This window comes from Gallinula chloropus (assembly GCF_964237585.1).
Source record: "Gallinula chloropus genome assembly, chromosome: 5".
Lineage (NCBI taxonomy): Eukaryota > Metazoa > Chordata > Aves > Gruiformes > Rallidae > Gallinula > Gallinula chloropus.
This window is the reverse complement of record NC_140090.1, coordinates 45872103-45986713: the sequence shown is the minus strand read 5'-3', so window position 1 is coordinate 45986713 and position 114611 is coordinate 45872103. Positions and strand designations below refer to the sequence as shown.

At 42.1% G+C, this 114611-nt stretch overlaps 2 protein-coding genes across 3 annotated transcripts; both read right to left on the bottom strand.

Moving 5' to 3' along the window:
- Positions 1–1108: 1108 nt before the first annotated feature.
- On the bottom strand, positions 1109–30468 carry CCAR1 (cell division cycle and apoptosis regulator 1). Of its 2 annotated transcripts, XM_084264763.1 has the most exons (25): positions 30382–30468; positions 29266–29384; positions 22365–22537; positions 21761–21805; positions 21046–21078; positions 19833–20026; positions 19209–19323; positions 18931–19123; positions 17663–17795; positions 17183–17344; positions 16612–16837; positions 15231–15344; positions 14181–14347; positions 13270–13480; positions 12388–12471; positions 11563–11748; positions 9745–9936; positions 9025–9258; positions 8583–8694; positions 6780–6862; positions 5608–5754; positions 5087–5207; positions 4382–4567; positions 4008–4213; positions 1109–2788 (listed from the first exon to the last, which is right to left on the bottom strand). In XM_084264763.1, the coding sequence occupies exons 2-25, from the start codon at positions 29336–29338 to the stop codon at positions 2729–2731; spliced, it is 3450 nt and encodes a 1149-aa protein (XP_084120889.1). In that variant the 5' UTR covers positions 29339–29384; positions 30382–30468; the 3' UTR covers positions 1109–2728. The 2 variants fall into 2 exon arrangements, with proteins under 2 accessions (XP_084120889.1, XP_084120888.1); XM_084264762.1 differs by lacking the exons at positions 19833–20026; positions 21046–21078; positions 21761–21805; ... (1 more) ...; positions 29266–29384; positions 30382–30468 and adding an exon at positions 8280–8321 and having other exon boundaries at positions 1443–2788; positions 19209–19307.
- A 19443-nt stretch (positions 30469–49911) lies between these two features.
- Positions 49912–107646, bottom strand: TET1 (tet methylcytosine dioxygenase 1; the record flags this gene model as incomplete). The annotated part of the gene is made up of 12 exons (XM_084265326.1): positions 49912–51161; positions 55263–55602; positions 56923–56943; positions 64525–64662; positions 65104–65193; positions 68521–68671; positions 69582–69790; positions 80720–80813; positions 81435–81525; positions 82696–85213; positions 99017–99067; positions 105709–107646. The coding sequence occupies 12 exons, from the start codon at positions 107644–107646 to the stop codon at positions 50020–50022; spliced, it is 6783 nt and encodes a 2260-aa protein (XP_084121452.1). The 3' UTR covers positions 49912–50019.
- Between the last annotated feature and the right edge of the window lie 6965 nt (positions 107647–114611).

The window sequence follows — 114611 nt, the reverse complement described above, 5'->3', positions numbered from 1 at the left end:
TCTACTGTATTCTACATAATTTTGCATGCAGATATATCACATTAAGCTTTCTTCCTAACCTGACTCACAGCCATCCTCTGGTCTGAATATCACTTTGTGAGGGTTTAACTCATTAAAAAAATAAAAAAAAGGGGGAGGGAAATCATTGATGAGCAGAGATCAGATTCCATTTTCTGGCCTGCTGGAGCAGTACTTTTGCTACAGTAACAAGGCAGTCTGAGATTTACCACTTCCCATACAGCATCTATGACTATTTGAAACTACCACTTGGACATTGAAGAATCAGAGGAAGGACTCAGCTTAAGCTCACTTTTACCAGCCTTTCACCAACAACTGATAGATACATAATGAAAGACTCTGCCGTAGAAAGCCGATGAGGTGGAAAGTGTGCCTATGAAAAACATTCTTCATACATAAAAACTGACAGAAGATGGCTTCTGCAAAACTCCAGTACATACACTGTTAGTAGATTTTCCTTAAGTAGTAGTTACATTTCTTGGAATATAACCAAGAAGCTTTAGCTAAGAACCAGCGTTGATGCTGTGTGTATACAGAATCTTGTGCTGTTTGGTAAAGTCGGTAGAGATGTCTTTTCTTCTTCAGAGTAGTTGTGCTTCAGGAGACTGGTCAAGCTGGGTGTAGGCTGTAAACTTTTCCTTGTCCCCCTCTCCCCCCCCCCCCCTTATTTTTTCACCCTTTCAATTTCCTTTCCAACATAAATGCAGACTGTACATAGTATCTGAAACAGTTGTTACATCAAAGTAATATAAAGATTACACTCATTCTAACAAACACCTTGTCTTAAATACTGTAAAAATCTGTATCACTCTAGGAACATTCTCACAGGGCCACTCACTGAAACGCAAGATGAAACCTGCTTCTTACAACAACTGCTTTCAGCTCAGCAGTTTAAGGTAAAAACACCCCAGCAGGATATTTCAACAGATGTTTCAACCTGCCTTAAAAAAAAGTTTTCTTCAATTCTGGAATTACTTTCTTGTATGTTCACATGTACAGCTGAAAAATCATGAACAGAACATTTCAAACACAGTCCTTTCAAGTCCTTTTAAATTAAAGATGCTCAGCTTCAAAACCAAAACATGCTGTCAACAATTTGTACAGAGGTAAAGGTGAAAAATAGAATTTGATTACAAAAGAATTTAACACTGTCTGTACACCACAGATAACGCTTTTCCTAAGATTATTTTATCACCATTCTCATGAGATGCTATATGTTAATTCATAAAGCATGCATTTTCAGTGTACTTTTATGCAGTATTTAGTGTTTTTATAGTACTTCCTACTTTAGCAAACAGTTAAGATATTGTACAGCAGGTCAATTGAGATGAGGGGTAAGCTTATGCATGTTATTTTAATGAAAAAAATATTTTACTTGTCTAGCTACAAGAGCCAAGAAAGGTAATTGAGAAAAGCACCAGCTTAGACTCTTCTGAACAAACTCAGGCATTTTAATGTGTATTATAGTAAAGCTACATGAGTTTCCATGTAGATTATTCACATGTATTATGGCACCTGGACTCTCCTAACAGGTATTTAGTTAGCCAGGACATCTAGGCTAAAAATGCTCTGTTAAAATTAACCATTTCTGTAAGAAAACACTTCTGATACAACCTTCAAAACAGATTTTCCTGGAAGCTGCACTAAAATACAACTGCTCGCCTTTCACATTATCTGGATGAGTTGCCTTTGACGATGATGTCAGTTTTTTAGATTTCTAGTGATTCGTGAACACAAAGGCAGGCAAACTTACCCACTTTGAACCAAACAATGCGTGTCCTGCTCCTTAGTTATTATAGCATGGAGTATGGATAGTTGTGTATCCTTGTTTATTGGGCTGAAGTAATTACACATACTGAGAAAGTCGTCCAAATTTAATGAAAGGCAGCTTACAATGGTAGCTTTTTCTCCATGTAAGGCATTATTCTGACATCTACTGGCCTGCTATCCAACCAGATGTTTTAATACACTGCTTTTGTTATTAAAAAGGAGTATATATTAATCCAAAGATCAGAACAATTAAAGGAACACAAATGACAAACATTTAAAACAGGCCCATGTATTTTTCATATAGATCTCACAACCCTACCTGTGTTTCAGTAGGTTTCTATTGCTTTCTTAACTCATCTGAACTACTGTATATTATGAAGCTTTAATACAAGCAGCTTGGGGGAAGAATGTTACATGTGGAAGGGAAAAGAAAGTTGTGACAAGTAAAAAAAAAATCTCCAAGAAGCCTTTTAAAAAAATGTCTTTACTTGCAAAATTAAGCAGCATGCTAATTTTGTGATTTATATTTGTATCTAAAAAAACTAATTAGACCGAAAAAAAAACCCACCTAAAAATGGCAATTCTATAAATAAAGAAAATTTTGATTCCACTAGACTTCAATGAAAAACATCTGGCAATTAAATACTTGCTACTGTTCATTATGTTGATGAACTTTATTAGGGTTAAAACTATAACAAAGTTCATCCTAAAACATTTTGCAATGCAAAATTATTTTCACTCGAGGAGTGTCTCAAATTGAATGCTAAGAATTACAAGCAATCTTCAGAAGCAGACACTCAGATTCATAAAACTTTATACATCTTGTGGAACTAAGATATTTATACTACTAAAATCAAACATGCATCACTTCCCATACACTCTGGTATCATGATTTATATTACATTATGTAACACCATTCTTCTAAACAGCAGCAGTTTTATCATACGTTTGCTCCATTTTCTTTGGATTTCTGATCTTTATCTTCATTCTTCACAATATCCTTTAAAACAAAAAAAAAAAAGGGGAGAGGGCAACGTGAATTCTAGAAGTGATACCTCTTGTGTGAGCTGTAAAGCAGTGTGAGACAAAGATACTGTTTGGTGTCAACTTTCAATACTCTGTGAACTGGTGTCTTCCTCAGTTTAGTTATAACCAATTCATATTTCCAGTATCTTCCTGAAAAAAATTGAGGGGATCAGAAATGAGAACATATCCCCAGAAACCTCATTTTTAGAGTCAAAGGGGTTGGGGGTTGTTTCATGTGGGGGTTTTTCAGCCCCCTGCAGTTGGTTGGTGGTTTTTTTAAGAGCTAGTACAAACAGTTTTTGCACAAGCCATTAAATTAGGATAATAATTTAGCATAACAGTCCTAACATAAAACACTTAATACTTATGCATTAAGTAAGTTATACTAAGTATAGCTGAGCATGGCAAAAGACAGTTATGCAGTGCCTTCAACTGCCAGTTCTGGTGTAGTGAATCACAGGACTGCACAACAACACTGATGAGAGGGCTGCAAGCTACAGTGACATATATGACACACCACTTGTATTCTACAAGGGGCCAGAGGAGTGGGGGGCAGGTTTCCTACTTTTTGTGAGGGGGTTGTTTTGGTTTTAGAGCTTTTGTAGGCGTTACCTGAATTATCTTTTCAAAAGGATTGTAGACAGAAAGAGAAGCAAGACTCCCTCATAGTACCAGCTTGTCACTCAACAGCCTTCATAACCTACTTCTACTCAGCTTGCCCCCCTCCCCAGCATTCCTAGCATATATGGAAGTATCCTGATGTATGGGGAGAGAAAAGCTCTGGAGTATTATGTGGTTTGCTTAGAACTCATTTTCCTGAAATACCCCACCTAAGTTTAAGTACTTAAGCTCTGCCTTGAAAATCACTCCGAAGTGATTAAACAGAAGAGCAGATTTAGACTACTGGGGATGGACAAGATCAGGACAGGAGAACATTAAGATGGTACAAGATTTACATCAATACATATATTTAAAACACACCCCAACATTTAAGCCAAACTCACATGTTTCACAGCTTAGAAAAAATACCTTTTATCTTTAAATACTCAGTATCACACTGAGCATCTTATGTGTATGTTGAGATATTACTGCCCAAAATGCAGGTGTAAATTTTTTTTTATTCTGAAGGTTTTGTTCCAACAGTCTACAGGAAGCCTGTGTACAATAATAAAATGAAATTAAACAACTCTAACCTGTTTAAGAACACTCTGTATTTCATCCATAACAGTAGCTAAATTTTTGATTGTCTTATTCAGCTGACCCTCAAATTGCAAGTTTTTATCATCTGAGATCTTCAAATTTTCTTGCAGTTGGCCAAGGTCCTTTTTCACTTCTTTGAGCTCCGTAGATAGACTTTTGTTAGAATTCTCCAGTTGTAGCATGGTCTTTTCATCCTCATCTTAGGGGAAAAAAAAAAAAGCCTTTCAGCATGGTGAATCTGGTACTGAACAGTAGCTGGCGTGCAAGTTCAAAGGGCTTGGGAAATAGAAAACTAATTTCATTATCTACTTTAAAAGTCTCAGCACATTGCATCCACAGAAGTACCACTTTCCAAGCAACGTCCCACCTGTTTTTTCCTCTAGTAACTGAAGCTTCTGTTCGATCTCTGCCCGTACTCTCTCACTCTTCTCCAGTTTCTGTAAGAGGCTCCCAACGTCCACCATAGCTCCATTGTACACAATGAGGCCCACATTTTCTTCTATGGCTTTTGATTCTTGCTTCACAGTGGGCGATGGCAGCAGTAACCTGTTTCCTGTATTACATTAAGCAGCATTAGGAAACGGTCATTCTTGTTTTTTCAGTTCTAGTGACTAACCTCAGAAACTTATCAGGAGAATAAATTCCTGAAACAATAAATACAGATTCAAGTTCCCTCCTCCCTCCTTACCCCAACCCCTCATCCCCAAAAAAGGAGCATGATCTTTCACCTCTTCTTGCTATAAAGCGTCTTTAAAAAAATGAGGCTATAAATAACTACCTACAGCACTGATCCTCTTGACTACAAAACTGCTGTGAACAAGCAATGTTGTTCATCAATATTCAGCATTAACTTCTGCCCTCCTTCCTGTTCCAGGATAGTAAGATTTGTCCTACAGATGCAGTAGGATGTGTTGGAAGTCAGAAATACTGTAGTTTATGAATTGCCCCAGATACGCTTTTCCAAACAGGCAGGTTTCCTGCAGACCTGAATTAGTTTTTGCAAGAATCTAATGGTCATTTGCACAGAAACAAGTCTCTGAAGTCCATGGCACTAAAATAAAAGAAGTATTACCTAACATATCTTCCTGGAGCTCTTCAGACTCTTCTTGGTTTTCTTCATCTTTAGAAGTATCTGTTAGTCTTCTGTAGAAGCAGGATTCTCTAAGCACTACTTTATTAAGTAGCTTCTTGACCTAAAACAAAGCCACAAAAAGAAACACCGTGTTCCTTAATATACAGTCACTGTATCACCTAAACAAGAATGTTTTAACTTTGAAAACTTAAGAGAAATTTGCACAGGTTTTTGAACTTTTACTGGGGCTTAAAACAAAAACAAGCTAGGGAAAAAAAAGATATAATTTTGAAACAACAGCTACGTACACAATATGGGCATATTAAGAGCCATGAGATTCAACTTTTCATTCCAAGACCATTTACAAGAGATTAAACTACCATTTCATTGTAAATATGAAGTGGCTGCAGAAAAATCAGGAGTTAAGTATGGAAGCAACAGCCTTTAGAAGCTAAATTGTATTCCTCCCACTTAGAGCGTTCCTGCAGTATTTTCAAGAGATTTCTATTACTATACAAAACCTGAGCACGTGACAGGTGTAGTCCAAGAGTGTAAAGTATCTCCTCCATGTCCTTCTCCAGAAGATATCCACAGTGACTTTGATCAAAATAAACGAAAGCCATTAGAAGATCCCTGTTAACAGTTACCATCTGCGTCTTGTCTTTCTCCTACGGAAAATTCATCATGGGATCATTAGAAAGTTAAAAATACCATTTTCCCCACCATCTACCAAACACACACTTTTTAGCTAACAAGTGTTTTCCTCTATTCATTTTATCATTACTTTCAGTCAAGCAATTATTATAAGTAGCATTTACCTACTGAGCTCAAATATAATAGAAACAAGCTATTCAGGACAACTAATCTTTCACACGATGGACTGTAACACCTGGTATACACACTTTACTTTTATTCATGCTACTATGTAAAGAAAATTTGAAGAATGAACCTAATTAGTAATAAACATCCCTTTTCCCAATCATGTGTTTTACTGAGCAACTGTTTTCAAAATGAAGTTCCCATAAACACGTAATGAATGACCATTCAGCTCTTGCAGCTACAGCATTTCTGCGTGCTGTGGTCCCCCATTATTCTTATTTTTCCTTCCATTTTTCCTTGAAGAAAAAAAATATTAGAAAAAAAACAGAAACTTGTTTTATTCTGGCATTTATAAAGAAAATTAAAACACAGCAAGTCAGACTTATGCGGTTCCTTATTCTGAACTGTGGAGGCAAGCCATTGGCCTCATGACACAAAGCTTCCATTTTCCTGCAGGGAGGTGTAAGAACAGCCCCTAACAATTCCAAGCTGAAAAGCCAGCTTATCCATCAACCAAAGCTTCTGCTTTTCTTATGTAAGAATACAGCAGCTGAAAATAACGGATAAAATAATCACATCTGCCGCCTCCTATGCACACACCCACAGCAGTAGTCTTCACATCTCTGACAGATCAGGATTTCACACAAGAAAGATTTTCCAACAGCTTTCACCCAGTGAACTTTAAAATGTAAGTGAAATTAGGTTGTAAGCACCCTACCCACCAAAGCTTTCATGTGTTTCCTAACTTCTACAAACACTTAATGTTTTAGTCCAGGAGTGCAAATAGGTCTTATAGTAAAAATAAAGGAGTTAAGCACTAATTAGGACAGGTCAAACAAAGTTATATGTAGCTGTTAAGGAAGGTGTAAATTACTTTATCTTTAGACGACCTCTCTTTACAATGCCTATTTCCCTCTCTCCTATCTTCCCGTTTGTTCATTTCCTCTTCATCCCGGTCTGTAAAATAGAAAGAAAATTCAACACATCCACAGCAAACAAGTCTATAACCCTTATTTTCAACATTTAAAAAGTTCATGTAAACCCCCAAATATCTGGAATTAATGAAAAATGAAAACCAAAACACAAAACCAAACCCCAAGACCCCAGATGGCATTTAAGTGAGTCCTGTTAAATTTTTGCTTTTCTCTGGTCTTATTTTAACATAAGCCATTTGTAATTTCTCCCTCGTTATCTTGCTTTCACATGCAGAGGATGGAAGAACTGAAACAAATGCTAACTAGGCCAAAAAGAGTTCCGCCAACACCACCATCTATTTAAGTGGCATGCAGAAAATTACCACAGCTCTCCCTAAAGAGGCTTGGCAGAGTCTGCATTGAGCTATGGTTATCCCTACAAGAACAAAAATCAATATTACTATTTACTCAAATATTTTATATCAGAAACCCCGTATCAACTATCTAATTAAAAGCATGTGTTTATACTCATGTCTGAGATATTACTAATCCTATGATTTAGATTCTCCAAGAAGTTGCAGATCACATCCCCTATTAGATGTGAATAGACAAAAACCCCTGCAGTTTGTAAAAGGCAGACAGTACTGTAAAACTACATCTAACAATCAAGAGAGAAAGAGGAATGACAAATGCAGGGACAGATTATGGCATGCAGCTCTGTACCTTATGTGCAAGTCTTTGATCAGAGAATCATGTGCCAAGCTCAGCTTTAAGCTCACCTTTCTTGTCAGGAAAGCTTTGGAAAAAACTACATATCACAACACTTGTCTAATTTTGCCAACACATTTCTGAGAACCAACAGCTTTCTCCTGCACCTCTGTGGCACACTGGGTTGTTCTCAGCAACTCTGAGTCAGAATGGCACAAGGACAGATTACGGGAAGTAGCAGCATGTATACAGAACAGACAAGACCAGGGCACTCTCATTGCCAGATTATAGGCAAATAAAGGATTATTCTGGTAATCACAGATTAGCACCAAGTTTTTTTTAAGGCTGGTGCAGTACTCTGCCAAAGATGCAACTGAAAACACTGGTTTTGCAGTATCTAAGCAGTTCAAACCCAAATCTCCAGCAAAACCTCTCCACAAAAAGGACAAAAACCCCAAAGTAGAAGAAACCAAAAAGCATACACCATGTGTTATACCTTCCTGAATCTCTGAGTAGACAAAGAGGGCTACCGCTGCTCCCTGGAGACAGAAATGTTCCCCAAACCTCTTTCCCCATTTCTCCAGGCAAACAGAACTCCACCCAAAACAGAAATCAACACCTCACAGGAGCATGTAAAGAGCACCCCACACTACATTCTGTCCTAATAAAAACACGATGACGCTGCAGAACTGAGGAATAGGAAGTGAGGCACTTAAAAGTGGCTTGGTTTTTCAGAGGTGCTGAATACTCACATCTCCTACTGACTTCAATGGGAGTTGCGAGTGGTCTGCATTCTGAAAAAAATAAAACCACTTCTATATGCATGCCTTACTTGGAGTACCACAGCTAGTTTATATTAACTATGTTCACACAACACCTAGCACACAGGCACTTACGTTTTAAGTAGATCTGGTCAGAATTATTAGAATAAAATTAGTCTAATAATGCAATTTTTTAAACTGTTTAGTTTCTGTGCATTCTCCACCTTGAAAGAACATACTCAGTGGCAATAAATATTTTTTTCAGAAAGTCATGAAATTGGTAATTCAAGATACCTTCATCTTCGTCTTCGGCCTCTTCTGCCTCCATTGGATCATATTCTTCTTGATTATTGTCATCTTCAGTTTCTTCTTCATCTTTAGAATCATCTTTCCTTTTATCTTCCCTCTGACAAAAGTTTGTAAAAGTGTATCCAGTCAGAACTAAAACCTGAGTAAAAACCTCACTACCACGGATTCAAAATTTGCATGTATTTTACACTTAGTCACTTGAAGCAAACCGATCCATGGGATACAGCAGAATTAAAATAACCCCACGTAACACAGGTAAAATTGTAAACTTACTGTGCATGATGGAAATATATTCAGAGAGATCAACAGGTCCAATCAATTTACTAACACAAGACCTGAGATTTTGAAAGCGATAAAATAAAACTCAAGTAGGACAGCAGAATGTGGGTCGAGAAAGGATAGTACTTCATATGAGCTAGCTACAGACCTTCTTTTCATCTCTGTCTTCTTTTTTGTCTTTATCATCTCCAGATTTTCTCCTCTTAGGTTTTGGCTCCTCTGTTTCATCATCCTTTTCTTCTTTTTTTTCCTTTCTCTCATCTTTTTTGCTTTTTTTGTCTTTTTTGTCCTCCCTCTCTGGGAGAGAAATCAGAGCTTTGTAAATTCTGACACCAAAATCTCTCTGAAGCATTTCATTGAAGAGTTCTGCAAACAATGATACCTGCACATAAAGAAGACAGGGAGAAATACCAACAAGTTTTAAAATACATATTAAAAATGTGTAAACTCCAGATTAGTTATGAGGTGCTATTTCACCAACTTGAACCATATCAGAATTTTATACAGTGTCAGATTTCTTACTATTCACTTTGACTATAGAAACCTTGAACTACCTTATAAAAATGCTTCTTTCCTGTACTGGAGTAGTTTGGGACCTAGACTAGCTGTATAAATTATAGACTCAATTCCAGATGTGACAACCTGTGCATTTCTTCTAGACATCCTACAGTGACCACACTGATATTGTAAACCACATAAGAGAGACTGGACAATTTTTTTCTAGGAAAGAAACTAGCACAATCAAACTTATTAATGCTTTATTCTGCCGTGCCATCACACACTTCAGTTTAAAAATAATGCAGTTATCACACAGAATTAAAAAAAAAAAAAAGCAAGAATGATTAACTGCAAGTACCAGAGAAATTACCTCAAAGGAATGTTCTTTATTATCTTCTAATCTATAGTCCAGAAGAACGCTAAGAGACATAATGCTACAGTCAAACTTCCCACTCTTTGCTGCCCAGTTTGGATGTACAATAATTGCTGGTTCATCTGGCAAGATGTATCGTCTCTCCCGCCGCTGACGTTCCATTTCTTCTTGACGTTTTCTTTCCTCTTCCTAAACAAGGAGCAAAAAAATAACATACAGCATGTCCCAACACTGAATTTTCAGCCTATATATGAATTTTTAGGACCTACTGCTTTGAAGAAAGAGAAGGAAAGCCTAAGCTGCTGAATCTAACACAAGACAGACAGAAGGCAGAGCCTGGAATTTCCAGAACGCATATTGTGTCTACTGCCAGCACTCACCTCAGACAGCTGGAAACTTGAGCAACAAAGCAGGACAGCAGTGGTGTTTAACCCACAGAACAATGAGTACCTTCCAGCTGCCTTACAGTGCTAACTGCAGCATGCTTACTCGACATTGGAAGGACTCAAGCTAGTTCACATCAAGAAGCCATATGTAAGCTAGCAAAGAAGCTAGTGCTCCTGAGCAGTTTGCTGTTTGGTTAGGGGTGTTTTTAGGGCTGTATAGCATGGTAAGCTGTCTTATTCCTTACACAGCAAGAGTAAAGGCTTTGCACATCATCTTCCCAAAAGATATCCAACACAGCTTTAACAATTGCCAGGTGACAGTTTACTCAGCTCCTGTTTACAGGAAATGCAGTATCTATAGATACAACTGATGAAAATCAAACAAAAGGTTAAAAAAGGAAAATACCACACAGCTTACTGATTGCCAAGAGGGAAATATCAAAGCCTTACGAGTATGGAAAAGTGTCATGGCAGAGTTTGTGCTTTTTCAAAACAAAGCACAATCAAAGCTCCCTCCCCTAAACCTACAGAAAGCCGTGGCAAGAAACACTAAGGTAGCTGAAGCCCATCTGAGCTGTGGGAGAAGGCAGCAGCTGACAATCAGCAGGCACATGACTTTTGCTCTTGCAACAAGGTTTACATAGACATGTAACTTTACTAATCACCCATACTGGTAACCAGGTAATCTAGAGAAAGGCAGGTTCAAAAGCAAGGAACACAGAATACATGCTTCAGGTGTTTATGCCCATTTTCTGTGGTTGAGCTTTGGCCTTACTACATGGATCTTACTAATGCTCATGAACCATCAAAACAGACTAAGCAGTACTGAAACCACCACTGGCAAAACCAAGAAACTTCCAGACACAGCAAGTGTATCCAAAGGCAAAAATGAAACCTTCATAGTAAGAGAAAACAAACCTAGGCAAAACCATAAAACACATAAACATAGGGGACTGCATGACACACTATAACCTCCTATGGACTGAACCTGCCCTTCCCTCCATTTCCACAATTCCTTAAGGCCTGTATACTACTAAAAGCACTACAACTAAGTAGCTACTCTTCATGTAGGTTTAAGAAGTTACGGTCTTAAGTGTGTTTACCTGTTCTGGAGCATAGTTCAGGATTTCTTTTCCCTTACATTTAAGGTCTGACATTAATTCAGACACCTTTAGTGCAGTTCCACATTCTAGCAGACTTTGTTGATATAAACAACTTCAAACTTGCCAAGATTTCATTCCAATTCAGCAGCTAAAGTTACAGCAAGAGAGCAAGAGTTCCCAGTAGTTGTCCAAGAACTACAAAATCCCCAACACAACTAGGCATATTCCTGTACTTTTTACACTTACATATATTTATACAATTTTTAAATACAGATAGTATTTTATGTCTATTTAATGACTTAAATCAAATGTGTCCAAAGCCTAACCTCTTTGTCATCTTCAGATTTCCTATCCTCCTCCTCTTCCTCTTCTTTCTCAGACTTCTCTAGCTCCTTTTGCTCTTCTTTTTGTTCCTCTACTTTCAGCTGCTTTGTCAGTCGAGCTATCAACTGAGATTTCAGTCCTTTAGAGCTAAGGGTTCGACTTTCTAATTCTTTGCGAAGGTCATTTACCTGGTAATTAAAAACTCTGTAAGTAGTATCAACCAATGACATTGAAAAACACGTGATTAAGCAGAAAAGGTGAAGTAAAAATTAAGAGCACTGAAAAGTCAGCTGCATTTTTTTTTTAAATCCATACTAAAGACATTAATATTATAAAGCATAGTACATTTAGAATAGTTTTCCCAAAAAACCCTTTTGGAGGGGCTTTCCACAGGGGCAGGGAACAGATTTTACTACAGTGAAATAGTTTAACATTAATTATTCTTACAAGGGACCTTGTTCTTATGTCTCCCAGCGCAGGTGTTTATATAAATAAAGTTAGTTTAAAAAGGCAATAAAATATTTTAAATGCCACGTTTTTTAAGGCAAGTAAACATGACCAGATTATTGCAGAACTTTCATTTTCCAGTTAAGGTATCATAGCGACGCACTTTAACTGTACAAAGTTTAAGAGTTCAGAAGATTTTCAGTTAGCTGTATTCACTAATTCACATCAGGAGTCACACTTGCATACTGTGACATCACAGCTAATACCTATAAAATCAGGAAGATAAAAAGGTTTCCTCTCAGTTAAAGGAATATACATCTTGTACCTTAAAAAAAAGGATATATACAATAGAATCAAGTTTTAAGAAAAGCTTTAGTTACCTTCATTGTTTTGGGATCCAGTTTAGACCAGTGCGTAGGTGTAGAGATCTCTTTAGCTTCGCCATCATCCTTTTCCTCTTCATCCTGACAAATAAAATTTAGAAATTATCATTCAGAAGGCTTGAAAGCTTGTAAGTTATTTTTTAAACTCTGTTGCTGATCTGTGCAAGGTCACAACTGTTTCAGACAGTCTTCTCCTAAAGTTATTTAGACAAGTTCACACACACATTCTACCACTTCATAAATGATCACAGTGCCACTCAGCCAATACAAGCCAGATCTGTGGAACACAAAAGGGTGATAAGCAACACCACAAAGAATATCGGGGTTACACAGACACTGCTGGTCTCCAGTAACCACACAGTGTGTGATCTTCCCCTGGACTTTAAATCCCCGAATTACTTTGTTCAGTCAGACCTTCCCTTATTCCAAGATGTTGATCAGCCACAAGGCCTGGAATTCAGATGTTTCAGACTAGTGTTTGTTTGATTTCAAATATCACAATTAGAACTGGCCACAAGAGAGAATTTAGAAGTTTTAGAAAATGGCAAAATGTTTAGAGACAGCTATTCATAAACTGCATCTCACTCAACAACTGGTCCCAGATTCCAGCAACTATGTCTATGGTAAGACATTTTCTGCGCATGGTAAGCACAATTTAATTCCGTTTGTGATATCGGCATACAAGTTTAAAGTTAGTGAACTAGCTGAAAAAAACAAAAACCAACATCCACTACACTGCTGAAAGCTGGTTTACCAGTCATTGTTACCAGTTATGTTCCTCCTATGTATGTATGTTGTGTAGTATGTGGTGTGCATTTTGTGCCTGTGTTCCTGTGCCTGTGAGAAGCAGAAATAGAAAAAGGGATTAGCGTTCAGTGCCTGTTCTCCATCAGCCTCCTTGCGTTCACCCTGAAGCTTCTCGACCAGCTGCTGCTTGTATCCTCGGGAGAGGGTTTCCCACTCTGAGCGGGTGGGAAGGCAATGCCAAACATCCGGGAAAAATAAAACCACTGTCTCCACATGAGCTGGAACTGTACGCCCCTTGTGGGTCTCCTCAGGGCGATGGTAGCGAATCTCTGCAAAACGGTACCTGTTGCAAGGGAAGAAGCATGTTGGAAAAAAAATTCTACAATACATTTTAAAGAGCCTAGATCACTTGTAGCACATCAAGTAAAGAAACTTTGCTGCAAGACCTTGAAGTTTATCTAAAGAAAAAAATTATGGAAGCCATATTTTCTCTTTTGGCACACTGTGAAAAGGAGGAGAATTGAAAAGGAGGAAAACCAAGGGAATTCTTTATTATCTGACTCACTGTTTATCACACGTAGATTTAACGCGCAAATAGAAGTCGCTGAAGCACTCGTCGTCGAGACTTTGCTCGCATTGGTAAAGCCGCAACGAGTGTGGACACAGGACAATCTCATCAAGAGAAAATATGGCTATATAACGAACAGCTATTCATTTATAACAAAAGAACAATGAAATGAAGTTCTCCTGACGATCTTCTTCAGCTATGCACAAAATGAAAAATATTTTCAACGCACATTGATTACAAAATTACAGTATAACATGTCAAAATAAACCCAGACCTTAGTTCTTAATGCAATATTCAGCACAGTTGGCACCGATCAAGCTTATTACAAAACAGAACATCCTTTGCGGAGTTTACCTGCACTACCAAGAGCGGCAGACAAGATGAAAGAGGTTTTTCCATCTTTTTTTTTATTTTAAACTTTGGGTAACAGGCAAGTATTACTAGGGCGTACTTTGCTTTGCAGTACAGTACTTACCATTGTGTGCACACACTTAAGTCAATCCCTGTAAGAGCCTTGCAACAACGAATAGCCGTCTTAATCAGCACGGAAGGGTCCTTTTCTGGATCAGGTCCATCCAGTGATGGGGACCAGTGTCCTCCAATAGCCATAGCTTCATCTTTGCCTTTCATACCCACTAAAAACTAGACAAAAAAAAGAGTCTTCTGAATGTTCCCCCTAAATAGAGGTAAAAAGTCATTTTCCCAAAGCACAAAGAATTATTTCATGGCATACACACTGAAATCTGTGAGCAAACTGTCACATGGTTTGAAATCTGAAAGTGAAAGTCAGTCAAGAAAGAGTTCAGTTATTTTCTTCCACAGAGTAGTTCAGTAATGGAATAGGTTTAAAACATCATTACTCATTCTTGTTTGCAAGACTTTCCATCAAAACTTTATTGGTGAAGGTTTGCTCATTTGCAATTAAGAATTTTCTAGATGCAAGAGACTGATACTAATTGAAATCGTGCCTGACTTCCAATACACATGTATAGACATTCCTGCTTAAAAGCAGTACAGCAAAGCCACAAAAAAGACAAGGCAGGAACATTTTATCTACAAATTCAAGTACTCCCATTTGCTTTAAGGCAATGGAGTTTAATTGGCAAACAAATCTGAGTTGTTGTGATACACCATAGCACTTACACCTTATTTAGTTTAACAATAGTTCAGCTTTCCTCAATACTGTTGCTTCATTTGTGTTCTCTTCACGGCTGAGCCCTTAAAACAACTCTAAGTGCTTGTAAAAAAAGAGGTAACAAAATTCATTATTACATAATTCATATAGGCTTCTCCAAGTATCTGTTGTTTGAGTTCAACTAAATTGAAGCAAGCCATAAATGTGAAAGCTGTGAAGATGGAGCTCCTATAAACTGGAAAAATAATTGACATATTTACTAAGTCTCTTCAAACAAAAAATAAAGTCATCGAGCTGCCTACAAACTCCTCCTTATCAACAAGTATTTTAAAGCTCAAGAATCAACCAACCTTTTCTTGCCAAAAGTGTCTGGCATTGAAGCATATTTACCTTTACAAGTCTAGCAGGATGCTGAAATCCATCACGAAGTTCCTGGGGATCTTCAGCCAAAGCACATGACTTGTGGTAGAGATCATCCATGCTAGGACTTGCCATCAACATGACCTGTTGTGTAAGTCACATCAGCCTTGTGAAGGTCTCCCACAATGACCACAACTTGCAAACACACACTTACGAGAACTTTTTCCTTAACACCACAACATCAGAACAAGTAGAGGCAGAATAAAATGCTACAGCTGAGTGTCTGAAAAGGCCTCCCAAGGACCAATTTCCCTCTGTTCCATATGGATGCAATGAGCGATCTTATATAAAAAACAGCCACCTGGAAGCACGTCTATGCAGCATGTTATCGCTGTATGCCAAATACCCTAATACCAAGAAATACACTGGGTACATTTCTTGTGACAAAGGAGGAGTGAGTTACTGAAACAAGACCACTAACTACCACATTTGGCTGCATCTCTGTAGCATCCCACTAGCCCAGTCAAATCTAGCAAGGTTGCTTTATATCCTGGACAGATTATTATTATTAAACAGGATGCTACTCCTCAGTTACTGAATGTATTTTGAAGCTTCATGTTCTGAAAGAGAGCTCTTGCTCCGCATCAATATACCGGAAAAACCCCGGTATGTCTGATACTTGAGCCAAGGCCCCAAAGTTTTTATACACAGAAAGCAAAGTTAAAGTCTTCCAGAAATACAGGGGTTAAAGGCAATTTTGTTTCTAGAACTACCTTTAACATGAAATACTTCTAAAATAGATTGACCTAGAAAACTCAGACCTATTTTAATGCTCCTTTCAAATGGAACAGGTTTTAGGAAAATGTTTTGACAGCGAGGTCTTTTAGACATCATTGCAGCCCTCAATGAGCATTTTCTGACATTCAGATAATCCCCACATGCTCAGTCTACTTCCAACAAAATACTGAGATGAACCTGAAAGAACAAAATATGACTAAACAGAAGAGCACAAACTGCACCAAAAGGACCTTTGAAGAATACTCCCCCCTCAAAAAAAAAAAAGAATTAAAAAAAGGGCTATGTTAAGTAGTTAAAACAAATTACTGAAGAAATGCATTCAGGGATCTTGCAGGAGCTGACTTCCCTATAATCAGATCAGCGCAACTGAGTACAGAGAATGGAAGAGACCTCACTGAAAACAAGATTTAGGACAGCTCTAGTAACAGAAAAAGAAACTGAATTTCAGTCATAAGTCTTGAAGCTCTACATGGTAGCTCTTCACCAAAGAGCTTAAAATGCTGCATTTTTCTCAAATCGCTGCATATTTTCAGCTCAGTTATACTCACTTTTGCACCCTATTGGTAAAAATAATTTCAAATTTATAGTCGTAATACTGGAAACCCATACCAACCTTTGCGCTGTAGAGATGATCAGCATCAGGTGGATCAAGAACAGCAGCGTTTTTATCGATCGGATCTACTTCTCTATGCATTACATAGAAATTGCAGTAGTTTCCCAGCTGAAATGGTCTAGACATAGGAAAAGCATCCACCCAGGTAAACTGAGCATCAAAGAAATCACTTGGGATATACAAGTTCTGGTAACGCCTCCGCAGCTCCATCATATCACAGCTCCGGCTGAAATAAATAACACGATTTGAAAGATACAGCAATAAAAGAACCATTAATAAAGCACATTGTTAAGAAATACCTTAACAGGAAATACAACTGTTGAATATTTAAGTCTATATAAGATTTAAAAAGCAATTCATTAGAGTGTCATGGATCCCAGTTCAAAATTAGCAAAGAACCTAGAAAAAGTTCATCATACGAGGATCTCAGCCACTCCACATCAGATCTTTCTTTTAAGTTAAGACCATCATTTAACACTTGCTACACACACGTGTTGACACCCCTCACAGCAACCTGTGCCCACAATTCAAGTGAGAAGACGTAGGTAAACATCTGTCATGATAAACATACCAGTCCAATGAAAACTTGGAAAACTGAACCGTGTAACGAGGAACAACACGTCGCGGTCTTCGAGGTGACCTCTCCCTCTCTCGTCTCGGTGACCTCTCTCTGGAGCGTTTCCTCTGGGGCGATCTTTCCCGGGACCTACGTCTGTCTCGTTCTCTCTCACGACTTGAAACAACGCATACAAGATACAAATAATTTCGCACAACGGTAACACAAACAGCTTCCCAGCGCAACAGAAGCTAGGCCTGTCAGAGATGACTCACAAAAAGGAGAGAAGAAATCCCTCACAGCTTGGTTCAGTTCACCATCTCTTTCCAAGAGAGACTGATTAAGCACTTCATTTCAGATAAATAGAACTCTTCACTAGTAACTAACAGTAAAGCCACTTGTGCTATCACTGACTCACTATGGAGCAAGAAGCTTAGCTCTGTTCGAAGAAAACACCTTTACAGAATATTTTGATTAGTTTGGTCTTCAACATACCTCCTGTCATCTTTTCTGTTTGGCATAGGGTCTCCTCCCCTGTCATTCCTCCCGGAAAACCTGGATGGTGGGTCTAATCTTCGAGCTGGTTGAGGCTGTGAAACTAGGCGAACGGGGGGCTGTAACAAACCACCTGAAACACAGGTATACAAGATCAATACACAATACAGGGGCAACTATCCACACTTCACAAACAAGCATCGCGGTTTCACTTGTACATTTTCTAAACTAACTCTAGTGACATACAATTACCTATTCAAAACACCTACCCCAAGAAACTCAAGAGACTTACGCTTTTCCTCACTGACACAAACTGGGATTCTAGTAAGTGAAAACGGTTTCAAAGCATCTTCTTAGCATGAAAGCTAACAATCTCAACCACATGTAAGATTTCACAATAAAGAGCTAAGCCTTCTCTTGGAAAATAAACTTGTTTTAAGTTAGATATACTACCTACTCACTGAAAAAAAACACAAAACAAGCCAACCCACCCTGAAACTTACTTTTGAGGTTATTTGTAGGTAAAAACAATCAGCTTCCCAAAGAAAATATTCTTAAATCAATTTATTATACTGCTGCATCAATCCCCCAGCACATATTTTTGCCGTCTTGAGACAGCAAAACCAACTGGTTGTAAGTGTAGCAACCATTACTACACACCAATGGACAACTAGGACTAATTAGACTGTAATAAGCATTTATCCAAAACAGTTTTGATTAGATGATAGTTTAAGATCTCCCCTTGCTTTCACTGTGGGCAAGGCAAGTCTTAGCTTTATCTTATTATCAATCCTATTAATGATTCTTCAGCCACTCAACGTTCAAACGACCCCACAAGCACCTTTGGTTTGGATTTGCCATGCTCAGCAGTATCTATCCTCTCAAATCCCAATGTAACTGAAATAAAATACAAGCATAGATATAGCTTTAACAATGCAACTGTGTGAAATCTGATCTTCTTGAACACTCCAGAAGATGCTGAACTACACTGCCATTAATACTTTTAACTCCTCAACTTGTCTGTGAAAGCATCAGAACAAAAACTACATTGAATTTGCATTCTAATTATGAAATCTGAATATGAACAGGAGTCCCTGGGGATTTATCTAACCAGGCAATGTGCCCTGCATAAAGCTGCAGGAAGTTGCAAATACAAACTGAAAAGTCTACAGGATCCTTTCTGTATTACTTCAACTATTATTTTGGTTTTCTGATTAATAAAGAATTAACAGTTGCACATTAAGTGCCAGAAGGACTATGACAAGCACCTTTCTGCTGTGGCTGCTGCAGCAGCGGCTGAGGCTGTGTCTGAAGCAAAGGTGTGATTGACGCGGCCGATATCTGTGCCTGTAACAAGGACTGTGGCTGCGGCTGTGCCTGAACACTGAATGCAGTCTGCTGTGCAATGGGCTGAAGAACTGCTGGAGGTGTCTTCAGTAATGGCTGAGCTTGTGTCTGGTTCTAACAGCAGAAGAGAGACAGAGAGTTGTGAGCGAACTTGAACCAGAAGCAAATGGTACAAGTTCTAACGGGTAACCCCATATACCTGATTCGGAAGCGTCTGGATCCTCTGTGCATTCCATTTGAATGGCATATTAGGATTGTAAGTAGCTTCTACCAAAACTCTGTCACCCACCTGAGGGGTCTTTCCTTTAACAGCACTGCAAACATTACAGAAAATGTACTATGAGAATCTTATTTAGCTAGTTACAAATTTGCAAGTTAAAGTTGACAGAAAGTAGATAACATTCATTTTAAAAAGGCTTATGGGAACAACATAGTACTATCTGCTTCAGTTTGGGAATTAAATTCCTGTACATACTCCATCTTTGGCCAAAACCAGAAATTCCCTAAACAGTACTGAGGTAAGACAGGCAGTAAGCAAGTTATACACATTTTACCACCCACAAATTGTGCCATTTCATATTTTAAGGAGCTTAATACCTTCCAAGTCTCCCAGCTTTGGGTTTTGATCAAGAAAACCCACAGAAATTCACATAAAGGAACTCAGATCTAGTGTCTTTTAACATATCTGATAGTTGACTTTTAGTGTTGACAGAAAAAAAATGCCAACTCCAAGCACTGATACAATTAGAATGCAATAATCTAAACCTTTTATTTAGTGAGGGTATCAGAAAAGCACATCTGCAGGCAAGTATTTACATCTTACCTAAGTTGAAAGAAGACATCTTCATCCACAAACCCAAAGGTATCATGTAGCTTAGTAACTACCCCAGTGAAGACACGCTGTTTTTGTGGTTGGGTTTGCTGCTGACTTGACCGGGGTGCTGGGTAAGATACAGTTATCTGGGCTGCTGGCTGAGGAGTAGACAGGCTAAGACTGGTAGGTAGTGCAACAGCTGGCTGTAAGCAAAATAAAGCAAGCTATAAATCTTATACCCAGCTGACACACCTATAAGGAACAGTTCCTTCGTCCATGTAGACAGGAGTTTACAGTATCTCTAAAGCAAATATTCTGAATAGGGATGTTCAGAACATGGAAGTTGCGGTTTGGGTTTGTTTTGGTTTGGCAGGTTTTTTGTTGGTGGTTTTGAGGGTTGGGGTTTTTTTTAATTACTTTTTTCTATGTTGAATGATGTCTGGCTTTGTTTATCCTTTTTTTAAAAGTCAACTTTCTCAAAACACACATATTGTCTAGAAAAAAAAATATGAAGACTGTGTTATTGTTTACTGTAACTCTTACAGTGGGCCTGAAGAGGAGTTCAGTTTCTAACTCTGCCAGGAATATGTGCTTACAAATTATTCCCCATTGGTATCCCAACTGCAGCATCAGATGTCAGTAAAGTTTGAGGCTAATGCAAACCCTTCCTTAACAATTCCTACGCTTGCCTTCTTGCAAAAGCAGAACACAGTAAGAGAATGAAATGAAGTAATTTTTTTAAACCTTTTTTTGTAAAGGCATGTTTAAAAAGTTAAGTGAAAACAGAACTAGAGCAACTTACAGTGTGTTACAGGGCTGCAAGTTTTGAATCCTGCTGAGCTCGACAGGTTTTTATTAAACTACTCTATACACATACCGCAATACTGCTAACTGAAAGTTCAGTTCCTTCTCAAAGAAGAGAAAGATTTTCCCAAGTTTGTTACTTGCTGCAAAAAGAATTGAACACTTGAAGTTCAAACAAACAAAGGAAATCATAATGTGATCAAGAACATTCCCTTCAAGGTTAAAGAAAAGTGGTTGCCATTAATTTTTGAAACCAAGGCAACGCATATTTTAACTCCTGGATAAATAAACCTGTACCAGTAGAACATCCATTCACACTAGTTTGTTTTACAGATTAAGCTACCCAAGACGTCACAAATTTGCACTCCTGCATTATCTGTGTTTGGGGATGAAGACCAAACAATAAAACCACACTAACCTGAGATAAAAGGGTCTGCTGAGGTTGCTGCAACTTAAAATAAAGTTATAAAGTCATTTTATATGCTTAATGACACTGTACAATTTAACCTCCTCTTTTCAAGTAAGAGTTTTTTGCTTAAGCTGAGTCAGGTTATCGTCCTTGGGGGGTTTGGTCATTTCAGGAGTTTGTATATGCTTAGAATTGTGCTCATGCATTTAATTTTAAGGTTGTATAATTCAGATTTATTCAGTAAGCAGAAATCTTGGGGTTTTTTGGTAACTAAAAGTTAACAGCAACACCAAAAAAAAGTTTTGTCAGCTGGAGAAGCTTAGGCCTGTGATTTTCATGTCCTTTTACTCTTTTTCAAAATCCTGTTAAGTTCAAAGACCATAAAACCACCTAAAAGGGAACTTTTTTTTGGACAGCATCTTTCCAGCAGTTAAAATACACAGCTCTGTTTAGAGCAGAGTTTAGCAGGAATTATGTACGCATGGAATGGTACATATATATATATATAAAGTTTCCATTTTGCATGAAGGTAGGCTGGCTTCCGTTCTGGACACGTCACTCCAAGTTTATGAACTTCAAGCTCTCTATCACTACAAAGAAATATTACTTAGTTTCTTTAATAACTTCCCACATGAGGACGGTTTCGGAGACAAATCCTACAAGACACACAATCAACATGATTTTTCCAGTTATTTGTGAGGTACACATTAAGAATCAGACAAACCTGTTGCTGTACACTATAGAGAGTCTGCTGAGGCTGTGAATATTGCTGAAACAGATAAAAGCAAAATATCTCATAAACAGGAAGTATTATTACACCAATAATACCTAACACAACACAAGCAGCTTTTAGACAGAAACTATTCACATTTAACAATTCTAATACAAAACATAATTAATAGTATATTGCTTCCATAGCAAACATTCTTAGCCTTTAGAGTGGACTCTAATATACTCTTTCTAGGTAAAATCAGCAATTTCTCTTACTACTGACACTCATACAGTATCTAGGGCACAGTATGAACACACGCAAAATGCTATTGAAGATCACAGAATGATGGAAGATACTTGGAACTTGATATTCTCAACTTTAGGTGCAGCAAAACTCCTTTTCCCAAAAATTCTAGAAGTCAGCACCTCCAAAGCCACAATTCCCACCTTCACAGATCAGTGCAACTATTGACAGCTGTAGACCTAAAAGCCATCTGCTTTGTTACACAGGTTTCTATTGTCATGTTCATCACTTCTGGATACTTTAGATTTACAAAGCCACCGGTTCATACTGCTCAAGTTCATGCAATCAACAGCAAATGCTCTTTTTTCTTTACCTGCTGTAAGGCAGCTGCTGCAGCTGCAGCTTGCTGCTGTAAAGCAGCTGTCTGAGTGAGCTGATAGTTCGTTGGCGTTTGTGTAGTTAGGCCTGCTGCTGCCAATGCCGTCTGCTGGGTGTATATTGTAGGAGAGGCTCCAAGCAGTGATGGCTGCTGTACACCAAGAGCAGCTGAAAAGAGAACACAGAGTAAGCACTATGCAACTTTAAACAGCTGAGTATTCTGACAGTTATGCTAGACGCAGTATGGGATGCTTCAACTCCTTGTGATTCCGTGAGTCAAGCTCATTAAGTAGAGAAATCCAGTTCCAAAATTCAAGATAAAGGATCACACCTCCCTACCGCCTCTCCTAAATTTTTTTTACAAATAATACAACACAGCAGAGGTACAGAGATCGCTTATTTCCTTCTCTCAAATTGCTTATGATTTTATAGCTCTAGTACTTGTCAACCCCATCTGCACCCACCCCCAACACACACACACAGAGTGTATCCTCTCTCGAATGTATCCAAAGTTATGGATGAGCCCAATGAAGATTATTACTCTGTTCTGTAAATGAATTACTACATTCCATTCTATCTGAGGGCAAGAGGAATCTTTACTGCGACAGCAGCTATGAAATGCAGGCTTATAAAACGTGTCCTCTGGAAACGCATGAGGCTTTGCTTCACTCAGTGCTGTCTTTGTCCCCGAGGTGGATTTCGTAGACGTAGGGGCTGGTGGAGAAGGACCAGTCTTAGAACAACAGGGAGTTCAATCCATCCCCACATATAAAGGGGGATCAAGATCTCCCCAGCTCTTACTGTAGGAAGGGTCTGTGCAACACAGACTCAAACTGCCTGGAAGGAAAGATTAGTGTATTTCATTGTCATTTCAGCTTTTAATTCACTGCTGAAGACAAAGCAAATCATGAAGAGCAGCTCTCCACATGCTACGCTTCTTGTGCGCACACAATACTCTCAAACAAGATAATTTTAAGCCTTAAGGACAGAACTCTTAGGGACACTGAGCCCCACACCATGCAAACCTGAGGGAAGATCTGCAAATATACCTGGAAGCCTGCTCCCTCTGTGGTAGTTTTAAAAAAAAGTTACCTGCAGCTACATCAAAGAAACATCACAACATCAAGCTATCAGCCTAATCTGCATGCTTAAAACCAAAGAGAAACTCAGCAGAGAAACATACTGCCAGCAAAAACAGGTCAGCTGGCCACCTGCAGAACTGAAGAACATTCAAGTTGAACAGGGCTCCTTTCTCCTCCAAAGCCAATAAATAGGCACATCGAAACAAAGAACGGATTTACAGTATTCTTCCTTCAGAGTTTGATCCAAAATGAACTGTCATTCCTGACCCAGGGATGCACTAAGAGATTGTTTGTGGTTGGTAAGCATCACCATAGGATACTCAATAACACTTAACCAACTCTATAGGTCCTGAATGAGGTAATCCCCTCTACCATGCTGTTCTTTCCAGCAGAGTATAATCTGCAGAAAACAAGCTGATGCCACTGATCATCTTCCCATTGTGGAACAAAACATGAAAGAAACATGCAAGCAACAGAAAATAATCACCATCAGTATAATATGTATCAAATTTTGTCACACAAGTACTGCAGGAAGTGACACTGTTTTAGCAGTGACATCAAGCGTTTTACAGTTCAGCAAAACTACAGTATTTCCAGTATTACAAGACATTTCCTCTGAAAATTCCACAACTTGCATTTCTTTAGAAGCCAAGCAGGTCAAATCTCAGGCTTCTCCTGCAGCACATCCTCTATTCTCTTGATCCTCTTGCCTCCTGTCTGCCCATCAGTTTTAACCTGAATATGCATTTTTGACCATCCAGAAGCACACTCTCACCTGGAACTTCACCAATGCTCCACATAAGGTCTGTTTAAGGTGTGTTTATTTACATCTAATGAACATGCTTTGCTGCTGTATCCTGGAACATTTTTCACTCTTCTTGGCTACATTACTTTGCTGGCTCACTCAAGGCCAATAACCAAGGCATTGATCTTTCTCGTCTTATTTCCACGTGCTAAGCAGAAACACCTATAAATGCATAAATTGACTTCATGCTGTAACCTTTGAATCTAGCTACTGTCATTGTCTAACGTTCTATTCTAATGTCATACTAACATGGGCAAAGGAGTTTGATGTCATAAAGCAAGTTTCACAATTCTCTCCTATTTTTTGGTACCAAGGGTACCTGAAAAAAATGCAAACTTGCTCCAAAACCCAGATGTTTAATTCCTACTATGACAGTTTCTCTTCTAACATAGCCCATCATTATCTCAAGCAAGTTCCAGCCCACCCTAAGCCTTTTATCCCATTTTGTCCATCAAGAATAACTAGATAAAGAATATGGCCACCTCCACCATCATTTTATGAGCATTTAATATTAACTGGGTATGTACCTACAACGCTGTAGAGCAGCTTACTGACAAAGGGCAAAGACAGAAGACTGCTGGGATCCCCTCACAGGATAACACCTGTAGTAACACACTTTTCAAAGCTGTATCCTATTCCTACCAACTTGCCCTGAAGTATTCCTGGAGTTTAATTTTACTACATTTCATCTATGTACTCATCTTTTGTCAAACTGGCTCTGATTAAACAGGTAACTGTGTTCACATTACTTTGTTTTTTAAAGCAAAGAAAAAAAAAAAAAATCAGACAATACCAAGAGAACGGACCCCTGACTGTATGTGGAATTGACACCCCGCTGCCTTATTATTATTATTAATACTAGTGGCAACAAGCATCTGCAGTAGCAAACAATAGCTTCTTTGGATTTGTAGTTATCTCAGTAAGCACAGCGATGGAGATGGCTTCCTTGAAATGCAGTCTGAACTTCTGCTGACACCAAACCCTGCACGGCACATCTGTCTGAAAGTGCTTGGATATAAATCCAGAGCCCTAGATTGCAGCACAAGCATCTTTCCAGGCAACAGCAATTTCTCTTGTACCAAACAAAATGGCAATATCTAGTAGTCTCTCTTGCTGCTTTTAAATTCCAGAGATCCTTCAAGATTAGAGAAACATCTTCAAAGTATGTGGCTACACACATTTCCTTGGTAAACGCTGTAGATTTATCTGGATTACAGCAAATGAGTACACTATCCAGGGCTTTGGAGGCGTTCTTGGAAATGAAGAGCTTGGGTCCTTGGGTTTTTAAGTTTCTCCAAACTTAATATACTTGTTCAATACAAATGCCATACAACCTACTCCAAAAAAAGAACTCCTTTTAGCACAGAGTAGAAACTAGGTTCAGTGTATGTATTACAGGACGTCCGTTTACAACAGCCCAGCCAACTGCACATCACCTACTACTTCTCTGCAGCTCCGAGATCCTCTACATACTTGTCCTAAAGGGCCACCAGCAGTAACAAGAGAGTGAGCTTCAGGCGCTTCTGCTGCCTGACATGATGAAGTCTTGATACAGCAAAGACGACAACACTCATCAGCCAGAACACAACACAGCTAGGACTTCTCCTTGACTGCACTCCTACAAAAATGGGCTTTGCTATGCAACCAGAAATCTTCACCCTGAAGAGAGCCTATGCCAAGCACTGCGAATCAAACCAAAGGCATGTAAAAAAGGAGAGAATAGGAGGTGACTCTCCTTTGCTGGCACTTTAGCAGCTGGCACACCATCATGCAAGTTTAAAGTGTGCTCTTGCTGTCTAGGAATTTCTTAAGTTTTACTTTTTTAAAGTTTAATTTTAGGCGTGATTTAATTTATGCTTTCACAGCGCTTAACCAGCGTAGCAGGGACTGGATTCTGGTTGTAGTCATGATTTGTTTGATGTAGTTTGATGCACAAACACATAAGGAGTAGAAAAACAATTTTGCTGTGGTACAAGCAGGAGTCTCTTCACACATAGTTCTTTGCTGGTACCTGGAATTACCTGTCTCTTCTAACACCACGACACCAGACAGTAATTAGTAAACTAACCCAAAGGGATTCCAAGAACCAACCCTTCATTACACAGCATGTCACTCTACAACTACCTTAGAGTAATAATTAAGAGCCATAACTCAAGTAGTTCTTCACCACAGATGGCCCCAGTCAGTAACACAAAGAGAAGCCTCCTGAAATGTCTTTTTCTAAGTATCAAACTGGGTTTATAACATCACCAGTCACCACTTTTGACTGTAGCTTAGGAAAAAGCTGTGTATCATGTTAATTGTTATAAAAATCAAGACCTCTTTTCCCTGGACCCAAGCAACTTGATGCTCTGGAGAAGGAACCTGACGCTTGGTTAAAAACAGCAGGCATGCATAAGCATGTATCACCTTTGGGCAATCCTCTGAAAATATATGAAAATTTAGTAAACATGGGGTTTTAATATCAGTTTATGAATGGTGAGATTCAAGAAGGTAAGCAACCCACACAACTCCTGGAGTGCGGCCACACGTGAGAAGCAATGTGCGTTTGCCAGCACGCCTGGGCAATGACAGCACCTCTCTCCATCAGGCAAGCAACCTAGCTGGACAGTCATGAATAGTTTCGTGTTGAAAGGTGTGTGAAAGGTGACTGTTTAGCTACAGTTCAACAGTAAACACTTTTCTTCCAGCTCTTGGCGAGGTCGAAGAGCACTGCATGCTTTCCAAAAGCAGCTTCCTGTGCTTGGTTTTATAAATCATTATAAATCAGAATTGCCAATAAGGAAAGAAGGAAAAAAAACAAGCAGGGGAACATGTATATTGGTACTAAACCAGGAGCTGGGCAGTGCAATCCCAGGTGCTGGATTCAGCAGTACAGGCAGGAAAGGAAGAGGACGGGGACATCGTGGTTGTATACTGCAGTACAGATAGGAAAGGACAGCACAGAAGGATGAGAGGCACTAAATGCCTTCGAGTGATACTGCAGAGAAGCTGCTACCATGTAAAGAGGGACACTAGGAGCACGAAGGAAAGTAGAACTGGCCCAGGAGGAAAGGAAAAGTACAACCAAATGTTAGTCTTTAATAGCTGTCAAGCTTCAGTCAGGTGCGGCTGGATCCAATGAACAGCTAAAACCCCTGGAGATACCGTCCTGATTGAGCAGGTGAAAAAACCCACTCTCAGCAACTGATGCTGGCCAGTTCTATCCCAATTAAATTTTGCACTTCATTTAACTTAAGGAGGCTCAGAAGTAGGCTAACCAAAGGCAGAGTCATAATAATAAGAAAACGGGTAAGAAGTTAGCTTGTGCTTTCAGTGCCCTTGCTCCATCCAGCTCTTCCCCAGGGCCCCCTTCTGGCCCTAGCTTGGGGACGTCTAAGATGGCTGCCAGCTCCTCCCCCCTCCAGCAGGTTTTACATAGTTTTCCCTCTAAAACAGGACACAAAGCTGGCGCTCCATCTTCCACCACTGTGTTTGAAGCACTAGCTGTCACATCAACCATCGTAACAAGAACACTCCAGCCCTGAAGCTGCCATCTTTGAGTGCACTGAGGTATCACCCAGTCAGACCCAAGAACCCAAAAAGCAGAGACTGCCTCTCCCAGGTTCCCAGTCCGACCCTTTCCAGCTGTTACACAACTTCTTATCAAAGGAGAGCAGTGCCGGTTTGAATAAGGGAAGCGGGAGCTAAGCAGAGAGACAAACTGCTTGTAGGCAGCTGGTTAGGTACAGCAGCAGTTTAGGTAGAGAGTGGAACTGAATGGGTAGGAGGAGAAGGCACAGGGATGGAGTATTGCAAAACACACGGTACGTGCATGTGAGGATGGCAGTTCCCTGAGGATATGCACCCAGACTGGACCAGTGCCAAAGGAAAAACAGGGATGGAGGAGTCATTTAAGGAAATCAAAGCCCAAGTTGAGAGTAAGTTTTGCTCTTCCCCGCGCTCCCTTCCCGACACACGCCTCCAAAGAACTGCAGGCATTCCCAGCTGTAACTCAGCTCCCAGACATAAAACCACTGACAAAGGAAGAACGACGTTCAACTTCTTATCGAACCACAGCAAGATGCAAAGGACAACTGCAAAAAGCACACAGCTCTCTAGAAAGACACAGCTTCAATGAGGCTACTGCCTGTGCTCACATTCTGACATCCTGAGACCTCAAAATGCCACAGATTTGCTGAAGCCTTTTCACAGACAATGAAACCAGTATTTAAGAAACACTTTGTATTCGAGAAGAGAAAAAGGCATCTCAGAGCTGTGCACAGAAGCGCCAAGACTGACCACACACCAAGCTTCGCTTTCTTGTCTCAAAACCTTTTATGCTATAAACCAACATGAAATGTGAGAATCTAGCCAGGTAGATTTATGAATATCCTAGTCTGTGACTAAATAAGGCTCCTCAGCTAAAGCAAAGGAAAGCCTCAGCTGTCACCAGGGGATACCTTTGGTTATCGGGATCCCAGAGTTCTAACTTGGCATTAAAAAAACAGTACCCCCTACCCAGTTAAGTAACAAATTCAGAGGCCTCTTCTCTACACAGAGTATGTCCAGTATGTTAACAAATGCAAAATGCTTCATAAACATCGACTTAGGCTGCCTTGGAAACAAAACTCAGGGAGCACTTAGAAAGATCTGTAACGCCTTACTAGCGCCGTTATTACTTAATCTAGAACAGTGTTATTTGATTTACACACCTTTAGATAGGAGTAACTCGATCTGTTGTTTACTAACCAAGGGAATCAATAAAAAGTCACCTAGGATTTCACTTATCACCCCTTACCAAAAAAAAAAAAACCCACAACCAACCACAAACAACCCACCAACAGCTCGTATTAGGCAATGATCTTTAATGCCTTTATCACGTGGAAAAACTCCCAAATTAAACCAATTTAAATAAAATTTCAATAAATCAGTTACACAGGGTGCCGCTCTTCACTGCATACCCAACTAGGGAATCTCCGAACCGACTAGATGTCAGGGTTCAAACATGAAGCGATACGTAAACTGACCTGGCTGAGATACTGCAGTGGCTGTAAACTGAGTAGCCCAAGGGGGATTCTTCTGTCCTCCAAACTGAGCCATGGCGAAAGGCAAAATCTCCTGGGTGTCTATCTTCTATAACTGCAATCTATTAAAATAAAGCGCAGCTACAATCTTTGAAACACATACCGGCAGGCTACTTTAATTCTGGGTCAAAAAAATAAAAAGGAAAAAAAAAAAGGAGAAGAGAAGCGTTGTAAGATTATCTTCACACCGCTACACCTGGCGGGGGGCATCGGCACAGGGTGCGGGAAGCGGTACAGAAAGTTGCGGGACAAGCCACACCACGTTCTCCGAAGGCACCATCTCCTCCCTCCCCACGTTAACAATGGCACTAACGCTGCTCAAACGCCGACGCGCCGCCAGCTTCCCTCCCCGGCGGAGACTACGGGAAAGGCGGCTCCGCGGAGCCAAGAGTTTCGGGTTTGCTTTTTTCTTTAACTCGATGTCGTTCTCTTTTCTTCTCTAGGGCTACGGCTAGGCCGCGGCCGGGCGGCGCTGCCGGCGGGAGCAGGAGGAGGGACGCTTTCCGCCACGGCTCCGTCTGCCTCTCCCCGAACAAGGGCAAAGTCACCACGCGAGCGCGGCGGGGCCGCTCACCAACTCCGCCGCGGGCTCCCCTTCGCTCCCCCGCGCCCGCTCCTGCCCCGTAACGATTACGGTAAGAGCCGGCTCTACCTACCCCCCAGCACCAGTAACAGCCACCCCCCGGCCCCCCTTTTTGTGTTCTGCGCGCGCGGCTCCGCGTCCCCGCCGCGTCCCCGGGCCCCGCCGCCGGGCAGCGGGAAGCGCAGCACGGGAGAAAGGAAAAGGAGAGGCAGCGAGGGCCAACCCTTCCTCCCGGCCCGGCGCAGGCCGGCAGCAGGCCGGGCGGGAAGCGTGCGCCTCCCCACCCCCCGCCGCGGTGAGGCAGCCGCCGCTCCTGCTGCCGCCCGCCCCTCCTCCTCCTCCTCCTCCTCCCGCCGCCCCCGGCCAACAATGCGGGCCTGAGCGCGTGTCCCCGCCCGCCGCGCTCCCTCCCCAACCCCAGGCGCCGCCGTGGTCTGCACCGGGGAAGCCTCCGGGGCCCCTTCCGCCGCCGATACCTGAGCGGCGCCTCGCCGGAGCCATCGCCAGCCCCTCCGAGCCTCCCGCACCGAGCGCGCCCACACTACGCAGGCGCTCCCGCCCCCGCGGACGGCAGCGGGTGGCGGCGCACGCTGCTTACGTCTCGGTCTGCGACCGCATGACGACGCCGGGCCTGAGGGCGCAGGCGCGGGGCTGGGCTGGGCTGGCATCTGGGCGCGCGCCTGGCCTGCCGCGTGCGGGGGGCCGTTAGGCGAGGGGAGGTGCCCCGGCGCCATCTTGGCAGAGGCGGGCGGAGGTGGTGTGGACCGGGGGGGGGCGGGCCGCCATCTTGCGCTTGGGCCTAGCGCGGGTACGGGCGGCTGGGTCCACGCTGTGATCTCCGGCCGCCGCAAGCGCGCTGTTCGGTCCTCTCCTGCGCCCCCCACGCGCCTCGTAGCCAGTGTCAGGCCGGGCAGCTTGTAGATACCTCTCACGGGTGCCTCGCTGCTGTAGGAAGCAGGCAGCCTTCAGCAAAGCTAGGCCTCTGTGCCCGGAGGGTTGAATTTATGTGAAAGGTGTGCAGGCTAGTAGGTGCATCAGAGGTGAAGGGAGAGCCGCTTCACAGAGGCACTCATCAGTTAAGATGCTTTGAAACAGAAACTGCACTAAGTAGTTCATAGGCAACAGTAATTTATCTTGCTTCTTTTGTTCATGTTTGAGCCATCCATCTCTCACATAGTTGGGGTTTTTTTTACATACACTTCCTTTGAGGTGAAATACACACATGGGATATTACTTCTCAGAGCAAAATCAACAAGACACATTTTGTAAATGCCAATGGGACTTAGGAGTGTTTTATTTGTTTCCATTAAAAAAAAAAGCTGGAATAAAATCCACTTGAGAGGCAACATAATTAAACTCAGGCTTGCAGTGGGCTTGATTATGTTTTGGGTAGCTAGAGAAAGAAGCAGGAGACCACAAGGTGAAGGTAAATTTACATCACCATTTGGTACTCTGTAGTGATACAGAGCTTTCTAACAAGATGCTTGCAAGGGGTTAAAGGGTGCTTGCTAACAAGATGCTTGTTAGGGGGTGCTTGCTAACAAGGAGCCTGTTAAGGGAGGGGGGCTTACTAATAGGGTGGTTTGAAGTGCCATAGTGGTTATGTCAGAGGTGACCCTGCATAAACAATGTCTCACCTGAACAACTCATAGTTAGTCTTTACTGATTAGTGTTCTTGAGATAATTTAAAGCGGAGCCAGGACTGATAAGGAGGAAGCATCCCAAGGATGGTGGTGTCTGAGATAGATCAGAAGGAAACATCCTGTCGTGGTTTTACCCCGGCTGAGAGCCGAGATCCACGCAGCTGCCTGCTCTTTAAAGGAAAAGAGGAGGGGGAGAAGGGGGGGGGGCGGGGGGATGAGGCAAGTGAAGGGAAAAGGAAGGGGCAAATAACAACCCCAAAACCAAGAAACCAAAAGCCCGTGGGTTGGGATAAGGATAATTTACTAAAATAGCAGAAAGATAAAATATAACAATGCTAACAGGAGTTTAGAGCAAAAATATATGAAGCTGTTGATACACAATGCAGTTTCTCACCGAATCACAAAACTCAGGCCGTGCCACCCAGAGCTGTCCCGGAACCCGACCATCCCCCAAAAACCGCGTGTCCTGGAGCTGACTGCTCCTCCTCCCATCAGCCCCCCTTTATACTGAGCATGATGTAACAGGCATGGAATACTCTCTTTGGCCAGTTTGGGTCACCTGTCCTGGCTTCGTCCCCTCCTTTCTCATGAATAGAGAAATAAGAAGAACTGAAAAAGTCCTGGACTGTCTGACACAACTAAAAACATCAGGCACTGCTTTCATTTTAACTCTCAAACACAGCATTCCATCCGCTACTACAAAAGAAGTTCACTCCATCCTGACTGAAACCAGGACACATCCGAAGGATAATTATGCCCATCTGGAACAATCACAACTATGCATGTGCCAGGGGAAGGAGGTGAAAAGTGCAACCTGATGAAGACTTCAGGCCTTCATCGCTGAGACCCCCTGACGACCACCACCATGAGGCAGTGTGGAGGTGCAATTGGGAGGAGTTTATGGGAATGACTTCTTGGGACTAATTTTAATACGAAGTGGGACAGGTTATGCATAAGTCTATATGTGTATTACAAAATGCCATGAATATGTAACATTCTACTGTATATAGTTAAGGTGAATCACTGTGTTTGGTGTGCGTGTCTGTGGTGGGGTGATCCCCTGTGCACCCAGTGCTGAATAAACATACCTTCTTTATAACTCTTTGTGAGCTGTGAAGTCAGCTTCCGCACATCAGTAGTATTAAAGACAGGTCTGCCATTAAATGGCTGTCCCAGCTGTAGTACAGCAGTGACTCATTTTGAATTCTTCAGCTCTCTGTAGCCTCTTTTCAAGATGTTTTGATGAAGAGTTGTAGTCGAAATCCCCATGAAAAAACCGTGAGCGCTTCTAGTCTTATTTCTTAAAGTTTAACTCCAGATACTGTAGGTGTCTTGAGTACATTGGACAGTTTCATCCCAGCTTGGTGAAGGGGCAGAACTCTGAAAGATTGGGCATTTTGACAAGTTACCTTAAAATAATCAGGTGAGATTGAGAAACAGACTCAAATTGGAAGGTGAAAAACCCTCCTTCCAGCCTTCTTGGTGGTTACGGATGTTAAGAACACAAGCTGGGATATTGTGGATGATAATTTTTAGAGTTTACAATCCAAGTAACATCACACGTATTTTGGCACAAGCAGCACACTTAAAGATGAATAGAAAAGCGCAAAGAAAAGAACTTTGATGTCCAGAAGTGCTACGCTAATAGTAAAGCCTCCTAGTGTGAGTAGCTAATCCCTGGGACCTCCCTCAGCTGCCTGTGTTGGCAAAGGAAAGACATGAAGTTATCTGTGGCACCTTATGCAATGGTGTAGCTGCGCTCGTTACTAATCAGTTTTCTTGAATTGGAAACGTGTGTCTCACTCGGTATGTGATGAAATCCTGCTCTTCAAAAAGGTTCAAAACTAACAGCTTTCTGGTTTGCTTTTTAAGGATCTGTGGTGAGTGGAGCTCTCTGAGTCAGCACCTCTTTGTATGACACTTCACGCAGTTGTAGAAATGAATACATTTCCACTCGGCAGTACCCAGCACGAATCCAGCCCTGTGGAAGCAACAGCTAATATACTAAAAAGTGTAAATGGTGAAGAGGGAGTAGAAGCACGCTGGTCTCAATATTTATTTGGTGTAGGTGGAGTGCAGATTGAGAAGTCAGTATCACAGGTCCCGAACGAGCATATCAGGTGTTTAAAAAGCAAGTGCATGGCTTGCTTTCAGATAGAGGAGTTTCTCCAGTAGCTCGAGGAAGATGAAGTTGTACTGTTCAGGCACATGGTATAAACTTTGGGCCTGCACTGATACTGGTATGTATCAACATGTTATGTTTCTTGTTGGATGAGAAAGGAAAAAAACCCCTAAAATCTTGTAGTTCACTTCAGAGATGCAAACACATTTGTCCTGTCTAATTACTCCAACTTCAGATCCCTAAGATGTTGGAGAAGCAGAAAAATAATCACATTCGTTATTAAACAAATCTTCACTGTCTTATGAGTGTCCCTAAGGTGTCTCATAACAGTAACTGTTATCATAAGTGTACTGTGAAACAAAAGTGTTTGCTGCAGATGGTTTGCAACCTGAAAGGAATGCCTATGTGTAAGCTGCAAATAGTCTTTGTCCTTGCCTTTAGGAATAAGTTCTGCCATATATCCTTGGAAAAGTACAAGTGGAACAAGAAACTTAAAACGCTTGCCCTTCTTTTGAAAATAACAACATGGGTGAAGCTGGTTGTAAGGAAATCGTGAGAACCAAACGCTTCAGAGGCAAGTTCTCCCTTTACCTACACTAGCACAGACTGCTTCAACATTAGACTTTATATATAGTGTCAATAATGTACAGCCATTTATTAGAGTTCAGCACCACAATAACAATGTTAACAGCTGAAAACCTGTGTCCAAAAATAAAGCACTTACCTAACAGTTGACGCTGCACAGCAGCAACAGAGGCATGGTGGTATTTCCTGCATCAGGTAGAACAAAACTACTTTGAGATATCTTAAGTGCGTGCTGAGAAATAAAAATGTAGAAGAAAATGTGAAATAGGCTTGGTTTTGGTTGGAGGAAACTGGAAACTGATTTAGCTGCATTCATACTGTGTATTTTGGGGAGTTAATTGCAGGAGGAATTACAATCTTCTAATAAATGTAGTTTTGACAAACTGTATGGTCCAGAAGACACAGAAAATAGTGCCTCGTACTGAGCACGGAGCTACTGGGCAGAAGACTAACAGCTATCAGCATCTCATCACATTGTATCCACCCAGCTAAATGCAAGGCTTTGCCAGTCACAGGGAGATGGTTATTTCACTCGGTTTTCATGAGGTAACTTTGATGATGAAAGATTATATTTTATTATTATAATATAATATCACTATATTACCTTTTGCTGCAGTTTATATTGATTAAATACAGCCTTTAACCCTGCTGCGGTCTCAGCAAGCGGTACAATGTTTGTTAATGCTGAATTTAGATGGTAAATGGAATTAATGTCTTTCCCAGGCATGGGATAAAACCGTAATCACAGCTGTGGTTGAGCACCTGGCACTACTCCTGGTGCTGGCAGATGGTAGTGCGGGGGAGCTGAGGTAGCCTTTCACTAAGGAGCCCTAGTGAACTCCATCAGAAGTACCAAGAATTAACTTGGATAAGCTTTAAAGGTCTTTACAAGTTTACAGAATGATTTAAAAGGTAGAACAAGCTTCTCAGTGCTCTGCAGCTGCATTGTGTACGATGTAGTTCGTATAAATTGTATCCCAGTTTCTTTCAGGGAGGGTTAGTAATTATAACAGCAGTAGATAAGGGAGATGTGACAAGGGATACATATCAAGGCTGGCTGAGTTCTGAATAGCACTGACGGAGAGCTGTAGCAACTCCCATCCCCGTGCAGTCGTGTCCAAAGTGGATTTGTGAATAAAAATATGTAGGGAAACAGTAGCTTATTTTGGAGAGGATTTGAAATCAGGTAGAAAAATGGGACAGTGCTGCTCACAGTGACAGCTGGACTGGAGAGGGCTTTATAGATGGGTCTGATGAAGGTCTTTTCTTACAGAGCTGCTTTAGCGTGGGCACCACAAGTAGCAATGCGGAGAAGAGGACAGCTTTGTCCTTATGTTAACAAACATAGCTTTGCTGTTTGTTACCTTGCTGTTGCAGCTGTTGGCTGCAGGTACAGGGTAAAACCTTTCACAGCCTCGGTGGTTACAGCAAAAAACCAAAATAACAAAAAAAAACCCAACCAAAAAATGGCAAACTGAACTGTGAGGTGATACATAAAATTACTCAGGAAAAAAATTTGAACACAGCCTAGATTCAAGAGGGAGACATACTTCTGAAAAAAATAAGAAAAACTATCTCTTAATGTGTGTCTGCTAATAACTGTGAGGATATCCTGGGGTAAATAGAAGAGTGACCAGATTGTGAGTGGTGCTGAAATGAAATGTAAGCTAAAGACTGTCTCAGTGTCCTGCTCACGGGTTAGCTCACCACCAGTGAGGCAACTCCCGGGAACATTTCTATTTCAGTTCTGAGCTCACAGCCCCGCACAGAGCCCTGCAGGGTCTGTGCTGGTTACAGCTGTGCTTTGCCAGTCCCATGAAAGCTTGGCTTTCATTCACTTGAACCGATGCTTTGGCACAGTAATTGTGTGTAAGCAACTGAACATCTTTTCCTAACCAAGTATAAAATACATTTTATTTCCTGAATACTCCCATCTGACACTGTGAAATTAACAAGGAATATATTCCTGTGATTGAGAGAATGTATCAGAAGGAAACCCCTCTTGAAAATGCTTTTGGACTATCACACCTAATGTGAAATTTCAGAGAAACAAATTTCTTGCAAAAGGAGGAAATCTCCTTTTAGAAAATGCAAAGTAATTTCTGAACTAAAATCAGGCTGGTTTGGTTTCAGGAACTCTTTTTTTTTTTTTTTTAGAACTCTTGGTTTTGCTTAACCATTTAACATTTGACTTTAAGCCAGAGTACTTAGGAGCGGAGTCTTACAGTTCTTGGGGGGGCACAGGATAGCACCTACCTAATGTAAGTTGAAGGAGCAAATACTGTTACAAACATTAGTTTTACGGGAGGCTTCCTGGCCAGGGAGAGCTGTAATGTTTGAGCTGTTCCTCCTGACACATGGAAGATAAAGCAACAACATTCATGCTGACCAGGGAGCAGAGGAATAGCCGCCCTGCATAAGGGCACAGCTTTTAAGGATTCCTTTCTTCTTACCCAAGCTGACCTGTAGTTGAGCGTTTTAGGGAAGTTCTCAGCACCTTTAGGAAAGTCTTGTTTTTTTAGGTGTATCAGGTTTTGTTGTGTATACTAACAGGGATTTCTCATCCATCTCCTTATAATCCTGGGGAAGCCAAGCTACATGAAAGGCAGAGTTAATGCCCTCCTAGAGACAGGCAGTAAAGAAGAGAAATGGGAAGAAAAATCCTGACTACCTTGGAAATCTTAGCTCTGTTTCTTGAAAAGCAGATGAGAATCTATTTCCTTTCCACTACTACCTGCGGGGTTTAGCTTCTCACAGCAGAGCACAAGCCTTTGATCTGGAGGACAGGCAGGCCTAATTCCCAGTGCAGTACTGCTGCGTCTGGAGAGTCAGAGGTTTAACTTGCCATGCACTACACAGGATTCAGTGTGCAATAATGGCCCTGAGTTAACGTCTCTTTCAGGGTGAGAGGGCAAAGGAGAAAGACTGAAACTACTATTTGCTCAGATGCAGGAGGAATCACAGGTAAAGGGAATACTTGCCTGTACTCTTTGGCGTGATCCAGAGCCTCCAGCACACACGTGGCTTGCTGGCAAGCACTCCATGCTAGAGCTTTCTTCTTTTCTCGTTTTTAATGACATAGCTAAACAGGGCTTGTAAGTGCTACAGCCAAAGGAGAGTTGTTAAGCAGTGACACACCTGAGATACTTCCAGCTTCTTACCCTCAGAACGGGATACTTTGCAACAGCCCAACAACTCTCCCCCTTAAAATTTGTAGCAGCTGTAATGCAGATGAACCTCTACGAGGCTTTCTGCTGTTGTTATTCTGCTGTTGTTACGACCTGCCAGTATGGAGGTGTTGGATGAAGCACGGGATTAGTGCTTTATTTCTCTGAAGGGATTCCTCCAGTAAAGGGACTCAGGCATCACCATGCAAAACCAGAAGTCTGTATGAAAAACAAGTCTAAGTGGTCACAAGAAACTGAACGAAGACACAGGAGGCAAAAGTTTCACTGTTCTGAGCTGAAGAATAAGGCTAAGTTATGATGCCTCCAGCAGCAATTCAGGAGTACTTCAGGATCAAACAGCAGGATCAAACTGCTTGTACCTGGTTACATTACAAGTGGAGATGTACACATGGTATAGCAGGGATCCTAATTAATTTTTGGCCTTGTGTAAAAAGACATTTTCAAGGACTCAGCTGCTAAGAATTTCATGTAAGTAGTGTAGGTTGTAAAGCAAAGGAGTACCCAGAAGTAAGCAGGGTGGACAGAGAGTAAAAGACCCATCTCACGAATCGTGCTTCAGCCAATGGTTACTTCCTGAAGCAGCTGCATGTAGATTCCCCGTTTTAAATATCTTTTCCAGCATGTCTTAGGGTAAAAGCACAGATGGGTGCTGCTGGCAATTATTTCACTTCAGACTATTGAGGGCCCTTTTTTTGAACCAGAACACTGCTAATTGACACATCATCTCATTTATGGTTAAATTGTATTTCAATATGGTGCTTGTTCTGATGCAGGGAATTCTCAGAAAGTTCTGCATTTCAATGAGTACCCCTCGTGAAGAGGCAAACTACTGCTATATAATAACATAGAGCAACGGTAATCAGCATTAGCATTTTCCCACAGCAGTCAAACCATTTGTGCCATTCTGTGATCTTTCTCAGCTATGAGAGTGTTGCAGAAAGCTCTAACTGCAGCACTAGCAAAGATGTTTATCTTGCAGTTCGGTGATAACAAGCAATACTGTCTCAATAGGTAGTGTAATTTAAGGTTATAACATCTAAGCAACGAACTGTACTACACTGATTATCTGTATAATTTATACAAGAAATCAAAGATATGAGAAAGCAATGAAGGCACCTCCAGGTGTTGAGCTCTACAACAAAAACTCATGCTTGGCAACACTTCAGGGAAGCCAGGACAGGTAAATTTGTTTTGGTTTTGTTCCCACAAGCTTTGGCTGAAGCTCTGCTTTAAAATCTCTGTATGTAATATGCTCCATAATGTCTGAAGAAATGTAGCTATAATTGGGAAGAACACTGACTGGGAATGTCAGGGGAGGCGATGTGCATTTGTCTGGCAGGACCTGAAAGGGAGCTGGAAAACACTCTTTCTGTCTCACCCTCTGTAATGATGCTCCTGGGTCTGCTCCCAAGTCTCTCAGTGCCACACAAAATCCATGTGCTTTCGTATATGTCTGTGCTACACGGGTTTCTAGCATCACACCCTGGCTTGCCTAGCTCTGTTGAAAGATGGGCTAGTACAGGCCTGGGGCAAGTGGCGAGATGTTGCTATAAAAACCCAACAGTGATTATCCTCTAAGAGAGCAGCAAATTACAGAGGAGGGTACGGGCGTCCTGCTGGATGCACCCACCATCCAGGAACTAGCTGCACCATATCACATAATGTAGTTCAAGTCTAGGGAATGACTGAAGAGTTTTTCTGCCCTCTAGAAGATTCCAGTGTTCTGGCAGGTTAGTATAGTAACACCTTTTGCTACTCTGTTCAAAGTGGAAGAAAAAGAAGCAAATGTGAATGGAGACATTTTCCTCCTCTTCTGCAGATCAAAAGAACAGGAATTCTGTCCAGTATCATTCTACATTAACGTCTCACATAGTAAGGCAGACTAGCACCCCGGGTTGTTTTGTCTTGAGAAAAAATAATGTACCCTCTGATTTGAAGCAAATAAAACCTGGACTGTTGCCACTGGGTGGGAATGAAAAGTCTCAGTAAAGAATTCCCTTAACCTTGTGCTGCCAGACAAGGCTGGTAGAAAAAAAGAGACACGGTGTGGACGCGTTCACAAAGCGTTTTGTCCTTTTTAGTCAGAAGATGAAGTAGTTTGGAGTTTTCTGTCCGCATCTCTTGCTGCACGGCTCTGCCTGGGAGAGGTCAGTCCTGCATGAAGCAAAGGCAGACTGACGCCAGGGACCAGACAGATGGATGATTTATGCCCTTCCCTTTCCAGCACAGAAACCCTGCTGCCTTGGGTGAACTACTGTGGTCCTGTAGGGCTGACTGAACTCATAACCATATTTCTACATGTGAGAGGAGCAGAGTTTCTCTGGGGAAAAGGGCTCAGACAATTAAAATACTTTCATTATCAATTCTTTTCTTACTCCTCCCTTAACAAGATACTTTACATCATTACTTCAGGTGTGAATTATATAAACACGCTGTAATAGACATACTCATCTTTAGGTTCTACAAGCCCTTGGTATCGTCAGGACATCTTTGATGAGGCTCACAGACCTCAGATATCCTGCAAGAGCAGACTGTTTCTGGCTTCTGAATTGATGAAGTTTTTAATTCCATGCCTAAAATGTCAAGCTACTTTAAATGGGACACACATGTAGGATTCTGTGCTGTGGTACGAAGTGGGTCATTAACCTCGCTCTACGCTGTATCGTGCGGGCTCTCCTGGCCTGAATTTTTATTCGCCGCACACCTTGGCATGACTGTTCAGGTCTCTATAGGGAACAGCTTCCTTTTATTGCTCAGAGTATTCTAAAAGAAGAAATGCATGAAGAATGCAGGAAAGAAAAATTAGACGACTAAGTGCAAAATAGAAGTATAAAATTTATTTAAAACCACCCACAAAGTTCTGTGTAATCAGGAATGATACAATTTGTAATAGTCTTTTTAAAAACTCATGACAAGATTTAAAATATATTTTCAATTACAGTATTCATTTAGCCTTATTCAGTTAGGACAATTAAAAAAAAAAAGTAAGTTTACGTTCTAAACAGATGAGACACACAAGAAAAATAGAACAGAACAGACAATTTCCACAACAACAATTTTTACATGTATGTTTCAATACTAGTATCAACATTTCAATGCATCTTGCTACATAAACATGAAATCATGTACAACAACTGCTTGCACCAAAAAACATAGCTTAATTAGATCTTTCAAGTAACATGCAGTCACAACTCACAAGTCTTCAAGTACTGCTGGTAAGGGTTCCCTTGTCTGCAAAGAAGATTTTAAGGCTCAGTTTCTCAGCTAGCGTAACTCTTCACAGCTCCAGCAGCCTCGTGAAGCTGTGCTCAGTTATCCTAGGAAAGAATCAGGCCCCAAATGTTTTCTGAGAAAAGAAGTTGTTTTTATACTTTCTCCTGTAAATACCGTGATGTAATGAAGTGCTTTTTCTTTCTGATTTTTTTCTCCCTGTACATCATCTTCTATTTAAAAAAAGTTAATTTTCTGTTCCAGATCCAAATACAGTAGGTTGGTAACTGGAAACAATCCAAAGCCTCAAATTCAAAGCTGAAAAATAATTATCAAATGCATCCCAAAGAAGGAAAGAAAGAAAAAGAAAGAGAAAAGATTAAAGAGAAGCAAAGGAAGAAAACACTGGTTTGAGGTTTTTCTTTTTCTTTTTTTTTTTTTTTTTGCTTTGGCAGAGCGTTAATCTCTTAATTTGCAAAGCAGGAAAGAATTCATTAGCCATAGCATTTGAGTACAGTGTGTGTCCTTACATATTAATGTTCTTTGTTACAACAGCAAATTCTCACCAGTAGTTATGACGGGGTATGATGTCACATTATAAAAAGCCATTTCATCCAAACTGGAAAAATAATTGTAAAATAATTGTTAAAGACTGACATGTGTGAATGTTTGCATTGGTTAGAACTGGCTTCCTTTTACTGGTACTGGGTTATCACATTTGTTTTTCTTGCCTATGGTTATTTTTTCCTTTTGAGTACAAGAGATTCCTCAATCTCAGACGCCACCTTTTGAGTTGCATGGATCAGACCAGCATTCACAAAGCTGGTATAAAATCTGTCCTCGTTGGGCTCTGCAGTATCACCGCAGTTTGTAAGAAATTTCAAATCTCTGTTTCTCAAACTTCTTTGAGGCGGTTTCATAACTGCAACGAAGGGGGTGTGACGCTTAGGGAAAGCTTCCACTGGCAGCAAGGGAAGCTCTGCCTGACTCAAGCACACAGGGCGGTCGGTGCCAACGGGTTCGCTGTCGAGCATCACTGTTAGGGCGGTCGGTAGACACTGACTTTTAGCTTTGCGTTGCAACGCTCACCCTGGCGCGACAGCATCACACGGTACCGAACCCCCTGTTGGGTCTTAAGTCAGAAAAGAATATGGAGTTCAGAAGATTGTCACGACCCCATTTCGTATGATCGCATGAAAGGGATCAGGTTATTATAGTGAGGAGCAAGCATTCCAAAGAAAAACTACCAAAGGTTTGAAATCGCACCAGTGGGAGTTCTGTGAGATTTCTGGCCAGGCCATTTGCTAGAGGCACAAATCTTCTACCTCATTCTTTTTGCGGCCAGTATGGGGAGAAGGACAGCCAGCATAAGTGAACACTTAAAACCTGATAAAAAACAAGCCAGTGTCTTTTCAACCTGTATTTCTAAACTAAGAACAATCTGGATGTCACCAGCCAGTATGTGCCCAATAGGGATATCATTACATCGACTGCAGAAGATTGTACAGATCAGTCATTTGGTAACGGCTTGGATTCATGCTATGGACCTTCTATACTGTTATCGGTGTAATGGGATACTCTGAAGGACGTAAGCTAAAGCGACATCCATTTAAGGCCCCTTTATCCTTTTAAGGTGATGCAAAGGACAGCAGTCTAAACCCTAGACCCTTTTCCATTATAACAGCATAATAAAAATACAGATATACATGTAAATATTGATCAGGTCACAAAAACTTTCCACAACAGTATTAAAATGTTCTGTGGCAACAACTGCAATACCCAACATCAAACTAGCACTTCTTTGGAATACAGTTCGTCTGCTGTAATTGGTAACTCTCTGTAGATCAACTGCCACATCTTCACTTCTGTAGCTTTTTTGAGGTCTACACCTGCGCCCTCTGACCTTACGTGGAAAGCCAGTAAGGTGTGCAAAGTGCTGACAAGGGCATCGTCAGTCAGTCGCACCAAACAGGGCAAGTGCCCTTCACGTTAAGATTATTTAGCACCCCGGTCTTGAATTCACTGCAAATACACCACTGGAAGATTCTAGCATTTTAATGTGTAACGGTCTGGTAGAAGAAAAGAGAGAAGGATACTGTTGTGGGATGAATCAAGGAAACGGCGTCAAAAGACACCTCCTGTCTTTAAGGACTGAGGTCATGAGTGCGTGGTTAAAAACTGATGGATGGATCGAGGAGCCTGAAATCCATGAGCATCTCAGAAAGAGGAAAATAGCAAAGCTGACACCCCTAAACACTTTTAAAAAAGGCAGTAGCTAGTTCATTATTTTCTGCTTAGGCTCAATCAATGCCACCTGCTGCTACAGAGGAAGAACAGAACAAGAATATGCTGTCTTCTTTCTAAGCACCCTACGATAGTTAAGGCATTTTACTTACGCAGCACTCAGGTTTCTCACAAGTACTAGGATCTCTGCACTGGGATGCAGCCAGATGTAGTAAACAAACACTCCTGCAACTGTGCAGGGTCTGCAGCATCCCTCACGTCAAGATGCGAGCAGAGCTGGTAGAGTAACTCAACAGAAAGGCAGGCACGCTGCAGAGATGCGCGCTAACAGCAGGAGCAAAAGCCTCGGACTGCAAGGAGGGATGACTTTCCTTTTGCAGGGGGTCAGCAGTTTTGTAGTCTTGCAAAGGATCTTTTATTTGGCTACTTGCAGATGGAAGGACAGAGTGTAACCATTACATCAAGAAGTCTGAAATTTAACTGGAATATCAATTACTGGATTTAAGAAGTTAGAAAATGCCGATTGTGACAGATAACGACACGTGTCTCTCTTCTCGGAATGAAAAAATACCCAACTGCAATACTCTAGGCTCCCTACAAGAGTATGAAGTGAAAAAAACCCCAAGAACCGTCACCTATGGAAGTAAAAATGACTGAAATAAAGAAATTTTGGAAAAGTAAGAAGGAGAATTAATTCTTATGATATTCCTGAGATGAAGATTGCCTGTTGTATGTACAGAGCAGTGCCAGTGTGCGTGGGGGACTGACAAGCAGACTGACAGCTGTACCGCTAATGCTGAGTACTGAAGCAGAGCTGCAGAGGGAAGGGAAGAACTTCCAGGGCAGTTACAAGCACTTAAAGCATTCAGCAGCAGGTTGTAACACCAAAGCAGCTAAGCTAACCACAGCAGGCGCTTTGTTGAGACCATGGAGTGGGAAAGGTGGCTGTAGTAACATTCGATGTCATCAGTACAGAGTAGAAAGGAATACTTACTAATCAACACTTGTCAAAGGAAGTGTTCTTCAGGGAGACGACACAGCGTTACGGAGAGTTAAGTCTCCACAGTTCAGCCAAGTATGCAAATGATAGCATTAAAGAAGAGGTTCTGCTCGCTCCTCTGAAATAACTAAAAGTGTTTTAATAGGGGACTAATAAAGCAAACACAAAACTCGTTTTCAACCGCTCTTTAAGAAGAAGTGATGTGTACGTACACTAATTAGATACTGCTACTAGAAATCCTTGGTCTTTGAGAAATCTCAAATACAAGTCTTCCCCCTTCATGCAATTACAATGCTGCAGTAACACGCCGGAGCAGCATGTAGACACCCTGTGGAAACTGCCTGACTAAACACCGGGTAACGGCAGGAGACACCGCAGCCAGTTCCTGCACTGCTCCACTAAACAGCCTGAGACCTCAACCATCGGCCACTCTCGGTTTAAGATTAAAGGAGAATAAAACCATGTCACAGACTAAATAAAACAGCTTAGAGATTTTCTGTTAGATGTACCAAAAAGAGTGCCAGTATAAAGAAGTACCCTGGCAATGACAACACAATGAGAAAGGCTGTCTCAACAGCTGGTTGTACCTTCACGGCTTTGCCTGTGCCGTACTTATGCTGTGCATCCTATTGGCTTTCCACATTCTTTTGGGAGAGAGCAGCAGACGGGTGACTGGTGACCTTGTTTGTCTACACCAAGTGAAGGGTGACTGACTCTCAACTCCTTTGGGTTTTTTCCCATAAACCATTCCAGGCAGACAGAGAACAAAGGAGAGCACGCTGTCTCCAGAGGAACTGTGGGAAGATTTGTACAGGTATCCACAGTTGCCTGACACGGTGACACATCCTTACTGGTTAGAAACAGTGCTGTAACACAGACACTGCAGCGCAGCACCGTGGTGTTGCCATGATCAATGGCATCTTTCCCTACTGGTTCAGTCTTACGCAAAGGTATCCAACGTAATGCTTCCTCCAGAAGTTGGATCAATGCCTGAGAAAAAGGCAGTGGCCAGAGTTTCCAAGCGTGCTTGGATTGCTCCTTGTCTCTAACTGTCTTACTTAAGATCAGACCACAGACAGCACCACAGGTCACAGTTAGGCAGGTACCTTTCAAACACGAAACAAACAACTGTTTTATGGAACACACGTCACAAAGACCCTACTCTGAATTCTAGTGACCACAACAGACCTGAAAGAGCTTGTTCAGCAGTGCCTGAACACAACTGCTGTTAACGTACGCCATGTGTGGGAGCGCACACGCAGCTTAGTTTTACACATATCTGAGGGCAGTTACTTCCTCCAGGAAATTACAGGTAGACATTTCCAGTGGAAAAAAGGAGGAAGAGTCGTGTGTGTATTAAAAAAAGCATTAGAAAGCCAACGGCTGCTTGATAAAAGGAGCTAATGCCACACGAGAAATTTCATGGGAAGGGCAAGATTGACTTTATGCTTTCAATATGAACCCACAAAACTGCAGCTTTATTAGCGCACTTCCATGCTAATCTCTCATGGAGCAACCTGTCAGAAGAAAAATCCAAGCTGCCAAGAGCATAAGCCTGAAGGCAGTCAGAAACAGACATGTCTGCATGCCCGAACCTTGAGGGGAAAGTATTGGTCTCTCTACAGACCTCGAATTGCTTCTCATTCTACAAACAATACAACCTCTATGTTCAACCACAGCATTTACTCCAAATCTTTCTCCCTCTGTCCTCGCAAAACCTGTTAGTTGTAGGGTCGCAAGGGTCTGAGTTGGCACAGACTTTGGTCACCTGTTCTCCATATGCATCCATTTAAATAGGAAAACATTGCATGAGAGCACATTGCAGTCACGGGGCTGCAGCACTGTAAACAGGACCCAAATTTAACCTACCAAAATTAGCATAATACTGTAACAAGAGTAAAAAGGTCTTTAAAAATCCCCAGGCAGTTGTATGTTACAACCGATCTTAAGCACTACAGAAGTTGTTGTTTACCCATGCTCAACATAAAATGTTGCTTACGATACTACAAGTTATTTCGTGTTCTAAGTACAAGAAGCAGTCACTGGTACCATAGAATGTGTTGGGTTGGAAGGGATCTTTAAAGGCCATCTAGTCCAACCCCTGTGATAAGGACTTCAAACAGCAGTTACTCCCAAGTGAAATCTTAGAAAGTCCTTTAAAAAATCATTCTTATACAACTGCTACAGCTAGAAAGTCACAAGTATTTGTAAGTTCTTAAAAAGCTTTTTTAGATCTTATGACTGAAATAGTTACAATGTTTTCTATATTGTGCACATTACAAACCAGCAAGGGCAGAGAAACTGCACCAGTGAAATTCGGTATTTAATTGGGTGTGACTGAGTAACTCCAACAGAGACTGAGCAAGTCAAAGGGAACTGGCTCCTGCGGAGAGCACTACTCATTCCCTCCGGAGCAAAGCGGGGAGAGTGGTGCTGGGCCAAGTGGAGCAAGGGACCAGAGACATTTCTCCTGGGGAGTCAGGTGGTGTCCCATGTTGGATCACAGCTTTTTTTGCATGCATGCTATGAAAAAGCATCAGAAGACAAGCCCACCCCAGTACCAGTCCAAAGCTGGTTCTTCACCGAGAGCTCGGTGCCAGGTGTTGGAGACCAAGTGGATGACACCAGCCTCACCTAGCCAGGTACCTTAATTTTAGACCCAACCCCTGATCTGGCCACCCTGGAGGGACGACTTTGTTAAGGGGCAAGAGCAAATTAAGTGGTCGTGTGGGCTGCGAAGGAAAGCAGAACACCCACAGATCTGCAAACTCTAAGAGACAAACAGCTGTTATAAAACATTAGCCTTACTCAAAACGGCATCATCGATGTACAAGACTGATAAACACTCCGAAATGCCACAATAACTAGCACACAGTTGTAAAAACAGTAAGTTGCATTTCCTAGGCTGCAGAGCAGCTGTAGGAGAGACCAGCTGCGCAGAGCAGCGCCTGCTGCGTGCCCCAGCCAGGAATCGAAGCAGCCAGCTGACCTGCCCACCAGGTACAAACTGGATAAGCAGCTACACGACAGCCAAGGGAAGAGCACCGTGAAGGAGATTTCATTGTACAGACGATACATTTTTCTCAGGTGAGCAAGTATAATGAAAGAGTAACCGTGAGGTTTAGCACCCATCAGCTGACAGCATTAACTGCAACTTTAATACACACTTTTCTCTGCAAAGGTAAACCTGGCCTTGGTTGTGCCGTGACTTGCCAGGGGCTATGTTTAGAGGTATCCATCTAGGTCCACCTTGCAGTTCCTCGCTTCCGTGAGGGAAGCTGCTGGTTTTTCAACGGAACACTTTTATCTTGAAGTTTCCAATTGTGCCCAAGTTACATGCAGGCATTTACAGTGGAAAATTCAAGTAAAAATGATCCACTTCAACGAGCCGAACATATTCAAAGGTAAAGAGATGGCTCTGTAACAGCAATTTTGTGTAGAAAAGCTGTTATTCACACAGGAGTGCTGGATGATAAGCGTTTTTGATTTGCATGTATACAGACTAAAGCTATCGGCACAATCAGCAAAGCAAGTAAACTCATCTTTCCTGTAAGCGATTGAACACAGGTTTTCAGACAGCGAATGGGACAGCCAGGGAAGGTACAGTGAGACTTACTGCACGGACAGCTGGAATTCTGACTAACCTTCGGCTCACCAAAACCATACAGGTTTTAAACTGGAAATCTAAGGCACACAAAATACCGTAATGATTTGATGTGGACTGTATGTTACATAGTTGGGAAGCATAAAACTGCTGGTACAAAACGATGGCATAATATTGTTTTTTGTGTTAGTATTATTTACAATCCCTTCAAATATCCTCTCTTTGAGCTCATATTAAGCTTCGAACTCAAGTTTGCAGCATACCCGGTTTTTACAAATTTTACTTAAAATCGGTAAGATGCAAAGAGCAGGTTCCACGCGGCCACCCCCTGCCACCAGCTTCTTTGCTAATGGTGACAGGAACCTGTGGAGCTGAGTGAACCCCAAGGTCGTTCCATCGCGACTGCGACTTCAGACCTCGCTCCTGCGGACACACCACACGCGTGCACACAGGTTAGACAGGGGAACACCCCCGCTGATCTACAGCCACATTTAAGCATCGGTAGCACCAAGGTCCTAACTGGCACCGCGTGTGAAAAATACAATCGATGTACTTTTCGTACCAAAACTGTAAATACAGCACTTACAGTTCAGCTTTTCAAGGAAAAAGCACCTTGTCCAGGTTTTAAATAAACCAGTTCTAGGATAGTTCATATTCCTCTGGTACAGCACCACTACGTTATCGTGTTATCAAGTATATTGTTAGTATATTTTCGCACCGGAAAACTCTGACCTCGTTATACCTACAGGTTACTCAGCTGAGGCAGAATTAACGCACAGCTTCATCTCTGCGGCCCGATCCTGCAGCTCTCGGTCACAAGAGAGAAACAGAGAGAGAGAGAGAGAAAGAAAGGAAGAAAGAAAAGAGAGAGGAGAGAGAGGAGTCCTGGCTTGAGCGGTCCTCCTGGCTTCAAGAGGGCAGGTATGGCTACGCAGAACTGTTCTCTTGGAGGAAGCTGCAGGATGAGGTTGGTCCATAGCTAACATTGTCATTTGGTAAAATTTGTTTAAATAAATAAGTTTTTAAAAAAATACACAGGAGAGGAGAATCAGAAAGAAGAGTGGGATGCTACAGCATTTAAAAGCAATGGAGTGTCTGGATTGCCTCTGGTTTAGCAAATACTCATCTCATGATAGTATCACTTCTTTGACAGAAATGGAGAACAAAAATTTCATATGTTTGCAAGGAGAACACAAGCCTTTCTACACCAAATGGATAAATCACTTAAATTTACAGACTGCTTTTGTAAAAAAACTGAACTCGGAAAGCTGGTGAATATTACAGATAGGTTATTCTTAACAAAAACTTTGCTGTTCAATCTTAGAAATGTCATGCTTTTCCAACAGTTCCTTTGTATTTTCCCCAAATTCACTTGTGTTTTTTTCTCCAGAATAGAATAAGGCAACTCTAGGGGGTATTTTTTAATCCCAAAACAATCCTACCCCTGAGGCATTAGGAACATTTGGTTGTCATGTTAACTTCGAATGCTCCAAATGAGTGAGACTTACGCACTTATTGCTCAAAGAAATCCTAACAAACGCTGCCTTTAAAAACCCAATAAAATCCGTAACTCCCAATAGCAACACACGTATTGACAAGACGTCTCCTAATCCCATGTTCGTACACGCTCACGAAAATAATAACATGTTTCTGCATTTCATAACTGCTGTTTATATGCAACATAAAATCTTCGATGAAAAAAGGGCGAGTCTAAAAATCACATATGCCATTAGCATACATACTGCAGCTGTAACGATATGGAACTCTACACAGCAAGAATAAAATGATTTCTTCTGTAGAGTATGCACAAACCTTAGACAATATGATCCTTATACTATACTATTTCAAGTTAATTTTAAAAATAGAAAGTGCTTTTAAAATATATATTTACAGCTTAAAAACAACTTCCAGCCATCATTACCAATAACTTCATTTCATACATAACAACAAATCTAGAGAAAAAAATTCATTGGTTTTCTAAAAGATTTATCTGTAATTTGGACTCTATAGCAATGGTTGGAAGTTGTTAAAGCAATGGCACCATGAAGTAATAATTCAGCTTATTTATTTGTAACTGTTTGTTGTGGTTAAGCACCAAGAGCTGTGTAGAGCTATTACTGTATAACTTGATTTAACACCATAAAATGTGAACCTGTTAAAATCCCTATAAATGATTTTTGTAGTAAACAGACTTGATTTAAAGCACCAAAATATAAATTCCTAAAGGTAATAAACTGAATGATTTGATCAAGGTTAATAACCTAAACAAAATCTTTTTTTATTTAGAATGTATTAAAACTATACAACTTTTTTTTTTTTTTGCTTAAAATGTGCTTAAGCACCACCAAATGTTAAAGTCACAGTTTAAGAAGAAATTCCCCCCCCCTTTTTTTTTTTACCTCAGCCTTAAAATGGTTGAGATGAGCAAATAGTAAACGACTCGAGACTTGTTCTTTAACAGCACCTTAAAGAAACACTGTGTAACACTGCGCCGAGAGGAGGCCTCAGATACTAGACCCTACGCCCAATGGTTGTAAGGCCCCGCAACTCGCGTGAGGGCGTAAGAAGATACTGTTATTACGTTATCCTTAGTTACTGTCAATGCTCTGCGTGATGGAATTTGGTTGAACTCATTGTCTTCATAAAAAAGATCTCTGTTTTCACTTGTTTGCTTCGTTTTCCTGCTGCTGGAGTTTAGATCCGTGTTCTCTGTTCCTGACCTCTCCGCTTCTTTCTCTTTTTCTTTTGCCCTCTCAGCCATCTTTGCTTCCCACATGGCTAAACCGTGTTTTGGCTCATTTAAATTTTTGTGTTGGTAGAAAACCAGAGAGATTCTTGTGGGGTGATTGCGGTTGGGTTTTTTAATAGGTGTGGTAGCGTGGAGTTCACGCCTTGCACATTCAATTAAGATAGAACCATGAGATGGTGCCACAGCAACCCCACCGATGTCGTCGTCCAAAAAATTGTGCTCGCTGTCTGACCACATTTCCTCAGCTTTTTCTTCAGAGTCAGTTGGTTGTCCCAGTGCACTGGTTTGCTTCTCGTTAACGCAGTCAGAATCACACATCCCTTCTCGGCGGGAGCTCCCCTTTTCCACGGGGCACCCATGGGAACAGTCAGCTTCGTTTCCAACTGCATCCTTCGCCGGAGAGCTTAGCGGTACTGACAAATCGCAAGAGCTGACCATCTGTGAAGAAGGAGAATTGTCTAACTGAAGCTGACAATTCTGTTTGTCTGGCTGATGTTCAAGTATAGCGGGTGGGGGGTCTGTATGGACTGGGGGGCCTGGAGCAGTGACCTCTGGAAGAATCGGTGGCACACCATTCATCTTATCGTTCAGCAAAATTCCAGTATAATCTTTGACTGACACATCAAAGTTCTTACAATTAACGTAAGGGGTCACGTGAGGTTGCTTACTACTGCATTCAAAATACCCGTAGGGAACTGAAAAATCCTGTTGAATGTTAGTCACTGCTGTTATGCCAGGCTTATGTGCTAAAGATGAATAAGGATGTAAACTATCCACCTTAAAAGGGGAGGAAGCCGTATACTGTTTTAATAAAGAGCAATTTTTAGTAGTGTTTGAAGTATGTTTCATGGCATAGAGGTGATCGGAGGGCTCCATTTTTATTCCGGGTTTTAAAGCATCTGCTTTGTTCCCTAAAAAAAATGCACACCACAGTGTAAGTACTTCACTTCATCAACAAAACACACCGCTCATAACACTTTCATACTTTGGCAGGTACACACGATGCCGACAGGTTTCTCAAGCTGGCTCTGTGCACTCACACAGTACCCGTGCTGAGTGAACAAATGCCCTGGGCTTCTCCAGTCAGACCTGGTATAAAGCAGGTATTTCACAGGGGGGGTAGAAAATCAAACAGATAAAATCAAACAGCCGCCAGTCCCTATTCACGCAGCCCAATTCTACGCAAGTGCTTCCCCGCAGCTGATCGCTGGCCTTTGGCACTGCCCAGGCTAGCAGGACACGCTCTCTAAGTTCAGCTAGCACAGACCTGAGGCAATGTAGTCTGTGTGAAGCTAGGCCCACGAAACAATCCAGTTTCTTGGCTGCCTTAACCCCCTTCCATGACAGAAGAAAAAAGTGTGTTTATAGGTCCTGTCCACAGCAGCAAGAAAGTTACAACAAAGTTACAATGAAAAGTACTGATGTAGAACATTTCGCACATTAACAAGTAACAATTCAGAAATTATACTTAAAAAACGTGCCTGGCAACATACAACAGGTAAATACATCCCTACAAAGCTGCATCACATGATCTGGCTGCCTTCCATCCGATTGCCAGCCATTAATCATCCCAGCTCTGCATAGAGATGTGCTCCTTCAATTTATGTCAGCTCCCAAATCAGTTTCTAGCCCTGGTACCCTCTCCCCAGGTGACTCCCGCCTGTCTAGGGGAAGTTCAATCCAGAGGCCACTGGAGTACTGCAAAACAATTCCATCACCTTCTGTGGGCTTTGAAACTGCTTCACATGTGTTTTGCTGGCGCCCCAGAAAGCACCCGCCCTCATGTCCCCGTAAGAGCTCAGCTCTGTCGGTGTTTCCTTCTTTGGCTCCACAAACACACAGAGCGTTCAGTGGCTTTACTGAATGTGGAACAACTATTCTGGCTTCTAATACTTTACAAACAGCAATGGATTAAAAGACATTCTCACAATGGGAATGCAGAAAAGGCAAAGTGGGATAAATTATGGATACAGTAGCTGGTATGCAAACACTGAAGTTTTGGAGGGACATATGGAAACCGTATCAACTCTTTAAAAACCTTTTCTGTGAAATCAAACTCAAAGCATTTGAGCATTTACCTTGGATAAGACCAAGCCCTTCTTCAAAAGATCTGATACACAGCACTTGAGAACTGCCATTTCCATCGCCTCTGAAGAGACACCTGCAGTCTCTGAAAGCCAGGTTGTAACAACCCACAGCACTCTCCATGTGGCTGTAGCTCCAGAAAAATCCCCCATCTCTCGCCAGAAGCTCCCTGCTCTGTGGGGCAAAGCAGTGGAGATTTGGAGTTCAACTCTGGGGAGAGGGCAGCCTCCAACAGTTTGGAACTAGTGGCACTGCTCCCTCCAGGAATGCCTCCTGTTCAGCATCCAGCGCACTTCCACTGGGAGCTGCTGACTGGAGTGGCCACCATCTGCTGTGGGCAGCTGAGAAACTGTCTCTGTGCAGTTGGTTTGTCTCCTGCTCTGTCCAGTATGGGCATTTATGGAGACAAAAACAACCTTTCTGTCTGTAAAGATTATTTGTCCAGTACGGGCATTTATGGAGACAAAAACAACCTTTCTGTCTGTAAAGATTATTTGTCCAGAATAGGGTGGTTAAACAACAGGCCTATACAAGGAAGGACGGAAGGCCTCTAGCCTTAGTCCATATTTCATAATAATTAAGGACTTCAAAGGCTCTTGGCCTTAGCACAAATGCAAAAATTAACAGTTGGGTTAATTGTGTGTGCTTGCTGTCAGCAGAAGGTGCCTGACGAGTGCACCCTGCTTAATACACAGCATTTCTGTAGAGGACCTGGCAAAGTCAAGATCCAAACCAAGTCTTCACACAGGCACACTCCACCAAGCCAACCTCATCGGACTTCAGCGCTCAGAAGGCCCTCCACAGCACAGCTCTGCGGCCAGGCAAAGACAGTAAGGAGGACTCTCTTACCCCTCTTCAGCTCCCAGTTGTCCACATGGTGAGGACATACAGATTAGAGGGGTCTCTTGGGCCTTCCAGCTGGGCAACACTGCAGCAGCTCTGAAACAATGCTCAGGTCTTGCTCAAAAGAGCACACTACATCTGCATAAAGGGCAACACAGCACAGTCGGCCTTGGGACTATCAGGATCCTCCCAGCCTACTAGAAAGAGCAATAGCCTCATGCTGCTGAAAGTGTGACATGGTATATACCACGGTTTTCTCATCTAATTGCATGTGCTCCATCTCCTTTTCAATACTTCAAAAGCAAACCCAGTGTTCCAAACTCTTGTCCACATCAGGAAACCGAGTCCTGTATGTTACATGCACTGTTCATCAGTATCTTTTTCTTTACAACTGAAGTGTAGCCAGCTATTCTTCTCTTCTGGCATTGGGAGAAAACATACTAGTAGATCAACTTGTTTAACATACTTTAGCAGTACTTTACTCACTGCTTACCTAAAACCGTAGTCAGTATTTTTTTCTTCCCCTAGTAAGTTTTTCTCTCTCTTTTATCTATTTTCCAAACTGTTGTCTATTGGTTTATGTTTAAATAGCGTGACCAGAATTGAATGCCGTTATTAATGCAAAGGGGATCTTGATTTCAGTAATTTTTTCCCCTCTAGTTTACCAGCAGCAGCGACTACTGGATAGTCTGGCCTCAACTTCGCTGTCTCACAGACCCTTTGAGCTTACTTTCTTACTGAGTTCAACACCCTCAGCCAGATGAATGTTTTCCATTCCTTGGGACTAAATTGATACCCGCCACTGGAAAGAACCAATCAGTGACTCATCCCTTATAACCACGAAACCTGTACGTAACAGTACAACACTGCAGTAGTCTAAGTCCGTGATTTACAGCTCTTTGCATTTTATTGTGGGTGGGAGGTGCAGCAGCGGTGTGCTGATGTCTTTGCAGCGACACGTTCCATATGCCTGGAACGGACACACAAACCACGTGCATAAATTCTCCAAATGTTTATTACCTCAGGCAGAGCACAGCTCCTTCCCCTTGTGAAACTGAACTGCCCCTGCCACTGCTGCCCTGCTGGCAAAGCCTCTTTCAAACTGTTCCCAAGGCCAAGCGTAGCAGCACGTGCCCGTCAGCAGACCAGGCGTTACAGCGCTGACATCTATTTTGAGGGACTCTACTGCCAAAACGTCCATGGCAAGAACTGCGCTTTTACCACAGTTTATTCACATTCTTTAGTTGCCATCTCCAAACTTCCTCACTCAAAAGTATTTCTTCCTCACTCTACAACTTACTTTTAGCAGCAGCTCTTTTAAATGACTTTACCAAAATGCTTCAAGTCCAAACAGATTAGGCAGGTGGACCTGTTCGCACAGTTGTTTGACTATTTCTGCATGTTCTGCATTCCCACAGCGTACGGCAACACTCCGGGTACCGTACCATTTGCTAAAGGCACGGCTGCCAGCTACCAAAGCTGTGCCTGTCTGCAGTGACAATGCCAGGTACAGGTAGGTGTTTCATAATGCTGTTTCAGTGGCTCAAAACCACTTCCTCCTCCCTGGCCCTTGATGATGATATATTGTGGAACACCTTTTTATGAAGCACTGTTGTATTTGATAAAACCAGAAGGGTTTTTTCAGATCTCTTGCTCTGCAGCAGCACCCGTGCCATTCGACAGGAAATCACCATCAACTCAGATCCTAAGAACGCTGCTGTCTCACAGGCAGTGGGCAACACAGTTCTTGTACTTTCAAATGACAGGAATTCACATCTGTTATTCAGAAAAATGTTCCTGTAACAATGTTTCAAGATAATCCTGTTGCCATTATTTACTAAAGGAACTTGGAAATATTTTGCTGGTGCTCACACACCACAGCAAACTTGGTTTTGGGCGATCACCTGTTTTTTTTCCGTGCCAAAAGAGAACATTGGCTACCATCACTTGCTCATCAGTCCCTAGAACGCAGATTACATGTCTACTTTATAAAACCAAGTGCTGAGGAGCTTTTCCTTCCCCTCAGACAGGGAAGAGGCAACAGAGGATCAGAAAAGACGAGCAGTTTGACACGCACCACTCACCTAAACAATGCAAAGCGTTGCCAAGATTTTCCGGGGCTTCAGTTTTCAGCTTTACTGGTGTTGAGTATTTTTTATCTATTAATGGCTGCTTTTCCGTCGGGGTCCTCCGTGTGTCTGGTTTCTTTTTCTTTGTAGCTCTGAGGGGCTCAGCTAACATTCGTACTTCTCTGGGAAAAGCTGTGAGCACCTGTATGGCTCCAGCTTTTATCTTGGCTTCCAGTCCCTCTTCGGTGCCGAATTCATCTGTTTGTGAGATTTTGTACAGGGGCAAGACATGGAGCTGTTCATCGCTTGGAATCACCCCCACTCTCCGGTTGTCTTCCTTCGTTAACGTACAGACCTGGCAAGAACAGAAGCAATGACAAACACGACCACATACATAAAGGTACAAAAGTTGTTTAAATATTTAAGCAGTCATCCTAGACTTAACTGATCTGTCACTGCTGCCAGCCTCAGTGCTATGGGCCTTTCAAATGGTTGGTACCTGAAGAACGAGACCAAGGCACGTATCCTGGACAGGGCAAGAGAAACTGTGGCTCTACTCATGCTGCCCATAAACATATGCCAACCTTAGTAAATAATCTGAACTGTGAATGTACAGATAACCCCTAAGCATGCAGGGTTTTCTTGGTTTCATACATCCTTGATGTTCAGAGTGATTTTTAAGGACCAAAAAAATACTAAAAAAAGAAAATCCTCATTTTGGATCAAACAGGGAGTTTCTATGACATGGAACTGTTTCTGGATTTTGTTTTGGCTGGCAAACAGAGAAAAACCCAGCCAACCAACCCACCACAGTTACCCACTCTATATCCGCAGAACATCTCAGCTCTAAGCCTCTTTTTCTGTACAGGCTTGTTTGAATCAGCACCCTTCCCCAGCTCTGCCTTCCTGCCCTAAGGAAGCCACAAGCCCCAGCAAGCACTTGGTTTCTCTTCGGCCACTGACCTACTTGCTTTTGTGAGATACCAGAGCCGAGAGGAGAATGCTGGTTAGACAGGGTTTGATAAGGGTGCATCAGAAACAGGGATAAATACTCAAATTTATTGCAACAGCTTTCTTACTATAGATATGCTTTATATCCTGAAACCCCGCCAAACCTCTGCACTATTCCTCATTTTCAGCACTTCCGGAGATGCATCCCTGGAAAACCATGCGCTTGTATCATGGCTTAGTTAAGCATGCGTTTCACAGGGAGTCACTCCCTACACACACAGGGGAGTGGAGGGGATGGGATGGTACTCCCTACACAGAAAGGGTATCATTCCATCGCTGTGCAGGCTGAAAGTGATGCCTCTCCTAAACAATTCATTGAGTTTCCCAGAATCCTGTCACCGTGGCCAGTGTTCCAGAGCAGAACAGCACAGTTTTCACATAAAAGCATCACACAGTATTTCCAGAATAATAAAATTACTGAATCACAAACTAAAAATCCTAAATCAGTAAGGAGTGGTCTGGGCTTTATAAACAGCTATATGCAAAGCTTGAGAGTTGCAGAGCAGCAAAAGGAGAAAACTTGAGGGGCAGAGACAAAGGAGAAGAGCTTTTCAGATGGCATTTTGAAAGGACCAAGAGAAGGGCTCTGAAGAAGGCAGAGTGAAGGGGGCAGTCAGAAGCTGATGGGTAGCGTTCACTGTGTGTTGGTTCCATGCGTACTTACCTCTACTGTGCAGCCTCTGGACTATGAGGAAGAGTTAGAAAAAACAACAAGTTGTTCCATGAGCAGCCAATGAAGCCTGGTTCCCAAGGACTCCTCCATCCCCGCACTCCCACGCGCCCACACCCAGCACAGTTATCCCTGCTCCCCTTGTGCCCCACTACCCTCCATGCTGGGTACCGGTCAGTGGGAGGTGAGCCCAGTGGAAGCTCCAGCAGGAGCATTCTGGATAACACACAACCCTCCTCCTCCTCCAGCTACCCTGGGTCCATCTCCCCTATTCTGCAGTGAAACTTTGGATCTTGGATCAAGGGGTTAAAAATCTCCAAAGACAAAGTTTCTGCAAAGTTCTGTGAAATCTGGTTGAAATTTGGGAGCAGAAGTTGTTCAGGAAGGGTGAGAGAGGGTAGGACATGCAGTGGGCAGAGTGAACAGCACATACTCCCCTCCGAATCGAACAACAAAAGTGGCAATGAAAGAAGTGTGGAGGAGCCAAGCTCCCACTTGCTCTCATCAGACACTGTGTGACTTTCACTTGTGTTTTAAAATACTCTGCCCAGCCTGTATCTGGACCCAGGCACTAGTCCGAAAAAGGTCCAAAGACTCAATGCCTGGTCTCCTTCATTTTAAACACCGAGACCCTCATCCAACTTACAGCTCCCTATTTTCATGCATTTTTCCAGATGCTGCCATGGAAAACCGATAGCGTGCATTTATTAGATTTATTCTTTTAAAAAAAGACTTTAAAATGCATTAATCATCTTTTATCTGACTTACAATTATGCAAAGGCAGATTAGCTCTACATTTTCACAACACTCAGCCCAGGGAAGAGCATACAAGCCGAGACAGAAATCCAAGCTCATAGTGGTTGAAGGAAAACTTAATTTAAGCAAAAATGAGTATTTGTCACCACCACAAAGCCAACACCCTCTTTGGGGCAAGAAAGGCAAAGAACTGCTTTTGAGGAACTGAAAGTGAGGGCTGCAGTGTGGCAGCAGAGCTACATTCAAATAGTCTACTACAACACACGTGGTGTGTTACATGCTGAGTTAGAATAAATGGCATTATAAGAAATTTGTGCATATTAAAAGTTACATTAACAGCCTGAAGGCCTACAGCCAAAATATTGTGACAGCTGATTTAATGCAGGGCAATTTTCAAGGTCAGTGTCCCCCATAACATATTATAATATAAAAGGGTGGACACAACAGCAAGTAGATAACTGCAAAGCTAATGTCATGGGGAAAATGGGTATAAATTCAAGGCCCTATGGATAAGCTACGGAAAAGCTAGCAATTCACAGCTTGAGTAAGCAGCCAAGTGAGAAACATCCTTTTCAGAAGCCAGTCTAATGGTCAAATCTATGCAAAGTGTTCTGTTAAGCTGAAAGAGAAGCTACTGCTGAGAAGTTAAAGCAACGCCTTCTGTTGGTTCTGACGCCCTGCTGCAACCCAACCAACCCCAGCTGGTTAATGCCCATTTGTGTCATGAAGCTGCATCTCCTGCTCCAAGTGCTTCTTCCAGAACACGTGGCTAAATCATCCAGGATGCTCCAAAGCTGAGGAAAACGTTGGTCAGGTGGTTTGTTTAGGTTTCCAGTGCGCTTGGTGATCAAAACCATCACCCATTCTGGGTTTAGCGATATCATGGTGAATCCTGCCTATACGTAAAACTAGTTATTTATTTTTAACCTGGTTTTTTTGCACCTGTGAGCGCAATGCAGTTCCTTCCACAGATCTCCAGAGAAGCACCTGTAGCCACACAGCTCCCCAGCACACTGTTCCAGGACTCTTTGATCTGCCTTCATCCTCTTGAACTTCACATGTAGACATGATGTTGCCTTTTCCATGATGATGTAAGAACACATTTTAAATTGACGTTTTGGCAAAGCACTCCAACAGCCTCTCTGATCTGGAAAGGTGGAATCACATTTCCTACAGCCATCTTCCCTGTGCAGAAGGGAAGCACTGGATGTCCATCTGGACTCTAAGGCGCTGCTGCTTCACTGCTTACTGTCACCAATACAAACAAGGTTGCTTTTCCTTTACAGCAGAGACAAACTGTCACTTCACTGGGTCTTACACCCTGAGTAAATCTGGGGGCCACAGATGAAGTGGGAACCCCAAACGTATTTTCCTTCTGACCACATGTGACAACTTGAAGAGCTCTAACTACAGAAACACACCAAGTTATTGGAAGAGCAGAGATTTATTTTTTTAAATAAATAAATCAGGAACTGTGTGCTGAGGGATTGCTGACTGACACGACTTAGTTCTGTCAATATTAAATTTTACATTGTAGCTGCCCTTGGAGTACACATTTACCTTCCTCCCCCTTCTTCCACAGCGCCTGCTGCACACTGTGGCCCCACTGATCACAAATAAGTGCAGCTGGACTCTCTTCTTCCTCAACCCCAGGAAAAAAGGCAGTGTGCCCCAAATGCCTGCACGTGTGCTATGGACGCAGTGCAGAATGCACTCGGTCCTTCTGCGCCAGTCACTGTAATGCCCCATATGTCAGAGATCTACATGGATTCACACAGGTGTGAAGAATGCAATAAGAGACACAAGCATGTTTACATGTCACAGGCTTCATTAATAGCTATAAAGCTTTTCTTTGCACATTGCTCATTTACAGTCTAGCTCCGTGCACACAAGGAACGTGGCACTCTGACACTGCAGCTGCAGCCCAGAGGAGAGTGTTAAACCATGACAAAAGAGTCTGAGGGAAAATAGATGTCATGCTCTGTGACTTGAAGGGTCTTAAGCTCCCTTCACAGGCAGAAATACCTTTTGCTTCTGCCAAAGAAAGGCTTTAGCTTACACTTCTGCAGAACTGCCCAGCATTTTCCTTCCACTACAGGGCAAACAGGGAATATTCGTTTTTTATTCTGTAGCTTTTCCACTGAAAAGCAACTCTGCTGAATTCAGTGGGCGAGTTTGCTGGCCAGGAAAGATGTTCAGCAAATCCAATGCACCCAGTTTCTGTAGGCGAAGATGTACTACACGAGCTTGTATCTACAGAAGACACCCTGAGACTCTTCCCCAGTGGCAACAAAAATGAGAGCAGTATTTATTTTCAATGTTGCATGCAAATAGTGGAGCTCATCAGCAAAGCACACACACCCAGGAAAACCCAAGAATACTTTTCTGAAACACTGGCAGGGGCAGAGGAAGGAAATTGTTCTTGGCAGCCCAGGAGATAATCCATGCTTATCACTGAACTCATCTGAGTGCTTTGCTGAACTCATGTCTGTATCTGGCTTAACTCATTTAAAGAGCCTCTGGTTTTCCTTTACTTTTGGTGCACTGTGCAGCGTTCCTCTTGCATTCGTGGTGAAAGCGATTTGCCAACAAGTGAAGGGAGAAAATGAAAAGGTCCCACTTAAGCTGCAAGTTGTGGTGATGGAGCCAGCAGCATCCACACAAGTATCCATCTTATGAGGTATTTTAACTTCACCGTGTTAGTCCAGAAGAACCTTTGGGGTCTGATAAACCAAGATTCTGTGCCAGAATAAGGAGGCGGAAACGTTACTGACACTGGCGAGGTGCAAGGTGGCAGGTACACGTGGCACAGCCTGTGAACAGCAAGGCAACTGCCATTCAAGAACTCAGATAAAATACAAGAGGCAAGTAGTAAACAGCACTGGGACAGGCTGCCCAGAGAGATGGTGGAGTCCCCATCTCTGGAGATATCCAAGACCCATCTGGACGCCTATCTGTGCAATATGGGAGCTGTTTTGGCAGGGGGGTTGGACCCAATGATCTCTTGAGGTCCTTTCCAACCCCTGTGATTCTGTGTTTGAGGGTCATAAGGCAGTGCAGTCGGTCTCGTTCCACTGATTCCCACATTATCAGAAAACAATCACTATGTGAAAGCTGCCCCCTCATTCAGCATATTACTTGCACATAGTACGTTTTACAGGCAAAACATCGTAGTTATGATGTAAATGACCACTGCATCATTATTACCAGTGATCTAGAAGAAATCATCATGAATTTTAAACAAAGTAGGGAGCCAAAGCATCTTCTAGAACTAAATGTGAATGCTGGCAGTGGTCAGACAGGTGCCAGAATCCCAAGCAGTAATGAGGTCGGTATTCCTACTGCTAGCTTACCTGCTTTATTACCAGATTTGGGTATACACTAAAATTAACAACCCTAATCACAGAATCACAAGGTTGGAAAAGACCTTTAAGATCATCAAGCCCAACCATTCCTGTCCTATGCTAAAGCATATCCTTTAGTACCTCATCTACCCTTTTTTTAAACATATCCAGGGATGGTGACTCAACCACCTCCCTGGGTAGCCTGTTCCAGGCCCCGACAACAATTTCAGTGATGAATTTTTTCCTAACATCTGATCTGACCCTGCCCTGATGCAGCTTGGGGCCATTTCCCCTTGTCCTATCACCTGTCACCTGGCTGAAGAGACCATCGCCCACCTCTCTACAACCTCCCTTCAGGTAGTTGTAGGTGGTGATAAGGTCTCACCTCAGCCTCCTCTTCTCAAGGCTAAACATCCCCAGCTCCCTCAGCCACTCCTCATAGGATTTGCCCTTCAGCCCCTTCACCAGCCTGGTTGCCCTTCTCTGCACTCGCTCAAGGACCTCAATGTCCTTCTTATGGTGAGGAGCCCAGAACTGGACACAGTACTCGAGGTGCGGCCTCACCAAGGCCCAGTACAGGGGCATAATCTCCTCCCCAGACCTACTGGCCACATGATTTTTGATACAAGTCAGGATGCCATTGGCTTTCCTGGGCACACTGCTCACTCATATTCAGCCTGCAGTCAACAAACACCCCCAGGTCCTTCTCTGCCTGACAGCTCTCCAGCCAGTCTCCCCTCAGCCTGTAGCTCTGCGTGGGGTTGTTATGTCCCATGTGCACTTGGCCATGTTAAACTTCATCCCGTTGGTCTCAGCCCATCGGTCCAGCCTGTTCACATCCCTCTGAAGAGCCTCCCTACCCTCAGGCAGATCAACACTTCCTCCCAGCTTAGTGTCATCTACAAACTTACTGAGGGAGCATTCAATCCCTTCACTGATAAAGACGTTGAGTAAGACTGGACCCAGGACTGAGCCCTGGGGGACACCACTCGTGACCGGCCTCCAGCTGGATTTTGTTCCATTCACCACCACCCTTTGGGCCTGGCCATCCAGCCAGTTTTTAACCCAGCTGAGGGTCCACCTGTCCAGGCCAATGGCAGACAGATTCTCAGTCAAAATGCTGTGAGAAACCATGTCAAAGGCTTTACTGAAGTCCAGGTAGACCACATCCACAGCCTTCCCCTCATCCATTAAGCAGGTCACCTTGTCATAGAAGGCAATCAGGTTAGTTTGGCAGGATCTACCTTTTGTAAACCCATGTTGACTAGGCCTGATCCCCTGACCATCACACATGTGCTGCATGATAGTGCCCAAGATGACCCTCTCCGTGATCTTCCCTGGGACAGAGGTCAGACTGACAGGCCTGTAGTTCCCTGGATCATCCCTCCAACCTTTCTTGTATATGGGCATAATCTTCATTATCAAACCCATGCAGGTTGAAGAAAGCCCGGCACATCCTATCACCCTGTCTGCAAAGCAACAGCATTCTTTGCTTTAGACTTCCAGTATATACCACTGTAGCGGCACAGGCTAACAGACAGCAAGTGCTATATATCCTACTGCCCACACCTGTCTCCTCACCATGAAGGCCACCTGTAGATCTTGGTTCTCTGAACTCTTCATTCACCCTTTAAACGCCCGATACGAGTATGTAAATTGAGCGTTGACACTTGCAACTTATTCCTAATGACACCCAGCCCTCTGTTGCGATTATGTTACAATAAAGAGCTAGAGAACCTAATGAAGAGATGCGGGGACGCAACAGGTATTGCATGAGTCAGCTGCTACCTGATGGATGTCAGATTCCAAGGTGCAGTTTTCAGCAGTTACAATGGTTTGAAGATGTTCTGCAAGTCAGAGAGTTTAGTGGAACTTGGCAATTTTAAGTTTTGGCCTATTCCTTAAATGAGGCATAATTTCCGTGCTGCCTGGATTTGGAATGTCTCCCAAACACACCAAGTGCAATCCATACCAACACCTGCACGCACAATCTAAGGCTTAAATGACATCAAATGATTACAGATAAATACATTCATAGGACTATTCCTCAAAAAAAAAAAAAAAAAAAAAGGGCTAACTGTCCCTCCAGCCATCGCCAGCCATAAGTTACGACTTCTCTGGGATCCAACCTGGCAGAACAAGTAGCAGGCTCTGTTCTGGTTTCATTTTTGTCTTTACAAGGCAGTGTAGGACTAAGTAGTATTATAATTCTCAGCTAAACTTAATTCCCAAGTACAACCTGCAGTTTGTCATGCAAAGGAATCTCGTTTTCACATTAAGGACCACTGACAGGTCTGAATACCTGTGCTTCAGAACCATTAAGTGATGATGACCATAGAGCTTACTCCTACCACTTCCTAATAGTTACAAAGTACGCTTCCAGCATTTTCTTACAGAACACCCACAGGTAAGTGGCATTTGGTGCTGGGCAGATGCATCAGTCTGTGCCAGAGCGGCACTCTGGTAAGTCCAGAGATCTGCTTCCGTGCTTCGAATTCACAGATGTTTGCCCAACATATGAGCACACCGTATTAAGCAATTGTTGTGACATACAAAACGGTAAATGTTAATTATATGCACAAATGCAATGTTTTATTGAATCACAGAAGCATCATAATAATTCAACTTTCATTTCCAAACTTAAAAACGACAGTTCCTATGTGGCTGGCGGTTTCAGGCTGATTTTCTTTTCCAGATACGCATCCTTTGATAAGAGAAATCATTCCTGTGTGTTGCCTCCGCTGATGGACAAGAAGTCACCCAGGCTATTTAGAGCATTGCAATCCTTTAACTAAAAACCCCAGGTTGTCCATTTTATTTATTATTTCTCTTTTGAGCTTGTTTTTCTTCACCACTATGATCCCAATTTCTGAGAGAGCGCTGGGTTATTCCCACCTGACGCTCTCACTAGGCATCCCGCAAGGTATTTGGTAGAACCACCACCACAAAGCACCCCACATCCGTAGGTTTTCCTTTCACACTGAGACGGAAAGTCTGCAACAGTCACCTGGCTCATAACATCACACCCTCTACTTTCTGACCACACCAAGCCTGCTAAACACACAGTGCAAGAAAAGGTGAATTTGACAAGAATTGAGCCCAGGGGAGGAAAATTAGTAATGAATCTGGTTTTGTTTAGCTCTTCCCCGCAGAAGTTGGTACACCTCCATGGTTAGACAATGACTAATGACCTCAATCATGACTGCTTATCTGTCCTAGGGCCAGCCCTCTCCAAAGGGTGTCTCAAAGCCTGTCATGGGAAGGATCACTGCCAGACATTTCTTGGTCTGGTTTGTAGTAAGGTGTACTCACATCCTCTGTAGACCAGTAAAATATATGCAAATGCCACAGGGATTTACAGATGGCAACAGGCAGTTCACTCCATAATGCCTTAGATAACTTCACGCAAATGCACCCCCTGTAACAAGCAGCATTTTAAAACACACAGCAATCGCAGCAGTAAAGAGTACAAATGTGAAAAACCCCAAGTACGTACCACAGTGCTTCCATTGTGCATGTTGTGTGTGTCCTTGTGGGCATGGGCACAGAAATCTATGCAAGCTGTTACACCAGAGAAAGGCCTACCGTCCTTGGATCCAAGCCGACAGTCCGGGCCCATGTGCTCATTTTCCACCTAAAAGTGAAATAAACTACAGGTACTTGGGACTGAAAGCGAGCAGCTCAGAACCCTGCAAGCCACAATGGCACTTGTGAAGGAGTAGATGCTGCTAGGATGAATGATCAGAAAGCACTTGTTTGCTTATACCCGTGCAACACTCACGACTGGATGTCCCTGAGATAACCAACTCTGTCCAAGCCAAAATGCCTTCAGATAATAACCCGTGTTATTTACGGTATTGCCTCTATGCCTTTTGCATATGCGCAGCTCAGGGCATAACTAACCACCAGCTGGAACAAGAAAGGTGCAGTATTTTAAAACTAACCAAATTAAGTGTAAGCAAACAAAGGGATTCACCACATCTGTCAGGTCATTCTTTGGGGTTTCATTATATTTTTAAGGTCCGCTGCCAGTTCAGAGCTACAGCTAAACCAGCTGAACGTCACACAGACCTACCTGGTTCTGGAAGGCTTCAGGAGCAAGCTTTTTGTAAACCGGAGCCACGTCAGTAGCTAAAGTTTGCAAATTATTTTCAAGAAGTTCCTCCTGCAGAGAAAGGCAACATTTAGAGTGCTGCAATTTCCTTTAAAAGAGTCTAATCCAGTTTAAAGATGCCTAACAAGTCAGCCTCTGTCTTGTGGGGGTTTTTTAACCTGACTTCTGTTCAGCTGCCCTTTGTCACTATCCATTAACAAGCCTACTTTTGCATGGCAAATGCCAAAATCATTACATATAAATCAACCAAGCAGCAATAGAAGGGATCTCCTAGGGCAAAGAAACCCGACCCACAAGGAAAGAATTTCCACGTCATTTTCACCTTCTGACAGACAGACAGTCAAGGAACAAGGTACCGTTTCCCAAATCTGAGAAGTAGCATGCAGAGGAGAACAACTGCATCTCACGTGTGGGAATGGAACCCAGGTCTGCCTGCTCAGGCTGTCAGAGCCCTGCTAAAAGAAGCCGAGGCTTCTGCCTTCTTTTCATAGGTTGAGTAACATTCATTTTGCCTCTTATGGGAAGAGGTGTGTTTCTAACATGGCAACAGAACTCTTGGCAGGAGCATTTGAGACATATTTTGTTCTGTGGCAGTGTAAAGCTCAGGATTTTCTGGAAATAACTTACTACATCAGGAAGCAATAATTGTTTCCTTGGGGTAAGCCATCTAAACATGGAACTAGCTAGGTGGGCTTCTATGGCAGTGTAACATTTAAACTCTTACTTACAGAAGCAATCCCTAAATTCTTTTCCTAAATTTTTGCTTTTCTGGGAAATTCCCCAACTTGGGAAGAAAAGGGTGGTGACGTACTCCCTACTTTGTTTTCCTCTAAGGGACAGGCTTTGAGACACAGCCCCAGCTTTGGTTTTGCATAGTGGCAAAAAATAACAGCTTGCATTGTTTTGCTTCCCCCCCCTCCCCCCCAAACCAACCACATATCACCGCAGAGCGTGAACACAATGTAAATAAATATATACAGACACTTTCATACTTTTCAGTGTGACATTACATTACAAAATGGTGCTGTATTTTTAGCTCATACTGTAGCCAGTTCATCAACTGTTGATTGCTACCACAAGTTTTTCTGAACTGCACTGAAGGTAACACATCCTTAATTATCTATCCTATGTGCTATTCTTACCTAGGAGTATTATACCCTTAACCTCATCTCACTCCATCCAGTGCCTCAAATGATCCAAATCTTTCTGGACTTCGAACTATCTTCTTCTTAATTTGCTATACCTCCTAGCTTTATGCCATCTGCAAAATCATCAACATCCAGCATTTAGATAAAAAATGTATCTGCTAGAAAAATTAATGACAAAACTGAACAAAGATAAAACTTATTTACCAGTAATTTCACTCCTTTGAGATGTACGACCGCCTGCACGCACACTGCGAGTGCCCCAGCGCCACTGTCACCAGCAGCTGGAGGCGCTTTGCACAGAGCAGGTGAAGGGTGCGCACGCTGCCCTCGCAGGGCATGCATGGTTACAGAGTGAGTGAGTACCTGTGTGCTGCGCAACCCTCATCCCCTCTCAGCTGCAGAATCCAAACTGGCTTTAAAACAACTTCGAGGAAAAAGGAAAAAATAAGGGAGTGCACTTTTAGGTCACACTTGTAGAAAAAGTCCCGGTTATCTTCTCTTTTAGGCAACTGCTTTTTACACTGTGGTGGAAGGCATTCTCCTCCAAAAATGGTTACCTGAAAGTGCCCAGGCAACGCTTGTTGAGCAAGGCATCATTTCCAGATGCTGCTGGGAATGCTACTGTGCGCGACTAAGCATCCGACTGCAGCTGAGGGTGGCCATTCCACAGACTCGGGGGAAGCAATGCCACCACCAACAGGGCTTGCAGTCCGGCAGAGCGCTTTCTGATCAAAGACAGATCTAGTCGTAAGAGACCTGGCGCAGCCTAGTATTGCACTAGGCAGTACATGGGTAGGTTGCTGCCTTCCTCGGTTCCCCAGCTAATGTTGTTAGAAACATTAGAAACCTACAGAAAACTCATGCAGAGAGTGAGACTCCATGCACAGCATTGCAGAAGGGGAGAACCTACAACCACAGTGTCACAAAGAACCGAAAAGGGACAAGATTCCTACAATGAAAGGGCTATTTCCAGCTTGTACTGCCTTAGTCACATAGTCCGTTCTGTCCTGCTGAGGCAGAAGTCCCTGGCTTTCAGCCCTAGTGAAGTCTGAATACCTGCAATGCAAGCAGACAGCACAGCTCAGAGGAGACCAGGAATTTTGCACATGTGCATAAAAGATGCTTCACTGACTCCTTCAGGGAAAAAGAAAATAAAGGACTTGGGAGGAATATTTAGCTTCAGCCAATCAACTAATATCACTCTCTTCCAAGCAGCAATTAATGTTTCACACTGTGTATACGTACACAAGTATACACCACACAACTAGAAAGACCAAATGCAACAATTACTTCTATTGCTCTCTGGCCTTCAAGCAGCTAGGTCTTTTCTGTAGCTGGAAGCAGTGGAGCTGAGAAAGTTTATTGGCCAGATAACCCGAATGGAGAACGGGGTAACCGACTGCCCTATGGTATGTGTCTCAGAGCATGTTGATGTGCCGGTAAGTTTGATACTTTTATCTGCAAGTTCCACAGGGAAGAGGGGTTAGAGACATCTACAGTCCGAACAGTAGGCACTTCTGAGTTACACCAAGAAATGTACGTTCATTGGGCAGGGGTTATCAGGCTACATTCCTTCTTCCTGAAAATGTTTCCAAAGTAAAAACCACACTTGGCTGGTTTCTTTTAGAGGTTCGTTACTTCACATAATTGATTACCCTGTTTTTCTGTGCTATTTCAGCTTTGTGTCATCACTAGCACTCCTAAGCAGCCGTTACAATTCACAGCATCATATTTTAGCATATTCGTTCCTTCAAGAGTGTTAAACCTCCATGTTGTCCACAGAAAAAAAAAAGAGAGAAGACCAGGTTGTCAGGGATCAGACAGCAGTGTGAAAGCAGTGCAACCCGGGGTACCCCAAAAGTTTTCTGTGACAAAGCAGAAGGACTGAATCTCTGAGATGCCACCTTGGTGCTTAGAAAAAGCTTTAGCTGTATTTCATACTTACAGAGAATTAACATTTCATACAGCGTTACACAGTGGACCTAAATATGCACATAGAAAAGCATTTAAGGATCACTTGAGGTATTTAAATACATAGTAAACGACACCAATTTTTCATAAAGTGGAAGAACTACAAATCCTACAGTTACAAACCATTTAGTTGGGTGCCTATGTGATAAGCTATTTGTAAGTCAGAGAAAGAAGGGGTGGATATCTGCTAATGTCATTCCTAGTTCTGAAAATAATAAGCATTGGAGGAAAGCAAAACAATACAGTAAATAAATCTTACTTGTTTAGGGTCATCAGTGAGAAGCCTGAATTTCCTCGGGTTTTTGCTTCTGGCAAACTTACAGCCATTGAAATACATACTCCATGAACAGCCAAACGAGAACGATGCTCCACAAGTTTCTGGATCAAGTCCCTGACATGCACAAGTACGACTACGAAAGGAAATAAAAGACATGACAGGTCAGCAGGCAGAACAGCTTTTTTCTTTTTTTTTTTTTTAGGTCAATGCCATTTTCCATTTCTTTTAGAATACACAGCATAACAACAGATATTTATAAAATATCTGGCCTAACCAGACAGTTTCTGTTAAGTAAACATTCCTGTGTAAAGGACTAACGTTTTCCCCCAGAGAGACAGTCTCAACCCCTCAAAGCCCCACTTCCGAGAAAGGCACAGGGCTACATAAACATACCCATGCAACTTACGGTTTGACCTCGCAAGTTGGGTAAAACTTTTATCCAAGAAACCACCACTGCTACCAAAGGTTACCCCTAAGTCCCATAACTATCGTGTCATGTGCAACAATACCATCAGCTCCAAATCCATCTAACTCTCTAAGTGGAACAAGTCTACTCAGCCCAACCCTTTAAGAACATGAGCATTAGATTCAGGTCATGGTACAGCTATTAGAGTCTGTTAAACGTGGGCTTCACCAAAATCAGCACAAAGGCATCACGGCTCCAGAACCTTGGTTTGGGATGTATACAGTCAATTACACTAAACTCCTTCACAGAGGCATAGAGAGGAATATCCCCATTATGAGTGTTCAATCTCTGGCTTATTTAGAAAAGCCACAGATCACTCTCTTTGCAGCTCTTTAGCATGGCCATGCTTGCGAAGGGTGCACTGACTGTTTCTGGTCACTCTCTTCTCTGGGTGCAATGTGTACAACTATCACTCCCAGCCAGGTCGCCAGGAAAAGCCATGTCTGTGCTGACATGATGCCCAGTGGTTTGGAGTTTTTAAAGGAGCTGCTGTATAGTTACTGTATTAGCTTCAAGTTATTTTTTGCAGAACATTCAAAAGGCAAGGTGACCATTGTTTACCAGTAAAGTAACTTACTCTTCATTTAACGCACATCTACGGCTGGTGGGACAGCCGTATTTTCTAAGACTCTGTGTCAGTTCTTTGTACAGCGTATCAGCCAGGAGATGAGGGATCCCTTCCCAGGCCAGTATGAGAATCACAATGACAGCAGTTTGACAGTGGTGTCCTGCACGCTGACGTACCAAGCACAGCAACTTTTCCTCATCACTACTTCTTCGTATCACCTAGAAGAATCATTTTGTTTATTCTTTGATACGAGTAGGAAATACATAACACGCTGCTCTTTGAGACAGGCAAGGCCTGCAAGAGTAAGAAATACTGCTGCCCAAACAATGTCCATCAGCAAAGAGGGCTGGGACAGCATTGCGCACAGCTCCTGGTGTAGAACGTGATGTAGAATGTGCCTCTTCACCTGTAGAAGAACTAGCAGTTTGTTTTACAGGAAACACAGTTTAGGTTTTCCACACAAACAGTAAAGAAGATCCATTAAGAGGACAATAATCGCTAACAGATCGACCAATAACCCAAGAGTTACCTTGAAAACAAATCAGAAAACGTGCTGCCACACCCCAGATCACAGGTACATCAAAGCACATCTCAAAAGCACACACACGTGTGTGTGTGTGTGTGTGTTAGGGTGGTTACCGCAGTTACGTATCAGTACATAAACTGGTTCCCACCTTGCAAAGAGAGATTAGAAGAAAGCAATGAAAATAAACTGTGTTCTAGGCAAAGGAAGCAATGAGATTTTTCAGAACACATCCCTAGATGACCTACATTAAAGTTCTTCGCAGAGTGATGAAGTTTTTTTAACTGTATGATATGCAAAGCAGCTTTGTCAGCCCTACCCCTAACACACAGACTAACGCGATATGGAACAGTACAATACACCGCTGAAGTAAAAAAAAAGAAGAGAAAAGCTGGCCAGTTCTGCTCCTGCATATTTAGGGGTTTTATCACAGTCTGAAATAGAGTTGCATTGCAAGAAGATCCAAAAAAAGCATTAGAACCAAGTAACACAAGAACATAACCTTTGAAAATGTTTATCTATTCCTCAAATGCATTTTAGCCAGCATAGCCTGCATCAGGCCTCCAACAAAGGTGCCAAGACCTCAGCGGTAATCTTCAAGCATATTAAGCCCGGACCTCCTCTCTCAGATACTGGAGGCTAAATCCTCCTCCCTAGCTCTGGCATGCACCAGATGGGGATGGGCAAGTCTCCCTTCCTCGCTGCATATTGATGGAGAGCCCTTACATTGCAGATTCTCTCTGGCAGCTCTGTAGCAATGGGCTTGCTCAGGGCAGACACTCTGTAACCCTGGCTTTCCACCCAGCACCCCCTCTGCATCAGCAGAGCTCCTACAGACGCGTTACCAGTCATGGACTACAAAAGCAGGAAGGCTGTGGAGTTTCACTTACTCTTTGATTATCTCCAAATATCTGAGTTTTCAGGCAGATTCCCTATCTGATTGATATCAAAGCTGTTTTGCTGACAGATGTGCTGCTGTCATTCAGACGTGCCCTCTAGTGTGGACACTAGGGGCAGTACACCGGCAATTAATCTGTACCTGAACAGATTTTCAGTAGGTGAACAGTTTCAGAGGACATCTGTGCAGGTTTAGCAGGAAGAAACACACTTAAAGTCAATTTGTATCAAAGGAGAATGTATCACCCTGCTAAAATTAACCATACAGTCCTACAGTCAGCCTTAAATTTAATGAGAAAACAAGTAAATGCATCCAAGGTACCATTCCTCAAAAGGAGTCTTGGTTGTGACTGACCAACTAGTACAGTACTTTTTGTAAAGAAAAATAATACAACTCATTTACACTTGAGAGGGGTTTACAGAAAACCTTTTATGGCTGAGCTGATAAACAATACAGGTTATGCATGTCAGAGAGAATTTTACATTCCTGAGCAGCAGCACAGTTCCTTCAAGTCAGGAGAGGAGTTTAATTTTGTTACTCAGTTTGTTTCATTTTGGCCCCAAATGCATTTTAAAGATATGAGAAAGTAAGCATTTGTTAAGTGGTGGAATTCTAAAATGAGCTATTTTAAGTGGAAGAATAAAACCTTTTCCCCTGCAATTACTTCTCCACACAAAATAACCAAACCTTCTTAGTGATTCACATAGAAAAATAATCAACGTAAGAGACTTGTAGTAAGTTCATAAAGAATACTTAAATGCCATGTGGTCATCTTTCTGTGAGTACATAGGAGCAGACCATCCCTGAACTCACGTTAGCAAGTACTCATCAGTGTAAGTATCCATCAAAACATTCCCAACGTTAGCAATACATAGTTTGCTTCAGCTGCTACGCAGCACTTCTGGAAAGCAACAGACCCAGCAGACCCCACTACAACACTTGATAGCGACCAGCCCTGTCCTGCGCTCACCATAACAGTGCATCAAGTTACATACCACCTGCCCTCTTGCCTCCTTGTCATCATAATCATGTCTAGGATAAACAGGAAAGCTGACATGGGATGCACCTCCTTCCAAAGAAAAAGCTTTTATGCACATAACTTATGTGGGAACATGATACAGCAAGTGTCATCCTTCTGGGATGCCGATTTGAGCAGGATGCTTGTTTATTTTGACTACTTTCAAAACCAAGTTCTGTACATCCCTCCTGTGCTCTAGTCGGATGCCAAACGCTGCCACTTCCTGAGCCATCGTAACACAGAACAGGCATGGTGATCTGGTGGCCTTGGTTACAGGCACAATTAAAGGAAGGCAGCAGTTCAAGACATCAATTTTATCCACTAGCCCAGATATTCTCAAATGGCAGAATCCAAGAATATGAGCAAGCCTTCAAGGAGAGCCACAGCAGCCAGCTAGGGCAGAAATACAGTCAACAGGCATCACACCACAGCTAAACCTCCAATATTTACTGGAGACATGCCACAGGCAGCAGATTTTCTTCCAGCAGTTTAGCAACAAGCTACAGGGTAAACAAAAGGAAAAGTCATTTTTCACTCCCTGCCGTGCAAGTTGGGCAGCAAAGAGACAGAAAGGGATGCTAAGAATGAAAGAACTGAAGAACCCGAGAGCAGGACGAGGTCAGAGCAGACTGTCTGGCCTTATCCTGATCCTGACAGAGACAGAGAAGAGTTGCCCAGAGTGAATAACTGGGATGCTGACATGTTTCTCAACAACTGCCGGGTCCCTTCCAGCCACCTGATGGCAACTGGGAGGACATGCTCTCTCCCAACTTTTGAAGGATCTGCATTGTGTCCATTTGTCCACTCCTTTCTAAATCTATGTAGCAACTTCCCATCCACTATGTTCCTGGGCAAAGATTAATTCCAGACTATTGTGAAAGAAAAAACATTACCTTTTCTTTGTGCTGAGCTCACCCCTGCTAGTGCCCTCGAGGCTGCATCTGTACCTCTACCAGTTCTGCTGCACTTTCTTGCGTCAGAGTATTCAAGACTGGGGTGCAGCATGCTTTGTCAGAGGCATCGTTATGTTTTATGTTTTCTTTATTCCTCCCCAGTAATTCTCACTAGTTTCTTTTGCTGTCTTCATAGCTACTGAACACTGAAGCTGATGTTGAATGAATGAATCTCACGCAGTAACACTCAGCCTAGCACCCATCACCGTGTGTATGAAACTACAACACTCCACTTTTTGTGTAACTTTGTCTATCATTTCAGTGGCTATTCATTCCAGATCACAAATCCTTCCTGCTCTTGATGATGCTGTCTGCCCCTCGTCTTTGTTATCCTGAACAACTTTAGATCACCAGCAGTGTGTCACCTCAGCACTTCCCACTTTTTACAAATAATTTCTGAATCTGTTGAACAGCATCAGTACTGTTGCACTATCTGTAAAATCTGATTCAGCTGTCCAAAAGCTTGAGTTTTACTTACTTGAATTATTTTAGTTTGTTAAAGCAACTGTTTCAACCCTTGGCAGGAGCTCTAGAACAAGGAATAAGTACACTGTGAATAAAAATTACTTGATGTCCTTAAAAATAAGCCAGTCATTTCAAATTAGCATGTGCATGACTTATGTCAATAGCTAACACTCAAAAGTCCAGAAGCTCAGCGTACCAGATGCTCAATTATCACATGGTTGGTAAGTTACTTTGTAATGTAGGTTCACCAGAATAGTTATATTAACTTTAACACCATACAAACCAGACACCACTAGCAAACAGTACAATATTTTAGTTGCAAGTTAAGTACACTGCTATAAATTACTGGATGAAAATAGTAACAGAACCATCACAAAGCTTGTTTTCAGGTTTCTTTCACCTCCATGTGGTTCCACTGTGGCACTCCCCTCAGGCCTTTCTGAATTTGGTCAGTAAAATAGCTGTGTCTCCTTTGCAGGATACCAGTGGCTGATTTTAAAGTGAGAACACAGCTTAACTCTGTTCTCTGTCATATCCTGAAACAGGCCACTCAGAACAGTTTAGCTCCCGGTTTTTTACGCAGGTTTTTCCTGCGCAAAGTCCGTGTATGGAGTCCTCTCCACACAGGACAAGGTTCTCCATTAAGCCAGAATTCCCTAATAAACTACATCAGCTCAAAGCAAGAGCACGCTGCTGTTCAAACCTGCAGCTGTTCTAGCAGGTGATGCCGTCTACCAGACAGTAGGAGAAATGTTCTTGTTTGCCACAGAAGTGAGCACGTCCTCCTTTCTCATCCCCCCCGCCCCATTAAACCACATTAAACTCTTAGAAAATGTTACATCCTTTTTGTTCTCAGCAGGTCTAAGAGATATTAAAATGGAAATAATTTCCACTTCCCTAAATTCTCTCCACTCCAATTCCAGCGGACTACATCAGAAGAGTTAGGACAGAACAGTTACTGTCAATCACAACACCCTGAAGTTACTTGGTTATTTTTACAAGAATATCACTGAAGTGTGATATCTGCAATTACCTGTAAGCAGTTTTTTCAAGTTCCTACTGTAAGCAGCATCGTACCCACTAAGAGCAAGCAGACCCCACCATACACAGGTTACATGATCCTTCTGTGATGACGCCAACAACAATGCAGAAACAAGGACAGAATTCCAGTCTTAGCCCGCGGTGCCTGCTTACCCTCCTCACTCCCTCAAACATCCCTTTCTGTTCTACTGCAGGCAATGCCGAACTAACTGCACTTTGTATGACATAGATGACAAAAGCCCTTTCATTTGTTTTACTTAACATGGTAGGAATAGCAACTTAAATGCTTTCTTTTCTATAACACTTTGCTTTGTTTACCTTAACATACTTTTTTGTTTCATTTTCACTCTATTAAAATATTTGAGTAGTTCTTCATATTTAATCATGTTACAACATTTTTACTTCAGAAACCATGTACATGTTTCCAGTAACTTTGAACCTCAACACACTGCAGCACATAATGAATGGCTTTACTTTGGATAAAGCTACTAATGTTTTCATCCAAAATAAACTCCTCTAATTCTGTATTTAGCAGGTGTGCCTCCTAGCAAACAGTAAAAATAGTGCCTGCACAGCTGCAGTACTTGCCACACATACTAACTTAATATATTACATTATGGCGTGTAAGAGATGCTCTAATACAATGTTGTCCAAAAATTTGAACAAAGCCCCTCCAGCCACCCTTTCTCCACGTGCCAAAATTAATGTTCATCCACATTTCTCCTACTGAGAGTATAACTTAATCATAAAGACAGTTTAATAAATTAAACAAAGGCTTGAAGTACTGTAAGCTGTTTAGAACAGAATGGAGCTCCACATTCTACTTAAACCTATGGCCAGGGGACAGTCAGTCCAGGAGATTTTCCTTTAAAGCCCTTTTCAAATAGACTTCAGAAACTCCCAGCTCTATCATGTTCTCACTATCCCTTAGCTAGCAGGGCCCAACCAGACCTACAGACCATTTCACTGCCAAGCAGGTTAGAGAAAATGAGCAGAAGGTCTGCTCACAGGTGCATGACTTCCTGACCAAGTGGTCCTCTGACAGCTGGGTTGATTAGTAATGATCATCCACTGCATAGCCAAGTACCTTGTTCATTCTCCTGTTCATTTTCCTTAATAAATTACACTGCTAGTACTAATGAATACTTACACATAGAGAGCCTAGAAGAGGGACTAACTTCATCTTCTTGCTTTTTCAATTCTCAATTTCAATCAGTTTCTCAACTCAAGCTAAACTAGCAAACTGAAAAAAATCTCTGCATCTGCAGAAGAACCCATTGCTATTAAGGCTTGTTCAACGCTCAACAAATTGTAGTTTCTTGCATTTAACTATGAATTCCTATGAGTTCAGTGATTTATAAAATCTTGGTTATAACAGTGGGTTATCTAAGCATTATGTTAAACTGATTAATTTCAGTGGCTAATATTCAGTTCGGATCTGTACAGGGCTAGAAATTAAAATTTGACTATATTTTAACAGTATTTTAAATCAGGATTTTAATCCATTTTTAATCCACGCCTTCTTAATTATTTATATATTCTAATAATACACAACCGACATTACAGAAAAGCTGAAAATGATCAGACAAGTTAGAAATATGAAAGCTGAAAAAAGGAAGGTAATAGAGAAGTGAAAGTGTTTCAGAAACTTTCAGAAGACCTACAAGACCCGTAACACTGTGGTTTCAATCAAGTTAAGTCCACTGGCAAGCTAACGGAACCTGAAGGATCAACAGACCATCGAAGTGTTAAAAAAAAAATCCCCCAAAAGCCAGAGCACTTAAAGGTAAGTTCAAGATGCAAAGGCCACTTCTGCTGTATTCACAAATGGAGTTTGGGAAGATTACTGTGTCAGGAGCCTTCTTCACAGGGGACAGGAAAGGACGTTTTGCTGAAGTTAAAGTTGTTATAGGACAATATTGACAAAAAACTCCAAAGCAAACAACTACCCTCCACCACCACCGAACAACAGCGATCTGCCAAGTTCAGATGTCAGCCAGCAAAGAAACTCAAGGGTTAAACAACTCAAGTATTAAACGTGATGTGCATTGTCTGGACTTATAATACATTAGGTACCAGAAGGTCTGAATATTACTGAGAGGAACACCACTTTGTGAAGAGGCCCCAGAAGAAACATGCTGATGCAGTGATGACATTAGCCTGGGACCTGTGTTAGGGCAAGGCAGTGATCACACAGGGAAGCATGATGCACAGGGAGAAGTCATACAAATTTATCTGAAGCGAAGTCACAGCTCAGTCATACTGCACGTCTTTAGATTTCCAAAAGCCATTCAGTAAGGTCCTTAGTAAAGGCTCTTGAAAAACCCTAATGTGTCTTGAGACAAGTCAAAAGACCACACATGAATAATTGGCAAAAAGCCACAAAATCTCCAATGGGAGCACTGTAGAACTGTGCTCTTCAGCATGTTTGTTAAGGGTAAATAAAAGCATGACAGCATTTGTTGATGACACTGAGCAATTCAGGGTAGTGAAGACAGGCACAATGTGCAAACAAATGAAGGAGTTCATACTGCTGAGCAGGCAGTACAATGGCAGATGAAACTCACTGTAGATGTGCATATTTAAGGCGCATGGTGAAACAATTCTATTTTTAGATAGAGATGGACTCAGAGTTGGCCATTTCCGCGCAGGAATGAGAATCTGGCACGATGATAGAAAGCACTGAAAATGCTAAATCACTGCTCTGCAGTGGACAAACAGCAAAAAACAACTATTAGGATTTACTGGGGATAGAGCACAAGGCTGAAAACATTATGCCAGCATTTTAACTCCTAGCATAAGGGAACAGGAAGGAAAAGGAGAAATAAAGATGTCAGCATTTGTGAAAGGTAACCAAACACAAAGGCACTACCTCCAGCTCAGGGAACCAGAGAGCTGTGAATTGCTGGAAACTTAGCCAGTCTTCTGGGAGGCAACTGACCTGCTCTTACACCTTTCTGCTATGGTCAGCACTGGAGGCAGGGTATCAGTTGTTTTTATTGCTCCTTATCTCTTGTCTTCATACAGAGTGGGAGCCTTAAAAATTACTTTGCAGCTCTGAATAAAGGCAACAGATAGCAATGATAGCTTACTTGATCCAAGCCAGTTCTGAAACCAGATGGAACCCACAGGAAATGAGTTTAAGCCACAAAACATTAAGACCCAAAGCTGACCTGCTCTGAGGTGACACCTATCTTTGACTTTAGTGCAGCAGGATGATGCCTACAGTGAGTTAACTCACAGACAACTGAACTTCATCAGCCGTTTCACATAAATTGCAGTAATTGTAATTTACCATCAGACATATTGACAGCAGAAAACAAAACCTACAACACATCTGTTATCAGATAAAACACTGGTAAAACAACGGGGGCAATATGAATCAAGGCACTTATTGCTGGCTAATTATAAGGGATACACAGTAACATGGTACTTTTTTATTATATGAATTGGCTACTAATAATGACAGGCCAGTATTTTCAGTACTTACATGGTGGGTTTTTTTCTTCTTTAAACTAGGAGGAAGCAGTACAATGATCTTGGACAAACCAAAACAACCAAGAAAAAAATCAATCCAAACAGAAAAGAAAATGGTCCATTTACCCTGGCATGTGTCACAGAATGGCAAGTTATTTTCTAATCACAGTTATCACCTACGCAGATATCGACACATTTTACATCTCTGGCAAAACTCTTTTAATTCTATTTTAACATAAAACCAAAATAATACAATTCCTGAATCAAACAAATGAGAAGTCAAGCTGTCTTCTTGCTGCTGAATGCAGCGAAAAGAATAGCAACCTCATCTTTGCTGCACACAGTTTAACTTATGTGGGTGTCAATCTAATGCTTACACATACAACTATCACAAGGCTTTGAACCCTAGGCAGTATTTACTGAGAATATTTAGCTCCAGCTAATAGGAGCATTCTTGTTCACATCCAAGGGGACAAAGTATCACCCCAAAATACTATATATTAAGAAAAAAATACAGAGGAGATACATGCTCATTTCTTCTTAAAAGAAAATGGAAAGAGAAAAAACAGATGCTGTGGGTTCATGGTAACCTGAGGTCTAAGGAAGAAAATTTCAGCTCCTTTAGGGGAAAGGTGTCTGTTCTCATAAATGTTTAATACATCAGACACATTAACAGAAATTGAACCACTTAAAAACAAGTTAGGAGGGAGTCAGTATTATAAAATGCAGTCACTAACAGAAGACCGTATGGACACAGGTGTTTTAGAAAGCCTCCTTTAATCTTAAAATGGTTCTAATGAACCAGCAAGACCAAGTTAGCTAGTGGAAAAATGGAAGATTAATTGGAGAAAATAGTTCAGTATAATCAAGGGATACATTCAAGTTTTTCTTATCATATTAGCTTCAGCAGAGCTCCATCACAGTGCTCTCAGCAGCAAGTCTCTAGGGGCCCTAAGGGCAATAGCTTGTCCATCTGCAAAGCAGAAATGAGTCTGTCTCAAAGTACACTGTAAATGAATAAGTGAAAGTCTCTGTGCAGCTGACAGAACCTTGTGACTGCAATCACCAGAGCGCACAGCAAATGTTTTCCATATGCTTTCAAACAAATTTCACAATTATGTTTCTTTGGTCATAGCCGAAGCCCAAATATGCGCCGTTATAAGGATTAAAATTAGCATTGCCAATGAAAAGTTAATGCAACACATTAAGAATACCAACCCCAAAATGTGGATTTTAAACAGGATGGAACAGTTCTACAGGAGTTTTCAATTATTTCCTTCCCTCTCTCATATTGAACAGTCACACAGTAACAGCTAGTAGATTTGGAAAAGCATTCATCCTCTTTAGGTCTGAACTCGCCACACAAGAGTCACCGCTGCACAAAAGAAGATTGGAGCTGAAGTTAAATGAACACTAGAGCTTACTCTTGCAAACACTTTACATAGAGAAACGTGAAAATCTAACTGGAGAGCAGGTCCCCATACCTTAAACCAGCCTTTTCTGTAGGCATCCAAGTGCTTCCTGACCATCATATTGTACACACATGTTGGACACCAACCGCCATGCAGATATACAACCAAGCCTATCACTTCTGTTTACATAAAAGACGGTATGTTGATACTGGCAACAGAAGAATCAAGATTTAGAGTTAGTTTGAAATGCCTTCTTCCTTTCAACTGCTCACAACTCTAACTCCTGTCCTCTGTTCAAACTTCGGTTAGTTGAAACACCGACAAAAATCAATTCCATTCTTTTTGGGTCAGTTGTTGATGAAATTAGTTTTAGTATCTTTTCCCCCCTCCTGGATGCTGATTTGTTATTAAATATTATCTGAAGGAACATGCACATATGGGATTCCTTTCTGAAAAACAGTTTATGTATTGAGTATGAAAAACACATTTTGACTGTTCCAAACACAAGCAGTAAATGTTTAGCATGCAATACTATTCATGTACAATATGTAATAACCTTATTTTGTCATGTAGTTACAAACTGTACAGTTATCTTCATCGTTTCTACAATCAAGTCTGAAATTGCTAAATATACCAATAAGGTTTTATTTTTCTTTTAACAAACAAGTTCTCTTCTTATTTTCCAAAACTCAGTTTACAAGATTTTGAGCCTACTTTTTACCTCCCTTGGTGGTTTCAGCAAAGATTAAGAACAATCATTTCTTTCCAAGCTCTCTCCTGGAGCTTGTGTCTGTTACCTCATTTCCTGGCTCCTATGAAGCAATGTGAGACAAGACCTTGGTGAAAACTATCACTGTAACATTCACATTTCCAAATACTGAGTTCAGTTCCTCAAAAACAGTAATGAACATCAAGGCGTAAGAGATTGAACTCCTTCATCCATCACACTCTTTTCATCAGGTGTTCATATAACTGAGAAGGGTTTTTAAATGTTCCTGGATAGCTTCCAGCTCTCCCAAGCCACCATCCATTCTTTTCTCTCTTTCACACTCCCCCGTAACTTATTTCACTGGACACTGTGTTGGTGGTCTTACCCTTGATTTGGTCATCTCTGTTAAGCACCTCTTTTTCACACTCAAACCACAGCATCACATATAGCATCATATCTTAAATTTAAAAAAAAAAAAAAGTTGTTTGGATTTTTCCCTTTGCTTTATTATCCAGGCAGACTCGTATATCAATTAAATGAAGAACCAGGTCTTCATTAAACATTAGATTCTATCTAAGCTCAAGAACTATATATAGTTTGATATTTAAAAGCCACACAAAATAATTTTACTGCTGTAACATAAAAACTTACCCACTTGGCAATTGGACACCCCTGAGAGCTTTTTCCTTCCTTTCCTGTATAAACCACTACCTCTATTCTTACAGCGCTTCCTTTTGCTCCATACCTGCATTAAAAAAAATCATGAGTAAACCAAACTGCTGTAGACCATTTTAAAACAGGAAACTTTTTCAATAAAACAACAATCACAAGTTTATTTTTGCTTTACCTGGAAGAAAACCAAAGTGTTTATAAAGTAAAAAAAGACTTTAAATTCATAAAATCCCATTTGCAAGAGAAATTTCTGACATTTCTCTTCTGATAACAAGCTTCTGCCACTAAGATGACATTATTTGGGGACGAAAATGCTATCTGCATGTAAATCCTAGCACACTCGGTCACTAATGTGACCTTTCTGTCCGGTTTGCCACAGCTTCTTTGCATCCAGGACACTAGAAAACCTCACTCTGCTGGCTGCTGATCTCTGTCATTCCTATTCAATAGTACCCAAGAGCACGCTGCACTTGAAATTCAACCCTGAAGTTGCAAGAGCTCAGAAGAGACACGGGAGTCTGGCACTGAAACGCTGGTGCTCACCTCATATAAATCTGAGCAGGAAAACACTTTATAAATGAACACTACAACAAGTTTAGAAAAACAAAGCTACACATAGCAACTGATTTCTCATAGTTCTTTCCCGTTAAGAAAGTCCAAACCACTGGGAGCATTAAATGCTGAATTTCCTCACCTGTTCTCCATTATCTCTCTCACAGCAGCAACACTTGGTCCTGTCCCAAGGTGAGTGTAATACGGGCCTTCATCTTTCTCTATGATTTGCTCTGTAAGCAGGTTGAGAAAACACAGACAAGATGTATTTACAGCACTAAATATAAACTTAGAAATGGTTTATAGAAACATCTTCCAAAAGAGTGAAGCATAGAACAGAGTTCTCTCTTCAGGGGCATCAAAATTATTGTATACTTGTTTCCTCCTATTAATCTGCTAGTCTTTTTTCTTTGTGCTATAAAGGAATCCTATTTATAGTAATATTTTGCATTCTTCACATATGTTCATTGCAGAAGCCGACATGTATTGACTAAGTAAGCTTCTCAATATCTTTGTTGGTAGGAAAACATTATTAATGCATTTTTTTGACAAAGGAGAATGGAAGCAAAATAAAAAAATAACTGATAGCCATTTACTACAGAATAGAAAATATAATCCAGACCTCTTAACTAGCACTGTTGATTCAGAACATTCAAGCAAAGATGAAAAAATCTGCCTGTGTACAATTTGTTGGTAAGTCTCTGACTCGTCCTTCCATCTGTGAGCTTTGATATTCTGAAAACACAGCATGTCTAACGCCATGCATCAAGCTGTATTCACAAAATCCTCGCTGAGTTGGGACTGACATCTCATCCTGCAACACAAATTTGGTCTCACCCGAACTCCAGCTTACTTCTCTCTGTGATGAGAGGCATCCACTAGCCTTTGGCACGGACTCTTTAAGGCGAACTGACATCGGTTGTCATCAGGACTAACAGCGACATTAACAAGATCGCCCACAACTACGCCCTGCTGCTTATCTAACAGCATTTAGGCAACAATAGCAATATACCGTGAAATTTTTGGCCAGACCATCTCAGATAAAAACTAGACGTAAACCATAAAGATCAGAATTTGATATACCACAGATAAATTCACACAGAGCACAAGTCAGCAATGATACAAGGCCAAATACAGAAACTCCTTTTTACTTCTGGGTTTAAATTTAAGTAAAGAATTTAAACCTGCCAGTCACAGTACCAAAAACAACTCACTTCTCCTGCACTTTGCAGGCCCAAAACACACCAGGCAAATCTTACAGAAAGGAAGAAAATAACTTCCTCTATTTTTTCCTAATGGCAAAATGCTGGCAACAGCTAAGTTGGTGTCAAGTAGACATCCTTACATTAAAGGAAGCAACATGAACACACCTCCACCTAAAAGGTGCTGGCAAAAAGACTTACCAACACAGTCACAAGTTGGCAATTCGGATTGTCCTTTTTTTGTAGGTGTATCTATTAAGTTTTTCGTAGGTGTATCAAGAAACTTCATAGGTGATTCAAGGAAACTGCTGAGTGTGTTTTTTGCTGGAGAACACCCTGAGTCGCCTGTGCTCTGTGGGTGGTCAGTACCCAAACTGGTTGATGTCAGAACAGTCACCTTGCCCGCACACTCTGTATTCCTGAGAGCTTCGACAGCACCTGATACCTGGGCCCCACCACAGGGAACAGGCAGCACCTGTGACTTCGGATTGACTTGTGGTTCAACAGCACCATGCTGACTATAGGCTTTGTCTTCACTGCGCATTTCGTTAGCTCTCAGGTTAGACTGATTAAAAGTCTGAGGCAAAGGATGCATCTGACTGACATTCGCTGCTTGCTGTACCTGAGAATTACATTTTTGTGTAAACATTGGTAGGTTTTCACTTGGCCTGTTCAATAAGGATGCTGTTTTCAACTGTGAAACAGCCAGAGGATTACAGGAGGGCAGGTTGCTATGCTGATTACACACAACAGCTCCATTTTTCAGTGGATCAATGCCTAGTGGGTCAGCGGAGCCTGCAGTTTTGATCTGCTCATTCACCACTTCACAGCCAAACAACCTGTCCTTTTTTTTCTCTTGCGGTACCTCGGGTAAACATCTATGGAATTTTATCTGAGTCTGGGGGGGAAACAACCTAGTTTTTTCTTGCGATGCTAAAGCATTCTGATTCAGGGCTCTCTGGACTTTGGTTCTTGGAGATTTTTTTTCAGAGGAAGCTATTCTGGAGTCCTGTGGCATGGTTTGACCGAGCTTGTGCAGTTTTGATGATAACCAAATGTCCTGTAACTCATTATGCTGGCACGACAGCGGCTCTAGCTGGTTTTGATTATTTTGTTGATAGCGTGCTTCTTGAGGCTTCTTTTTGTGTCTTGGTTTCCATGGTACAGCATTTCCTTTTTTATTTGTCGGTTGCTTTTGTTTTAACAGTAAGGAACTACAATTATGCCTAAAAAATACAGATTCTTTTTTCTGCAACACATCTTGGTTATATTTTGGCTGCCTCTCGTGTGATATTAGGTTAAGCAGTGATGCCTTCATGTCCTTCTTCTGCTCTGGATTTGTCTGGTTTGATTCAATTAGCGCCGCAAGCTGAGTGAGTTGTGTAGCTACATCCTCTTCATCCTGGCTGTGAATTCCTCCTTCTTTGATTAAAGAACTGGCTTCCAAGTTCAAATCATTACAGGTTGTTTTTTGCTCTAACTGGTTACTGGTTTGCTGGACGTTACATGTAGCGTTGCAATACCGTGCAAGGGTGACCGGGTCATGGATATAATTTTTCTTGGTAGTATACCCTGAAAATGATTTTGCATTAGATGTTAAGTCAGATAACATTTTGGTATCTCTCGAGGATAACTGCAATTTATACATCTCACCAGCCAGATTGGCAGGTTTATCATGCAATTCTGAGGCTGAACTTTGGCCATTGTATAACACTGCCTTATTAGGGAGCTGCTTCTGCGAGTGAGCGCAGTGAGCCAAGAGCTGTTGCTCATTCTGCAAGTAAGTGTCTTTGATTTCTTTTAATGCCGAAGATGTGAAGGAGGATGAGATATCCCTTTTGTAACTGTGGAGCAAGTTGGAAGTTGTTGCTTCTGCACGGTCAGTACTCTCAGGTTTAGCTGGTGAACTTGTTTCTAAAGGGGCTTCGGACAGCTGTGTTAAAGCTTCAATGGCTACAACCTGCTCTACAGTTAAATTTCTGGTTTTAATCAGGGACAAGAAAGTCGGCTGGAGAGAAGAATCATCACACTGCGTCTCTGCATTAGGTACTTTAAAGCCATCCTTCCCTACATACACTTCCTCATCAGGCTGCAGAGGACAACACAAGCTTTCCTGCAGATTTGAAATGGGAGTTGTCTGCAAAACTGATTTATCAGAATCCTCAAAGATGCTGCAAGTGCAGTTTTCCTCTTTCATGAAAACATTTCCTTGTTTTTCTGGGTGAACGCAGCCCACACCAGTCGTCAGAGTGTTTACTATGTTACTCAGATTGGTACCCTTCGTCCATTGCATATGGGAGTTGCTTGTAAATTCCGTCCTTCCCTCCACAGATCCTTTTTTCAGTGAAGCAACTGCTTCTGGGGATGAATGATGTAGGGTTTTTATGCCATTTCTGATGGTCTGTGCAAATGATTTTTTTGGCTCAGCTAACCGACTGGGAGAGATTGCTCTTTCACTGTCTTCAATGCTTTTCAAGTGTTCGCTGCCTGTCACAGTTCCATGGATATCTCCATTGACATGGACACCAAAAGATGGCTTCTCATTATGTGCCCACTTCTCTGCTTCTAAACCTGTCATTCTTTCTCTCTCCTTAGACTGCACATTTTCAAGGGGTACTGTTTGATTTGTTTTCACCCTGTATTTTTCACCATGACCACATATGCTGCATTCCATGAGTTCTGGTCTGCGGCCATTTACTGGTTTGTTTTCTAAATTTGCCTAGAAAATAACAATAAAAAATATTGTTGTAACAGCTGTTCAAAACCATTAAAAATAAGAAGCATGAGATTTATAGCCATTAAACCCTACTTTGACAGATATGAGGAATATCCTAATTAAGCACAGACATCAGGGAAAAAAAAACCCAGGAAGTCATAAAGCTTGAAGCCTAAAGCCCTTGTCCAAATTTATAGCTATTTTTCCTCACTGTTAGGGAAGTAGAGGAAGAAACTGTGTGCATGTGGTGCTCTACAAAGAAATTAAGGAACAGATAAAGGACGTCAGCATTTAGAATCAGATCTAATAATTCAATTTTTAATGAATTTGCGTAAGCAGATGAAAATCTTCCTTGAGTTCAAAGCAGGACTGAAATCCAAAGGCTTGTACCACAGAAACTTTAGCAGTAATTTGCTATAATTATACTGATTTGGCTAGATCAATAAACTGATACACCACCTGATTGGACATGAGCAAGAATGGCTGCTGTTCAGGTTTAGCTTTGGGTCCTTAAAATGGCAAGACCTAAACTGAAATGTGTATTACTCCAATTAACATTAGCTCTCCTGGAAGTTACCCCTCCAAATGCTCTGCTTTGGTATTCAGATGGCAACTTCCAGATTTCTGAACAGTTTTAAGTAGTCTGTCCTTAACAGTATTTTAGTAAACTCTAAATTCTTACATTTGGTTAAGTATATTCTTCATCTTCATCGATACTATAGAATTCACGGAGTTTGAAGCAATGTCAAAATCTACACAGAGTCAGAATATTGCATCCTTGAAAGAATACGTACATATTGCCTTAGGATAATATTAAAGGTATGAAGTAAGGAGTTATGTAATCTATGTTAAAAAACCAAGCCAAAGAAAAGGCAGGAACTCAGGCAGAAACAGCAATAAAGGCAGGAATCCAATTTTTATTACATTAATCAAATTTTATTTCCATTTTAAATAAATTTTCTTTTGAAAAAAATCATTTAAAATCACAATAGACAGTGCTGGTACTTAATCTTATTGTAACATCTAACACTGATATAAATAATCTGTAGCCTTAAGCCCTGTAACAAGAAAACCAGTACTGCTTTTCCAATCAGATATAAGCAATACAACTGGTTAATTAACCATATGCTGACTCGCACTTCCCAGAAAATAGCACCCATTTTAATGTAAAACATTAAGTCAGACATGGCTTTGTGGCCACACCAACTGAAGTACACAGGCTTCTCCAAGAATACTCAGATGAACAAATGCAAAATAGATTTCTGATTAATTAGAACTATGGAGATGGAATTGCCAGAAGCCCCCAGGTAAAATAAGGCATACAGACACAGCTCCATCTGCAACCCAACTGATTCTCACCTCTCAACTGATTCTCAATTGATTAAAAAAACAAAACCAGGAATCCCTGGCATGCCCTAGATATGATGAGAGGCATAGTAAATTCTCATGGAAATGTGATATAAAAACGTGTCCAGCACCTATACATTTAACTCAAACCTACAGAAATTACATTAAGACAGAAAGATTCCTTTTTTAATGCTTTTACATTGCACACAGAGGCTGACTAATGGTCTGTGAGCCTGAACTCCTCTGGATCCTGGTGATTTTCAATCAGTAACCCACAGACCCAGGGGATCACTGAGCAATTTCTAAGGGATCCGTAATAGCAGTTAAGCAGCTCTATTGTTAGCAGGGGTAAAAGCATTACATAGGCCTTAGCAACTGTGCAAGGAAATATTTTAAGGGTCTACCACAGTAAAGTAAGAACCCATAATTCTATGTAGAAAAGCCGAATTTCAATTACCTTAATTTAACTTTTGAAAGAGCTAAGATATGAAATGGCTGGTTTTTCTTCAGCAAAAGCACATCCAAGACATCTATTGGTCCAAAACTTGTCCCAACCACGTATAATTGTTATTAAAAAAAAAATAATTAGATAATTAGGAGGTTGAGGAGGTAGAAGCAAAAATATTTAAATAATTCCCCAGCACTTGTATGTTTTTGACACATCACCAAATTTTTTTATTCCCTTTATTTTTAGAAGGAGTTACTTGCTACATTAAAAAAATAATTATCTAAGTCCGGTAAATTGAGAGCAATAAGAGGAGGAGAGAAAAGAAAGGAGGGTTGGTCTGTGAGCAGCAGAGATGAAAAGATATGACAGAGTAAACTGACAGCTCTCAAAGTGCAACAACATCATCACACTTCTCTCCACTACATTTGTTCATCAATAAAACACTTCCATCTGACCAAAATGCACTGCTACACTCAAAACCACTCTAGATGTTTCCTAATTTGCTCAGGTGCGGTGCTGTGTCTCCATAAAACTCCAGTAGTAAAGCGGGATTACTTTTAAAATAAAATTATTCCTTATCCATCATAATTTCCACTAACATTACTGGAAGCTGCCCACATGCAAGGAGGAAGAAAAAAGAACCAGATGAATCATATCATTGGGATGATTTGGTTAATACTTTATTTTTCCACACAAAGACTAAATATTATCATAAAATCAAGGGTTTTTTTAAACCAAACTCTCTTCCTTTGAAGCACTATGGTGCTTTTTCTCTTCTATTAGTGAATTGCAATGAATCTTAAAAAAAACCCCACACCTATTCTCTCTCTCTCTCTCCAGACTTTCCAGTGGCCTTTTCTGATTTGTATGTGAGGTTATTGTTTCCAAACATAAAAAGAAGTGCAGACATAGTAGCAGGGGCAGAGTTCATTTGATTCTTCTCACTGTAAGTCTGTCAGACCAAAACTAATAGCTCAGCAAAACCTTTTGCTGCCGAACAACCTAGGAGGAGTAATCATCTTCAAGTTCTGAATCAAGGCTCAGAAAAAAAAACCACCAAAACACAACCCCATGAAAAGAGGTAGTGAAAACTAGAGGCAAGGATTCCACAAATTCAAGCAACAGTCTTAAAATCCATGGAAGTTAAGCACCTAAGTCTGATCTGATTGATTTCTAAATCTTTTACACAGGCATAATGAAAAGCTGAAGAATCAAGCAGATCAATAAAAGTAATTTCCTCTCTTCCTCATTAAGGAGAGCACTCACTACTTTATCTGGAGACATACAACACTAACAAATCATGCTCAAGCTTAGACTCTGCAGCAGTTGGTGCTATTAGGACAGGAACGATGGAGTACAGTCTGCTGTAGCCATTGCTGTATTAAACATCAACCAGACATTATCTCCTGTACACACACACACAAATTCACCCCATGAGCTAATGCTTCCAGCACACATGAAAAGCCACTTACAGCAAATCATTTCACCACTCTGAAAAGGGTCAGACTTAATATTAACGTTACCTCTGAAGCATCTTGTGTTAAAAGAAATGCAAAGATTCCAGCAAGCCACAATCACATACAACACTAAAGGCATTTCCATGTCTTCTGTACACCAGAGCACAGGACACAGGTTTACATCCCTTGTTTCAGACCTCTATAGGTGGTAACAACACACACTGTATGTACTAAAAGACACAGCCAGAAACAACAGATAATGCCCAGATGAACTGCTGGTAAAATGGCTCTACAAGCAGGTCACTACAAAGTTATATGACAACCAACATGAAGACCCCCAAACTATATTCCTCCCCATAGGTGCTCGTGTCATCACAAGAATACAGTACCATTGGCTTCTGCCAATAACCAGTATGACCCAAAAGGCATTTCTTCCAAGGTCAAAACACTCATCAGTGTAAAAAGAAGAGTGGGTGAGAAGCACTTGCACTTTGCATCTCTTTTTCACTGCAGAGCAATGGCTAAGTTTGGATCCTGCTGTAGAGTCTGCAGCCACGTAGCCAGTCCCACATGCCCTTCCACGTTGGCACAGAGCTGGCAGCTCCTCAGAGCTCAAATACTGCAAAAAAAGTTTTCTTTCAGAAAAACTGTTTGGAAGAAAAACTCAAAAATACTTCATCTAACCTTAGAACAGGGTGTTTTATTCGTGGTCCAACTGTCAGATGTCACTGCTTCACCAAGAGGTAAGAAAGCACCAGCCAGCTGAACATCAACAATTTACTCCTCTGGAATTTATTCCTGTTCTAGCATCTGCTCCCCAGGGCATAGAAATACTCAGTGGAATCCAGGACTTGCACTGTACAGGGCTAACGTACAGGGCTAAGGAGATAAGAGATGGACAGGACAGGAGATAAGGAGACAAAAGAGCACAGGTATGGAGAAGCAGTTGCTTATGCTGAGCACTGTGTAGAAAGCTGTGCCCTGGTTAGAATCGAGACAAAAGCAAAGTGGGTGCTGTGGAAAGTATAGACCACCTTCTAAGTACAGACAAGTTTTCTGCATTCCAAAATAAATGCAGACATAATACTATATTTAAGGACAAACTTCTATTTAGGTCCACACCACTCCACATTTGACTACGGTAATGCTGACAACAGCAACATACTGTGAGTTGCTGCTGCCCACGGCTACAGCCCGAGCAGGGTTTCCCAACAGGCTACCAGAGTGAAGAACAGGGAGTTTGGGACCAAGCTGCAAGCTGGGGCGTGTTCTCACAAACCTCGCTAGAGCCATAAAGCAATCACCCCCACATTTGTGTAACACCCATGGACACAAAGGGGTTTCTTGGCATACTGCATTTCAGCAGCTCAGGTAAGGGACATTTTCTATGTGTTTTCATGCAGATAAACTGATTGGGGCCCTTGGTTAACATAACACAGCCTGCATGCACGAGATATTTTGTTCCTGAAGTCACAGAGGGCACTGAGGGGCAGTACAGGTAACAATTCTGCCTTTTAGAAGCTACTGCAATCAAAGTAAATAACCTCTACTCTTGACAACATGTCCTTGACAAGTTTTAGCAGAGAGGCTGGGTTTATACACAAACTCAGGGAAACAAGAGGTTCTGCTAACCTGGAGAAAGCGACCTGACCTGGGACATGCAGCATAGATCCCAAGATGTCCGTCTTCCATGGAGGGACCCCCCCAGTCCCAACTCCCCTGACCCTGAGTACCAGCTCCGGCCAAAAACACCAACTGAGTATCACAGCAAGTACCATTTCACCCTGGATCATGCTGCAGCTACAATGTCTGCTCTAGTTGACGGTGTTTTGCCTTTTTTTTTTACTCTGTAGCCACAACAACAAAGAACATTCTCCCAAGCTACAGCTTAGCTATCTTCTCTGTTTCACCTTCAAACACCAGGCAGCTTTCTCACCAGAAAAGTTCTTAATTTTGTCTTTCCTTGAGGGAGGAATGAATACATTATGGCCTTAAAGTCTTTGTATCTTTGTTCTCTTCATTTCCTCTCTTAACATTAACACAGTCCTCCTGCTAACCCAATGCAACAACTTCAGTGAGACATCTATTAAAGATCTACAGTATCAAACCCTAAAGGATGTACTTACTAACAAAATAAAAAATTGCAGGATATTAATTCTGGCTTTTAAGGACTTCAAATGCTAGCTCCCAAAAAAGTTTATTTATTGGATTACTACAGGGAAATAGGGTGTCTTAGCCACAACTTCAAATTACTCTTTCTGTCAACCCTGAGCTCTAGGTTGTGAAAGCTACAAACAGAAGCAAGAAAAAATACGGAGTGAAGGACACTATTGTCCTACACTGGCACCAGAGAAGTGTGTGTGTTCAGAAAGAAAAAAGGAAAGCAACCCAAACATTACAGTATTTTTTCTGCCACAGAAGCAAGCAAACAAGCGTATTGCTTGGTGGTTTTTGTTTGGTTAGATTTTTTTTTTTTAACTGGTGTTTTGAATTAATCATTTGTCTTTGACAAAGGGACACTGGCAGGTCTGGAAAATACAGCACTCAAGCCACGAAAGACAAATGGCACAATCAGCAGCAATATGTATTCCCTAACAGAACCTCCCCCTAATGCACATTAACTGAAATGCAAAGATGAAAGAAATTCAGTCTTTGAATCTATCCATTCTAGCTAAAGTCTCTTGTGGTCTACTCGTTTCTGAAAGCATCGCCACAGCACTACAGGCGTACTTGCCTGACCCTTAACTGCGAACGGAGAATCACTGCAGCGTTCGTAACGGGGTCTTCAGGGAACAGATCACAGCTATATGTAACATTTTTAGCAATGATCTGAAAGAACAGCGAAATTAATACCGATACAAAAATAGAAAATAATGAAAAGAGCAAACATGATGCTTCCTAAATTAGCTGGCAAGCCAGCTGCAAGCACACATTTCAATACCACTAAGAGTGAAGTTGTCCATCTAGCCACAGAAACAGAGGTCTATATTTACAAAACACGGGTTTCTCTCTTAAAAAGCAATGACTTCAAAGAGAACATTAACATAGTCACAGTAACTATAGAAACTCCTATCGCAACTTTACGGGTTAGGGAGATTCTTGGGTGCATAAATAACAATATAGCTAGGAAAGACTGGTTACTTTCTATCCTGCACTTTGTAGTTCTGCACCTGCTAGGGGAATAAAGGGTCCAGTTCTGGCATACCCAATTCAAGAGAGAGATTGATATGCTGGAGAGAGTTTGGAGGACCGTAAGAATGACAAAGAATTGAAACATCTTGAAGTGAAAGCCTCAAGCTCACTCTCTGCGATTTACCAAAGAAAAAGAAAACTGAAAAGCCACAAACTGCAGCTAGGTCTATGTGGAAAAGAAAGCTGATAACAGAAGGCTCCTTGTTCTAGCAGACAAAAGCATAGTAAGACTCAATGACTTTAGGCAAAGGCCAACAGAGTCTGGACACTTTTGCAGTGGAGAAGAGAAGGAATAAAGATTCTTTTAGTCATCGTGCTGAAGTGTTTCGATGCACTTTTCATCCATGGGAATATTCAAATTCAAGTTCTTTAAAACATGATGCTTCATCTCAATACATCAATACAGTATTACAACCTCTTAGGACAAGACCAAGTGATCACAAGGGTCTTGCATTACCATACCTGAACCAAACTGATACAAGTTCATATTTTTCCTTCAGTTTCAGTTCAGTAAAGTCCTGAACAGGGCCCAGTTTCAGCATCCAACCATATTACTTACAAGTTACCACATGCTGGTGGCAGCTCTCAGACTTGATCAGCTAAGGAGACATGCGACTAAGTTAACACTAACCAGACCTCACACTCATGTACCTTGTTTTCCTCTCACTTGGAAATACCAGCACAAGTCCCAGATACACATCGCAACACGTCACACACAGGCCTTCTCCAAATTTAAACATCTGTCTCATGGGTATGTTCTCGTCTGGTTTTAAAGCTGATGAGGACTAACAGGAGTAACTAACACTCTTCAGCAAAAGTCAGTGACAGGTATGCCAGAGGAACAGCTAAAGGTAATTCAGATAAAATAAAGAAAAATAGTTATGCTGATCACTTCAGCCACTGAGGTACAAGGCTGCAGCACTATTCAAGATTTTCCACCTATGTTTTATTTATTCTTGTAATCAAAATGCCCCAAAAACCAGCAAATGATATTTCTCTTGTCTCACAGGTAGCACACCTATGGTTTTAAATGAACTTGAAAACGGAATATACACTATATGTAGCTTCCACTTTCTCCATACAGGAGTACCAACTTTCACTCAATGGAGTAACAGCAATGTTGTGCTGCAGCAGCACTGCAACAACAGCCTATACTGCAGAGTTCATCTAACACATAAACGCTTTACAATTTTAAATACCCACAATTTTTTCCTCTTATTCACAAGTTCAGCAAAACCCATATTCTAGGAAAATTAAACAGAGACAAATTTCACCACAGAAAATGAATTATAATACCATACAGACGGCACCAACAAAACACTGACGGAGAAAGGAATTCACAGCAAATTGTCAAGACAAAAGCCACTCAATTTTAAGTCGGCTTTGAAGAGTCCTATTATTCCAAAAGTCTTCATATTACAGCTGTTAGGATATAGTAATTTTACATAAATTAATGAAAAGTGATTATTGTTAGTTCCTTACATGTAATTCCTGTTTCCATTTTTTCTTGATATTGGTCAAGTTCCATTCATTTGGCACTTTGAAAGCAAATACCATTATAAGAATGCATGGATTCCTCTTACCTCCCCCCAACAAGATCCTACAGTCACAAATTTCTTTCAGGAAAGAAATGTTTTGGTCTCTACATAGGCAAGGCTCCTCCTAATGTCAGTGGGCATTTTGCTGCAGTGGTATCTGCCAACTTAACTTTCTCATATATGTAATTCTTAATACAACATCACAGAAAGGAAAAAAACACAGAAGTGAAAATCTGGTGCCACTTAAGTAAGAGTAGGGGTTCTTGCTGGTTTCCTGCCACATCGGTTACTACAAGCAATAAACAAGCTTGTTTAGCAATATTCTATCTAAACAAGTGGTACTCAAAGTATTTTCTAGATATGTCTAAATGCACAGGCAAACAGCAAATACTGATAACCAATTTCTGGAATTTGTAAAGCCATCTCAATTATTTCCATGCCTGTATTACATGCAGCAAGTACAAGTATCCAATAAAGCTCATAAGTCAGTACTGAATACAAATAATACCAACAACACAACGTAACTGGAACAGGAAACTAGTGTTTATTTTGCAAGGCTGTAACTTCATTAAGAACTCGTAAACAATGTATTGATACACCCATGCCTCTGGCCTTCATCTACACATGCACATTACATTTTGCTTCCCTCCTTCCCACAAACTGTCACTTTTACTGACTGTTTTATGACACTTTTGATCACAAACACCTTGTCTACCTTTTTAAGACACTCCACCTCTAAATCTACTGAAGTGAAAGGCCCAGCACTGCACTAAAACACACAGCAACAGCCACAATCTACAAACAAGCAGTGATTCAAAACATGCAAAACCTCTCCAAAACTATTGTAAGCACCAGGTTCAGCCTGGCCTGACTCAACACTTCCAGCCTCACTGTGCCTCTGCCATTCCCTGAGGAGAAGCATTGCTATCCTCACAACTGCTCTGCTACAGCAAATGAGCTAAAACAGAAAACCCTACTCCTTCCCATCCTCCTCTCAAAGGAGAGTATCCCTTTCTTCCCTCAAGACTTTGAGGAGTTGTGGGGGCAAAAAAAGTAGCATGGCAGCTCTGCTGAGCAAGCGGTATGGGGGTCCCAAGAAGGAAGGGAGCTCTGCAGGAACAGGGGGCAAGGGAAGGAGAGTGTCTCTCATCCTATCCAGCTCACTGCACCACAGGAAAAAAGTTCACAAGGAACAAGCTTCAACTCCCCCAGAAACCAGCGGGAAAAATTAATGATTAGAAAATTACTAGTGTAAGATTAATAATTTACAGGCCATTTACAAATGCCGCCTTGGTTAGGGACTCCATTCAAAAAAAGTCTACATAGGTGAGTAGGCTTAGCAGTGCTGTACAAACAAAATATGGAGGCACTGCGTACGCTCTCACGAGTGCATTCTCGAGGAATGACTGGAAAGGCTGCACGTGGAAGGCTGCTACTGAATGACAGCCATTAATCATGCCTGTGCATATCGAGCGAGGCGCCTGAGCCTACCAAGAGAAACACAAAATGGAATGCCATGCAGACAGACACACATCCAGTTTGAGGAAGGTCAAAATTAGAAGAACATTTAAGTGAAAAACTTATACCTAGATGTTTTTAAACTATGTTAACAGCCCAGTTATTTATCTTAATTTAAAAATTGAAGTTAACGAATTTCTGTAGGCCATTCACATACCAAAATCAGGTTCTCCATATCAATCAGCAGGAGGGAAAGAAGCACGTAAGAAACACAGACACCTTCAAACAGCACTGAAAGCAATTCTAATGAGTATTTCCAGAAGGAATAAGTTCCAAGGTGATACTGTCTCTTTAAAAAACACAACAAATAAGTATTTTCTGGACAACAACCTTTCCAACTTCTATTACACTGTTCTGTCTTCTTCCTCTCAAACTCCACTGCAGCACAACTCTATCCATTGACTTGCTAATATCTTATTTTAAAAGGGGAAAAAAGTAATAAAATTTCATTTCTTCCAGCTAAATATTCTGTGATATTCTGCACTTAAAGCATACAACATAATTTAAAAGAAATGTTCAATATCAGTTCAATCCATGCTCACTCAAAAAATTATCAGGAACATTAGCAGTTACATTCCTTAACTCCTGTTAACAGATACATCAACATAAAAAAGTGTATTTTATTTCTTTAAGCAGGAAAACTAAAACTGCATTGTAAAAAGGGTAACACCGCAGGTCTGCCAAACCAACTGTATATTTTAAAACTGCGTTTAATAAAACCCCCTGTGCTTTGTACATGTGGAATAATATACTTAATCACTCTCTTAATTTATTTGCAGCTTTGATGGAAATGAAACTTTTACTGTTTCCTAATACCATGTTTATAAACAAACCAAAAGTTCTAGATACTGACTCATCTCTGGCTTTTGGTTTGGCTTCAACTGAACAGATTTTACAGAGTTCAGCAGGCATTGCTTGCACTTTTCTGGCGCGCACCATTGCCGTTATAATGTTTATGCATAAAATCACAAATAGAATCAGCCAGAGAACAAAGAACATACAGCAGTTACAATGCTCACTTAGCACTGTGTATGCTATTCAGGATCCCTCCCACAGTTGCACACCCTCTAACCCCCTTTTTTTTGGTTTGTTTTGGTTTTTACATCTCCAGCAATACAGCAAAGATCTGCAGCCATCCAAGCAGTAGCCTTGGCTCCACAGAGCCAAGTAGAAAGACCACAGACTAGACTTCATCAGCTGTTATCTGTGGGAGGTTTCCTTACTGGTGCCACTGTTGAGACTACCTGATAACTGCAGATTTCCCTGACACTATGATGCCACCTTCAACTGTCCCATTCTTCTGAGCTCTCTGCTAATGAACTTGCACGTGGCAGCAAACAACTCCCCACTCTTAAGAGGTGCACTGCACTGCACAAACTGAGTGAGAATATTGGGAAGTGGCTAAAAGGAAAATGATAATAAGTGAACCAGAGGATATAATATGCCTTTGGAAAGGAGGCCAGGGAATTTTAAAGTATGAATCGTTTCTGTAAAGACTTTCCACTATCAAGAATAACATTAAAGCAGTCTCTGCTTAACAAGGGAGAACACATAATATATATTCTGTAAGAAAAAAAACCATGAGTATATTCCTTCCTTGGTATCCATTACTCTGAACTCATAAAGACTCTTTCTTCAATGAGCATTTGCTTGCTAGAAGCAATGAATATTTCAGATGTTCTTTCAAAACAAACATGGAGAACCTAATACAATATTCATGGCACAGAAGAACTTCCTAGGTGACTCTACAGCAACCAGAAAGGAGCACAGAAACAGGTGTGGACAATGACAAATAGTAAAAGAAGGGTACAATAAAACAGTATGTATCACTTTGAGTCTTAATGGTTATATCTATCCAACCTGCTTTGAAAACAGGAAAGCACTGCTTATCTTCACCCCCTGGAGAAGAATTCCTCAATATGTTGGTCCCAACAAGCACAATTAGAAAGAGCACTAATTCTCCAAGTAGGTAAAAATGTGTGACTAACAAAAACTTAGGAGGATTAGAAAAAAACTCCATGTATTAGTGGAAGAAAGTACTACAAGTACTCCTAGAAAGATTACAATACCATTTGAAACAAAATACAAAGAAAAAAAAAAAGGAAGTAGTCTGTTAAAAATTTGAGAGCATCTGACCAGTGATACAACCTCTGCAATCATTAAAACAAATGCCAAAGTCAAAATTCAACTGATATGACAATACTACTTTACAAAGCCATCCCACCAATAACAGAAGCCAGGTTAGAAAGTCATAGACCAGAAAGTTGTATTTCTAAAGTTTCCCTTGTTAAGAAGTCTTGCACATTATGTAGCTTTTTCTAATTTTACTGCAGCTGACAAAGCTGCAATGTAGCTTAAGATGAGCAACCTCCTTCCACACCCCCTCAAAACCAAAGGAAAACCCCACCAACCCCAACCTGGATGTTTCGTGAGATACCTTCAGGGGTACCATGCCTTACTTGGCACGTGCAAGTGAACGAACTTAGAAAATACACTTCAGCACCACAAAGAGAAACGCTAGAAAATAGAGAGAGCAGTACCCAAAACCAAAGAGGAAACACTCTAGAATCAATTCAGCAAAGGAGGAGAAGTCAAGCCAGAATGAAACAACTCCAATGACTAACATGATACTACGCACGCGCAAAAGCAGGCCAGCCTTTCCATTTGAAAGTCAAGGAGTAAAAACCACCACACCGACCCAAAAACTCTTCAGAAGGTTTTTTGGAGGAACAACAGCATCATAGCACGTAGCAACCTGCCCTGCCAGATCAGCAACAGCGGTAACATGAACTCCAAGAGAAATATCTGGAGGTCCGCTGTGAACTGCTCCCGTCTACAGACACTCCTCACACAGAGAGAGAGAGAGATTCTTCACGCCGTGCCAGAACAAGTGCCGTACCAACTACGTGTTACAGTACTGACTCATCTACAGACAGGCCCTTGCTCTGCACACGACATCAACTTAACCACACAAAGCGTAGATTGAACGAACGCTGAAGTTCTAACTACACCCATGCACTACGCTACAAGGGCGGCAATAACTGCCATGAGTAACTACAAGCATACCCACCACATGATGAAAAAAACGCTGTTTTTAACATAATTTATTAAGTAAAAAGCACACTTGCTCATGTTGTACAACCACAATTACCGTAAGCATAGAGGGAGGTGGCTTGCACCACTACTCCCACACGAAGGCAGACACCCTTGAGGTTGCACATACTTGCAAGTCAAGTAAGTTTAAGCAAGGAGCAAATAACCTTAACTTTTATCTTTCCTTTGCCTTACAAAATTGTAACTCCTTAAAGCAAGTCTCTGTAATATAAGACAACACTTACAAGAATCTGGAATGTTTTCTAATATAAATTACACCACAGACCTTCAGCATTTATCAAATCCGCTGTATCCAGTAACTTTTGAAATTTTAATGTACTGAAACAACACTACACTGTCTTCTATTACATTTAGTTGGTATAAAAGAATAGCTCTACAAAGCAAGTTTAATAACATGGGGTTTTTTCTTGTTTCCCTTAGCTTCACCTCACACAGACCACCCATCTTCCTTCCACCATCCATCCTCCAACATGTTAGTTTGAAACAACAGAATTAATGACTTCCTTATATTCAAGATATTAAAACCTGACTGAAAGATGCAGTATCAACATGCTACCTGTAACTTCTTCCAAAAAAAATTAGTCTAGTCAGTCTATAAAACCAAAACCATTCCCATTTGAAGGACCAATCTTTTGTTATTGCGAATTTTGAAGAAACATGTTACCACATGAAGCTGAAGGCTAAGTTCACGGATTTTTCAGTTTCACTTGAGGTGTTCTAAAGTTTAAAGCAAAAAGGAAAACAACACTACAGTAATGCAAGCATAAAATTTCCACTTTTGGTAATTTGTCTTGTATTATAACATTGACTTCTCACGTCAAATTTCAGATGCCAGAAAATCTGCACACTAAAAACACCACCAACGTTCAACTGCTACCTTTGGAAGTATTAAAAGTAGGAACGGAGGAAATAAAGTGAATCGCCGACGCAATGGAAAGCAAACTTTTTGATCTGCAAACTTGTGCAGAAAGAATCAAATATGTATACAACATGCTGGAGGAGAAAGGGGGGTCGGGGGAAGAGGGAGGGAATTAAAAAGAGAACACGTTCGGTGCTTTTAAAATTAGCTAATCTCCTGAATAGCTGGAAAGCGCCGCTTCCCGGAAATTAACCCTTTGGATCCCTAGCCTGCATGACAAGAAAACGCTGCTTAAAATGCGAGGGGATAAATATTAAAGCGATTATCGGTTACCTTTAAAACTCTTTGCTTCCTCCTCTGAGGCCTTTTGTTTTCAGTTAGAACCTAAAAAAACACCAAATTGCAGAATAAGTTGTGGTCACAAAGGCAGACACCTCCGATTTTATTATCGAACTGCAACACTGCTCCGACACCCGGAGTGCTTTACGTGCGGCACTTTGGAGGGGCTGGGGGAGGCTCTAGGCGGCCCCTCCGCCGCCACCCCGACACGCGGCGACGCCGGAGACGGCCGAGGGGAGAGGCCCCGCCGCCGCCGCCCCCCTGGAGCCGGCCTCGCTGGTGCCCCGCATTCCTCACAGCGGCGCCCACGAGGCGGCCATCTTGCTTCCTGCCGCAGCGGCGCCCTCCTCCAGGCGGCGTCGCGGGCGCGAGCCTCGTGCGGCTCCGCGCCGCCCCCGCCTACCGCGCGCGCCCGCCGGCGCGAGGAGCCGCGGGCCGGCCGCAGCCAATGGGGCGGTCGCGCCCCCGCAGCGCCCCCCGCCGGCCTCCTCCCGCGCCCGCGCCGGCCCTGCCCAAACAAAGGGTCTCCTGTGCGGGCGCCGCGGCGGCCCTCCGCAAGAGGCGGCACGGACTCGCCGCGCCTGCGGACGGGGAGCCACGGGCGCGTGCCCGGCCCGGGCGGCGGCGGCGGGGGAAAGGTGGGGCACCCACCCGGGCGGCGGCGCCGGCGCCTGTCGGCTCCGCGAGGGCCGCTGTGTGCGGGGTCAGGCGAGGACACGCTGCCCATGCGCCCGCACGCGTGGCTCCGCGCACACGCCGAGCTGCATGCGTGCGCGCGCCTGCACACATGCATGTGCGCACGCAGACAGACAGCGGGACGGCGAAGCGTCAGACAGGGCCAGACACCACCCACGCAAGCCATAGGGTCCCCCCAGACTCCGTGGGGACAGGGGTGCATCATGGGGCTGAGCTCCTGGGGAGCTCCACCGGTAACGCTCCCCCTCACACCCCGGCTCTGCCTGGACGGAGTAGAAATCGCCGCTCAACTGGAGGAAGCTGCGCCCTTCTTGCTATCCACAGCCAAGGGCTTGCCTTTGCCAGCTGTCCTGAGCCCAGGGGACTGCCACACAGCCCCGCCAGACCAAGGGCCCAGTACCCACCCGACCTGAGAGCCAGGAGTCTCACACATACCCTGCCTACCATGCTCTGCTGCGCGCAACCTGCGCGCAACCTGCAAGACAAGGCTCCGTCTTCATCCATTCCCACAGCGCCTAACGAAGTACCTGCTGCAAACTGATTACAATGGAAACAGCCCACCAGACAAAGACAAAATGCAATCATCTGCCTGTGTCTCAACCTGCTTAAAACATTCACCTCCATGGAAGAAAGTTGGAGGGGTCACCGCTCTACCCCAAGTAGGGAGTTTCTCACCAAGCCCTAATGTATCAGACAGGCACCTGCTAATCACCCACATGGAACAAACAACAAGGTATCTAACTCACCACTACTCACCCAAGCATTTCCTGAAACAATTTGCCATTGACAAGTTAACATGTTGGCCCTGGATTTATGCACTACACATGAAAAAGCAACACGAACATCTTCCTTTTCAGTTATGGACTCCAATTCAAAGCTGTTTTCTGTACCTACTGCTAAATCACACATGTCATTCTTTCCCAGTTAATGGTGCAAACCAGTTAGCAAGTGGGAGGGCTCAGATACGGGAACAACACTCCCTCTGCAGTGCTCAATCAAGCAGGAGAAAAATGTTGCTCATTGTTACCACTTATTGCTACGTTGTATTTAATCTTCTCATTTGTTGCACCAGAGTACTGAATCAAATAGGATTTAGGATCAGGTAAAATAAAAACACTGATGTCTAATATTTTCCTAAAATACCACAAGCCTGCAAGGGTCTTTAGGCGTAATACAAAGAAGAGAGGTACGTACACTTGATGATCTGACTCTTCTTTGCAGCTTTGGCTACTTAGGTCATTTTATGGTCCAGAAATTAAAAAAAAAAAAAAGATAAAAAATATATTTAAGTTTGCTTAGAAACCTAAAACCCAGTATTCTGATTCAGTAGTGTAAAACACAAGTAAGCTGTCCTACTCTGACTCCCTGCCCTGCATCCAAGGAGTAGGCTGTGAGCAGCATTGCTCATCTTCACCACACATTACCAACCCCCTCCAGCCCATGGAGCCCTTACAGAATTCCCAAGGATTATATTCAAGAGATCATTATGCACACACTTTTAAAAATTTAACTCACTAAAATATTTCTGGAGTCTATTGTAAAATAAACACCACAAAGCCTAAATTTCTTCATTATAAGTAGGTCCTGCTAGGAAACAAGAATTCCACTTTGCCTTTTTGTTTTGTTTTGTTTTTTGAGATTTCGACATTTGGGTGTGCTCCAAAAGCAGAGCAAACCTTTCCAAAAAATCCATGGGGAGACAGAGTGGATGTGGGAGACCAAAGTTCAAGCCCCTGGTCTGCATCACGCAAAATACCCCAACCACAGAGCTGCTCTAATAACTATCCCCCCCTTTTAAAGCTTTAATCAGAAATCCCATTTGGAACCTTGAGAAACTTCCCCCCAAAACCAGTTGCATCCAAACAGATAGTAGCTGTGAAACATTTCTCTTAAATCAGCATTTCCCATTCAAGAATGGCTTTCTGGAAAGGTCCCAACCAACTCATAATTGCAGCATCCTTTTTAAATACCTCTGGGTTTTCAGTAGCATGTTAAAAACCCACAAGCAAGCAGGCCCTTGTCATTTAACATTTCACGTTGCTCGGATTACAGCTGTTAAACAAGATGTCCCGAGACACCTTGGTCAGTCCCGTGACCCCTCACCATCAGTGACCTGATTTTTTTCAGTCTGTTGACTCCAGGTCCTATTGAACTACCAGCGATCCCTGACCTAACACAAACTAAAGCTCTCCTGCCCCAGCAGATGCCTTCAGCCCAAGTGGGCTCCCTCCCCAGGCAGAACCCTCCAATGCAAGCACCTCAGTGACTCTTGAAGAAAGCAACCTTTGGAGATGGAGGCTCCCTGCAGATGCCAGTTTTGCAGCAGCCCCACAGCAGCCCTGTATGTTTACGGCCACCGAGTCCAATTCCCATGCACCACAGTCAGCTCAATCAATGACTGCAAGCACCCAGGAGGTTCATACCAACTGTGCACCACTACACCTGGGACATCCACCTGTGCAAAACAGGAATTCTTTTTCTGAAGAGAATATAGAATAACTGATGTGCCATCATCCCTACCTACACACTGGTTCTGAAGCCTTGCCCCACACTGCAACACATCCAGACAGCCTTGACATGTGTAACGGTGCAAGGGCAGCAAAGCAGGCAGCTTCTTGAAGTGGAATGTGCTTTTTTGCTAGAAGATAGCTGTGAAATCAACTGCAGTAACTGCCACACTACTTCAGAAAACAGCAGTCTTGGAAATTAAAACATGGAAGCATCACACTCGTGCACGTAAACTTTTCAAACCCCATTGTGAGGCATTCCCACATTATTCACTCTGAGAAGGGCAGTAACCCAACATAAAGCCCTTTTCCTCTTCTTCTCAAGGCTTGCTTACTACATTTTTATTTGCCAGGCTAGCCTTTCAAAAAAATTCAGTAAAACAAAATTTTTCAACCTATGCATTTTAGGGTTTTTTTTTCCATCTCCTAATCACACAGGCACGGTGTGAATCCCTCAGGAAAAGGGGCATTGCACCTAACAACATCACTACCCACAGGGACTGCGAAATAGAGCCCACAATGCTTTATCCAGGCTTTCTTGATACCACATCCCTGAAAACATTCAGCAAGGTAAAGTGTCACTGGAAGGTTTACATGGATGTTATTTTCAAATTACGCTTTTTGAGCCAATATAGTTTAAGTCTTTTTCTGGACTATGGGTTCATTAAAGAAAGTAACAGTAACACAGCTAACACCAGCTCCAAATACACAACCAATACTCTGAGGGTTGAATCCTTGCACAGACATGGGCACGTGTGCTGGAACATGTCCTGCACACATGCCCACGTCTTGTCTACATTCACAGCTTCTACCAGGCAGGCCTTACTCTCTGTGACTGTAAATCCATGGAAGTTCTTAAGGAAAGCCAGCACTTTTAAAACCGTTTAAGCAGTATGAATGGACAGCCAAGGTCTGCACTGGCTATCCCACAGCCATTTCATGTAGGAAGCTCTCCCTGATTTCATTGTGAATTTGCATTGTTTGGTTAGAACGAGAAAAGATAATTCCCTTTAAGGCAAAACCCAATGTTTAAAGTGTGCTCATGCAGAGCATTCTATCCCCTACATCCTCCTCCCAGTGAATCACCTCCAAAAAATGCTTACATTCCACTGAGATGCATGTCTCTTCTGAAGAAGGAATGCACTGAAGCTAAACCTCATTTCTCTTCATTATTACGTTCACAGTTCACTTTCTATACCATGGACAGAGACTTACAGTTTGGGTTTTTCCCCAGCTGCCCTCTATTCCTAAAGTGTTACTGTCACAGAAGTCCCAAGCCATTTCAGTCCTGGTCGTACCAGTTTGGGAAAACACAGTGGGATTCCCTTTCCAGAGCGCTACAATCTTATCTAAAGGATAGCTGCTGAACAGAGTGATAAAGTGTTTCCCCATCCCCCAACACCTCCCCCCTATCACAACATCTTTAAAGAGCTCTGGTAACATATGTACATCACAGAGATACTTTCCTCTTTCATTTTCTCAGAGCATGGTTTCTAGAGATTACGAAAAAGGCGAGGCTCACTTCTAGGAATATCTGAAAAGGCACCAGGTTTCATTCAGACACAACTTTATAAGAAAACACCTGACATATTCTTAGATGTCAGGAATACTTTTATTTCCTCTGTGCAGCACTCAAGCTTCACAGGAAACTTAATGAGAAATGAAGGAGGCCTCTGGTGCAGCTCTAAATGCATCCTACAAAGTGTGACCAGTTTAATAAAACAAAAGTACACATACAAAAAAAAAAAAAAAAAAAAGACTGGCAAAGAAAAGAATAGAAACAAGAAATCTCTTGTAAAGAAAGCAAAAAGAACACCCAAAGAGGACAAAGGTGAAGGGGCAAAACTAATCTGCAAGGAGAAGGTCAGCCTGAGCAACAAGTATGTTTAGTCAAGAACACAAAGGTTGACAGAAAAGCCAGAGTGCTTCCTCTCACCGATCCTGCAAAATCTCTCTTTAAAACATGGCTTTTAGATCACTTCCCACCTCAACTCCACCATTATTCTCCCATAAGTTTCTTCATTCCCACTGACTAAATGTACAAAAAAGACACAACATCTCTACGCTTTTGTTGTATAAAGTCAGAATTGGTCTCTATCACCTTTATTGTTTCAATATCTAAAGCCACATTACAGCTGTCCCCTCAGTTTTCTTTGTTTTTAAAGAGCATTTAGGAGCAGCAGAGACAAAGATGTTTTTGAATGAACTGAGCCAACCTATTTCCTTAACTTTAAATATACTTCCACCACAAAGAAGAGCATATCTTATGCCTTCACTGCTACAGCACTTCCCCCTCTCCACCCCCTTCTTGCCTACCTTAAAACCAGAACAGACTTTTCTGCAAACCCTGGTAAGCACAAGGCAGAGAGTCTCCCGAGATCTCCACAGGTGACAGGAACTTCTACCTGCTGTAAGAACATGCTGCTTTAATGAAGCTGCTATCAAGGAAGGTTTTGCAGGTGCACTCTTCCCAGTGTGGACTGCTGGTGCAGAGACTTGAACCTCAGTTTCCCACATCCCAAGGCAAATGTCCCAGTGTTTTACCAAGAACAGCATCTCCCTGTCCATGGCTCAGGTACCATACCACTGGATCATACAAAGCAGAACACTTCCAGAGGACGCGGAGGTGAAGAAGGTAGCTCTGCATCTCAGAGGACAGGGAATTCAGTTGGGATGTGGGAAATCATGTTCAACTCCCTACTTACCTGATTTAAAGCCTGATCTTGAACTGATCTCTCTCAGGTCAGTGCTGTTATCACAGGGGCATACAGATTGCCTTTTCCCCTCCTCTTTGTTCCAAAAGTAATGACCTGGGTTATAAAAGGCTGATGGATCAGAAAAATGAGTAAGAAATACAGAAAAAGGAATTATGTGTGAGGGATGTGGTAAAAGACAAAGGGAGACAGACAGGAGAAATGAAATGAGAGAAACAGAAGAATAGACAATTAGAAAGGCAGAGATGTGAAAGGGGAAATGCAGCTACAATTTGATCCTGAAGATTTTAACTTTATTTCCGCCAAATCTGTCAGTCATCACAAGCAAATTATTGTGTCTGAGTTGAAGAGCAAACAGAGTCCCTTCCCCTGCTTTTTAACCTTAAGCATTTTGAAACATAGACCACCCTCTCCCTAATAATTTAGTGTCCTAAGACTCATTTCCCCTCCCCATATTTTGTATTTAAAATCTTTCTCATGTCTTCACACCCTCAGTGAATTCCTCATTCTGGCCAGTATCTGCAACACAGAGTCAAAGCCATACTTACCTCTGCTTTTATGCATTTACACAGCAGGAACAAGAATAACTCCAGCTCACTTTACACACCTCTACAGACGACAAGAGACAGTTAACTGAATAACCTGTTAGCTCCAACAGCAACCCTAAGCTCTCTGAAGCTGTACAGTGACCAGCATTTCCCTTTGCAGAATTTCAAGATGTACCTCAAGCCTCAAAAGAGTGACTTAATTCGCAACTTCTCTGGCTTACCTCAAAAGGCAGCGCGACTGGCGGCGGCGGCTTTTTCAGTTCTTCACATTTTCTCTTTTTGCATATCCGGTGGCTGGTTTTGCGCTTCCTGCAGCAGCTGCACTCCTCGCAGTTTGTCTTCCGCAGACAGGGCTCACAGACTCCACAGCGCCTTCGCTTCTTCTTCTCCAGCATAGGGAACAGCGATGAGTATGGAACAGGGTAATCGCCAGCTGGATTCTTCAGAGAGGATGGCCCAGAGGCCTCAACTGCTTCAGCGCTGTCTCTCACACTGTCCTGAACCAAATTCAAGCTTACTCCGACTCTTCCCAGCTGTGATGAATAATCATTATGCTGCAGTCTTGAGTCAGCTGGCAGACCTGCATTTATGGCTTTTTCTGAGGCAAGAGCAGAGATTTCCGTGCTTGAAGGCAGCTCCAAAACAAAACCTGTAGGAAATGGTCCGAATTGTCCAGAGCTTTCACCAGAGATCTCATCGACTGTGCTTTTTTGGAAATCTGGAGATAAAGTGGGGACATAACCTGAATTCAAAATTAATGTCTCTGCATCAATGCATTTCACCAGCTGTTCAATGTCCTCCACTTGGATATTGTTTAAAGAGGTATCAGAAACTGGTTCACATACTGTAAATATGTTTTTTGAGTCAGATTCTGAATTATCTCTTGTACAGCTCAAATCCAAATTAGAGTCAAGTTCCTTGTGAACAGGTACAAAATCCACAACAGGTTCCACGTGGGGTTCTGCAAATGAGCTTACACCTTCAAAATGTAAAAGTGAATTTGATTCAGTGGCAGCTACAGAGCTGGAATTTGAAGCAACGTCTTTATTCTCAGGCTCTGAATCCCAGCCCACCTTCAAGCAGGACTCTGCAAGTGAGCTTGCATCTTCTAATAAATGTTCTTGTGAGTTAAACTCAGAGGTAACTATAGGTACAGAATTTGAGTCTTGTTCTTCACTATTTAGCACCAGGTCCAACTCTGCTTCAATGTGGGATTTGGCAAGTGGGACCAACTCTTCCAGCAGTACTGCTGAGCTGAGGTCTGAGGTATCAACAGAACTGGAGTCAGGTTCTTCACTGTTAGGCACCAGATCGAAGGGAGTCTCCGCACACACCTTCGAGTTTGATTCAGAGGTGATTGCAGAGTCAGAAGGACAGGATGGAAGCACAAGTGCAGCACCTTCAACAAATGCCTCAGTCGAACTACCCGTATCGAGGTCACTGGGTGTCTGCTCACAGGGCAGGTCTTCATGCTTGTATTTCACCTTTGACACTCCTGTATCATCAGTAGTTACCTGACTGCTTGGAATGGAATAATTTGTTTCAGGTATTTCTACCTCTTTGTCTTGACTGGCGCATACGATAACAGGCTCTTCACCTGCACTACATGGAGTATCTTCCACAGGCAGCGAAGCTAACTCATTTTGTGCTAAATCTGGCTTCGAAACACTTTCCCCTGCTTCAACGTTTTTTTCTTCTACTACTGCCAAGGCTTCTTGTTCATGTTTTTCCTTCGCTTCTAGCCTTTTTTGTGCTGCAGCTTTCCTTGGCTTTGCAATTGGAGTTTGGGACAATCTACGGGAGAATGATCGGTTACGGAGAGACATTGTAAAGCCATTGATGTTGAATGAATCCTGGTTATGAAAGAGGATATTGTCAGCTTTCTCCAAACTCACCCAAGATGCGCCAGACAAGGTTCTGCTTATACTGCTCCTGAGAAGTCTACCTGAAGAGCTCATGATTGGTTTCTTTTCTTGCTGTTTTTTCTTAACATCTTTTTCTTGCGTTGGCTTTTTGCCTTTTCCAGAACTTACAGCTTTTGTGGAAGCCTTTGTGGTTTTCTTTCTCACTTGGCTAGATTTCTTTTTGCCCTGGTTAGTTTTCCTTTTCCCCAACTCCTCCTTTTTGGCTAATCTGGAAGGCCTCGCGTGGTGAGCCATGTCTGCGGAGTAGTAGAAATGTTAAGAGGAGAGATGGAAAAAAATCATGAGCTCTTAAGAGAACTTTTCAGTAAACTGCATACTCCCATTGCTGCGCTCTGTGGTGATACAGCGTTAACTCTGAAACAGAGAAAGAGATAGAGTAACGTTAATATAATTCTAATTAAGAAAGGGCTCACAGATATCAAACTGACCAGTAAAAACAGAGAGGCAGAATTAGAAACGCTGGTATTGGATGTTATTAGAAACACTGGTATTGGATGTTACATTCAATTAACACAGAAACTTTGAAGCCAACAGTATAGTGCAGAATGGAAAACTTGCCTAAATGGCTGTTACACAAATGAAGACGCAAACAGAGCTCAAATGACCAGGCAACATCTCCTATTGACTGTTTCATGACAGTTCTACGAAGTTTGAACTTTCTCAACCTTATTAACAGTTCACTAATCAACCCTGAGTAAGAGCGAATGAAGTTTACATCCACAGCTTTAGGTTTAACAGCATATCAATCGGTGTGAGTGCGCACTCATACACCATCACCAGGGCACTCCTCATTCTTCCACCGTATCTCACCTCCCCACCATAGTACAATTTATTTAAAACAGAAGTAACTAGTTCCCCCAAGATTTCTAACTTGTGGTATTACTCATAAGGGAACTGGGACAGGGAAGAATTGCCTTTCCCACTGTTATGTCCCAAACCAGCGCACCGTATTACATTGCAAGCCCCAACTCTGTCCTGCCTAGCTATATCAAATGTATTATGCAAGCAGTCACCTTTTCATCTTCATTCTGACTAGGAACATACTTGCCTTCAATGAAATACCACACATTTGTCCTACGCTTTTACCGCCAAACACAGCTGCAACGCAGAAGCCACAACCCCCCAAACACAATTCACTCAGATGATACAACAAATTCTTCATGCTCAACATTTATTTCCTTCAAGGTGGGTTGGATTATTTTAAAGGTAATGCAATTCCTGTAAGCACATAGTTTTTAAGCACAGGGTGCTTTTGAGTTCCTGTAGAAGGCTCTTAAATATCTGTTTGAATAGATCAGATTGGTAGACAAAGAGGCAACCTAAAAATGTGAGGAGGCAGAGCCAAAGAGGCGGCTCAGGCAGGAGGGTACCTTCCCTTATCATCACTCCTTTGAACTCCTTAAACCCAAATGAAGTTACCTACAGGCCACCTGCACATCACTGATAAGAAGGGGGGAAAGAAAAGGAGGAACAAGAAGCATGGGGATGTCGTCAAAAAATCCTGACCTTGAAAGGAAGAAAATGAAAAAAAAAAAGGGAATTCTGGCTTCTAAAAGAAGCAGAAAAGGGGAGATGGGTGCTACCAGGCTCCTGACATACCTCTCTTCCCTAGGACCTCAACACCACCTGGGAGCCAGCAGGGTGATCTTATGGAGCCCTACACTTATCCATCACCTGATCTGAGCTCCGCTGATGGTGGGGAGAGCTACAATGGTGCAGCCCAGTCTATTTAACACCCCAGGAGCATCTAAATGGTACTACACTGGCCAGGTTTAGGCAAACAAAAAGGCACAGGGCACATGAAGAGCATGGTCTACAAGCAGAACAGACCCCCAGATCACAAAAACATATCTACAGCACAAAGGGTGCAGAAACCACCCGCACCAAACAGCACTTTGCCAAGATAAGCTCGTCAGCCTGCCCAGGGGATTGTCTCCCACAGCCAACATGCATTACCTTGGTGCAGGACCACCAGCTCTGGCTGTTCCCCACACCAGCACACTGTCAGTGAGCTTGTTTCTGTCAGTCTCTGCCTCGAGCAGGCTGTACAGAGGGCTAACAGTAACTTCCCAAACTCTTTTAAATAGCTCAGTGTTTTGAAGCCCAGCTCTTGTTTGCTCAGCCCTAGTGAGTGCTGTGTACTGTGACTTGTAATCCAAGTATTTTATCTAAATACGCAGCAATTACTCTGTACCATACCTTCGTGTTACACATCAGATGAACATTGTTACTGAGATAGGAGTTCTCCCACATACTCAAATTTCATTTTAGAGCCAGCATTGCTGTACAAGACAAGGCTAAACACACTTGTAAGGTCCAATCAGTAAACAATGCTCAGCAAACACAATAAGGAAGCTAACAGGGTCCCTGCTCCACCACAGGGAAACACCCAATCTGGAGAGACTAAACAGACAGGTGCAGCTGTTTGTAATTGTGGGCAAGGCTTTGAAGGCCACAGAAGAGACCTGAACAGGTCCTGCAGTATAAAAGTTGTGTCAGACACTGACATAGCAAAGTAAATACAAAGCTGAAATGAAGGTAATCTGAGTGCTTTCCTCCCTCTGCCCTTCTCTGAAGACATGTGGGGGAAGGGGGACATGGCCATTACTACTCACTCCATGAACTGAGCATCAGAGGGCATCAACATCACATCAGTAGGTCCATGAAATAATTGTTGGCAGCCTGCAAAAAGCCCCCCTGCCCTCCCCCCAGTTTCTTGTGGTTTTGACAGAGACCGGGGTCCTCATTCCAAAGGATAGCCTGGAGGGCTACGAAACCAGTTGGAAAGGAGCAGCAGGCATCACATCCGTAGCCATTAGCAGGACAGCACTACATAACAGTGGCAGGAGAGGAAATGCAAGCTACTGTCAGAGACTAGAGCCAGGAGAGCAAGTAAGAAAGTAAGCAAGCAAAGGCCAGGCAACATAAGCCTGACTCAAGAGAGGAACTAAAGAGATAAAGAGAGAAAAAGCCCAACTTATCAGCCCTGAAACAGAAGTAGAATGAGAGAAAGCAAGAGTTCTGGAGTGGAAACAGACTGGACTTTTGTAGATAGTATAATGCTTTGCTCATATTACTTCTCTACATAAGCATCTGCCACCTCTGATGTGGAAGTTTGGGAAGCACAATCATCAAAATTCTCAACTATAAGTTTCATTTGTAACAACTTTGTAATTATTTTTTAAATTATCAATATAATTACATGATAATAGGTCTTTAACTGTATTTGGAAATTGGAAGATGGTTGTGTTTGTTGGGTTGGTTTTTTTCTCCTCTTAACACCGACAAAGTAAAGATACCTGTCCAGACAAAGTAAAGATACCTGTCCAGCAAGATCACAGAGCAGTATCATAGCCAGCACTGCTTCTTATCAAGGCCAAAATCAGAGGCCATAAACATTCAGTGGTTGAAGACTCCTCTTTTTTTGTAGGACACTGACTGGCATTTAAATGCTTGCTCAAAGAAGATGGCAAATGCCTTGCTCAGAGGATAATACAGGGGCACAAGAACAGCAACAGTGTTACCCATTTTGTTTCAATTGTGTCACTGGAGTGAATTTAGATTTTTGGAAGAGATCTGGGAGATAGATTCCCTAAAGGAAAAAGTTAGTTATTTATTTTGGATTAATGCTTGACTTCAGTTATATTGATCTGGCACTCTGAGCATCTGACACCCCCACCAAGGTGACTGTAAGCTCTTGGGAGAAATGCCTGTCAGCAACAGATCTTTGCTTCCCTTAAAGGAAGCCTGCAGTCTTGATCTATAGTCAACCACAATAGCCTTTAAAAAAAAAACTGTCTACGATGTAATTTAGTTTTATTTGACATTTCTTTGTTTACACTTCCACATTTAAGACCAAAATATTAGGTAGCTACAAGCTCAGTACTCAGGTTTTGTTTTCTGTAGCTCCAGGAAATATTTTACCTTCCCTTTTCCATGCAAAGCACTGGTAATGACTCTGTTGATGCCTGCAGCAGTTGCAAATTGCTTCATGTCAGTTCTTAAGAGCAACAAATGGCTGTAACACATTGGTCATATTTCATAACAAGAAATTAATTATATTTCCAAAATATTTATGTGGGCTTAGTAGGATTATCAAACATAAACCTCATGGGGCAATATAATAACTTGGCTGTTTTCCATCATCCTGGAAAGAAACAAACTTACTTCTGTGCTTTCTTCCTAAAGCAAAACCAGGTGAGATCTACCATACCTTCCCTGAGAGCAGAAAACTGGCATCTCTATGAAGTAAAACAGGTACCAGGCACAGGAGAGTTTTCAGGGAACTGCCCTAGATACTAGCAGTGCTCCCCAAAGCCGGAGCTAACTTATGTCTTTCAATGCATCTGCAAAGCTGAAAGCTGGTTTTAAGGCAGTTGCTCAAGTTTTGCTCGTTCACCGTAATAAATCTGGAGCAATTCCAGTGACTGCTATAATCCTCAACAAATACTGCTAAAAAGCTAATCAAGGGCTAAATCTTTTATTTCCATCTTGGTCAAAATTATCATGAGAATTTTGCCTACAAAGTAACTGGGGAATGTAACCCCATACTGCTGGAATGACTCCAGAAAAAAACCCACCCCATCCCCTCTCCTCCCCCCTGCTTTTCTTATTTACTTTCCCTTTACACGAAAGGGTAAAAAAAAAAAAACATATGAAGCCAGTATTCCCTTTTCCTATCAAGATTCTGTTCCATAACTTCACTCTTGTTGGAAGAGGGGTGGAAGAGATTAAAAGATGTGTTCTCATAAAATGGTGGCAGCTTTTTTATGGCATCATGAAAGAGAGCAAGTGAACTCTTTAACAAACACAGCTGCGTGGCAAAAAAAAAAATAAAAATGACACAGCTAGGAACTAGTTGAGCCTGGTTTCACTACAGTCAGATGCACTAATTAAATACATCTTGTTTCAGTGTTTAGGTATCTGTTTAAAAGTCACTTGAGATTGGCCCTGTGGGGAAACAAGACCTGGAAGCTTTCATCAAAGCCATTTAATAATGCACACGTCCCAAGCAATAAGGGTCACAATTTCACTTAGAAGACATCACACAAGCTCAGATCTACAACTCACAACTGCAAAGCATCTTATCTTCCATCAGCAAATGTGCTAGAGGAAGATGCAAGAGACACCAGAGAATAGAGACATCAGTAAATCTGACCCTCAGGTAGGGCGCAAATGCTTTTTTCACAGTTGTTTCAGGATTATGTGGTATCATCTGCATATTCTTCCCTGCTCCACCAGTGTCAACCTGCTTTTATCTTACCTAATTTCCGGAGTCTACTGACTGCTCTGTACAACACTTTGTGTATGAAAACAGAAGAGGGAATTAGCCTTAGTTTTCCCTTACCCCCCCTCCTTAAATCCTTGAGTATTCATTTGATTTTGGTTAAGATAAAAATGAAATCTCATCTGCCTTCTCAGTACCATGAGCTAGTCACAGAGAGTCCTGTGAAGAGGCCTCTCCCCATTACTGGGGAAGGCGGAGGGATTTCCCCAAGCTCCCTCCACAGAAGCACCCCCAAGGTTCCCCCTTGCTCACCACCCAGCAGCTTCCCTGCCCCGACCTCTCCTCCTGAAATCCTCTTTCAAGTGGTGTTTCCATAATCTTACACACCATTCAAGAATAGTTTTTCATTTTAATAAGTTTTCTTCTTTACTTTCTGAGATTATGCCAGTTGTGGCATTTTTATCCACAATATTAAACTTTGACTTAAATCAACACATTCCAGTAGCATAACTGCAAATCTGAGACAGACACTGTAAAACGCCACCTGAATTTCTCACAGACAAAGGTGTATACTCGAAGCATAATCCTTTTCCCCCTGACATCAGTAACACCAGGCTATGTCCAGCAGACTAAACACCAAGGCTTTCACACGAAATTTTCATCGTCACTGAACCCAGAAGGCCACCTCTGCACTTGGAGGACGAGTCTGGATAAGGCAAGGCTGCCACAAAATCACGAGGTTGGAAAAGACCTATAAGATCATCAAGCCCAACCATTCCTATCCTAAGCTAAACCAAATCCCTAAGTACCTCATCTACCCTTTTTTTTGAACACATCCAGGGAAGGTAACTCAACCACCTCCCTGGGCAGCTTGTTCCAGGCCCAGACAACTCTTTCAGTAAAGAATTTTTTTCTAATATCCAATCTAAACCTGCCCTGGCACAGCTTCATGCCATTTCCCCTTGTTCTATCTTCTGTCACCTGGCTGAAGAGACCATCGCCCACCTCTCTACAACCTCCCTTCAGGTAGTTGTAGGTGGTGATAAGGTCTCCCCTCAGCCTCCTCTGCTCCAAGCTAAACATCCCCAGCTCCCTCAGCCACTCCTCATAGGATTTGCCTTCCAGCCCCTTCACCAGCCTGGTTGCCCTTCTCTGCACTTGCTCAAGAACCTCAATGCCCTTCTTATGGTGAGAAGCCCAGAACTGGACGCAGTACTCGAGGTGTGGTCTCACCAAGGCCCAGTACAGGGGTACAATCACTTCCCTAAACCTACTGGCCACACTGTTTTTGATACAAGCCAAGATGCCATTGGCCTTCTTGGCCGCCTGGGCATACTGCTGGCTCATATTCAGCCTGCAGTCAACCAACACCCCCAGGTCCTTCTCTGCCTGACAGCTCTCCAGCCAGTCTGCCCCCAGCCTGTAGTGTTGCATGGGGTTGTTATGTCCCATGTGCAGCACTCTACACTTGGCCTTGTTAAACTTCACCCCATTGGTCTCAGCCCATCAGTCCAGTCTGTTCAAATCCCTCTGAAGAGCCTCCCTACCCTCAGGCAGGTCAACACTTCCTCCCAGCTTAGTGTCATCTGCAAACTTACTGAGGGAGCATTCAATCCCTTCACTGATAAAGACGTTGAATAAGACTGGACCCAGAACTGAACGCTGGGGGACGCCATTCGTGACCGGCCTCCAGCTGGATTTTGTTGCATTTACCACCACCCTTTGGGCCCGGCCATCCAGCCAGTTTTTAACCCAGCTGAGGGTCCACCTGTCCAGGCCAGTGGCAGACAGTTTCTCAGACAAAATGCTGTGAAAAAACCATGTCAAAGGCTTTGCTGATGTCCAGGTAGAGCACATCCACAGCCTTCCCCTTGTCCATTATGCAGGTCACCTTGTCATAGACGGCGATCAGGTTAGTTTGACAGGATCTACCTTTTGTAAACCCATGTTGACTAGGCCTGATCCCCTGGCC

Coding starts and splice junctions, on each gene's coding strand:
- CCAR1 (XM_084264763.1), bottom strand. CDS start 29,338: ATGGCTCAGTTTGGAGGACAGAAGAATCCCCCTTGGGCTACTCAGTTT. Junction 17,345..17,662: donor AACAGAAAAGATGACAGGAG/GTATGTTGAAGA, acceptor CGTTGTTTCAAG/TCGTGAGAGAGAACGAGACA. Junction 6,863..8,582: donor GGCCGAAGACGAAGATGAAG/GTATCTTGAATT, acceptor TCTATTTTACAG/ACCGGGATGAAGAGGAAATG.